The 141,986-nt window shown below is 35.4% G+C and overlaps 14 protein-coding genes, 1 long non-coding RNA gene and 1 other non-coding gene across 22 annotated transcripts in view; 8 read left to right on the top strand and 8 right to left on the bottom strand.

The window, feature by feature from the left end:
* LOC108988963 (formin-like protein 1) overlaps positions 1–3,627 on the top strand; it is a 6,471-nt gene extending 2,844 nt beyond the window's left edge. The window contains exons 1-4 of the mRNA XM_018962390.2: positions 1–926; positions 1,105–1,304; positions 1,943–2,190; positions 2,534–3,627. The exon at positions 1–926 is cut by the window's left edge and continues 2,844 nt beyond it. Coding sequence (XP_018817935.2) covers positions 1–926; positions 1,105–1,304; positions 1,943–2,190; positions 2,534–3,328 — 2,169 coding nt within the window. The 3' untranslated portion in view covers positions 3,329–3,627. The remainder of the gene's footprint in view (positions 927–1,104; positions 1,305–1,942; positions 2,191–2,533) is intronic.
* A 7,146-nt stretch (positions 3,628–10,773) lies between these two features.
* On the bottom strand, positions 10,774–12,465 carry LOC108988962 (UDP-glycosyltransferase 74F2-like). Its single transcript, XM_018962388.2, has 2 exons — positions 11,747–12,465; positions 10,774–11,675 (listed from the first exon to the last, which is right to left on the bottom strand). The coding sequence occupies exons 1-2, from the start codon at positions 12,398–12,400 to the stop codon at positions 10,935–10,937; spliced, it is 1,395 nt and encodes a 464-aa protein (XP_018817933.2). The 5' UTR covers positions 12,401–12,465; the 3' UTR covers positions 10,774–10,934.
* Positions 12,466–19,354: 6,889 nt separating this feature from the next.
* LOC108988966 (probably inactive leucine-rich repeat receptor-like protein kinase At5g48380) lies at positions 19,355–22,541 on the bottom strand. 2 transcript variants are annotated; one of them, XM_018962393.2, is made up of 4 exons: positions 22,439–22,541; positions 22,176–22,325; positions 20,929–21,892; positions 19,355–20,673 (listed from the first exon to the last, which is right to left on the bottom strand). In XM_018962393.2, the coding sequence occupies exons 3-4, from the start codon at positions 21,778–21,780 to the stop codon at positions 19,657–19,659; spliced, it is 1,869 nt and encodes a 622-aa protein (XP_018817938.1). In that variant the 5' UTR covers positions 21,781–21,892; positions 22,176–22,325; positions 22,439–22,541; the 3' UTR covers positions 19,355–19,656. The 2 variants fall into 2 exon arrangements, with proteins under 2 accessions (XP_018817938.1, XP_018817939.1); XM_018962394.2 differs by lacking the exons at positions 22,176–22,325; positions 22,439–22,541 and adding an exon at positions 22,061–22,168.
* An 11,219-nt stretch (positions 22,542–33,760) lies between these two features.
* LOC108988968 (FRIGIDA-like protein 3) lies at positions 33,761–38,612 on the top strand. The gene is made up of 4 exons (XM_018962397.2): positions 33,761–33,863; positions 35,254–36,290; positions 36,916–37,088; positions 37,956–38,612. The coding sequence occupies exons 2-4, from the start codon at positions 35,264–35,266 to the stop codon at positions 38,370–38,372; spliced, it is 1,617 nt and encodes a 538-aa protein (XP_018817942.2). The 5' UTR covers positions 33,761–33,863; positions 35,254–35,263; the 3' UTR covers positions 38,373–38,612.
* A 980-nt stretch (positions 38,613–39,592) lies between these two features.
* Positions 39,593–44,066, top strand: LOC108988972 (rhodanese-like domain-containing protein 4A, chloroplastic). 3 transcript variants are annotated; one of them, XM_018962406.2, is made up of 4 exons: positions 39,609–40,333; positions 41,352–41,454; positions 41,909–42,150; positions 43,653–44,066. In XM_018962406.2, the coding sequence occupies exons 1-3, from the start codon at positions 39,657–39,659 to the stop codon at positions 42,128–42,130; spliced, it is 1,002 nt and encodes a 333-aa protein (XP_018817951.2). In that variant the 5' UTR covers positions 39,609–39,656; the 3' UTR covers positions 42,131–42,150; positions 43,653–44,066. The 3 variants fall into 3 exon arrangements, with proteins under 3 accessions (XP_018817950.2, XP_018817951.2, XP_018817952.2); XM_018962407.2 differs by lacking the exon at positions 43,653–44,066 and adding an exon at positions 43,395–43,626; XM_018962405.2 differs by lacking the exon at positions 43,653–44,066 and having other exon boundaries at positions 39,593–40,333; positions 41,909–42,382.
* Positions 44,067–44,652: 586 nt separating this feature from the next.
* On the top strand, positions 44,653–51,978 carry LOC108988971 (uncharacterized hydrolase YNR064C). 3 transcript variants are annotated; one of them, XM_018962402.2, is made up of 13 exons: positions 44,653–44,986; positions 45,350–45,404; positions 45,518–45,573; positions 45,748–45,848; positions 45,978–46,047; positions 46,459–46,528; positions 47,226–47,282; positions 47,368–47,435; positions 47,540–47,620; positions 48,202–48,279; positions 48,392–48,547; positions 48,928–49,080; positions 51,694–51,977. In XM_018962402.2, exons 1-13 carry the CDS (start codon positions 44,816–44,818, stop codon positions 51,775–51,777), a joined length of 1,200 nt encoding a protein of 399 aa, XP_018817947.2. In that variant the 5' UTR covers positions 44,653–44,815; the 3' UTR covers positions 51,778–51,977. The 3 variants fall into 3 exon arrangements, with proteins under 3 accessions (XP_018817947.2, XP_018817949.2, XP_018817948.2); XM_018962404.2 differs by lacking the exon at positions 47,540–47,620 and having other exon boundaries at positions 51,694–51,978; XM_018962403.2 differs by lacking the exon at positions 45,748–45,848 and having other exon boundaries at positions 45,518–45,577; positions 45,932–46,047; positions 51,694–51,978.
* A 5,320-nt stretch (positions 51,979–57,298) lies between these two features.
* LOC108988973 (transcription factor IBH1-like) lies at positions 57,299–58,316 on the top strand. The gene has a single exon (XM_018962408.2). It carries the CDS (start codon positions 57,582–57,584, stop codon positions 58,074–58,076), a length of 495 nt encoding a protein of 164 aa, XP_018817953.1. The 5' UTR covers positions 57,299–57,581; the 3' UTR covers positions 58,077–58,316.
* Positions 58,317–75,109: 16,793 nt separating this feature from the next.
* LOC108988964 lies at positions 75,110–79,344 on the top strand. Its single transcript, XM_035690014.1, has 14 exons — positions 75,110–75,233; positions 75,522–75,667; positions 75,774–75,875; positions 76,173–76,244; positions 76,331–76,449; positions 76,559–76,660; positions 76,899–77,015; positions 77,278–77,343; positions 77,489–77,555; positions 78,174–78,227; positions 78,309–78,398; positions 78,778–78,840; positions 78,931–78,969; positions 79,225–79,344. Exons 1-14 carry the CDS (start codon positions 75,110–75,112, stop codon positions 79,342–79,344), a joined length of 1,281 nt encoding a protein of 426 aa, XP_035545907.1.
* Positions 79,345–81,805: 2,461 nt separating this feature from the next.
* On the top strand, positions 81,806–89,294 carry LOC108988969 (DEAD-box ATP-dependent RNA helicase 50). 2 transcript variants are annotated; one of them, XM_018962399.2, is made up of 9 exons: positions 81,806–81,883; positions 82,116–82,573; positions 83,638–84,239; positions 85,134–85,328; positions 86,592–86,779; positions 87,000–87,213; positions 88,106–88,237; positions 88,463–88,638; positions 88,775–89,294. In XM_018962399.2, the coding sequence occupies exons 2-9, from the start codon at positions 82,180–82,182 to the stop codon at positions 88,995–88,997; spliced, it is 2,124 nt and encodes a 707-aa protein (XP_018817944.1). In that variant the 5' UTR covers positions 81,806–81,883; positions 82,116–82,179; the 3' UTR covers positions 88,998–89,294. The 2 variants fall into 2 exon arrangements, with proteins under 2 accessions (XP_018817944.1, XP_035546127.1); XM_035690234.1 differs by lacking the exon at positions 81,806–81,883 and having other exon boundaries at positions 82,497–82,573; positions 83,648–84,239.
* Positions 89,295–89,762: 468 nt separating this feature from the next.
* Positions 89,763–99,029, bottom strand: LOC108988970 (fimbrin-2). Its single transcript, XM_035690462.1, has 14 exons — positions 98,727–99,029; positions 98,423–98,596; positions 97,520–97,761; positions 97,256–97,427; positions 96,525–96,563; positions 96,224–96,292; positions 96,026–96,142; positions 95,093–95,304; positions 94,585–94,740; positions 94,124–94,323; positions 93,817–93,974; positions 92,828–92,924; positions 90,423–90,514; positions 89,763–90,003 (listed from the first exon to the last, which is right to left on the bottom strand). The coding sequence occupies exons 1-14, from the start codon at positions 98,811–98,813 to the stop codon at positions 89,818–89,820; spliced, it is 2,001 nt and encodes a 666-aa protein (XP_035546355.1). The 5' UTR covers positions 98,814–99,029; the 3' UTR covers positions 89,763–89,817.
* A 3,796-nt stretch (positions 99,030–102,825) lies between these two features.
* LOC108988974 (protein PEP-RELATED DEVELOPMENT ARRESTED 1, chloroplastic) lies at positions 102,826–108,088 on the bottom strand. The gene is made up of 9 exons (XM_018962409.2): positions 107,618–108,088; positions 106,614–106,769; positions 105,925–105,993; positions 105,650–105,820; positions 104,686–104,829; positions 104,245–104,403; positions 104,059–104,124; positions 103,776–103,835; positions 102,826–103,236 (listed from the first exon to the last, which is right to left on the bottom strand). The coding sequence occupies exons 1-9, from the start codon at positions 107,954–107,956 to the stop codon at positions 103,192–103,194; spliced, it is 1,209 nt and encodes a 402-aa protein (XP_018817954.2). The 5' UTR covers positions 107,957–108,088; the 3' UTR covers positions 102,826–103,191.
* Positions 108,079–108,151, bottom strand: TRNAK-UUU. The gene has a single exon. It is a non-coding gene; the product is annotated as a tRNA-Lys (tRNA).
* A 3,060-nt stretch (positions 108,152–111,211) lies between these two features.
* On the bottom strand, positions 111,212–112,266 carry LOC109021160. Its single transcript, XR_002001046.2, has 2 exons — positions 111,821–112,266; positions 111,212–111,460 (listed from the first exon to the last, which is right to left on the bottom strand). It is a non-coding gene; the product is annotated as an uncharacterized LOC109021160 (long non-coding RNA).
* Positions 112,267–120,810: 8,544 nt separating this feature from the next.
* On the top strand, positions 120,811–122,720 carry LOC109021159. The gene is made up of 4 exons (XM_019003730.2): positions 120,811–120,966; positions 121,083–121,286; positions 122,077–122,244; positions 122,363–122,720. The coding sequence occupies exons 1-4, from the start codon at positions 120,958–120,960 to the stop codon at positions 122,414–122,416; spliced, it is 435 nt and encodes a 144-aa protein (XP_018859275.1). The 5' UTR covers positions 120,811–120,957; the 3' UTR covers positions 122,417–122,720.
* An 11,247-nt stretch (positions 122,721–133,967) lies between these two features.
* On the bottom strand, positions 133,968–135,088 carry LOC108996372 (ylmG homolog protein 1-2, chloroplastic-like). Its single transcript, XM_018972242.2, has one exon. It carries the CDS (start codon positions 135,013–135,015, stop codon positions 134,317–134,319), a length of 699 nt encoding a protein of 232 aa, XP_018827787.2. The 5' UTR covers positions 135,016–135,088; the 3' UTR covers positions 133,968–134,316.
* A 5,672-nt stretch (positions 135,089–140,760) lies between these two features.
* Positions 140,761–141,639, bottom strand: LOC108996201. Its single transcript, XM_018971971.2, has one exon. It carries the CDS (start codon positions 141,503–141,505, stop codon positions 141,209–141,211), a length of 297 nt encoding a protein of 98 aa, XP_018827516.1. The 5' UTR covers positions 141,506–141,639; the 3' UTR covers positions 140,761–141,208.
* Positions 141,640–141,986: the final 347 nt, after the last annotated feature.

Raw genomic sequence — 141,986 nt, 5'->3', positions numbered from 1 at the left:
CTCAGTTACTCATTGCAGCATAATCGTATTCCGTCTCCTCCTCCATCTAGGATCCTTGATTTAGCTTCATCACCCAATGCTTCGGATCGAGATCACCGGCGGTCTCCCACACCTTCACTACCTACTTCGTCACCATCTCCGCCATCTTCGCCGGAGCATAATTTGGAGGAAAATACACCAAGAAGATCCTGTCTTGAGAAGTCTCCAGAGAGAACTCTCAGTGCTTCATCACAACCCCATCGTATTTCGTCTCCGCCGCCTTCGAGGACCCTTGATTTAGCTTCATCACCCAATGCTTCGGATGGTGATCACCGGCAGTCTCCCACACCTTCACTACTCTCTTCATCACCATCTCCGCCATCTTCGCCGGAACGTGACTTGGAGGATACGCCAAGAAGATCCTGTCTTGAGAAGTCTCCAGAGCGAACTCTCAGTGCTTCATCGCCCAGCGCGTCGGATCAAAATCACCGGCAGTCTCCCGCACCTTCACTACCTCCTTCATCACCATCTCCGCCATCTTCGCCGGAACGTAATTTGGAGGAAAATGCACCGACAAGATCTTGTCTTGAGAAGTCTCCAGAGAGAACTCCCAGTGCTTCATCACAGCCGCATTGTATTCCACCCCCTCCACCGCCACCGCCACCTCCGCTACCTATGCACGGACACTGGGAAACTCCAGATCCTTCAACACCCATTTCTGAGTCCAAGCCCATCTCTCAGCCGCCCGCACTAATACCGCCTTCGAGGCCTTTTGTATTGCAAAACCCAACACAGGTTTCTCCAATTGAGTTGCCACCCAGTTCTACATCCACAGAGAAGAGTGAGGAAACTCCCAAGCCCAAGCTGAAGCCGTTACATTGGGATAAAGTAAGAGCCAGCTCTGATCGTGAAATGGTGTGGGATCACCTCAGATCTAGTTCTTTTAAGTAAGATACTCATTTCTTATTTATTTACTCACTCTTTCTTATCTCGTACTAGCTCTTTTTTATCAATTGCTTTCCTTTTACTCCTTTTTCTTGTTATAATTGGCCTATAATCGTCCAGTTCTCTACTTGTTCAAATTGTATGCCTGGATTTAAGTATGAAAAATTGGGGTGGTTGCAGATTGAATGAGGAAATGATCGAGACATTGTTTGTCGTGAACACACCGAATCCAAAGCCTAAAGAAACAACTCCACGCTCGGTTATTCCTTCACCAAATCACGAGAATAGAGTGCTTGATCCCAAAAAGTCGCAGAATATTGCAATTTCGTTAAGGGCCCTTAATGTTACCACAGAGGAAGTCTGCGATGCCCTTTTAGAAGGTATACATTTTCCCCTTTAATTTTGATGTTGATTTCTTGTTTTCTCGGTTCTGAGAATGTTGTTGGTTTTGTTGGCATGACTTCTCTTGTGCAAACTTTATGATGTGGACATGTTAACTGTTTCATGCTTTACAGTGTAAACTTGCTACTTTGTTGTCAAGAAGCCATCATTAAGTAGGGTGGATCTGTAACTTTTTAGACATTGATTTACTTCTGCTGGGGAAGTAACTTTGATCGCATTATTCTCTTGTGGAATTTCCAATTATGGGTAGAATTTGCGATGTTTCAGTTGTTATTATGAGTGGTGGTAGTTGATACTAATAGGTGCTGGAAGTGATGTTGAAGTGGAATTTTTTTTTATACCCTGAAGGTTGATACAGTTCAGAAGCTTAATTTCTATTTTTTCCGAGTATAAAGAAGCCCCATTAATCTTCCAAATTCGGACAATTGTCTTTGTTCCTCGAGTAGATAACTGAGTACTGGTAGGGTGCTGCATCAATAATCTTCCTATGTCCAATTTGTCTTTCAATGAAGCAAATGGAGCGGTAGAGGTTCTTGTGTGTAAAGGTTTTTGCTATTGCTGAGACGCTGAACAAGCTGCTAAAATGATATATGTTTCTTTTCTTTTTCAAATGCAGGAAATGCAGAAAGTCTTGGTTCTGAAATACTGGAAAGTTTGCTGAAGATGGCTCCTACCAAAGAAGAAGAATGGAAACTGAAGGAGTACAAAGATGATGATTCAGTAATTAAGCTTGGCCCAGCTGAGAAATTTTTGAAGGCACTGCTTGATGTACCTTTTGCATTTAAAAGGGTGGATGCAATGCTTTACATAGCTAATTTTGAGTCCGAGATTGAGTACCTCAAAAAATCTTTTGGAACTCTAGAGGTAAGTCATCTCTCTCTGTAAACACCACTCACGCACACAAGGCATGTGATCACTTTTTTTTGTTCTTGATTTTTTTCAGTACAACCTTAATGGGCTTAAGAAGAAAAGAGACATCACTTAGTATCTTTTGGCCGATCATGCTAATTGGCAGCCACAGTTCATAGTGTTATGAATTCCCTCCCCCTTTCCCTCTCTTCCTCCTCCCAAATGAGTTACTCACCAATTGGATCACCTGGTGACCTAACTATACATAAAGAGATTCAGTCATCAAGAACTCTCTTGCTAAATAGGAGGAAAATGCATTTTTCAATCCATCTAATTGGTATGCCATTTACATTTACAGGCTGCTTGCGAAGAACTGAGAAACTGCAGGATGTTTTTGAAGCTTCTAGATGCTGTGTTAAAGACTGGGAACCGCATGAACATTGGGACAAACCGTGGGGATGCCCATGCCTTCAAGCTCGACACACTTCTCAAGCTTGTTGATGTCAAGGGTTCAGATGGAAAAACCACTCTTTTGCATTTTGTTGTACAAGAGGTTATCAGAACGGAAGGTGCTCGACTCTCAGGTACCAACCAAACTCCAAACACTACTTTGAGTGAAGATGCCAAGTGTAGGAAGCTTGGCCTACAAGTTGTTTCCGGTCTGAGTTCAGAGCTTACCAATGTGAAGAAAGCTGCTGCAATGGACTCTGATGTGCTTAGCAGTGAAGTCTCCAAACTTTCTAGGGGGATTGGGAACATTGGTGAGGTTGTGCGATTGAATGAGACAACAGGATTGAATGAAAGCAGCCAGAAATTCTCAGAGTCGATGCACAAATTCATGCAAATGGCTGAGGAGGAGATTATAAGAATTCAAGCCCAAGAAAGTGTTGCGCTGTCTCTAGTGAAGGAGATTACAGAATACTTCCATGGGGACTCCGCCAGGGAAGAAGCTCATCCCTTCAGAATCTTCCTGGTCGTTAGAGACTTTCTTACCATTCTTGATCGGGTCTGCAAGGAAGTTGGTATGATTAACGAGCGAACAATAGTTAGTTCTGCCCATAAATTTCCAGTTCCAGTGAACCCAATGCTGCCACAAGTTATTCCTCCAAGGCGGCAGTACAACTCCTCGGATGATGAGAGTGCATGTCCTTAGTTTTATGGCTCATATCAGGGCGACCTTAAACTGCATCTAGCTACTCCTTATAACAACAGGTTGTGCATAGGAAAGGTTGGAGCTCTTATGGTTCTAACTTCTTGTAATTTAATTTATATATTTTTCTTTGAATCTGTATAAATCCATGTAAAAGAGCTTGATTTCTTCCTATAGATAATATACAAAGAACAGGGTTTTTTCCCCTACGTAGAACAAGTGAGTACGATAAATTTTTGGGATATGTATTGTAAGCGTTTGAACAATTATCAGTGGCAATACAAAATGCAGTTTAACATAAAGTCATCGACTTCAGCTTTAATTTTTGGAAGATATTTCTTTGAGTTGAGAATTGAATCAGATAGCAGTCCCCAGCTGAGAGCAGCTGCTGATGCGGCTTTAACCACAAAGAGATTTTATGAAAATAAACTTATAAATTTGATGTAATACGATAGATTGTAAAATTATTTTTATTTTAAAGTAACTGTAACGTATCATATAAAATTATATTAGTTTATAAATTTATTTTTATAAAATCTCATTAGAACTGTACACTTCTATTAGTCATCATTAAAAAGTTAGAAAACCTTAAATATTATCACGTCGATAAAGTGGGATATGATCATATGACAAGATATTAATGTAGTTTGAAAAATTACTCAATTTAAAAACCTTCCAAATACTTTTGTTCAGATTAATATTGGTGGATGTTCAGAAGAAACATGGTTGGGCTTGTGGATTTAGAATTTCGACAACGGCTATAAGCAACACGATGATGATCCAATATTGTTCGTGGCAGAGTGGTGCATGGTCCTGGTGGAGGTTGGGTTTGTGCCAAATAATAATAATAATAACAATAAATAAATATTTTAGTTTTAATAAAATATTATATTCTTCTAATAAATAGGTCCTTAATGACCAGGAATTTTGATGAAATATTTGACTTTGAAAGCATGCAAATTAAACCAGATTTTTTTAATCAAAGTATAAAGCATATGCTTTAAAGTAATAACATTTTCCTTCTCTCTTGTTCATGTAAAAGACAAATATTTCTGTAGAGGATATTCTAATCGGTTAATCCCACATGGGCCTGGGCCATTATTCAAGCCCGTAGCCTACCTCACTACTTGAAGCCCAGATCGGTATTAAGAGAATTTACCCCATCGCCAATACCGACTGGACAATTATCTGACATTGACATGAGATCAAAACAGTTATTATTCAAATTTATTATGAGATGAACCCTTCATCTCCAGGTTTGAATTTGAAATAACAAATGTGTCCGTTATCACTTAATAACAGAACAATTCAAATGCTCTATATAAGAGAAGAATCTAGATATGTAAAAGGCATTTGATTCATTGGTATTAACGAGTTTATTTGATCACTGACTTAGATATCGAAGGCATTCTCTTAAACCTCCAAGTCATCTTATTTTGTGGTTGCAAGTGATCGTGAGGCGGTGGCGGTAAAACACGTCCATAACAATTTCCATCACATAGAACATATAATATGAGAGGATATTGATATATTAATTTATTTTTCCCCAAGAGTTATGGCTAAATGAGACTAAGTTAAGTAGACACATTCCAAACTGCCATGGCTTATAACAAGGTTGCTGCCATATGATCTGTTCAAGTAACTCTTAGGAAATATCTTATTGAAGGAGTTCGGCAATGTTAATTCGCATTATCTCAAGCGGAGTGAAATTTTCATAAACTGAGTTTTAGTTGTCTAAGGGCCAACATTCAATTGTTGAGATTGCATAACTACGTCACTTAGAAGAGTTTAGAGTCTCTCAATCTCCCAAATAATTTCACACTTTAGGATCACGAGCATGATATAGTTATTTTAATAATTTTTTAGAGACAGAGGCTTAGGAGATGCCTTTTTTCTTTTTTACCTTCAATTAAAAACTAACGTATGTTAGATCGATTCCTAATTAAAAAGTCTTATGATCAATGGTTTATCAATTTTTCTAGAAGTTAGTTAATTGTATGTTTGTTAAGAGTTAATTAATTGCCTGATTGAGAATTAAATAACTAGTGTGAAGTTATTTAATTGACGAGAAGTACTTATCAAATTCACTTTATACCCATGTTCTTAACCCATGTGGACACTACATGGTTGATCAGTTTTAACCCATCTGCCAATTGATAGTGTTGAAGATGTAAATAGGATCACACACACACACACACACACACACACACATATATATATATATATATATATATATATATTTTAAAAACAAGGACGGAATCTCCATAAACTTTATTAAGCCTCACTTATAGCGGAAGAAAATCCTATAACAATTAAAACCTCCCTTTACAAACCAAATTTAAACTCAACACCGAACTATGACCAACACCTTACATATGTCATACCCACTTCATCTAATCTTTACAAACCTCTTACCTCACGTTGCAACTCCGCAACATCTAAAAATAAAGAATCCTCCCCTAACGCACCAGTTTTAGCCAATTCATCGACCACTTTATTCACTTCTCTAAAAAAATGCTTGATAGAGAAATCAATACCCTCCAACAAGCTCATCAATTGGTCCTAGAAATCCCATAAAGACCACACTGTACAAACTCTATTCACCAACCAAGAAACCACAATCAAAGAATCACATTCTATCTCAATGAAAGAATAACCCAACTGACGGTAGAATTTTATTCCCTCTACAATTGCCCGAAACTCAGCTTCATTATTAGTGCAAGAACTAAAGAATTTTGAGAAAGCAAACCCAAACCTTGCTTCATGATTCCAAAGAATTCCCCATTCTCTAGCTGGTCATGGATTCCTGAAAGAGCTACCATCTAAGTTCAGTTTCAGCTTCCCAAAAGAAGGCCTCAACTAGCGGACTACAAATGCTTTGGAAGGCCTCGAATCCACAACTGGGATGTCCAAATGATGCAATAATTGTAAATCACGTTCAGACAATTTTTTTACCTTGGAGATTTCGGCTTCAAGCTCCAAACTTGTTGAACAATTTCTTGTTTTCCCTCCATGCGCGCAACACACCTCCTTTGCCACACTCTCCATATAACCACAATAGGGATCAAACCCATTAAGATGCCCAGTTGAGATTGTCTAGCAGCTCTAGCAAACCATAACTGTACTCTATCAATCCAAGCTTGTTGTGCCAAGAAAGGAACTCCCACCTCGCTCGAGACTTTTTTCTAGATTTCCAATGCAAATTCACATTTGCCAAGAACATGTTGCAAATCCTCCTCATGACCCTCCACACAACAATTACACCGAGAGGCTATACGAAATCCCAGTGAACGCACCTGTTTATCCACACTTAAGCAACCAAACATAATTTTCCACATACAAATAGACATTTTTTTGGCAAAAGTTCGTACCATATCCATCTTGCTCAAACAAGCCTTAGCATCTCAATCCTTAGAACTTCTCATGCCAACTTTGTTGTAAACACCCCATTTTTTCAGGTAGCCATATCAACATGTCTTTCTCATTTTTTTAAAGAGCCCACTTGCAACATAACATCACTTGCTCTTTGTTCCCCCAACCACATCTCAAGATGATCCACATCCCACCGATCATTCACAAACAATTCCTTAACTTTAATACTTGGTTCAACCAACTCAACAACCTCTTTACACAACAGCCCTTGCTCCATAAAATTATCAAAGTATAAAGATATTGATCCCTCATGCACCTTCCATCTAGAATTTTGCAAAAGTAGTGGCAACCCCTACCGTCTCCAAAACACTGACCCCTTGACATCATCAAGGCACAAGGAAACATGCCCTGATTAAACATATTTAGCTTAAAAAATTCCATCCAAAGCGATTCTTGAGTTAACAAGTTCAAATCCAAATTTTAAAAACAGAGATCTTTGTACCTCATCTAAATTTTTCACCCCAATTTTGCCTTCCTCCATTGGAAAGCACAGCTTCTTCCAAGCTCTCCAATGCCACTTACCTCTATCACCTTGCTCCTCCTAGAAAAAATAGCAAAGAGCCCATTCATCTTTCAAATTATAGCTTTAGGAACCTGTAATATCGAAATTAAGTGAATGGGTAAGCTAGAAAGAACATGACACAACAAAACCAATATTCCCTCTCGCAACAATAATATACTTTTCCATCCCAATAATTTCTTTTCTACTCTCCAACAAAGGCATAAAATGTTTAATTTGTAGACGACCATCCACTATTGGAGTCCCCAAATATGTGAAAGGAAAGTGACCTTCAGAAAACCAGTTTAGCCAACACTTCCCGAATTCTCCTACCAGCCAGCTGCTTAGAGAAAAAACAAAAAATATATATATCTTATATATTAAAAGCGGTTATCAGTATATAAATAGGAATTAATAGTATTTTAATTTTACAGTTTTATTCCATTTATGCCAATGTATGGCACTATGGCCGGTTATTATTATGGTTTTGTCCCTGACTGGCTATTATGAACAGTAATTTTTCGTCCACTAATTGTTTTCTACATGTCCCTCGTTTTGTCAACAAATGCCGATTTTGTCCCTGTTTCTGCATTTTCTTCTCTCCCTCTCACCAACTGCCAGCCTCGTCGTAGCCTCGCCTTGTCTCAATCCAAGGTCCGCCGTCAAACTCATCTTACTCAACCAACATCACATAGAGAGAAGAGCTTAATAGCGTGAGGCAACGCGACTTGCAGTTCAGGGTCGGACAAACAGGGAAACGATGGTGGCAACACGGTCTTTCTGGGTTCAACCACAGTCTCCTGCACCGATAGCTTCTTCTACGTACAGTCTAGCAGTCGTAGCCCAAGGTCACGCCCAAGCCCCACCTCCCTCAACCAATTTTATCGTACATGAGCAAATCGAGCACCATCCAGACCAAACGCCCCTATTCCCTCAACCAGCCCAAGGTCACGCCACTGCTGCTCGTGGTGGTTGGGGCCATCGCAACCAAATGCTCCTACTCCTTCAACCAGTAGTAGGCCTAGTAAGTACTCCTGTCGGATGCCCAAGACCACCCCTACTCAACCAATCGTAGCCCAAGGTCAAGCCCAAACTGCTGGCGATGGCTGGAGGCGGTGCATGACGTTGCTGGAGCTACCGTGAGAGAAAAGAGAGAAGTCGACGGGGTGAGATGCAAAGGGGACAAGAGAGATCGAGAGAGAGAGAGAGAGAGAGAGGCGTAGCGGCAGTGGGAGATGGAGCTATCGACAGCGATGGAGGTCGATGGAGTGAGAGAAGGGAAGAGGGGGGAGAGGAGGATGGCAAGGGGAGAGAGAGGGAAAAGGGAAAGAAAGAAAGGGAGAAGGGGAATTAGACTTTTGGGCAATTCGATCCTAGCCCTACACGTGTCTATTTTTAATTTAAGGTGAAAATAATATATAGAGAAATAAGAGAGGAAGAAATAGAGAAAATATGTAGGAAAGGGAAATACACTAAATTTTTAAATTTTTTTTTTATTCTTGATCATAAAATAAAATGATAAATTTTAATAAATAATTCTTAGGAGATATAAAATCATTTAAGTAAGTAGAGTTTTTAACATAAAATAAAACGATGAACATTAAATAATATTTCTAAAAAAACAAAATCATTTAAATAAAATAACATTTTAAAACTATATTATTTTTAGGTTATTAAATTTTAAGAGACTTTTAAAAAAAGGCTTGGTTCATTAAAACAAAAATACCCATTTAAAATAATTTTAGACTTTTAAAATATTTGAAAGATTTTCAAACACTTGATCAATTTAAAAATCATCCACTAGATTTAAAATAAATATTTATAGCATTATTTTTCTCTAAGATTTTCTAAAATTCTAAATTTATTTCATATAAGAACATTTACCGTATCTACAAACCATTATAATAAAGGCTTAAGAGAAGAATAGATCATACACATTGGTACAAAACTAGATGGAGTCCAGCAACAACGGCATAAGAGATCATTCAATGTCCCCTTCATCCATGGAGTAACTTAATAAACAACTACAGTTCTAGATATATATTTCCCTTGAACTATATATATATATATATATATATATATACATATATATTTATTTATTTATTTATTTATATATAACCCTTTTTTTAAGTTTTTAACTTAAAAACTTTTACCATGTATATACTGCTGTTCAGAATCTATTTTTGAAGAGTTTTTTGACACTTTTTTTTATACACGTTGTTATGAGATGATGATGTTTCTTTATTTATAAGAATATTTTACTTAATTTTTCATTTTTTAAATAAATTGCTACTATAATCTATTTTTATGAAAAGATTTTACCGTCTGGTATACTTTTTTCTCGTTGATGCTATGTACAAGGGGCATACGCGTAGTGTGTGTATAGCTCTAGGTATTTTGGAAGTTGTGTTCTACATGATCAAAGTGTGACCATACAAGATTAAGCTTAGAGACGTTTGGAAAATGAGATGAGATGAAATATCTGTAAATAGTAATAAAATTCTTTGAGCTAAGATATTTTATAAGATTTTGAGAAGGATAGAAAAAAAGTTGAATAAAAATATTATAAAGTTAAAATATTATTAGAATATAATTTTTTAATATAATTTTTGTTTTAGAATTTAAAAATTTTAAATTATTTTTTGTGTTTATTTGAAAGTTTGGGAAAGCTTTAAAGATTAGTTGAAAATTTAAATTTAAAAAGTATATGTTTGAATGTTGTTTAGATGATGATATGTGATGAGAATGAGATGAGATTGGATTAGATGAAACCATCTCAACATCCAAACAAATCCTAAATTTAGAAATTAAAATAAGCTATGTTTGGGTGCTGAGATACTTTCAGATGATTTGAGTTTATTGATGAATAATAATATTTTGTAAATCTCATTGAAATGTGTTTGAATATATAAAATAAGTTGAAATATATTTAATTTTTTATGAGAAATTAAAAAAATAATAAATCTCATCAATAATTAGATTGAGATAGGCTGAGATGAGCTCTCCACCCAAACATAATCTAATTGGTAGAAAAAAAAAATGGGGAGAGAACTCAAAACAACTCATATTATATATAGTGGAGCATGATTCTTTTTGGGGTGGGCCAAGAATTGGTAAACATGTTTGGAATTAATCCCAAAATGATTAGGAAAAACAACTTTGATTCAAGAGTGCTATAATATTGCTCTCTCATCACTTAGAACAACTTAAATTTGATGCGTAATCTCAAAAAGAAAAAATCTATTTAAAAATCTTATTTCAACATACCTAATACATCACTGATATGAAAGCTTTTTATATCAATTACGCTAAAAAATTATTAATATTTTAATTTTTTAAAATTATAATAAATTCCACTATAAGTGCTATACTAATACACCGACTTTTGTATAACAAAATTCTTTTAAAAAATTACTTTATAATAAAAATAATTTTACAATTTAATATATTACGTTAAATTATATTAATTTACAAATTTACTTTTACGATATATTTATACAGAAAAACTAACATTTTTCAAAAAGTTTAGACAGAAAAAACTCTTAAGAAATACTGATACGACTAATGACTGATTTCGAACCATTAGATCGAGAGATATTAACATCAAGCCAGAATTATTACGTCACAATTGATAATGGATACAAGAAACTACTACAACTTAGGAAAAGAGAGTGAAGATCAAGGCAATAGGACTTGGGAATGAAGAACCAATTTAGCCACAAATTCTTCAATGTTTTTATCAGAACTTCCACCTTGGTCAACAGCCTCTTTGGCGATTTTCCTCCATTTGAAGGCATTCTTTTTTATCTCTTTTCCTCTCTCTCCCTCCAATATTTCCCTTATGCAATGTTCTGCAGCCTCTCTCCTGACTAACCCTTTCTCATCAACTGGAGCTTTCAATCCCATCTTCCAAACATCCATAATAAACTTAGCATTCGTGCTTTGATCTGTCCATTGCGGCACTGCCACCATTGGAACACCAAAGCTCAGGGCCTCCAACGTAGAGTTCCACCCACAGTGTGTCACAAAGCATCCCACTGCCTCGTGATTTAAGATCTCCAGCTGAGGACACCATTGAAGCACCAATCCCTTCTCCGACATCTCCTCCACGAAGTTTTCTGGGAGCTTTGCTTCTTCTGAGGCCCTGACAACCCACAAGAAACTGCTGTTGCTCATCCTCAAACCCCAAGCTATTTCTTGCATTTGCTCAGCTTCAAGGACGGCCATACTCCCGAAAGAAACATAGACAACCGACCCTTGTGGACGATCTTTTAGCCACTTCATGCATGCATCGGTGTTTGGTTTGAAGATGCTGAAACCGTAGTCTCTGTCGTCTTCAATACGTTTGTCCAAGAACATAGATGGTATCGTTGGTCCTACGGTCTTCAATGGCCATATCTTTGCCATCCAATCCACCGCCTGCAAAGAAATTCAGGAAAAAGATCAATCGTTGCAAGCCAAAAAAGAGCAGGACTTGCTTAATTAATTACCTCTTGTTCCAGCTCATAAAACGTGTTGCAAAGGACCCAATCGGCTTTGTCAACGTTGGAGAATTGTTTCACAAGCATGTCAAAGAAAGCTGGGTAAGATTTCAAATCATAAATGAAGGAAGGCATGTCCTGAGGTTCGAGTGGTGGCAAACCAGGAAGCAAAATCTCAGGCTCTGAAAGAGGGAGTTTCAGCAATCCTTCGTGAACATGGTAAAATATGTTATCGACGGCACAAGACTGAGTGAAAAACACTGCACCGACTAACCCAAACTTCTTGGCTATGTCTAAAGCCCAAGGCAAGAAAGAATCATAAACAATACAATCAACAGGAGAGCCTGAGGCAGAAAGTTTCTCGAGGAGCTCGACCAGAGTTTGAGACCCAACTCTCCAAAAGCGCTCCAAATAGGCTGGAATGCTCTCTGCTTGCTTTATGCCGCCTTCATCGTAGCCATCGGAGATGGTCTCGAGAGCAATATTTGAGCTTTCAGCTTTATGAATGGTCTTGGAAATGGAGGAGGTGGTAACCAGTGTAGCTTTCACTCCTTTGTGCTCTAAACGCTTGGAGAATTCGAGCATAGGATTAATGTGGCCTTGGGTTGGATACGATAAGACTAAGCAATGAGCTGATCTGTGTGCACTCGTTTCCTTCTCCATTTTCTCTTATACACAACTCTAGATCTTTCTCTCTCACTCTGTACGTTTCTGTTTATGTGGTAATAGATTAGGGCACCAAGTACACCATTTATAGACTATCAGTTTTGATAAAAGACACCTCATTTAATCTTATGTTATATTAAAATTTTCTAAATATTTTATATAAAATAATATCCAAACCTATCCTAGGACTCGTTTGGCAATAGATCAATGATAAACATAACTATCAAAATTATCAAAACTTCTCGTAAGTAATTTCATTTATGCACAAATATCATTCAAATACAATATTTTTTATTTTTAAATTTTAAATTTCAAAATTTTTTTATTTAATCATTATTCAAACTGCACAAAAATTAATAGAATTTTTACAAATTTTAAAACAAAACATAAAAATCAATATAACATAACAACGTTTTCAAGTTAATTTAAAATAAAAATTATATTAAAAAAATTATATTCAAATAGTTTTTATTATTTTTATTCAAATTATTTTCTTATTTATCCCAAAATCTAATAAATATATTAATTTAAAATATTTCATTACTATTCATATAATTTTAAAATTCAAATTAAAAAGTTAAATTAAATATTATTAGAATATATTTTTTTAATAATATTTTTATTTTAAAATTTAAAAAATTTAAAATTTTATTTTATTTTATATAAAATTTTAAAAAAATTATAATAATAAAATGAGATAAATTAACCGAAAATTATAAAAATAAAACGAGATCGGTGAACAAAGAAACCCTTCCTCTTGTTTCCACCTAGCAAAGACTTGTCTTGTCTGATTTGAATGAGCAGTCCAGCAGACGCGACTAGCTACAGTACTTAAGTAGTGAACGCACGTGGTTTGTATGGTCGTGAATTATGTCTGTCATTCCCGTGTCTCAATTTAAAATTTTAAGATTTTACGTGATATCATGATACCAAAAAGTCTGATCTAGCACTGTGATAATTAGGGCTGTGCAAAATTTTCAAATTTTTGACTGATATTCGTTTCGATTTTAATTTTGATAAAATTGGAATCATCGAAATTCATTGATTTTTTTTTAAAATAAAAATTTAACTGTAAAACGACGTCGTTTTGAACATTAGCTCGAGCGAGATGTCGAGTGCAAGTCGAACGAATCTCTCTGGAAGAGTTCTACTCGAGCGCCACGTCAAGCGCACTTCGAGCGAACCTCTCTGCATGAGTTCCGCTCGAGCGCTGAGTCGAGCGAACCTATCTGTATGGGTTCCGCTCGAGCGCTGTTCGGAATTCCGCTCGAAAGTTGGAAACGACAACTCCGACTCCATCGGAGTCGGAGCACAGCCCTAATGATCAGAGTCATCAGCCGACATTAGAAAGAACGATGTTGTCTAGCTATATACAATGATGAATTCGAACTAGAATCGATAGAGCATTTTAGTACTAATCATGGAGCAAAGTCGATAGATCTATGAATATATATCTTAGAGCAATGTTACGTAACCTCATAATCTCTATACACTACATTTTTTAAAATTTTTAATATTTTTTTAATTATTTTTTTGAATTTATTCTTTTTAAACTAATTCAATTCTTTTATTTAATATTCATATATCAAATTTTTTATCAAAGAAAAAAATAATAAAAATTAAAAAAATATGATGTGTAGAGATTGTGTGAATAACAAGAAATTGTGTAGATTTTTTGTGATCTCAATCAACAATTGTGCAAGAGCAAGGAATTGAAATCGTTGAACGTTGAGAATGATTATTTTTGTTGAGATGAGATTTCTAAATTTAGTTGAGATAAGATGAAATACAAAAATTGAATAAAATATTATTAAAATGTTATTTTATAATATTATTTTTGTTTTAAAATTTGAAAAAATTAAATTATTTATTACATATATTTTGTTTGAGAGTTTAAATTAATTTTTTAATAATAAATTTTAATATTTTTAAAAAAGAGTAAAAAATATTTATACAAACCATAGCTGTATATTACTGATCACGGTAAAATTTCAAAAGGAAAGTCACAACAGATAATCTTCAGGCAGATGTTGGTCCTCAAACAATCAATTGTGGTTCTCTATATTTGGCTAATTACTGTAGTGGAAATTCAAATTGTTTTGGAGATACCCAATCTAATGTGAATTGTTTTTTGTACAAATTATCTAAATTTTAACCATGCTTTAATTTTGACAAAACCAATGAGAATGCTCTTACAATGAACAGAAAATGGAGCTGAATGTTAGGAATCCTACACTTTGCAGAGGATGTATAGTGGACCCTGACAATGTACATCGCATTATATAATCATAATGGGGAATTATCAACTTTACATCTTTCTTTCAAGTGGAGGGACGAGTTCAGCCAAATACAAATCTTGCTTGAGAAAAATAGGAAATTTTGAATTTATGTAAAGAAATTTAATTTAATTTTTTTAATTGAAGTCAACAGAATTTGCACAGTCTAAAATTATATATATAATTATTCAAAATTAGATCATAAAATTTTTTTATACAATTTAAAAATATACAAGTTCTGCATACTTTATTTAAAAAATGTGAACAAATAAATAAAATCTACTTTTTAATATAAATTTCATTTTTTTTTTAAAAGAAGTGCATGGATTGCACACCCTAGATTGATAAATCTTGTATATGCAATAATTAATGAACCATGTCAAAAAATATACCATTTAATTTAGATATTATATCTTTATATATAAATATATATGTATCCAAAAACAAAAAACATTATAAAAATTAAAAATACATGGGAAAATACAGTCGCTTGGATTTTCATTTGTAGAGTGTGTCCTCAACTCCATCTTAGACGGAGTGTGGGGTTTCGTTAACTCTACTCTGTCTTAGACGGAGTATGGAGTTTGATTAACTCTGTATTGAGGAGTTGTGCTATCTCTCAGACTTTAGATCTGTAGAAATTTATAGTTTGGACTAGATTATGACAATCACGTGTGTGTACTAGTGAGCTATTAATGTTATAATTGACTTGTAATGTATGTTTTAGGTCAAATTTGTAATTTTCATTATTAATAAATGCAATATGTATTTTTTCTAAATATATATATATATATATGTATCCATGTATATATGTATATCCATATCTATGTAAACACTTAATATTCATGAGAATTTCAACACCGTACTATATGTTTCTACATCCTCGTAGCCCAAACGGTACCTAAACATGATATGCAAGAGAACATCTAGCGTTGGTTTGGATAGCAAAAGCATTCTATCTCATCTAATTTTATCACATATTATCTCAATATTGAAACACAATAAATATAAATATTTTTAAATTTCAAATTTTCAAATTTTTCATCTAATTATTATTTAATTATTACAATTTTCAAAAACTTTCAAATAAAATATATAAAATAATTCAACTTTTCAACTTTTTAAATTTCAAAACAAAAATAATATTAAAAAATAATATTTTAACAATATTTCTAACTTTATATTATTTTTATTATTATTTTTTCCTCTCATTTTCTAAAATCTCATAAATTAAACATTTCAATTTAAATAATTTTACTACTATTCAGACGTGGAAAGCTTGTCCGAGGTGGTTGAGCTGTGTTATCCTCTTCCCAACTGACGATGTAAAGAGTCAGTTGTGCAAACTGCAAAGTCCTGGATGCCATCATCGAACCCCACCATAATGCTCAAATCAGAGGTCCGGACAGAGGCGGTAGGAACGGAGTACCATCGTGGGGACGGAGTGAGCGAAAATCTTAAAAGATGGTTGATTTGTTCCATATTGGACATATATAGATAAAGTCTCGGTGGTTTGAATTTAGAAATGAGACTAGAGCTTTGAATGAAATAATTTTAAATGAAAGATAAAAATTAAAAATTAAAAAAAATATAGTTAGAATATTATTTTTTAATATTATTATTATTTTGAAATTTAAAAAAATAGAGTTGCTTATTATATTTCATTTAAAAATTTGAAAAAATTATAATTATGAAATGGGATAAGATGAGATGAAATACTTACTAAATCCAAATGGGGCCTAAAGGGTGCAAATTTAAAAAAATGTTGGGTTTTATTAAAGTCCAAAGATGATGGTTGTAAATTTCCTTTACAGTAAAGTATATTCAGGTGCATTCCCTTGAACTAAAGTTTGCATAGTTATGGAACATATCGGTACACAAGAATTTAATGCAAAGAAACGAAAGAGGTTCAAAGTTCAAACTGGAAAGGGAGGATCAGAAACAGGTATTGAATGACTAATTAATCAATAGAACTCGTGTTTCTCCAGGGAAAACCAGTGCAGAATATAGTTAGTGTAGAGTTCAATGTTAAATGCCCAGTTTTGACCACTCCCCCTTCTCTCTCTCTCTCTCTCTCTCTCTCTCTCACACACACACACACACACACACACACACACCTGAATTTCATCATTTTGAAGAGAGGAGAGAGAGAGAGAGAGAGAGAGAGAGAGAGATTAATTGGCAATTATAGTTCCAATGATGATGCCCTCAGCCCTGAATCGATAAGAAATACAAAGCCACTGAATTAATAGAATGCAGTAAATTATACAATGATATTTCAGAGATGGAGAAACAAGCAGTAAAAGTTTATAAATCCACAAAGCAAGGCAATAAGTTCACTCTTAAAGCAGAAGGATAACACGATGTGAATAAGCTGAAACAACCAATTCAACATGACAGCAAGATCAGGAGAGTGGATTAAAGTAATTCAACATGGACAATGAAGTTAATATAAAGATTCACATAGCATGTTAGATATTGCAATAGATGAAAGTATTACAGAATGTTCTTCTCTCTATTCATTTTTAATTGGTGAGCCAGCAACTCAACTAATAATACTACATTTCCCGGGTTCAATCAGAAAAATTCCCTGAAAATTTTGAATTGCTTCTGACTCTTATTGATATGATCATCACTATTCCCTGAAAACTCAAACTCACAAAATCCTGGTTCTTTGCACCTAAAATCATGTCAATCTTTAATTAATAATTAATTTTATTGAGTAGCATCAATCTAAATATTTCTTCAAAGTTTTTCTACAAAATATTTGTACTTTCACTTTATAAAAAAAGCAAGATCCTTATATTTGAAAAGATAACCTAATACCAGAAACCAGAAACCAAGATTCTACATATATCTTCATTTCTTCTCAAGATGATCTATTATCGAATTTTAATCATTTTTTAAGCATGAAGCATAAGGTACATTAGCACTTTGTTAGATAATCACTTTAAAGTAATGTACATGAAATTTCTCCTCTCAAAAATGGCCAGTCAGTGACTCAGTGGAACTACTATGTAAGGAAGCACCTTCTCTTCACCCTAAATTGATGTTTCCAAACCACCAATAGTCTAATACTCACATTATTGGACCACTGTGAGTCTCACTGTGTAAGGATTGTATGTGTAAAGTTAAGGGTTTTGAGAGAAGAATAAGGAATGAAGAAGAGGGAAAATATGGGTAGTCCACAATCATGTCCTACCCTCTTACCCATTTCATTATATATATATATATATATATATATATAAAAGCTGAGCTAACACTAGACATTTATTCCCTCTAACAGTATGAAACAAACAATTGCTGGTGGAAATAACATTCCCTTCCATAGTTGCAAAATAATCACACTTTTTTAGGTAAATTACATGTTTTTGGACTTTATTAGACTTTTGCCGCCTTGACTTTTACAAGTTTTATTTTCTTAAAAGACAGACAAAAAATCTATAAGGTTACGCTAGACCTCCATACACGTTTAGACAAAATTGATACATTTGGGAAAGAGAATCAAGTGATGCCGCATCAATGTCTAAGTGATCTGCTAATTATACCACATCCTGGACTAAAAAATCCTAAATTCCTGGATAAGACGGGATTCAGGAAACCAAGGCTCAAAGTTTGCAACCATGATTTCAGGCTTGTTTGAGAAGTGAGATGATCTCCTCTCATCTCATCTCAAAACTTCTCATAATTTCTTTCCCAAACATCACTAAAAAACAAACAATTTTAAATTTCAAATATTCAACTTTTTCATCTAATTTTTACCTAATCATTACAATTTTTCCAAACTTCCAAACAAAACACAAAAAAATACTACCTTTTCAAATTTAAAATAAAAATTATATTCTAACAATACTTTAACTTTATAATATTTTTATTCAATGTTTTCTCTCTCATTTCCCAAAACTCAATAAAACATCTTTAACTCAAACCATTTTATTACTATTCATAATCTCATCTCACTTCCCAAATGAGCCCTTCATTTGATGACAATATGAAGAAACGCGATAATTTTAAAGAACCAACAATGACTAACAACAACTTGTAAGTCCAGACAGACGTGAAAAATAAACATTTCAAACAACAGATTTTCAAGCAAACATAGAAGAACTATTATATTCTTCACAAAAGAGAGATCATATATCACCTCTTCAAAATGGCAACCTCATAGAATAAAACATTAAATCAATACATTTTGGATGAATGGTTTGAAAAAAATGGTGAATGAAGAAAGATGGTACACAACTAGAGTATCAAATAGATGATTGTGCGATATTACTTCATTGGTTCATCAAAACATCAATCCAATCAAAACTACAAGGACTTTTAAATTTTTAATACGAGGAAGGTAAACTGTAATTAGCCCTATGCAAAAGGAGGATTATAATTTAAACTTCTTTTGACTCTAATTATTTTATCTTGGGTGACAGAAATAGCATGAGTGCATGCACATTCAATGGCAAAAGTGCAGATACTCCATGGTGTCACGCCTCCCCAACATCTCTCCCAACCACCACCACCACCAATGGGAATATACGCACACAAAACAAAGCCGCTAGATGCTACCATATACAACATACAATAATAATGCACCAATTCCAATAAAACTCACGAATTTAACAAAACTCCAAAGAGCATGTCAAACTAATATAATCTCTAATGAATAATGACAGCGAAATTACCATCAATATTGAAGAATAGGTAAACCAAAGAGAAATATAGTTAACAAATTATATACAATGCAAGACTACGGATCCCATAAAGTACAAATTTGAAGATTACAAAATGATGAAACTATAGCAATTCCTCAATACAGATGGCAGAAAAGCAGTAACTAACACATTACAATTATATGTAACACTATGTTTCATTTAAACACCGTATAACAGATAATTAAGTAACGATTATGGAGACATTTATTAATATACCTCTGCCATAACTAATCATTTTTTCTTTTGATAAGTCAGTCAAAAGACCTTATCAATTCTTCTCCTTTACCTCACGAGCAACAATAAGTTCCTCCATGTAATCAGCATCACCAGTGTCGGAAGGCATCAGTATCTCATCCTCAATTGTGAAATTGTATCGTTCACCAATAGCTCTTAGAAGCTGGTACACTTCAAACATAGTAGGCCTGTCCTTGGGATTTGATGCTACACAACTACATGCAACTTTAAGAAACTGAAAAGCCTCACCATCCACACCGGTCCCAACCAACGATTTATCGATGGCATAATGGAGTTGGGAGTTGCTCGACAGCTGCGTAATCCATTCTACCAAATTTCCTTTGAAGTCTTCAGGAGCTTTAGCGACATGTGTAGGTCTCTCACCAGTCACCAACTCAAGAAGCACAGTTCCAAAGCTGTAAATATCACCCTTTGGAGTGGCCACCAGAGTTCGTGCATACTCAGGAGCGACGTAACCCAAATCCCCAAACTCCCCATTCACAAAAGTACTCATATGTGTATCAATCGGGTTCATGAGCCTAGCAAGGCCAAAATCAGATATTTTGGGCTCAAAATCCACATCCAGTAAGATGCATTTGGAGCTTATGTTTCGGTGGATAACACGGGGATTGCAGTTATGATGGAGCCATGCTAATGCTCTAGCTGCCCCTATCCCAATCTTTAGCCTCAAAGGCCACTCCATAAGCTTGCCACCATCATCCACATGATGCAGTTGATCATAAAGGGTACCGTTTGGCATGTGCTTGTAAACCAAAAGCCTCTCCTTCTTAGCCACACAAAAACCTAGAAGGGGAACCAAGTTATTGTGTCTTACACTCCCAAGGGTAGCCATTTCAGACAAAAATTCTTTCTCAGAGTGTTGAGATTCCTGCAACCTCTTAACCATAAGCGAAGTGCCATCATCAAGGACTGCTCTGTACATGGTTCCTGTTCTTCCTGACCCAATGATATTGTCTTTGCTAAAGTTGTTAGTAGCCTTCATGAGATCATTGAGTCTCATTTTCGAAACTGACGTTTCAAACATGGATACCTGAAGCAAAATAGCTTTATTTCAACTATAATACAGTAGCTTGAATCAGCAATCACAGAAATTTGGTAAAATATGTAAATGCATATGCGTGTGCGTGTGTGTGTCTGTCTTTATATTTAAAAATATGTACATATATACATGTGTGTGGAGAGAGAGACAGAGGGAGAGAGATCAAACGCAAGAAAGAAAGAAAAATGAAACTACTCTCTTCACAATAATTTATGGATCAAGAAAAGATCCATTAAGTTAGCTTGCCTTGATGCCTTTAGTTCCCTTTAAACTCTTTGCCCATTTGTTTCCTTCAGGGTCATCGTCCTTCTTCTTCACAGACACTCTACGTAACAAGAAGAACATACCAATAGTCACACCTAAGGCTGAAACAGTCACCCCACCAACTGCTGCTGCCACAATAAGTACAGTGCGAGACTTCTTTGGAGCTGACTGGCAAGGATCCAAAGGTTTCCCACATAGTCCAGGATTATTTGCATAACTATCTGCTTGAATTGAAACATTGGCAAAGGCAAAGGAAGGGACTTGCCCTGTCAAAAGATTGTTCGCCACACTAAATTTCTTAATCCGAGTAAGCTGACCAAATTGTAGAGGAATCTGACCAGTCAACCTGTTATGGTCGAGTTTAAGTGTATTCAAATAAGTACAATTCGTAAGGCTAACAGGGATCTCCCCCGATAAATTGTTAGATGAGAGATCAAGAGATGTCACAAACGATAGAATGTTGTAGATATCTAGCGGAATACTTCCAAACAGTTCGTTGCTAGAAAGATCTAGCCCTGTTAAGCTCGAGCAATTCTGAATGCTACGAGGAAACTGGCCCTTTAGCCCCATATCTGAAAGCCGTATATTTAAAACCCTGTTCTCATCAGGATGCCAACAATCAACCCCCGTAAATTTACAGATGAAGCCCTCGGTTGTGTTGTCAAAATTCCATGAAGATTTCAAGTAATTATAAGGATCCTCAAGTGATTCCTTCAATGTTTTTAAGCAGTAAATATCGGTCTCAGTACCGTAACTCAAACTACAACTAAGTAGCAGCCAGAGAAGAGCAACGATAATGGCAGCAAGAAGTCGGCAATTCAGAACCATTGTCATCAAGATTTCCAGCAAAGGGACGGGGAGGTATAGATTAAAAAAGAGAAGACTAGCAGATTACTTTTGAATGCATACCATGTGCTCAAAATTCTGTACCTCATAACATCATATCCTGAGACAAATTCAAGACAAACACGAGTAAGTAAAAACCCAATCCAACTCTCCACATATATTCTTCTCAAAGCATACCTAGCTAGAAATATGAACACCCGAAAAACCTGAAACATCCTTATTCACATGGCGAAACAAATTTGGTAAGAAATCCAAAAACTTGACTTACCCAATTTCGGTTGACTGGGATACTCTATACTCGCAAAGTCCAGACTCCACACTGAAGAACGAAAAAACAACTAACCAACTACACGAAAGGAAATTGGTGAGAGAATTCAACTAACCTGAGATTGATATTTCAGAAGCTGTAACTCGGAAAGAAGGAGGAGATTCGAAGAGGGATTCTTCCGGTTTTTTCTTGGCCCATAAAAGAGGTTCGGAAACAACGACGAAACATCGTCCTGTCCTCGAAGATAGGTTGGAATATTCAAAGCCTGTATAAGAGCGTAAATTCACAAGGTAAGAGAAAAGAGGATAACACTTGAATTCAACGAAGCAAGTGTGAACTGGAATAGCTTTGGTGGAAAATATGGGGAATTTAGCTTACAGAAAGCGAGTCGAGAAAAGGAGATGGAGGTTCGTCGGGTCAAAGAAGGAAGGCCACTTTGTCAAAGCCCCGAGAAGACGTTTTCAGTGCTTGACTAGTCCGCTTGTTGGTAATGAGAAAGCATGACACTTGGAACGGTTGAAAGGAAATACAACTTTTAAATTTTTTTTTTTTCAAATTTTTTTAATATCTTTAATTATTAAAAAAAATTAAAAAATATATAACTTTACTAATATTAATTTCTTTAATCATTAAATAAAATTAAAAATTAAAAATAAAATCAAATACAAAAAAAATAATAAATTAACAGTAATAAGATAATAACTCCATCATTATTCATAAAGTATAGAGTATGACTATGTATAAGTCTCTAATTATTGTGTAATTATTTTAAAAGAAGTAAAAATTATTATTAAAAAAGTTAAATTTTTTTATGAATTTTGTATTTATTATTTAATTTTAAAAAATTTATATTATATTTATATATTCTATAATTGTATATATCATTTTTCTAAATCATATCTTACAAAAGAAAAATATAAAAATAAAAAAGTAAAAATGCATAATTTTACGACCAAAATTGCAGGTTTGGGAGATAAGATGAGAATTTTATATTTTATTTGAGAGTTTAAAATATTGTATTTTAATATTATTATTGTTTTAGAATTTGAAAAATATGAATTTGGATTTAAAAAAGTTAAATTGTTTATTATATTTTATATGAGGATTTGAAAAATGTGTAATGATGAAATGAGATAAGATGATAATTTTGTGTCTCATCTCACTCCCCAAACCTGCCATGAAACTGCTCTGCCGTCCTTCGGCAAATAATACTAATTATTAAATAAGTAAAGAAAATCATTTCACTGAAGTAACAGACCCAACTTAGAGGGGGTGATAATTTGTTTTGAATATAATGATATATATAATTTTAGGTTAATAAGTCTAGCATGTGTTTTTTTTTTTTTCAAATAGTTAGTAAACAAATTTATATAAAAAAATATTTTTTTAATGATAGACTCTATTTTATTTTAAAGAAAATAGACGAGATTTATACATCTAAAATTATATCTAATGTAACTCTTAGTTTTAAATAAGGTTAAATATAAGTTTAAAGGGTGTAGGCCTTGCATAAGTTTTTGTAAAAAAGTTAGTCCCATGAAGGAAAAAAAAAATTCTTAATTTATATATTGATGCTTGTATAAATTATTACTAATTTATTTTTATATTTTTAAAGTAGAATATATAATGAGTTTTTTTAATATAAATATTGTGATATAAAGATTGTTTGATCCCGATTATATATTTAATTTTGTCGGTTATTAATTATCCAAATTAAAAATAATGGTTCGATAAAATTGAAAAGTTGTGGTTGTTCGGATTAATATTTTTTAAAGTCTATAATATTTAAAATAAAAGAAAGGAATATATAAAATAGGTTTTATTGTACATTTTTCATTTGAATATTTGATAGTATTTTTTATTATTTTCCAAAATGATTATTGTATTCATTTTTATAAACATAATATACAAAAGAATGATGTCCACCAGAAAAGAAACAACAAACACTACAGTCAATGGTATCCCAGATGACCGAAAGAGAATAAGGCCGGTTAAACCGAAATGACAAATTAAACCGAAATGACAAATTAAAACAATTCAAGTGATTTTGAATTAATTATTAAAATTGAATTTTAATGAAATTAATCAGTTATGGTCACTTCTCATGATATCACCGGTCTCAATTGACATCTATTTCACGCCGACACCAATAGATTTAAGACATGTATATGCTAAAATATAAAGAAAAGTCTATTTTACCTCTCCAAATTGACACCTCTATTTGACCGCTAGTTAAATTTTTTTTTTTTACTTAGTGATTAAGAAAATGATTTTAAATATATTAGTATATTTTTTTATTTTTTAAATATATTTAAATATGTTAAAAAATATGAAAAAAAAAATAGAAAAAAAAAATTTACGCTGGACAGTATGCCTAGCGGTCAAAATGGAGCGGCATAGTAGCCGCACCCAAAATATAATATTAGAAAAACATAGCTGCTAGGTACATTCTTTGACCCAGCCTCGCGTACTCCACTTTTTTGTATGTTGTCCATGTCAGCACGGATAGAATGACCAAAATGTTCTGCTTTCACAATGACCAAATGCAGCAGAATTCCGATTCATATTCTCACTGTCGCACGTTCAAATGAAAATTTGTTTTGCCACTACCCACCTCGCGTGACCCCGATTTTTTTGTGCGTTCGAGTTCCAGCGTCGTGTTCAGCTCCTCCACCATCGACATCGTGCTTTGTTCCTCCACTATCATCTTGATAATGTCGACCTAAATCAAAAGAGAAAAATTAAGTGAATTTTCACCCCACACACCATAAAAAGTCCTCTGCCTGGCTCATCTCCTACACCACGACGCTACCACCAACCATGCTGTTGATCTGCTCGCACTCTATTTTCCTCGTTTTGTAGATCCAGACAACACTCTCACGCACCAACCCCATTTACCTAGTTTCAACTTTGTGTTTACTCATGCACCACCCACATCTTGACTCTCACACATCACGCATCAACTCTTACTCGTTTTGTAGATCTAGTCCTCCTTCTATGCAAAGCTTCGAAACGTGACCTACGTTAGACCCTCTAGTAGTTGTAGGTATACCTTTTTAATAATGCCCACTATATGTTTGATAATTAGTTGCTGGTTATATCTGCTAAGTACTTAACTTTACTGAATTTTCAATGTTCAATATTTTAAAATCCTAATGCAACACTGATTGAGTGTATTCTAGATTTAGGGGTGTAATCGGTCCGGTCCGGTCCGGTTTTAGACAAAATCTAAGACCGAACCTGTATATACCGATTTTGTATTTTTCAAAACCGATTACGCACCGGTTACCCTCCTAAACTGGTACTTCCGATTTTACCAGTTTCCGGTCCGATTTTCTGATTTTTTTTAAGACTATTGGTATAGTTATAAGTTATATATTAATATTAGTTATAAATTATATATTTAATATTAGTATTAGTTATAAACTTTTAGTAAAAACTTTTAGTATTAATTATAAGTATAACTATAGTCTATAGTCTATATTAGACTATTAGTATTATTTATAAACTTATATGTTGTATTAACATTTAATGTAATAATTTATAAATTATAATATGAAATTATTTCAAATATGAATATATATATGAAATTATAAATTAACATTTAATGTATAAATTTATAATTATACATTATATATAAAACTTATATATATTAATTTTTAATATATATATAATATTTTGTATAAAACTTATATATAAAAATATATTTTTTTTTTATCAACCGGTTCGGTCCAAAAATCTCTAAACCGGAACCGGACCGGAATTGGCCGGTTTTCACATTCTAAGAACCGGTCTCGGATCGGACCGGATCAAAACCGGTAAAACCGGTCCGGTTCGGACCGGTTTTCTAGTTTGAATTTACAGCCTTATCTATATTTGATATCTTAATTAAAGAAGTGTTTATAAGAATCTCAGACTAAAATCAAATTAAAAAAATGTAAGTTTTGTCAAATTAATTTCTGATATTGAATTAGTTGAAAATTTACATAAAGATAGTGTAAATAGGTCCATCTTTGGTGGACAAGTTGATGGAGAAAGGGGAAGAAATCACAAGGCCTAGTAGCAGTGCTACAAGGCCTACCGACACTACTGCATTCACTAATGTATTCTTGTCTTATCCAAAATCCATATTATTGGTGTGATTTATAATTTTGTGATAAATTATTATTCGATATTATTTCAGGGAATATCAAGACCATTATATCCAGATTGGTTAGCGTATAATTATATGCATGGTTACCATGAGACTATGCCACCTACATTTTTTTCATTGTTTACACCGCATACAAATGCTAACCTATATCCATGGAGAAACGAGGTGATAGATTCCATTTCAAAAGTATTTTTGTTTAAATCCACATTGTCAATGTTACATTTATAATTCTTTATTGTAAATTGCAGCAACCGATAGGAGTATCGTTTGGACAGCCAACTTCCTATCCTTTTGTGCTGCCAATTCCCTATTTGGGTACTTCAAGTAATCCTAAGGAGATAACAGAACTCATCTCATCTACTACGCGATTATTATTTTCTTCTAAAAGCACCACTTATCAGGATAGCTTAAATGTGAGAGACAAGTTAATTAAAGAACATTAGGTATACCAAAAATTGTTGCGTTCATGTACATTTTAAACAACTAAACTATATATATTCAAGTTGGGTTATACATTCCCTTCCTTGATCTCCATTATGGTATAATGCAGGAGGCTGATGAGGTGTTACTCAGAAAAAAACATATAGAGATGTCCACTACAAGTGATTCAGGGAATATTGATGTGGATAATTTATTGGTTGAGGAATTACCATTGATCAACTATGAGAATGATGATGATGGTGTTATAGAGCCAAGGCCTTGGATGTCATTTAAAACTGAACATGAGCTCTTGGACTTCTACAAGTAATATGAAAAACACACTTGGTTGTACCCGTGGTAAAAAAGTAAGAAATCACACTTCAAATGTTTCTAAACCACGTCCAACAACAAAGATGCATTGCAAGGCGAGGATAAACTCAATTTTACTTGATGGGATGTTGTGTATAATTACTATTGAGAATGCATACAGCCAGCGGCAAACCTATGAAGAAGCAGGGAGGGGCCATGGCCCCCCAAAGTTTGAAAAAAAAATAATATATATTAATTTTTTATGATTTAATTGGATTATATTAATCTCATATTGTATTGGCCCACTCTCTAAAAATTATCTTGGCCATTATTTTGATCTTATAGATTATTTTGACTCAAAAATAGAATAAAAAATATTTTATTATAGTTTTAGTTTTGCTCGACCCCCTACAACAAATTCTTAGTTTCGCCACTGCACACAGTCACTGGCCAAGTCCATGAAAGGTAAGGTTCTTTAGATGTAATCGAGTTATTAATGATTCTATAAAAAAATAGTTAGATATCAACGACAAGGCAGACATAACCATGGCTGAAAGTTACATCTCATTGGTTGTTAAGGCAGGTGGGTATGATTAATTTCCATTTGTTGAGAAAGATGTATGGAATTATATTGACAAGGTCTGACACCTTAAGCTTGGTAAAGGAAGTGCTGATGCACTTCACCTGTATTTTAAGAGAATGCAGTATAAGAATAATGGGTTATATTCTTTGATGGATTTAGACGACGATGGAAGATTAAAGAATGTATTTTGGGCTGATACACATAGTAGAGCAACATATGAATATTTTTGCGATGTTGTGACATTTGATACAAAATACCTAATAAATAGATATGGCATGTCTTTTGCTCTTTTTGTTGGTGTTAACTATTATGGATAATCAATATTTTTTGGAGTCGATTTGATTTCAAGCAACGATACTGATACATTTATTTAGTTATTTGAGACTTGGTTGAAATGTATGGATGAGAAAACTCCAAATACTATCATCACTGACCAAGATAGGGCCATGAAAAATGCGATAGCAATAGTTTTCCCGATTACCCTACACAGGTATTGTTTATGGCACATTTTGTGAAAACTATCAGAGAAGTTGAGTTCCCATTCTAAATATAATTGTGGTTTGAAGAGCGCATTGCACAAATGTGTTTATGATTGCCAGACTTTTGAAGAGTTTGAGTCTGCTTGGGAGGTATTGCTTGATATGTACAAATTGCGCGATAATGCATGGTTTCAAAGTCTATATAGTGAGAGAATGCATTGGGTTCTTGTATATCTAAAAGATATATTTTGAGCTGGTATGAGCGCAACTCAGAGGAGTGAGAGCATCAATGCATTTTTTTTATGGTTTTATGCATTTGGGGACGACGTTAAAAGAGTTTGTTGATTAGTTTGATAATGCACTGAGAAAGAGATGAGAGAATGAAATGGCAGTGGACTTTCACTTATTTAACTGCACAATCCCATATATAACTCATTTACCCGTGGAGAAGCAATTTTAGGAATTGTATACCAATTCTAAATCTAAGGAAGTATAGTTCGAAGTAATGAAGATTGTCTATTTTCATTATATTCTCATCAAGAAAGAATGAACAATTTCGACATATGAAGTTAATGACCAGTTGTAAGTCGAAGACTCCATTAAACGAGTTACATATCAGGCATACTTCAATGAAGATGAGTGTAAGGTAAAGTGCATGTATAGTTTATTTGATTGAGAGACATTTTATTTAGGTACATTCTTATTATTTTCTCAGTAAAGGATGTCTGATTGTTGCCTTCAAACTACATTATAGACAGAGGAATGAAGGATATTAAACGTAGTTATGCTCTCATTTGAAACAGTTAATGATGATTTGAGTAGTAAACCAGTTGTTGGAAGATAGTCTACTTTGGTTAAGCTATGCAACAAAGTCGCCACAAATACAGCAGAAAGTGATGATAATTCACAAGATATGGCATAGAAGTTACGAGCAATAAATTTGATTTACACAAAAAACAAGGTTGAGCCTGCACTTGCGAATACTAGTATCAATGTCAATGATGTTGAGATGGGATGTTTGGAAAAAGTGTTGAGTCCTTGAGGAAAAGGGAGGCCCCTATCGAAGAGGATATCACTAACAATAGAGAAGGTTATGAAGAAGCCACAAACTAAATGTAAATAGTCCGAAACCAGTGCCAAGAGAAAAAAGAAAAATGTATTTAATTTGTTTGTGATACAAATTATGCAAAGTTGTTCCCTGAATATATTTAATTTAATTATATATGGTTGAAATGTAGGCAATCAATCTTTCTGAAGATGTTTTGAACACTGGTAGCGGTGCAACAACAATAGATGAGCTCTTGAATACAAGTGGCACTGCAACTACAATAGATGACATATTGAACACGACTAGTACTGCAGCAACTACAGAAGAAATCGTACTTCTTGGCACACAAAAAACCCTTACACAGATATGCAGTAGTTCATATGGATGTTTCTTTGCTTAAGTATGAAAACTTTTAAGGTTGTTTTTTAAGGCTATTTTTTTACCCGATTACAGGTGGATCATCAACATCATGCTTCTCTCGACAATTGATGATTTAGGTTATGAGGTGTTGGAGATGTTGACAATATGGTCATGCCTGGCTTTGGAGTGTGGTTGTTTGTGGTCTATGGATTTTTAGTTGCTTTTGGCCTCTGGTCATCTGGAGTGTGGTTGTTTGAGGTCTATGGATTTTTAGCTACTTTTGGCTTCTGGTCATTTGGAGTGTGGTTGTTTGTGGTCTATGGATTTTTGAAGCTGGTTGCTTATGGGCTCTATTCATTTAGAGTTTGGTTGCTTATTGCCTCTGTATTTTTTAAGTTGAATGCTTATGGCCTCTATTCATTTGGAGTCTAGTTGCTTACTGTCTTTGCATTTTTTAAGTTTTTGCTTATGACCTCTATTCATTTGGAGTCTAGGTTCTCGTGGTATAGTTGGAAACATAAACTGCATATTACAAGTCACCAGTTTGGCTACACTGAAACACTAAACAACTTAACAAGCTTAAAAGTCCTTAACACAAACTTATGGATCGGATTCATAAACCATCTCACATCATCTCATCTCATCATTACAACTTTTTCAAATTTTTACATAAAATATAATAAAAAATTCAACTTTTTCAAATCTTAAAACAATAATAATAATAATAAATAATATTCTAATAATATATTATTCAACTCATCTAAAATAATCTCATCTCGTCTCACTATTCAAACAAGTCCTAACCATCCATTGATCTTGATCCTAACAAACAACATGATATTACAATTGAAAATCTCCAGCACACGCAGAGTAGCATACGAGCATGACTAATATCTTTAATTTGACTTTGAAGCACTTCTCGATTATTAAGAAGAACCAACACTCTCTTTTGGATGTCATCTTCTCTTTTTTGAACCTCTTCCCTTGCATGTTGTAGTTTTTTTCTCTCTCATTTGGACTTCAACTTCCTTCTTTTGAAGTTCTTCTTCTATTTGATGGAATTCTCTTTCCTTGGCAACAAGACTTTCATTTCCTTCTTCAAAATATGCCCATAAAAAATAGTTACAGTATGGCTTTCCCTACAGTAAACAATTTGTAAAAATCATTGTAGGAAATAGAGAGATTAATTTTAATTCAACGACTATAAGAAATTAAAAGTATGCCAACAAAAGTTGTTAGTAATGACCTCTTTATTGTACTTAGGGCAAGTAAAAAAAGGTCTTTGTGGATTTCTCGAAGTGTTCGAGACTTTGAGACATGCAATCAACCCGCATAAACATATTGAAGCATTTTTTGAATATCGATCAACCAAAGAAGATGATGAATGTAATTGTGATGAAGACATTGCAGCAAGGCAACTCAAACACATTTAAAATAAGTAATAGTAACCATTAAGCCCTTTACTAAAAAATGTCTTCAAATAACCAAGCCAAAAGACATATGCTTAAAGCAGCAATTTGATTTCAATACTGCTGTTAGGTTCTTAGCATGAATGAGTCTATGACATAAAGAATTGAAAAAAGAAGCAATACAACTTACCTAAAAATGTGAATCGTTTCAGCATTGCACAAATTGGACTTACATTTTCTTATAGATTCTTCTTCTAGCCATGTAGAGTGAGTCTATGACAAGAAAATTTGGTAAAAGAAGTAGCAATACAACTTAACTAAAAATGTGAATCGTTTCAGCTATGCTTAAAATTGGACTTACACTTTCTGGTAGATTATTCTTTTGGTCATGTAGAGTGCGCCTATGATAAGAAGAAATGGTAAAAGAAGTAACAGTACAACAGAAACTAAAAGAACAAAAGCAAAACTCTTCTGCTTTCCTTTCATATTATCAACAAGTCAAAAATATACAAAACAAAGTTACAATTCCATAAACCGAGTCAACAAATCCTTAAATGATTTCAAGTAGCAACACTTAGTACCTTAAATTTTAGAACCCAAACAGATATTGTATTCCGATCATTAGATAGGAAAGGAGAAAAAATTGAAGACAACTGCATAATTAAAAAAACAAATGCAAACAGTACCTCATATTTAATAACCCAATACAAATATTGTATTTCGATCATCAATAGGAAAAAAGAAAAAAAAATTGAAGAGAACTTGATAATTAAAAAAAAAACGCAAACATGATCTTAGATTTCAGAACCCAAGATAGATATTGTATTTTGATCGACGACAGGAAAATAGAAAAAAAAAATTGAAGAGTTCAATTTTTACTGTTGGGGAAATAAACAGTCACTTTTACAGTACCTCAAATTCCAGTCTATTCACCAATAACCTAAAAACAGGTCTCAACAAAAGCACAACTCGTCTGTTGGAAGGGGAAGCACGATGGGGATGAAGTTAGGGCTCAATAGGACGGGGAGGGACGAAGCTCGATAAGGGGACGAAGCTTAGGAGTACAAGGACAGAGCTCAGGAGGAAGGGAACGAACTCTGGAGGAAGGTGTAACGGACTCAGGAGGAAGGGGGGACGAAGGGATAAGGGGTAACGTCGTGCATTTGGGGATGAAGGAGTAACGTTTTAGTTTGAGGAGGAAGGGGTAAGGGAATGACATCGTGCATTTGTCCATTTGGCCTTAAATGAAACGACTCGTTTCATCCACATAAGGGGTGCGCGGGTAGGCCCCTGTTTGAGGACTGCATGTAGATTTTCTCTTAGAAAAATAAAAAAAATATTTAAAGGTTAAAAGTCAAAAAGTAAATAAAAATCTTCCTATATATTTAAAAGAAAAATAATATACATACAATCATTTACATGATCTAATTTTAAATGATGAGTATTTTTATAAAATAACATTGTATTACAAAAATAACATTGATCTATTTAAAACATAATTATATAAATAATTATAAAAAAGAAATTATACACTCTAAAAAATATCATAAGAGTCACACTTGATTCAAACCAATACTATGGTCATGAGAAGAGGAATTTTTTAGTTAAAAAGAGATTCCATAAAAATAACACCATGGTCATGAGAACAGAAATACGTTAGACACAACATTTCTTGATGTGTTAAATTAGATTGTAAATTATTTTCATTACAAAATAGATCTAACATAACACATTAAGATACGTCAATTTGCATATTTACTTTTATAAAATCTATTTATAACTGTAACTCTTATATCATCAGAATATTTACTATACATGAGGTCAACAAGGTATAGTAAATCAAGGGACGAAGATAATTGTACAACAACATCATCATCATCATCACCACCATTAAACACGTGCATCACGCAATCAATCTACCAAAATTAAAATGTTATGTCCTAAGGGTAGCAGTAATTAATGAGAGGGAAATACAAACCTCTGTATGTAATTCATGTCACCACCCAAGTAGTGGTTACTTTCTTATTCATTCAACATGACAGTTTGGTACAACTATATATGACTAGCAAAGTTTTAAGGTTGTCTTTGAGTTTTGATGGCCCCGTTTGAATATCTTATCTTATCTAATTATCATAATTTAAATTTTAAAATAATAATAATATTATAATAATATTTTATTCAATTTTTAACTTTCATATCATCTCAACTCACTATCTAAACAGTATCTCAAATTTGAATTTAAGGATTTTAAGTTAAATGAAAAAGAGACATACAAGAATTGAGGGTTGCAAGATTTATTATACATTTAATGTTACTCGAAAAATTTATAGGATAATGATAATTTATGTTTGACCCATTTGATATGTCTATATCTCTTATAATACTTAACTTAAGGGCATTTTTCCCCCTATAATATACATAATGCTATAGTTATGCGACCTTAAATTATAAGCAATATTACTATTTATCCAAGATTTTTTCATTCTCAATCACGCTTGTTGATATAAGTTATTTTATATGTTAATTACTCAAAATGGAGATTACTAAAATTATGTCACATCGTTGAATAGGAGTGTGATTGGATACGACAAAATGAAGTAAAAAACAATATTTTTCTTTAATTAATTGTAGAAAAATAAAAGAATTTTGTTATTCATTATTTTTATATGTCATAATTTTTTTTAAATTTTTTTAAATATATTTTTTTAAATTTATTAAATTCTTTTACTTATCATTTATATATTACATATTTGATAAGATAAAAAAATAAAAAAATGTGATTTATGAAAATAATGAATAGAATTTTTGAATGATTAATAATTTGGAGTTAATTTACGGTTAGTGAGTCGGTGATCCTGTTCAAAGGATTTGCTTGTCACAGGACAAGCGAAGAAAACGACGCCGTTGCAGCTGGATAGAATTATAAATGGCCCAATCAGATAATTCTCATACCCTTTTATTTTGGCTGCTGCTCCTCTCTCTCTCTCTCTCTCTCTCTGACGCACACGAGCTCCTCTAGCTGCTCAACCTCCATGATCTGAGGCAAGTATTCCTTCCTAGTGTTATTTCTTCTGCATTCTCGTACTCTGTTTCTTCTAATCGGTGTTTGGATTTACTTAGATTATCAGATCTTGCTTCGTTTTGCTACTTAGGGTTTCTTGCACATGAACTTGTAGGGCTTGTCGTTCTCAAATATCGGTTGTTTTTTTATGGTTAATTTTTTCTGCTGCATTTCTCACTAAGCTTACGCGTTGGATTGCTAAGGGAATTTGGACTGAATTACACTCTCGTACACCCTGTTTGGGTCGGATCGGAGAGGTTTGGGTTTTGGTTCTTCTATGCATGTATATGAAATTTATTTTGTTTCTGTGCTTTGTTTTCTGCTCAATGTCTGGTTGGTTAAGTTGTATCTAGTTGTTGCTAGAATGGACTGTGGGCCATCGACTAATTGAGCTGGTACTTGATTGGTTACCCCCCTCCCCTTGATGCTTAGGTGTCTTGCACAACCAACGCATAGGTTGGTTGATTGCGCTGGAAGTAAAGAATGAAGTGAAGAAGAGACTTTCCCTTTCTTGGTTTAGGAGACTATTATTAGTCTTGTTCTCACAAACTCGTGGAGAATTAATCATTTCTTAAAACACCCGGAGAAACTCTCTCATGCGCACACACTCCAACCGAGACAATGACTCCACGTTCAAGACCACAAATATTGTATTCAGAGCCATAAAATTAACGTCACCATTACTTTCGGGTGACTATCTAAATAGACAAGGAGAGAACACCCCAAATAATTTTACTGAAAGGATGTAGATGACAGGAGAAAATCTTCAATCCAATCAGCTCTACGTTTTGCTCCTTTGCCTTAGCTTTTGTATTGCTTGACCACCTCCAATATGCCTTGACCATTGACGCTGTTGTGAATATAACTGCTTTGTGGGAATTTTTAGATGCTTCTGCCTCTGCTATCTAGACAAGAAATAATTGTTTTGAGGTTACTTGATTAGGCAACTATGTCCTTTATGCATAATTTCGTCTTACATTCTAATACTTCCGCTGCTGTGTTTTTAATGATTTTTGTGTAATTGCACTTATCTGAGATGAATATTGCATTGACCGTGGCCTCCATTCCTGACCTGGAAGGTTCCTGAGTTTTTCTTCTTCCTAAGGCTGTGGCAGTTTTGTTACTAACGAAAAATAGTAATTATCTTAATAGTTGAAATGTTATTATCTGTCAAGTTATGTTAATGGTCTTCTATGTTCCTTTATGTGGCTCTTAGTTCATTTTTATCTGGACAGTAGTAACCTTTGTTTATAGACCAGACTACAAGATAGGATATCTTCTTTGTTTTTATGGTTCCTGCATCTAATTTTCTTGGAATGTTGTTTGACACTCCCCTCCCTCTTTCTGTCTCTTGTTTTTTCTTACTTCCAGATTCTCTGCCATGGAAGATACCTTTTCAGTTGTTACGTTAATTGACTCTACGACCTCAAAGATACAACAGCTCCAGAAAGCATTTGCTGAACTTGAAAGTCACCGGGCTATAACCCTCAACTTGAAATGGAAAGAACTTGAAGAACATTTCCATGGGCTTGAGAAATCCTTGAAGAGGCGTTTTCATGAGTTGGAAGACCAAGAAAAGGAATATGAGAACAAAACAATTGCGGCCCAAAAATTGTTGGAGAAGCGGGCAGCTGCAGTTGTGGCCAAGGAACAAGCTTCACTGGAGAGGCTTCAAGAGAAGAGAGACGCTGCTATATTTGCCATTGCTAATGCTCGAGAGAATCCTGCTATTGTACCTGATGGGACCCAATGTGGGGCACCAAGCACAGAAGAGAAACCAAAAGATGACATGGCTGCTGAAAGTAACTTAGAAGACATCAAAGTTTCTTCTGAAAGTGAAGATGTAGAGGTGAAGTCTTATCCCCAGCTAGTAATACTTTGTGAAGCAATGGACTCAAAAGGGCTCCACACCTTTATATCGGACAACCGTAAGAACCTAGCTGCCATAAGGGAGGAGATTCCACTAGCACTAAAGGCTGCAGCTAATCCTGCCCGTTTGGTATTGGACTCTTTGGAAGGGTTTTATCAGATGGAAGTGCCCAATCTGGATGGAAAGAAGGATTCTAACTTATTGGGTCTTCGTCGGACCTGTATCATGTTGATGGAGTGTCTAAGTATTTTGCTAACAAGCCAAGATCTAGTCTCTGTTCCTGATGTCATTTCAGAAGATCTGAAGAAGCAGGCAAAGGCAATGGCTGAAGAATGGAAACCAAAATTGGATGCTCTTGATTTGGATGCAAGCAATGGGAACTCATTGGAGGCTCATGCGTTTCTGCAACTTCTGGAAACTTTTGGTATTGCCTCTGATTTTAATGAGGAACAATTGTCTAGGTTGATACCAATGGTTTCACGGCGTCGCCAAACAGCTGACCTCTGTCGCTCCCTTGGGTTATCAGAGAAAATGCCAGGTTTGTCTTATTTGCACCTACAACCATGGATGAAAACCTGTTTTATGATATCCAGCACAACGATGTAATACCTGGCATGCCTTTCATGATAAACAAAACAAAAAAAACAAAAAATGGTTTGTTTTGTTGTGCATGTTTCTTGACCTTGGATTGTCAGAGAAATGCCTGGCATGCCTTTCATTTGTGCATATTTTCTTTATGGATGAAAACCAATGCATGGTAGATACGAATGCGTTAGATGAAGTTTACTGACCTTATATCTAAGCTCCCCACAGTGCCAAACACCTGAAGTAACTAGTCATTTAAGGTGGGAGACTTAACTCTTATGATTATATTTCATTAATGGTACATTGACTTGTATGGTCAAAATGTTCTGACCAGAGAGATGTTTTAGAAACACCACCGTCTGAGATGTTTTAGAGAGGTTTTTTTTTTGCATCATGTAAAAAGGTATAGCAACATGAAGTAGAGCTTTCTGGTTTCTGCCGGACAATTATAATGAGGATCTTGGATGGACCAACACGGAGAAAGGGATTGATAAGATCAAATTTTCCACTTTTGTCCATCATTTTTTTTTTCTCAGTAAGTTTTCATATTTATATTGTGTTTTTCTTGGGTTCCACAGGTGTTGTTGAAGTCTTGGTAAATAGTGGAAGGCAAATTGATGCTGTTAACTTGGCCTTTGCATTTGAACTTACTGAGCAGTTCTCCCCTGTGCCTTTGCTGAAATCGTACCTGAAGGAGGCAAGAAAAGCTTCTACACCTGTTAAAACTGGAAACTCATCTTCCACTGCTCAGGTGTGTTCCCCTACTCTGAATTATATTTAAGCAATATCATTTCAATCATTTTCTTTTCATAATTTCAAATGGTGAGCTAACAAATTGATATGGATCCCTGGTGCATCCTAAACTGTTCTGGTTTTTACAAGCTTGTTGGTTGCAAGCCAATAAGAGATGTGTTGTCTACAGCACTTTCATGATCTTATAACTTGGGTGAAATTGGTTGTGGTAACAACAAGAGACAGATTCACACCAATGTAAGTGCGCTGAAGTGCTATCAGAACCAGACTCAACTGATTAGTTTGACTAAGGATTTGATCTCTGACCTCTGGCCACTTGGACTTCAGTCTTTTAATTAGACTATTTGGTACAGAGATCTCGATAATTTTGCTGTCCTTGTTTGAACGGTATAAGGTTTAAGTAAGCTCATGTCACTTGTGCGGTTTGACCAGTCAGTTGCTTTGCTATTCAAAGACAAGCTTCCAACATCTTTCCAATCATCATCACTACCTGTTTGTTGCAACTGTTTAACCACTTTTAACCAATAGCAGTCTTGGTTTCATGCACATCCATATAGCATTCTTGGCTGTTTGGTTAGAAATGAGATCAATGTTTTCTCTAGTGTGTGTTTGTGTGTTCTTACCCCAAATATGCGAATGTTGGCATGTCTATATGCGGTGTAATTTCTTTGGGGTCTACATATTCATTCTTTGATGGCCAGATTTGGTAAAAGGGGTTTGCTTTTGAAGTCCCAGCAGCATGCCATGGTCTGGATGCATCTCATTAAATGTGGGATGTTGCTGAAGTTCGTTCTGGTTTGCTGAGCTCTAGGTTTTCATATATGGTTTCATTTGATGACGCCTTACAAATTCGATCTTGTTTCAGAACGAGGTTAATGATCGAGAGCTGACTTCACTTAAGGCCGTGATCAAGTGCATTGAAGAGCATAAACTTGAGCAGCAGTTTCCTGTGGATCCACTCCAAAAGCGTGTCCTCCTGCTAGAAAAGGCCAAGGCAGATAAGAAAAGGGCAACTGAAGCTGCAAAGCCTCAACCAAAAAGACCTCGTGCTAACGGTATCGGATACGGACCTCGCATCACTAACACTGCTACTGACAAGACTTTCTATCCGAGAGTCACTGATAGGTATCCCCAGTATGTGTATGATAGGCCATATGCTTACCCAGTACCTGCTGACAACCACTGCCCCCCTCTTATGGCTTCTGCTAGTTACAATCTGTCTCCTAGTCATGGCAACTACTTTGGAAATGGCTACCAGTACCAAGCCCCTTATCTTCACTAGGTAGCAAACAACAAACATGGCGAAAAAGGTGACTCTGATCCGTTGGTTTAACTGTTAGGTTTAACCCTGCTGGCTCTTTGTATGTTGTACTGTATGAATGAATTTTAGTATTTAAAAAAAATGACAAAAAAAAAAAGAAAAAAAATGTGTAATTCTTAGTTGATGTACAAGATGATGCTTCGGTTCTCTAAATTCTAATATATATATATATGCACAATATTTTAATTTTGTAAATAAGTATTGTTGTCCCGTTTGTTTGTTTTCTTTTTAGTTTTTATTTTTAGCATTGCTATGCTATGTGAATAGGAAAATTATGCTTGAAATGACGTGGTGAGTGTTTCATGCTTCACATGCATGGAATGGCCTATTCAATGGCAAGCGTCGACTCTCTCCCTGGCACGATCGGCCTGCCTACGAAAGAATTAAGAAATCTTTTATGGCATCGGTATTTTGTCATTTTTGGATTTAAATTTCATGTGTTAAATATAGTAAATACTGAGATAATAATCATTTTAGTTTTAAATTGATAAATATGTTAATGTGGTGAAATAATAGTTAACAGAATTGTATATCAACTATATCTCAAAAAAAAAAAAAAATGAATTGGTCATATTACTCAGTGAAAATATTTTAAGAAATATTGAATTCGATTTTGACCACTAATTATTTTAAGAAATAATTTATTACTTCGAAACTAAAAAGGCCTCTCATGTTATTATATATATATATATATGTATATAAATTTATTTCCCCCTTCTCTTCACAAAGAAATGACACTCCCAGAACTCATACCCACAAATTAAACCTAAAGAAAATAAACCAATTAAGGAAAAGAAATGAGAAAGAAAACATTGGGTCATGGATGGGATTGGGTCACTGGATTATGAACCAAGAAACAAACCACACAGATTATCCAGAGTTAACACCTTTCATAGGTGACATTCTGACTGCAAGTCTGTCTAGACGTGTGATTTGGACAAGAAGTTGAGATGAGTTAAAAATTAAATAAAATATTATTTTTTAATATTATTATTTTATAATTTAAAAAAATTAAATTATTTATTATATTTTATATAAAAATTTTAAAAAATTATAATGATAAAATACGAATTTTCAAATTAGAGATATTTGTTGGATATTTTGTATTTCTGTAGCCCGTAAAAAGAAAAAAAAAAAAAAAAAAAGTAAATCCACGGGAGACCCAACACAAACTTAAACAGAACAAGTACCCTGACTGCCACGCTTCCCTTCTCTCTCTCTCTCTCTCTCCCTCTCTCCATCCAAATGGTTATCATGGAGTCTCTTACCATGGTCCTCTCCTCTTGTCCACTCGACCTCAAAACCCAGAATCCGGTCATCTCTAAACCCATATCTACTCGTCCAAACTCTACTCCCACCCTCATTTTCAGTTCTCATCAAACCAAACTCACCTCCACCTTTAAATTACCTTTCCAAAACTGTCCTATCCTTATCCAAGCCTCTCCCTTGTTTCAAAATCTAACGAAGAGTCGACTCTCTTTCACTCTATTCAACCTTCTCACTTCTCTTCCTTGCTTTGCTTCTGAAGCTGTTGTCACCTCCCCGGACCAAGTCTCGGACAAAATCAACCTGGAGTCGGTCTTACTTGCCATCGATGATTTTTTCAACAGAAACCCATTTTTTGTTGCTGGGTGTACATTCATTTGGTTGGTTGTCATACCTCTAACTGAGGAGTACTTGAGAAAATACAAATTCATCTCTGCCATTGATGCGTTTAGAAAACTCCGGGACGACCCCAATGCGCAGCTCTTGGATATTAGGAAAAAGAAGAGTTTGAAGTACTTGAAGTCTCCAAATTTGAAGATTCTTAATAAGGACGTGCTGCAGGTTCAGTATCATGAGGGAGATGAAGATGAGTTTGTGAAGAAGGTCTTGGAAAGCTTTGGGGACCCCGCAAGTACTGTGGTCTGTGTTCTCGACAAGTAAGTGTAAAGATCTTTTAATTGTTTCCTAATATTGGAAGAAAGTAATGTCCATGTCCATGTCAATGGAAAAGAGGAAAACGGGCTTTGGACATTATGAATTTATTTTTATTATAACTTAGCTGTTCAATTTTGGAGGAGGGGGTTGTAGAAATTTAGGAATTGTTGTTCAGGTTTCACTTTTGGATTTGAAACCTGGCTTTCTCTAAATTCGATCAGTCTCCCCTGAAATTTCAAAACTATATGGGACCATTTGAAAGGCTAAAATAATTTTGGGATATTATCAAGGTGCCCCTCTTAAGAGAGAATGAAACCAACGATAGACGCGAACACAGCTTCATCGTACTGTGCTCTCCAAAGAGCAACTCTTCTTAAAATCTCAAAAGATGCCGAGTTGGAATCCCATTCTAATTAAGGATCCTTGTGGTTCCGGAGGATCCAGCTACCAGAGAACCAGTGACCGAGGCTCTCTTTCCACTAAAGATGAAGCGATTTTTTTTTTTTTTTTTCCGACTATCCTTACACATACAAAACCATCCACTGTGAAGATCTTTCCCACGTGTAGGTTTCTTAAGGCAGGGATGCTTCTGAAGTGTGTTGGGTTGTTATAGGAAGCGGCGAGTAATGAATCACATCCTCATCATACTTTCATCCCACTATGTAAAATGTGGCACTTTTATCACCCTCGGATCATCCTTTAATTTTTTAAAAGAAAAACTCTAAAGTTGATGGACAATTCCACCTCATCATAGTGAGATAGAAGTGGGATGAGAGTGTGGCATGTTGATTTTTCCTTGTAATTTATGCTGTTTTCATGACTTATGAAAAGAATGTCATAGTTGGTAGACCGACTAGTTAGCTGTTAAGCATGTTGTTTTTCACTTTTGTTTCTCCATAATAAATGCCTTGTAAAGCATATGTACATAGTGGAGAAGTATGATTATCTCGTTTTAGCATCCCTTCTTTTGTATGAAGCATGTCTTTAATTGCATCACTAGTTTCTCTTCATGCAAGGTAGTTTTGATGGTAATGCCATGAAAGTGGCCGAATTATTATTCAAGAATGGTTTCAAAGAGGCATATGCAATCAGGGGCGGGGTCAGAGGTGAAAAGGGGGGGTTGGTATGCTTCTTTCATTCCTTTTCACTTTACTAATTTTTCACCTACTCAGATCTCAGTTTCTATTCATAATTCCATTCTGATCTACCTTTGTTGCAAAAATGGTGCACATTAATCTGGTTTTAGAGACCCATATTTCTTATTTCTAATTAGTTGGTTGGTTGGATAAGAATATACAAAATCACTTCCTGGTTGATCTTGTGTATCCAACAGATCATGCATGTGTGGTACAACACAGACAGAATTTTGGATGTCCTAATAAATGTCTACCATATTCCATCTCTTCACCTTAAATTGGTCAATTTTCATTAAATCTTAGGAAAGATGCTTCATTGGCACTTTCTTTCATAACATTGTTGAACTTTTGCTCAATTCATTCAATTTGTCTTTGTTCTTTAAGAAGTTTACTTCTGACATCTGTTGAGCTTATTAACTGTTTTTGATTTCATATTTGTAGGCAATACAGGATTCTCTTTTGCCACCGTCTGTGCATATCTATCGCAAGAAGAAAGTTAAAAATTCTCAACAACTTCGGATGAATGGAGGAGTTATTCAGCAAACTGAAGATAGGAATGATGCTACCTCTTCCGATAATCTCTCTCTTGGAGAAAAATGGAAAATTGATGATCATCTAAACAAGTCAACAGAATCAATACCAGACATCAAAAGTGGTTCTTGATTACCTCTCCCTACATTAATGTGCGTAGATCTCCCTTTCTCTCTCTCTGTTGCGTCTTTGGATGTAACATGCTAAAAATAACCATTAAAGGTGAAACATAAACCTATTTATATCTGCATCTTAAGATTTTTCACTTGAATTGTAAATGGCATAATATGAAACCATGGTTTTGACTTTAATTGTGTAGTGAGGTAGCCTGTATATGCCAGATAGATGTCTTAATTGAAACTTGCATTCGGCAGCTATTTAAAATTTGTTTTCTTCTGGCAATATTTTGGTGCAACTGGATGGTGCTTTGGACATTTCCAATTTCTTCTGTCTAAAACGTTATAAATACATTGAAGAAAGTAAATCCATTATTGTTGCAACCAAAATTAGTGCTCCCAAGCAGACAGTGCCTGGCCAGTGGATGATTGGAATAGGATGGTGGTTCTAATAATTTTTATAAATAATTAATCTGTGTGGTTATTCTCTATCATCCAAGCAAGACAAAAATCGTATTAGCACCTGCATCTTACTCATCAGAACTTGTAGCTAGCTTTTCCACCTGTAAGTTTTAAGCTGCCAGTGACATCACAGTCAAGGTGTCTGGGTTGCCACTTCAACTTCAAGAATGAAAACCTCTATTGAAACTTTGAACTGAAAGATTAATATCCAGTGACCTAAATAGAGGATCGGTTCATACCTATCTAGTTCACCGGCTTTGGTATTTTCCAATGGACATGATATATTTATGAGGTTATAGGGATAGGTTATCCTTGAGTGTTATCAAAATTTTTGGCACTAGTTACTTATAGAAGACTGGAAAGGGTAGAGTAAAAGTGAGAACACAATGCATCACTGCATTTTAGTAGTATTCTAGTGAATAGCCGTCTTCCTAAAACACTCCAACTTGAGAAGAATGTTTGAGGCTCATGGCTTGTTGATTAGTACCATCACATCTTGGTTTGGTAGTAGAACAAAAGGTCCCAGCATAGCAACAGCCAACAGGATAGGAGTTCGGGTTGAGTTTTTGAGAGATAATAACCACACGGATAGTTGTCTCATGGATGATGAATCTATTAGGGTATAGATGGGAGTTCTTATAAAGGGTTTTCCTGATTGAGTTTTCTATGGATGAGATCTAACCATCCATGGATGTTATGCTCTCCATTTCGATATGGAAAGTTTCTCTTGTCAGCATGTCCTGTTTTATAGACCTTACAGCAGAACTTGTGTATTGTAGCTTGGTAATTCTTCTTTATCCTTTGGGCTTTCATGCCAGGAGATGGCATCGTGCAACACCGGATTTAGAATGAAATATAAAAGTTTTCATTGGATGACTTGATGATGCTCGAAGTGTTTATAGTTAATATTACTCTGCATGGAGAAAGGATGACATGTAGCCATGGCAGTTCTCTATCTTTCTATAATATGCAGATTGCGAACATCCTGCTGGATTACGTTCCTAACACTACAAGCATGCAACCAGAAAATTTGATTATTTTATCTGCTTATTCTTCTATTTTTTCTGTAAATGCAGTACCAGAGCCTGACTAAAATCACCATTTTCGGTCTCCTTTAGAGCCTCAAAAGCGATGCTGTATGTCTCAAGTGGCAACCCCCTGTTGGGTCGAAGGTCGTTTTATTTTTTGAGGCAACCCATGCTGGGCGAAGTGCAAGCGGAAACATTCTTAAAACTCCAAAGATGTAACCATATGGTTTAATTTTCTTTGAAAAATTAGAACAACTTTTCACCAATTAACTGCAAAGAAAAGAGTCTTTCTTCACTTTCCTTTTTCTTCCATAAATTTTTATGCGTTTGCAAAGGAACTCTCTGAATTTTTAAAGAACCTGTCGTTTCAATGTATCTATGCTTTAATGGGATTACTGGAGGAGGCCTATTCGGCTAAATTGTTGGTCCAAATATATTTTCTCTTGGGGGTCCATTTGATGAACTAGATTTTCTTGTAAAAAGAGGAAGAAAAAAAAAAAAAAAAAAAAAACAAAGAGAGATTTGATTTGTCATTCTCTTCCAAACTATTTTTCTTTTGCATCTCATGATGAGAAAATGTGATGTTTTTTCTTGAACTATTTACTTTAGTTGTGCTGTGTAATTACTTGATTTTTTTTTTCTTGAATGTATAAATACACGACTTATTATTTGATTAGAACAATCATAAAAATTTTAAAGAGTTCTTCTATTTAACAGTCTTACACTACATACCTGGTAAAAGAAAAAAAAGATAGGAATAAAAGCATATGCGTGGTATATGACTGATGAGTAGAAGTTTTCATCTTCAAAATATATTTATGTTACGAAACAAATTTTCATGTTAATGACATGTTTAGTGTGCCAATAAATTTGCTTGCAAATAGAGTTTTTCACTTATATACTCTCTAATCACTAATTTTTCGTTTTGGATTTTTTTTTTAATAATTTCATCACATTAAATTATATATATATATATATTTGTTTTTAATGTTTTACTTTCTTTAGTATTTTATTGGACATTAAAAAAAAAAAATCTAATCCATAATATACGAGGCGAAGAGGATGGTTGGTTTTCATGAAGTACGAGAACCAAAGAATCCATATCTCCTAAATAAACATAAAAGAAAACGGACAAATATATGCAAAGATCCCAAAACCATAACGTATTCTCTGTGTTGTATGTTGTCTCAATCTCCCGCTAGCACGAGCATATGGCAGTTCAAGCTAAAACTCCTCGTATTCGCTTGTCTCACAACTTTCACTCTCCTATGCCCGCAAATCTCTCTCTTCTTGGCGTACCGTTCAGATCAACAGCTTCACAACCTGGAAGAAGGAAGTCTCCTAAACTCAGCTGCAAATCCAACGGCGATGACAGCGATCAAGTATACTTCTCATTTCGTTTTTTTTTTAGTTGATACTGAGCTTTATTATAGTCTGTATTCATGTTAACAATAGGGACATGCACGCATTAAATTGGGCTAGAACTAGCATCGCCTGCCCGTAGCTACTAGCAGAGCAAGATGAGCAACATTTCTGTTCCCCATGTCTTGTCTCATGACTCTCATCGTCTATTCATCTTATGGATTCAGCTAACTACATTTCATCTCCCATACATTAAACTGATTCGAGCATTTCTGTATAATGACCGCCTTTTCGACTCCTTGTCTCTCCACACTTTGAAGTCATCGCTGCCGAACCATAAACCATCTATTATTAATCTCAAAGAATCTTTTATTTTGTGACAGGATTATCTCATAGATGCTCCAGTTTCAGTTGGCGATGGCTTTTCCTTCAGCGGAGGTGCTACTCATCTGTTTTACTACTGCTACCACTAGTAGTACTATTTTGTTATGTAATTGTGATCTTTGTGTATATGTGTCTCGATTGAAAAATGCGGGTGTGTTTTTTAACAGGAAAATATTCAGATGGGCCGAGCCGATCAGACGAATGGTTTAAGCAAGGGAAGATAGTGGGTATTCTTGTTCCTTAATTTTGGCTAATTTACTTATGCTGCCTGCATTTTTTAGGTTTTGGACATTCAAATTGCCGTACCTTGCCTTATGGGTTTTATAATAACTAAGTGCGTGGGAGAGGTATTAACCTCTTCATAGAAGTTTATTGTTTGTCATATCACTTTTCCCAGGTGAGAGCTCATCGTGTTCTTGGTTCTGGTGAGAAGGCCAAAGATCCCATTTTTGGACTTAAGATGGGTTCTGGTTCTCAGGCCCCGGCCGATACTTTTAGGTCAATTCTAAAGTATCTTAATGAAAAAATTGCCTTATTTGGAGTCATATTCGGCATGCCCATTAAGATTTGATTATTTGCAGGGTTTGCCATTGAAACATGCTCTGTATATGTGATTTTGTGCAATAGATGGTTTTGCGTTGAAAGTGGAAGTGCTGATAATCCTTCAGTCATATTAATTCACGGTTTACCATCACAGGCGAGTCATTTTTTTCCTTTCCATATTTTATAATTAGCTCTATTTCTTGTTCATTTATTCAGTTCCGTTTGAAGCTAAGATGCCCATTTTTTCACAGCCAGGTCTAGGGATGGAGATATGTGTCCATATCCTTTCATTTCTCTACCTTGCATTCTTTATGATTGTTGGTATATTTGGTTTCATCTAATTGCATACCCCTTTCATTTAGAGATTGCGTCTGATGCATAAATATAATAATTATTGCAGTAAGCATTGCATTCTTTATGATTGTTGGTATATTTGGTTTCATCTAATTGCATGCCCCTTTAATTTAGAGCTTGCGTCTGATGCATAAATATAATAGTTATTGCAGTAAGCGTCATGATAATATAAAATACCAATCTTATTGGCTGGATCTTTTTCTATTTTCAGGCGTACTCTTATCGTAAAGTTCTTCCTATACTCTCTAAGGACTATCGTGCCATTGCTTTTGACTGGCTAGGTGAGACTATAAATTTAGTTTATTGAGAATCATAGTAGAATCCATTCATTGCACATTGCTTTCCAGTTCTGTTCTTACTTCCATCTATTGATGGCGATTATGAGAAAAGTATGGTAAAAGCCTTGTGCCAGTATTGATACTGAAAAGAGGCAGTAGAAAGTACCACCCTTTTCAATTCAATCTCAATAAGAAGTGTGATAGTTATAGAACTTTCTCTTTTTGTATCGTTTTTGGGGATCCCAACTGAATAGTAACTTAAAATAAGATTACTTATTAAAACCTGTTAATAAACATTGCTTTAAGCTGAAGATCATCGGCTGTTGATCCTAAAGATTGGCTTGGGACTGAAGAATATTTTAGTTAGCACTTATATCTGCTGCCTAATGTTAGTAATTTAAAATGTCTCTGATTTTTGCCTCCAAAAGAAAAGCTTTTAGAGAATCTTAATTTGATTTTGTACACTGTAAGTCCATCCAGCCCATAATGTTTTAAAAAGTTACTTAGTTCTTAAGTACATCAGAATTCTGCACAGTTTCTCTCAATGATACTTAGTTTGAAGAAAAGAAATCATCAATTCTTTCATTTCTTCTTGAAAATAAATATTGATATAGTCATCAGATTGCATCTTATCATGAAATATTATTTCATTATATGGTAATTACAAAATTTTCCTGCCCTTTTTTTGTCTCTCCAATAGGTTTCGGATTTTCAGATAAGCCTCAACCTGGATATGGGTTTGACTATACTTTGGATGGTAATTGCTTTTTCAGCCTAAAAATGACATATCATATATGCTTCTTGATTTCCCTCTTTGTAGTTAATTTTTGATATGACTGCAGAATATGCATCATCCTTGGAGTCTCTTATAAGTGAACTTGCCACCGGCAAGGTCTCACTTGTTGTCCAGGTATCTCTTCCTTTCCTGATTATAAAAGCATGGACATACTTAATATTCCCTTGTTTTGTGACATGTGACTGAAGAGTGCCTTTAATCTTTGGTGTATTTCCCAGGGCTACTTCTCCCCAGTTGTGGTTAAGTATGCTCTCAGTCATCAGGAGAAGCTCAATGACTTAATACTGCTTAATTCTCCTGTATGGATTTCTTGAATCTAACAAATTAGCTTCGAATTTCTTTTGAACCATGCTCATAATATCACTCTGATCATATCCATGGTGGTATACAAACACGTGTATATGGGTAAATTTAAAGAAATCTCCTTAATTGTTTTTGCGATATAGCTCTGGGTTACCTGTAATTCCAGAAATGTCTCTGATCTTCTTCCATGTTTCTGAAATGACATTAGTTTTCCTATTCATTTACCAAATAGGGGAGATTTTTTTTTTCCCAAATATGCAGTTGATGAAATTTCTCACATTTCAGATTGAAATATTACCTATATGGTTTTGTTGGCCTTTCACTATATAGCAATTCAAACAAAGGAATAAGTGAGAGCAAAAACTGAAATCCTTGGCATTAATTATAATTTCAAAAACAAATCTCAATGACATTTGGCCTTATTTTTGGCCCATGGAAGATTCTGTGGACTGTACTATTTGAATGTATCTCTTTAACGTTGCGTCTGATTATGCATAACGACAGCGATGAGCATATTGTTTTGTTGTTTATATAGGATGACAGCAACTAATGAACATGTTCTTTCCTCTGAATAAAGCTAACAGCCAAACATGCCAACCTTCCATCAACCTTGTCCATATTCAGCAACTTCTTGCTTGGTGAAATATTTTCTCAGGTATGAAGGTCCTAAGAGTGGGGAAACTGAAAGGGGGATGGAGGGGTGGGGTGGGGGTTTTGGTTTGTAAGTGCACTGGTGCATGATACATCTTGTTCCCATGTGCAATTAGGATCCTCTAAGGGCTAGTGATAAAGCCTTGACAAGTTGTGGTCCTTACAAAATGAAAGAGGATGATGCAATGGTTTATAGAAGACCATATCTCACGTCTGGTTCATCTGGTTTTGCACTAAACGCAATTAGCAGGGCCATGAAGAAAGAGCTCAAGGTGAAAATCTTCTTTTTTCCTTTTCCTTTTAGGTCTTTTAAATTAAATTCTGTTTGTTTATGGGCCTTAGAGTTGTAATATGTGGCTTAACAGATTAAGATTGTGAAGAAAAGGAGTTAAAAAGAAACAGGAAAGGAATGATAACTAAAACACATGGATAACTGTCAGTTTCCCATAAATCCTAAATTTTCCTCTGACATGAGGACTATTGACTATATTCACATGGCACGTAATTTGGAAAACAATGCCAAACCGTTACCCTTAGATGTTGTGCAAGATTTTCTTCATGTTGTATGAATTTATAAGAGTCCCAATAGCAAACTTTCTTGTAGTTAATTCTTTATCCATCTCTGTGTTCATTCTGATTGCTGTACATGCAGACCTATGTGGAGGATATGCAGAGAATACTGACAGATAAAAATTGGAAAGTTCCAACAACGGTTTTGTGGGGCCAAAGAGACCGCTGGTTGAGCTATGATGGAGTTGAAGATTTCTGCAAGGATGCAAACCATAAGCTTGTAGAACTACCGACGGTACAAAATTTTCTCTCTTACTACCATTGCTAGTCCATAGAATAAAATCAGCACAGACCCAAACAAAACACACACTCCAATTCAGATAACTAACAATTGAATGCTTGTGAACTTTATGTGCACGTCCCAAATTCATATCCTGACTGCAGAATGAATACATCATTTATTGATGCACTTCCTCTGCAATAAGTTTCTAGGTAAATTGCACTTCCTGGCTCCTATCATAAATTAAGGTCTTTGAAATATCCCCTTTAAACTAGTCTCCTAAACTGTGAGACCACCTTTAAATTTGTTTGAATGTTGATTATATTTAATACTAATTTTATATAAGAAAAACATTAGCCTGGTTTGGTTACCAAGACAATCTCATCTTGTTTCATATAATCATTACAACTTTCTCAAACTCACACACAAAATATAATAAACAATTCAACTTTTTCAAATCCCAAAACAAAAATAATATTAAAAAAATTAAAATTATATTCTAACAATATTTTATTCAATTTTTAACTTTTATTTTATCTTATCTGTGTAACCAAACATTTAATTTGTGGCTCACACAAACAGATATGAGACGGAAAACGAGTTTTTTTTTTTGCTCATTTCTACTGCTTCTTGGGTATTCTCAGGTATTCTTAGTGAGGATCTTGAAGCATTCTTCTCGGTTTTTTTGTTCTTGTCTTAGTTTTCTTTGTTTCCTTTTATTTTGTTCTGTTTTTGCTTTTTCTTATGTGATTATAAAGTATAATGGAAATTAAAAAAATTGTAAGGGTAAAGTGACATTAAAAATAATCCAATAGTTTTATGGAGTTTTTTTTTTTTTTTTTGCCTTTCCTAAGCAATAGTTTTCAGAAGTTAATAACTTGAGTTTAAGATTTAAGGAAATATTGTAACCAAACTCACGGCTTAGAGTGGAATTAAAATGCTGGTTATCTAATTGTTTTACTCAATAATTGCAATTTAATTTTTTGCTTTATTTTGCCAAAATGCAAAGAAGAAAATTTATAATTGCCTCGCCATCTATACTCTGAAAAGACTATTATGCAGCACTGTTTGATATTCTATCAGATAAGCATTATAGTGGACACCGTAACAGTTGTATAGAACTGGTTCTTATGGGCAGAGTTTGTAGTGCCAACACTGCAACTGTTTGGATGCTTTACACTTATCCTAATAAATTATGGGTTCAAGCTCTTGCGAAAAAATACCTCTAAAAGGAAAACTTGTTGCAGTTTAAGAAATTCCAGCGCCATTCATGGGTGGCTTACTTGAGATTCAAGACTTACTGAAAAAGGGATATGTTTTGTTTGTGAGGAATGGTAAGAGCATTGCCATTAGGCCTTGGGATGACCCTTGGCGTTTGCCTGGTTTTAAGCCAAACCCAAAGGATGATCCAGTTGGTACATACTAAAATGTAAGCTTGATGACCTAATTGGCCCCACCACTTTCTCTTGGAAGGTTGATTTAATTGCAAATGGTTTTGATGAAGAATCTGGTGGTACAACTTGAACACGGATCTTCCAGCTCAGGAAACTGATGACTTCCTTATTTGGGCAACAAATAGTAAAGGTACTTTATGGTTGAATGATGGAATCATTTTTATCTTACTGACCAAATGGCAAGCTTTAAAAGCAGCAGAATCTCATGACTTCATTGGAGTGGGAAGCACTAATGTTGACCAGGTTACAGGATAGGTTGAATTGTTACTCAACAATTCAGCAACATGTCGATTGTTACATGGATAAAAAAAAATATGCTATTTCTGAAGGATATGCGAGTTTTGAATATTATTTTGTAGGTGATTTTATCATTTGTGCTACAATTATTATGGATGATCTGGTGTGGTACTGGCACGAGATTGTGCATTAGGGATGCTCCACCAACCAATGCAGTTACCATGGCGGCATCAGCCAAAAATTTGTATAATAAACATTTGCTTGCTTGGGCTGATAAGGGAAATGGTTGAAACGATGAGGCAGAATCTGCCCGGCCCCAGTAGGCTTATGGAAAATAAATCTTGAGGTGTACGCTAAAATTTCTGTTATGGCTGATGTGTGCGTACTGTGGAGACAACAGAATGCAGCACTGTTAGCCCACAGAAGTGCTGCTGCATGCCCTTGGGCTTAAGGATGTTATGCTTGAAGAGGATGCCTAAAGTAGTTTGCAATGCTATATATTGGTGATAAGGAATCTGTCCCCGACTGCATATTGCAGACTTGGAGAGACACAAGGGATTTTTATTTTTCCAGGTTCATAATTCAGATGAATCAGGTTGGTTAGTCAAGTGGCTGGATATATGAGAAGGCAAATCAACCAGCTGATCTCTCAGTGGCTAAATGGGCAGCTGAAAATCGTAGTTTTAGTTGCACTCCAGAGTGTGATATCCCAAAACATGTTGTAAACTAGGATGAGGTCGTTGATCCCACATACCTCAAGTTTTAATGAAGTCTTGCATGCAACAATTTCGTTAAAAAAAAGGATTATTTCCATCTTTTTTGTCATTATTGTGTGATGATAGGGTCGGTTCCACTAAATAGGTACTGATTTTTATTGCCATGTATTTTCAGTTTTAAGCTGTTGGGAAAACTGCACTTAAATTGTTGTGCTTTGCAGGGAGGACATCATGTACAAGAAGATTGTGGGGAAGAACTTGCGCAGATCATTTCCAGGGTTCTCAGCAAAAGGAGCCAAATTTGATGTTACAAGACCATTCCTTCTTGAATAACTGATGATACAAAAACATTATTCTTTAATTAACACAAAGTATTCAGTGTATATATATATATAGTCAGTCTTTGAGTAATGCTAAATACATGATCTAAGGTGTGCAAGTCTCGCACACTCCTCTTGAAATATACCAACTTTATGACTATACGAATCATTTCCCCAGTCTTTATAATAAAAAAAAGTGTATCAGTGATTTGATGTTAAAAAAAAGGAAGCACACTTCACCTAATTTTTATTTCTTCATAATTTTCATTCGATTCATGTATTTTTTCCAACCCATGCAATTAGATCATTTTTATCAAACTTCAGATAAAACAATCTATGCAGCTGAAGATTTACTTCTTCAATAACCAAAACATGATAAACACAAATAAAAAACTGAGCTCCCCACACGTACTCAGAGACCTTTCATCAGTAGGTCGTGAAAAACTCAGAGACTTCAAAATATATGGAACAATAGATGTCATTAGTAAGAATATTAGTAAGAATATATGATCTGTTGCCGAGTCAGAAGTCAGAAGTCAAATGATCAGTGGTCCTAACCCTTGGGAGCTCTCTGATCTCTGCTTATGATCTGAGACATTAATCATAATTATGAATAAGTTAAAAGTGTCTAAATCTAAAGCTGGATTATGTCAACCTATAGCTAATATCACTGGCCCACCCACGTTCTTCATTCTACTATACTGATGGCGGCCACATTCATAAAGCAAAAACGTACACACTCCAGTTCATGAGCCTGCCCGTTTGACATTGATCATATCTGTCATTTTGTTCTTTTTCTCCATAAAAAATCCTTCTAGAAATGCCAATATATATATATATATATGTATGTATGTATGTTGTATGTATGTAAATAGTCGATCATGTAAATAGTACTAATTAATGTGTGGTTGAGATAACAGACTAGGGTCGGAGTTGATATTGCTGAGGCAAAATGGAATCTGCAAACATCTTTAATAATTTTATTGCAGAAAAATCAATTTAATTTTAAACTAGTACTTTATTTTTGTTAAATAATTGTGCTATTTATATGGAAAACGATATTTGTAATTTTAGAATATGTAAGTTCTACACATTTAATTATTTTTAAAAAAATGAATGGATAAATTTAGAATTCACATGAAAAAATTTATTTTTTTAATGGTAAATCTCACTTTATTTTTTCGAAGAAAGTACGTGGATCTTGCATATCCTAGATATGTATGTATCTAACAATACTCATGCATATGTATTTTCTTTCAAGATAGATGTGCATTAACCTGATCTACTAGCTGCGTTTTGATGCTGAGATGATCTCATGTGAATAATAGTATTTTGTAGATTCTATTGAGTTGAGTTTAAATGAATATAGGTTGAGATATGTGTTTAAAATGTATGAAGTAGGTTGAGAAGATCAATTTAACTTTTTTTAAAAAAAGTTAAAAAAGTTGTGAGTTCGATCAATGATTGATTCCAGATGGGTTGATACGAGCATTATATGTTCCAAACATAGCATATTCACATGCATAAGCAGCCAATCAATCAAAGGCATGTCAATATATATATATATATATTGAAATTAACCAAACTAAATGTCCGTTCTACGTAGTACTTATCCAAGAAAACTAATTGATCATGTCCCTTCATTGTCGATCTTTTCTTTAGCATTACCAAATTAAAAAGGCTTGCCGGCTAGCTAGCCTTCCACTCACCCTTGATCACCAATTATATATACCTCTAGTCTCGACAGCTCCAAGTATATAATGTGACAGTACTCACATATAGCACTCATGTAATTAACTTGTCTGGTCCTTTTCCTTCGCCTCTTTCGTTCTTTTTTCACTTGTACGCACGTTCATCACGTGCAACCTCTAGTACTCATGTGAAAACCTAACTAAACTGGCCCTTGATACAGAATACTAGTACTGCATGATGCATGACCTTTCTCTAGCTTCAACAAGCGGCCAGTTGTTCAACCATTTTTGAAGTTAGAAATTAAGGAAAAATGTATGAATTTCGGTGCTAGAAAGAAGAGAAGATCGAGCAGATCAATGATCGATTCAACAATTTATCGCCTGGTTTAACTCTGCAGATAGCAGACACATACATCCCCAGGACTGTCAAAGACAAAAACAAGGTATATTTTGGTGCATGCAGGTGGCTGTTCCGATCAAGACGATCGAAGGAGCCTAGCTAGCTCCGACATTAACCAAGTCAATATATAAAAATATACGATTGAAGGGAAATCACGAAGATATTATATAGTTTTAATTGTAGAATATATAATGGGTGGGGAAGGAATTATAACTACTAATTTCTTTATAGTCTTACATATATTAATGTAGAGGCTTAATTTAAATTGAGACGATTATAAAAGTTTATTGAAATGTGAGCATTTATCACATGCATTGCTCCTATTCAGCTAGGCTTGCTTTGAGTGTTCAAACTGATCATCTATGCATGCTTTACATGCCGATTATTCGAGGAGGAGGAATATTACCAAATATATATTGTAATCATTTGTGTCTGAGACAGACGAAAATCAGGCCGGATGCATGCATCAACGTCTGCTATCAGGTTTAATTCCTCTTAAACGTTAACTTTTCTTTTCATATTCTTTTGGCTGTTGAAGATCAAGAGATATTATTCATATATATATAGATTGAATATTGTCTAGTTTTAGCCATCAATATATGGTCATCACTAAAACGACTTAAAGAAGAAGATCATGCACAGAATCATGTGCTAGTTAGGTGCAGCTTAATTGATATTATATCTCCTTTAACTTAAAAAAGTGGCTATAAACGACGTGAACAGTAATAAACAGTGCACAATACTACAGTAATAAACAGTGTTGATCAGTGCAAACAATATGAAACATGCTATAGTAATCAACAGTGTCGAACAATGTTTACAGTAATAAACAATAAAATAAATGATAGAGTTTTGTTAAATATTTTTAGAATAATGCTATATACAGTCGTGGAATGTGCAAACGCCGTGCAGTCGCTTTGAAAAATAGTGGGGTCTACTATTAAAAAATTAATTTATTTTCATATAGATCTCATTTATTCACTTTTTTCAAAGCGATTGTACGGTGCTTGCACACTCATGACTGCAAGTATCATTTCTCATATTTTTAAGAGAGTAAAATCATATAAATAATTAGAGTTTTAATATAATTCAAATCTCATAATATTCTTAATTAACTAAAATTCTTTAGATAAAATGATTTTTTACCATTATAATATTTTTAGAGTTTCAAAAATAGAAAATACGTACTTTAATGATGAAAAAATGTGAGAGCAATATAGAAATAAAAGATTATGTATTTTTTCAGTTCTCCTTGGATCATTGAGTATTCTGGTTGAATTTTACACAATTTATATATTTTGCTAAGAAAACTATTGTAAAAATATCCAAAATATTTTAATTTTCATATTACTCATATTACGTACTGTAACGTTTTGTTATCATTACAATGCTTGTTAAAATTTATTTTCCTGCTCTTGTGTATTAAATTATTAACTAATTAATTTTTTTTAAAAAAACATATTATTTTACACATCATATTCTTTTTTTGGACACATTATTTTCAATTAGATAAATGAGCAAATGTGCTTTGCACGTTATATAACCGCTAGTGTGTGTGTATATATATATAACATGCAAAAGATGCAAATCTGCAGCACAAACACATTAAGCACAAACACATTAAAATTAGAGTAATGCTAGATATAATTTTATAGTGTGCAAATCCCGTTTACTCCGTTTAAAAAAAATGAAACTCACCATTAAAAAATAAATTTTTTTTTATGTAAATCATTAAATTATCTACTTTTTTCAAAGAGAGTACTCATGTGTGAGGCCAATTACATATATCTAAATCTATACAAATCATTTCCCTAAAATTATTTGCTGCCGCCTACTTTTGGAAAACATACTAATTTATTTATACACTACTTTTTCTTGTAAAAGTTATATATACATTAGATATATGTTTCTAATTTTGAGACACATTAATTTCTATTAAAAAGTTTAGATTTTTAACACTAAGAAAAAGGCTGGCATCTAGCTAGACATGATCATGATCATGATCATGATCATGCATGATGATCTATATATATTAGTACTAAATCAGCAAACATTCCCCCACACGCGTACATATATACACTGATCACACACACAATATATTCCCTCAAATACCAAAAACATACATGCATGGATTAATTGGGTCTTTTAACAAAGTTATAAAATGCAAAATGCATGACACATGATACATGATATTATATATAAACCTGCACATGCATGATGATCAGTGGTGTGTGTGTGTGTGTGTGTGTGTATATATATATATATATATATATCGTTTGAAATAGAATTAAGAAAGACAGCTATCTATGGGGTGGTTCGCATTAATATGTTGCCAAAACCCTTTGCTATAGGGAACGTCGATCCACGTTAATTGCTAGCAGCTAGCAATTATACACTCCAAAAGATCAAAATAGACAGCTGTCGAGCACTTGTAGTTAAACCTCCAAGACTTTCGCTAGCTAGATCCAATATTTACTTCGGCGGATCTATATCGATCAGTACTACGTACGTACTCTAGTACTACTGTCTGAGCGGGAGGCAACTAATTAAGATCATGAATGTTCATATATAGATCGGGATAATCTAGATTCATTAGCATTGACTTTGCAACTTCTCTAGCTTACTCGATCCATTTTTCCGGCCATATTGCAAGTTGTACTAAGTATTAACTAATCTTAAAATATAAATATGTGGAACTCTCATCCTTTTATATGATATCATGATATTTTATTAAGATGAGAGTATCACCTCATTTATTTTTGTAGATGAGATGAGATGAAATATAATTGAATAAAATATTGTTAGAATATATATTTTTAATATTATTTTTATTTTGAGATTTGAAAAAAATTGAATTGTTTATTTTATTTTGTGTAGAAATTTAAAAAAATTGTAAAAATTAGATGAGATGAGATATTGAGACGAGAATAGTTGTGAAAATAAACGAAGCCTTATACTTAGAGAATAGTACTTAAATCAGATACTATTACGCATCACGCAACCGTCATGCACCATCGCTCGCCATGATCGATCACCCGATGGATCCATATATCGCTAGTTAATATTGTTAGCTCAACCATTTTGTCACATATATATCAAAAGGAGGTGAATCTGAAAATAATAGAAGCATATATAATGAAATATAAACTATATATATATTTGGGGTTATTAGCTAAAGAAATTAAGAACCCTAGCTAGCTAGCTAACACAACAAAACGAAGAGATAAATTAAAGGACCCCACTGCCAAGTTGTTAATGGAACCATGTGCGATCATATGGTGGTTGGCCCTTTGCAACCCCACTAGGCACTAGACTCACTTTTCACCCTCCAAAACCCCAAACTGAAAACGAAAGCAGAAAAAAATAACCTCATTATTTAATATATATTCCCAAATATTTCAAAGCTAGCAGTGATTCCCCAAGTATTCTCCCATTTTCAATCTCTCTCTCTCTCTCTCTCTCTCTCTCTCTCTCTGATATGTAGATTTTGTGTGTCAGAACTCATTCCCCTTTGCTGTTAATTTTGTCTTTCTGAGTAGACTCTTTGTGTCAGAAGGAAAATCTATTTCTTCATTAACGCTGCTTTGTCGACCTTGGATCTATATATCCCTAAAAGGCGCAACAACCGGCCACAACCTTTGGTTTTAAGTGCAACCAAACCCAACATCCCAAAACCCTAAAATTCTCTCTTTGCAACTATGAATCCTAGGCGCTCCATCTCTTCGAACCCTGCTAGTACAGTAAAATCTAGGTTCACCAATGGCTTCCTTAAAGCCTTGTTGAGAATAAATAGGCAAAGAATTACCAGTACTACTGCATATACCCCTAGGGAGATCTTTCGGGGATACCTCAGAGTCAAGATTGCAGCTGATGTTTCCATGGCTTCTGCTATCGGCTCAAGGAGAGCTTGGAGTCGAGCTATGCTTCGCAAGGTTCGTAGCCATGGTCGAGACGGTGCTCAGGTTAGAAGAATGAGCTTTCTTGCCATGAGGAAAAGAAATTTATATGGGAAGAAGATCAAGTGTGTCGAGGAGGACGTAGGTTGTTACCAAGCCAACGTGCTACGAAAACTGGTGCCTGGTGGTGCAGCCATGGATATGTGCTGTTTGTTAGGTGAGACTGCTCATTATATAAAGTGCCTCAATACCCAGGTAAAGGTGATGAGAAGAATTGCTGAAGTTTTCTCCACTTGATCTTGAGACCGATCGATATATTATCATTTACATTGAATTTTGAGTGGGAATAATTTCGACCAACAAATTATAAAATTTTATCTTTGAAAGAAATTTCCATCCTGATGATCTGGATCAGCTGATCATGGCCGGAGGGAAGCTGGCCTGAAAAAAAAGTAGGGTAAATGATGAATATTATTATAATTTGTATGTTTTGATCTTAATTTGCTGTTGTTTAATTTTGCTAAATGTTTTTAATTACTAGCTAGCTAGCTGTATTATTGTTCTTGCTGGATGCCTCAGAAATTCAAATGCAGTGATCATTAATATTGGTTTAGAACGAAGCAGATCAATATGGGTTTTATCGCTTGCCAGCTTCTTGAGACAACTATTTGTTTATATCCAAGACACTGGAATTTCTAATGATTTTCAACTTCTGCCCACTGATCATTCTAATAGTTTTTGTCCCCTGTCTTGGATAAAGCTTCCTAAGTTCTTGATGATAATTTTAAAAATAATTAATTAATTAATGCTGTAATATTGGTTTTAAATTAAATGCCTCGCAAGAATTTTGCTCAAATCTACAGACGTTCTCCTCGCTCAGGAGGCCGGCAATGTAAGAGCCGCTTCGGTTCGTGTTCTTCAAAGTTTCATAAGGTTTGTTTTTGTTTATTTTGATACAATAATATAATAGATTATATTATGCAATAAGAAGTGCTACAGGTCATACAAATAAATTATACAAAGGAAACATCCCACAAACTGACATGGTTTCATGGAATCCGTTAGATTTATTTTATAATAAAAGTAATTTTATAATCTAACGTATCACATCAATCTATATCAGTTTATGAGTTTACTTTTATGTAATCCTTGTGTGGCTAAATTAGTATTTTCCAATATGATAAACTATTATGTTGAACATAAATGGTACTACAAGTTTTTACTTTTTCTTTTTTAATTAATGGATTTAGGCAATAACCATTAATGTAAGTGCTTTTGTCATCTTCATTTAGTTTTTTCTTAATTATAGTACTCTAACAATTCTTTTATCCTGTATAAATTTATAAGTTAATTAATTACTTTTTATAATAATTATTCGAAAATAGTATTTCTATATATTTTTATTACTTTAGAGTTTGTGTATCCTTTTTAGAAAACCTCTTCTTTGGGGCCTTCTAAAATTATTTCCCAAATAATTATAATATTAATATCATTTTTAGAGAGTTTAAGGCATTTTATTAATTTCTTAATAGAGGCCATTAATAATTTCATTCTTGATGCAATTGCCTAACTTGCCTAATTAAGCATGGAGCCGCCCTAATCTAGCGCTAGCTTCTCTATTTTTTTTCATTCTTTTTTTTTTTAAGAAGATGACGGTATCCCAATTTTATTGATAATCCTAATTTTTTACGGAGAAAAATCGTAGTTACAACTGAACACTTGGGGGCTACAAATAAGCATAAAGCCCAAACCCAGGATTTAAAAACACTAAAATTTTAATACCACAATACAACATTAAACTTAAAATAAAAAAGATACAAACATAGTAAAAAGGACCACACAACCTGCAAAAACAATCTTAGCACCTTCAAAAAAGAAAAGCAAAAAAAATACCAAACAAAATAAATCAACAACGAAGCGAAAGAATGCCCAGCTTGTCCAATCTGATGATGCCTCGCAGCATTCTCGGTACATCCCCAAAGCCTTGCCACTCCATTTGTTGACCCATCGCGCCATACTTTGCAAGCCAATCAGTAGCTTTATTTTCCTCTCTGAATATATGTCAAACTGAGCAAACCATAGAATCCATAAGAGCAGGAATTTCCTCCCAGAAGTCTTCAAAATACCAAACTCCACATGATCTTCTTTTCTTCCACCACGGCACCACCACTTGAGAATCAAGCTCAATATCCACATAACTAATCCCCATATTATTACAGACTTTAAGACTATACAGAAGGGCTAATAATTCAACTCTATATTCGACCCAACGTCAATGGAAGAAGCAAATGCTTGAACCAAATTACCTTGATCATCTCTGATAATACCACCCACCCCTGAAGGCCCAAGATTATCAAAACTGCTACCATCTGTATTTAACTTGAACCAACATTGACTAGGTTTTTTCCAAGCCACCAACTGAGGACTGCGCCTTGACGGAACTAAAGGCGGAATAAACTAGGTTGAAGTAATGCATATCGGGATGAAGATATGCATATCGTGTGTTATTACTTGTACGACACTACAAGGGGAAATAGCTTTACCAGCGACATGTTTTCGCTGGGAAAACATAAAAACTCGTTGTTAAATCTCTTTACCAACGATTTAAAATTCGTTGCATAATCGCCGGTATTAAAGCCCCACTTTAGATCTACTCCAACGGAACTAAAAAATCACCGGCAAATTTTTTTTTCATGGCGAAAATAAGTCTTCGCTAAATACCATTATAATCGCTGCAAAAAAAAAAAAGATAGGATTCAATTTTTAAACGTTGGGAAATCTTTTTTCCAGCGATTAATTTCTGTCACAAAAAAGAAATTAAATTGCCGAAAAGATTCTTTCCTGGCGATGATTTCAAATCGTCGTAATAGAATTAACGGTAATGAAAGAACATTTGCAGCGATTAAATTTTGCTGGCATATATTAATACCAGCGATTTTGACATCGTTGCAATTGAGTATATCTCAATTGCAGTGACCATACTATCGCTGCGAATAAGTATACAACGGAGATTAAAAAATCGCCGTGAATTAGCGTTTCGTTTTCAAAATTATTTTGCGGCGATTTTTAACTCGCTGTAATTGACTTCTTGATTTCCTAGTGCTCGATAGTAGCGATCGTAATATCACTGTTAGTAACCGTTCCATTGGGAAAATTACTTAGCAACCAACCATAAACTTTAAACAGAAATAGTCATTCACATTGTCAGTCAAGAAAACTGATCAGTTACCAACAATAAAATCAACTCTATGCAAGCCCCAACTTTAAATGAAAAAATCCTGCACAACATCATTTATAATTGGTGGCCTCTAATTCTTGTCCTAGACTACGTATTAAGGATTGATGCTCCTTAATTGTGGGAACTCTTTTCACCATCCTCTCTCTCTCTCTCTCTCTCTCTCTCTCTCACACACACACACTTTATAATATAATATATTCACCCATGCATTTTCCATGCACCTCCAATATCTCTTCTTAATTAGCACCCAACAAAAAAGAAAAAATGCATTTATGATGTTATTGGTTTTAATGGGTTTTATATTTAACAATTATTGATAAGTGTTTCTCAAAGCTTCATCCAAATAGAATCTGATCATCACAAAGTTGACACTTTTAAGAGCATAAAATCAATTCCACCTTGAGAAAAACATTGATTCCAAACCTATAAATGAATACGGTGAAAAAAATGGATTGAATGCCAAGCTAGCGTGCTGTGTGTGTGTCTTTTACATTATTAGTGTAAAAGCGATACCCCAAGGATGTGATATGTGTCAAGCACATGGTTTTTTGCCGACGACTTTTACTGTCATTATAAGATAAATTAGAGAGATCTTTCTTATGTTTTAAAAATTGACTTAATCGAATAAAAAGTATTGACACCTTAAATTCAGGTTTAAGTGATAAACCTGAATTGTGCTTTTAATAATTGGTTTATTAAGACTAGAGTCACCCTTCTATTTTCACAAAACATGATATTTATAGAACTTGAAGAAAAACACCATTATTTAGTAAAAGAAGTAAGAAGATAATTAAGTTTAAGTAATTAGCATGGTAAGATCAGATATGTTTTCAGTTAGAAAGTAACCACTAGGCATTAGAGTTAATTATTTTCAATTCAAATGTTCTTATTACTATTAGCTAGGTAGAAAGAATCATGGTGTATTCACAGAATTTTATTTCCTCTTTTGAAATATATATATTATTCATGGGGTTTTATGAAGAAGTATCGAATACCAAACTTTAAGCAATTGAGAACCACATTAGAGACACATAAAGCAGGCAGGCATACAACATGCAATTTGTTGTGGGGTAAAGGTGGATGATATATGTACATTCCAGATGCTATGATGTCGATGGGTGATTGATAAAGTAGAGATTTAATGCAAAAAATGAAAAATCTATGGTGTGCAAATTAAAAAAATTCAAACATAGTTTATCAACATCTAATACCCACATCAACACATGTTCAACATGCAGATACGCATGCAAAAATTGTGTAAAAAAGGAGATGATATCACAACTGCACAACTAGTGATTATGTGGTAAAACGGAAAACAACTGCCTACTCAAAGACAACTATAATTGGAATTGTATATTTTCAAGGATAGATAGAAACAGAAGCAGCAAAAACAACAACAACACTTGATTTGTATTGATAGCTCTAACAATATGATATTTTAATTAAATCAATGCAGGTTGTAAAATAGAAGTTATTTGTTTTTTAGACCGAGCTAATGGAATATAACCATATGGAGCCTGGTTAGGTAGCTCAAGAAGTAGTCTGGAGAAACTTAAAGGCCTCATACAATGCATATAATTATGTATAAGTGCCCACTATATATAAGATTTTCATGCTTGCATGATCTGTAGTCTATTTTTAATCCTTTAAATCAAGTGGCCACATCGTTTTCAAAAAAAACATTTATTCATTATGGATGCCATTGAAAGAGTTAACCTATAGTTAATTAATGATCGGTAAAAAAATATCCTAGAAAAAGAAAATTTATATGCACATTCAAACAAAGTAACATTCTTCACAGAAATCAGTTAACTACATATTAGAAGGTACCAAAAGGATAAATGCTACAAGAAAAAGACTCTGTTTTTTATTGAATATCACCCACAAATTTTGCCAACTGCTAATATCCACAGCTTAGACCACCACAAACAGAAAAGGCAGATATACAAAAATTAAACCTAAAGGAAGAACATGGAAATGAGATTGACAGTGTAAAAAAATTATTGTACAAGCAAAAATAAAACCTCAAGGAAGAACATGGGAATGAAGCCCAAAAAGATATGCATGAAGATGCAATGTAATAGACAAATTAGACAAGAAAATATACCTGAAATAGTATATATATTCCCTGAAAATCAGACTCGATTGATAGGAAAATAAAACCCAAAAACTTAACTCCAAACCGAATATGTAGGCACTGTGCGGCGACTTTCTAGGGGCAGGAAATGACTCGAAAATGAAGTGATGCCACCATCAAATGAAAGGCACGAAAAAAGTGGGGATCTACGAGGAATGTGGATTTGCAGGTGGGCTATCCATGGAGAAACACGAACTAGGGGGAGAAGGGTGTGGGAAGAAGGGACTCCGAAGGTGAACGGCGTAATTACCGAAGGTGAACGGCGTAGTTACTGAAGTGAAGCCTTCAAGTCGCCTTCCGTCCGTCCAAAAATGCGGTGACCGTCGGCAATGGCTAGTGGAGAAATGGGTTTTCTGATTTTGGTCTGGGTTTCGTCGAAGTGGAGAAGAACAAGTGTGGTGGGGGAAAAAAGATTGGGGGGAAATAAAGATCTTTTGTGTTTTGGCGCCCACACTTAGTGTTACGACGTAAATTACATCGTTGCAACAGAATAAAACCTATACCGATGAAAAATATTGCCGCTAATACATATATAATCGCTGCAAAAAACGGAATAAGTGAAGTCTGGAATAGAATTCGGCACATGGTGTTAAAAACATGCGGCGATTCCCAACTCGCTGCAAATAAGTACCATTCGCAGCGATTTTTTTTGTAGCGATTATAAAATTGCCGATAAAAAAGACTTTTCTTGTAGTGCGATAAGTAATGTCTTATTATAATTATTCTAAGATGATGCTTTATATCTCTCATTTGGGTTTTGTTCTAAAATTTAAAAAAAAAAAAGCTAAAAATAAGATGTTTAATTTCCCACTATATTAAAAAAAAAAAAAAATCCCGATAGATAGCTATGGCTAGATCATGCAAAACTTAATTTGGACCGGTTCAAAGACTAAATTCTTTTGATTGGAAGAGGGGAATTAAATGTCTTGAACCCAGAAAATTAACAAAATTAATTATCACAAAATATTAAAGCTGATCTATATATTGATGCAAATTAGGAATTTGGGCGTCATGCATGTGGCCGCTAGATCATCAGCTTAGGCTACAATCTATATATCGAATAGTAACCATTCTCACATTAGCTAGCTAATTAACTAGGGTATGGAATGTGGGTATTTATGAAATGTGAGTACGTATAACGTACCTATATATATATATATATATATATATATCTGCTCGATCTATGCTTTCGGGCGCGCGGCCGTCATGAATGGCAGTACCTGGCGCGGCCTAGCTAGCTCGATCGGTTTTCATGAATTTTTCTGGTCGCAGTACTACTCTTTAAGGAGTACGTACCCAAGTACTGTTCTAATACGGCTGATCTTGATCTTTACAGTGTAGCTATAAATTGTGAATGTATAAGCTGTCTTTTATAAGAATATAGGTTTTGGATTTTTTACACTTTTTCACGATAAAATTCACTATAAAAAGGCTTGAACTTATGATTTTGGAGCTTGTACACGTCTCTTACCATTTATGATTAATTTACTAATTAAGGATCTCACTTGCATTACGGGAGATATAATACTTATATATATATATATATAGAGAGAGAGAGAGAGAGAGAGAGAGAGAAAATATAAAGAAATCATGTCCTGCTGCTTGAGGCAGGTACTACTAGTACTAATATTTTTTGGACAATCTTAATAATTATGGGCATGCATGAAATGATTTGCTGATTTTTTTCTAGTGATAAAATAGATCAAGATGAGCGCATGCAACACAATTATCGTTTATGAACTCATCTCACTTCATCTCATTTTATTTTATCTAACTTCAACTAATAATTTTATTACTATTTACAAACCATCTCAACTCAACTCATGATCTCATCTTGTTAAGGAGAATATCAAGCCAGACCATCACTCAGCAATAACAGAAGAATCTTCCACCACGACATGTAACAAGAAAGCACTGCAGAGGACATCAAGGCAGTACTGCAGAGAACCAGCACAGATTCTTCTAGAAGAAAAAAATCATATCTGGTAGGACAGGTGTCCATTGATCCTGATTGTTTGGGAAATTGTTAGCTCTAGGACTTGTCTATAAAAACAATGTAATATCACAGCAGAATGTAAGCTTGAACAAATGAATGAATGTTGAAATTCTCTCTTGGGCAATCTGTTGAGCACTTTATGCTTATGCTGAGCAATTATCTCAACATGGTATCAAGAGCCATATGAGACTCACGTCCTGCATCCTCTCATATTTCCATGGCTTCCAGTGAGTCCTCATCCATTTTCACACCACAGACTCTCCATTCCATGGACCCTAATCCCACCCTCAGTTCCGCTAGCCACTTTATCACTATAAAACTAACCATAGACAATTTCCTTCTCTAGAAGGCACAGATGGTACCCTTTCTTAAGGGCTATTGAAGCAAGTGCTGAATTACCAAAAAGCCCTGCATGATTCAGCTCTTAAATAACCAACAAAGAAAGGAAGACTCTCGAAGAAATTGGCAATGATTGTGCTGAGGTGTACAGTGCAGATTTGATCTTTGTAATTTTCTGTTATGCACACTGTCTATAAATACTCAGTGACTGAGTATTCATTGTATTTCAAGGAAACACTGAAACAAAATTGCACTTAAAGAAGTTTTCGTTTCTTTCAGTAATTTCATCAAGCATTTGTTGAGCAGTGTTTTCGGTCCTTTTTACCCATTCAATATGGTATCAAGAGACTGAAAACAGACTCACGTCTGTATCATCCTATACCTGTCATGGCTTCCGAATCACCCACTCCTCATGAAAAATCCATTTCTCCTTTTCCCTCCTCCCTCTCCACCAATTTGATCATTGTCAAACTTAATATTGACAAATATCTACTCTGGAAAGCCCAGATTCAACCCTTTCTCATAGGTCATCGTCTTTTTGGTTATATCGATGGATCTATCACCGCACCACCTTCCCTCATTGATGGAGTTGCTAACCCCGAATACAATCAGTGGGTTCTGCAAGATCAACTTATTCTTTCAGCTATTAACTCCTCTCTCACCAATACAGTGCTTGCTCAAGTACTTGAATGCACTACTTCGCGTGATGCTTGGAACACACTTCACTCTCTCTTCTCAGCACAATCCTCTGCACACATTATGCAGACCAAATTTCAGTTAGCCCATTACAAGCCAAATCTGATGTTGTTGCAATTTTTCTTGCCTTTCTTCGGTATGTAAGTAATACATTTTCCTCAAATGTGATTGCCATACAAACTGACTGGGGAGGGGAGTTTCGTCCCCTTCATTCTCTACTTAAAAATTTTGGCATCACTCATCGCATTACATGTTCATACTCTCACCCACAAAATGGGAGTGTTGAAAGACAGCATCGACATATTGTTGAGATTGGCCTCTCTCTCTTAGCTCACTCTTCTATGCCAAATAAATATTGGGTAGAAGCTTTTCAAACGGCCACTTTCCTCATTAATTCCATGCCATCTCCAATACTTAACAATGTCTCACCATTTCAAAATTTATTTCGTCAAAATTCAGACTACTCCTTTTTTCGTGTTTTTGGGTCCGCCTGCTGGCCCAATCTCAGGCCCTTCAACAAACATAAAATTGATCTCCGTTCTCATCTCTGTGTTTTTATTGGATATAGTCCTGATCATAAAGGGCACAATTGTCTTCATATACCCACTGGTCGTGTGTACATAAGTGATGTTTGGTTTGATGAGTCTCTGTTTCCCTTTGCTTCCGCTGGGTTCACGTCTGCCTCTACTTCAACTCACCAAGACCTTTTCTCTGGGCCTACTGTCCTCTTCAATTCTTATTCTCCCTCTATTCGGTCCACGGAAATAATCTCATCTCCACGGACCAGCTCAGCTGCTTCATTATCCACAGCTTTGCCTCTCTCACCAATTCACTCTCGGTCACTACAAAATTCCTCTCGGCCCACTTCCCCTCAGCCCGTATCCATTCCCTCTCAACCTGTCCTTCATTCTCCTCAGCCCGAACCCAATTCCTCTCATAATAACAATTCCACTTTCGACTCATCTTCTTCCTCTTCTTCGACCGACTCATCCTCAAACCCTAACGATGGTCTGCTCCCTTCATCCTCCTCCACGCAACTTCCTTTGGCTCTACCATCCGTCCAATCTCATGGTTCTCATCCCATGATTACTCGCTCAAAGGCCAACATTCATTGTCCTCTTCTTCATTCTGACGGAACCGTGCCATGGCCAGAACGCAAATCAGCCTCCCTCACTACTTCGACTACATCTTCAATTCCTGAGAACCCTACTTCATACACTGAAGCTGCAAAATTCCCTGAATTGCGTGAAGCTATGTCCACTGAATTTCATGCCTTACTCCATACCTGTACATGGGATCTCGTTCCTCCCTCACCCAAACTCAATATCCTTGGCTGTAAGTGGGTTCTCAAGACCAAAATGCGTGCTGATGGCACCCTTGAGCAACGCAAAGCTAGACTGGTCGCCAAAGGGTTCCATCAGCAACCCGGTCTTGATTATTCCGAAACTTTCTTTCCGGTGGTTAAACCCGTAACCATCAGGCTTCTTCTTTCGATTGCTGTCACCAGGAGTTGGCCCCTTCATCAGCTTGATATACAGAATGCCTTCTTGCACGGGGACTTGGAAGAGGATGTATTCATGCATCAACCAATCAGGTTTGTTAATCCTGACTTCCCTAATTACATTTGTAAATTGCGTAAGTCCATTTATGGGTTGAAGCAAGCTCCCAGGGCTTGGTTCTCCAAGTTATGTTCCAAATTGTTATCCTTAGGATTTCATGCCTCTGTCTCCGATTCATCTCTCTTTATTTTTTCTACTAATTCTCATTCCATTTATGTACTTGTTTACGTTGATGATATTATTGTCACTGATTCTAGTCAATCACTGAACACTGACTTTATTTCCTCCATTCGTTCTGATTTTCCTGTCAAAGATCTTATTGTCTTGCATTTTTTCTTGGGTCTTGAAATCTGCCGTAACTCCACTGGCCTATACATGTCACAGTCTCGTTACATTACTGAACTTCTGCATAGGACCAACATGCAGACATCGAAACCTGTTTCCACTCCAATGTGTTCCAATGTTAAACTTTCTGCTCTTGATGGTCCATCATTTGAAGACCCTCACTTATACAGAAGTGTCGTAGGGAGCCTTCAGTACTTAGCATTTACCCGACCTAACTTATCCTTTGCAGTGAACAAAGTATTCCAGTTTATGCACTGCCCTCAGGTTCCTCATTGGCAAGCCGTCAAGCGTATCTTACGCTATCTTCGCCTTACCACCAACTTTGGCCTTCACTTTTCCCCATCTTCTTCTCCTCCTAAACTCACTGCATTCTCGGATGCAGATTGGGCGGGTTGCCCTGATGATCGTAAATCAACTGTTGGTTTTTGTGTTTACTTTGGTTCTCATATGATTTCATGGGGTTCTAAAAAGCAACCCACCATCGCTCGGTCTTCTACGGAGGCTGAGTACAAAGCTGTGGCTAACACCACCTGTGAGCTTTTATGGATTCAATCCTTATTAAAAGAACTGGAAATTTTTCTCCCTGATCCACCCACATTATGGTGTGACAATCTTGCTGCCACATACTTATCTGTGAACCCAGTTCTACACTCTAGAACTAAACATGTGGAACTTGATTTTTATTTTGTAAGAGATCGTGTAGCTGCCAAGACCCTTACCGTCTCCTTTGTTCCGGGCAAAGACCAAGTGGCTGACATCCTCACCAAGCCACTTTCAACAGTTAGATTCAATCTACTACGCTCCTGCCTTACCATATCTCCGGTACCAGTTGGAGCGAGGGGGGCTATTGAAGCAAGTGATGAATTACCAAAAAGCCCTGCATGATTCAGCTCTTAAATAACCAACAAAGAAAGAAAGACTCTCGAAGAAATTGGCAAAACCGATTGTGATGAGGTGTACAGTGCAGATTTGATCTTTGTAATTTTCTGTTATGCACACTGTCTATAAATACTCAGTGACTGAGTATTCATTGTATTTCAAGGAAACACTGAAATAGAATTGCACTTAAAGAAGTTTTCATTTCTTTCAGTAATTTCATCAAGCATTTGTTGAGCAGTGTTTTCGGTCCTTTTTACCCATTCAATAAGGGCCATCAACTCTTTGGTCATGTGGATGGTTCTTCACTTGTACCTCCTCCCATGATCAACGACACTCCCAATCCCGATTGTATTCAGTGGGTTTTATACGACCAACTCGTCCTATCTGCCATTAATTCTTCATTGTTTGACCAAGTGTTAAGCCCAAGTGCTTGAATGCGACACTGCTGGAGAGGCTTGGTCTACACTGCAAACTTTGTTTTCTTCCCAATCAGCTGCCCAAGCAATGCAGACTCAATATCAGTTGGCCACACTCAAAAAGCGCTCTGAGTCCATTACAGATTAATATTTCCATAGAGCCAAGAGCTTGGCTGCCTCCTTAGGCGCAACTGGGCAACCTCTCTCCCCCTCTGAATTTTTAGTTTATTTACTTGCTGGTCTTGGGACAGATTATGATCCCTTGGTCACCTCTCTCACAACTAGGGTAGATCCTCTTTCACCACAACAAATATATAGTTTCCTACTTATAACAAAAATACTAACCAAATATATAATAAAATAAATAAAGCTCTTAATTAAAAAATTGAGACTGCAGGGAGAATCAAAGTGAAAGCTGTGAGTACTGTTTATAAGATATAAAATAAATAATTGAATCTACATCTTCCCATCAATTTAAGTTTTTGGAATTAGTGGTAATTTCACATGGTATCAAAGTAGAGGTCCTGAATTTGAACCCCAACTCTACACTCTATCCCATTTAATTAAATATTTCATGTATTGGACCATTTATTGAAGGAGAGTCTGGTCCACACATAAGTGAGAGTGTTAAGATATAAAATAATATTTGAATCCACATATTCCTATCAGTTTAAACTTTTGAAATTAATAGTGATTTTACCGTGAGTGTGAGGAGAAATAATATGGCATTGTGGGTATTTATAGCTAGGAGCTAATTTGGAGGAGTACGAGCAATATCAGAGGTTGATGGGAAGAACGACGTCGTGGAGGATGAGTAATATTGGGGGGAAAAGGATGATTCATGTGGGAAAGGGAGGGGAGGAAGCATGCATATATATTGGAAGGGAGTTATATGTGGCGAACGATATCAGTTAAGGAAAGTTGAAAGAAGCAGCAAGCTACATGCATGCATATATGCTTAGAAGATTGACAAAAAACATGGGTAGGTACTGTACTCATGATTGGAAATTATTTAAAAAATAAAAAAATGCATGCAGTACTCCTTGTTTCGTTGCGAAATATTTGCATTTTGTATTATATATATATATATATATATATCAATATTAATTACTTTTAAAACAAGGCAAACTGATCCAAATTATATGTGTTCTTAAATTATAGATCAGTAGATTCAGTACTGGGTTTATCTGGGGATGGAACTTATGGGGACGGGTACTGCAGCATTATATTAATATCCATTAATTTAATTCAAGCTTTTTGAGTTAGATCGACGTTTTGGTAGGCGAGGACGGTGCATATATATTCATTTTAATCTAAGCTGTTTTTTGAGTTAAGTCGACGTTTTCGTAGCCAAAGAATCGAAGAAGGTGCATCCGTCTTGAATGTACAATATCTATAAAGAAATGATATTTACAGTCGTGGAGTACATAAGCGTTGCATAATCTATTTGAAAATAGTGAGTAAATATGAGACTTACATGAAAAAAAATCTAATTTTGTAATAATGGACCTTACTATTTTTCAAAGTAACTGTATAACGTTTGCGCACTCTACGACTATATATGTAGCATTACTCACATATATATATATATAGCCACGGCTAGACTAATTACAACATTATGCATGGCCGCTAGCATGAACGAGTACAAGTTTTAAACACGCAATGTTATTCTATTCTCAGTTTGTTATGTAGAGGTAGCACACCATCTTCATATATGATCACTTAATGGTAAGATTTGATTTGTAATATTCAAATTTTAAAATTTATCTTTTAAATCAAATTATGTCATATAAGTATCTTATTAGGTATGCTCTATACACTGACTTGAGAATAAAATTTTTCTTACATAAATATATATATATATATATATATATATATATATAAAGCAATGCTACGTACAATTCTCATTTTGGGGACTGTAATACAGCCTAGGTAATTTTATCTTTAAAATTTTTTAAAATCACAAAAATATCCCTCCTAAAATAATGTATTTTTTCATTTAATAAAGAGTCTGCACATACAGTCTCCAAATGAAGATTGCAAATAGAATTTCTCATATATATATATCATCATTTTTTTTATTTAAAACCTAAAAGGATTACAATCTTACGTACGTACGTTTATATATATATATATATATATATATATATATATATCTTAGCTGTAATTACGAACCCCAAAAAAAAAAAGCCCATAGATTGATTCCTTGCGTGGAAGGTAGCGATAATGATGTACCCTGCAAAATAATATATTAACAAGAAATCGGGGTTGTATATATAAATTAAGCTCAACAACCCTTAATTAATTTGTTTTATAGGTGTCTTGATTAGTTATATATATATATATATATGTGTGTGTGTGTGTGTATAAGTGTTTTATAAAGGATCACATATTCCTAATTTTCATGGACTATATATGTTTTATTCAATTTTGAAAGAACTCGTTAATATATATCACCAACTAACAAGATCATGATCAATATTAATGAGCCTTAACTAATGTTCAATAGATAATGTTTAAATAGAAATTTTAAGGAATCTTGATCAAGATTAATAACTACATGATATAGTGAAATTTATCCTATTTACGAGTTATTTTATATTTGACCAGAAGGAAATCTATTTGGATAACTATAAATAATTAATATAGATCATTTAGGCACTTGAAAGCTTATAGTAGAAGAGAAATAGATATATATATACATAACCACCTCATCATGCATGTTATGATCTTGAGATTCGCTAAAAGGCAGTACTTGGCGGAGAAAAGAAGTGTGAGTCCTTTAGAACTCCATCGATCGTGAGTTTTCCGTTTCCCATATGAAGAAGATCACTACTTTTGTAGTTGTAAGTAACTACTTCTACATGAGAATGCTCGTTCAGGCGCTTCTTAGATTGACAAATATCGCTAATCCATTCGTCTATATATATGAAAAGCTCTCAGATTGTTTCTGATATTCTGATTTGTTCTCCTCTTCTGAGCGGCTCTGGAGTCAGTTTTATATATATATAGATCAAGATGCAGAAGAAGTCGACTTCTGTATGTCTCTGTCTCTGTCTCTCTCTCTCTCTCTCTCTCTCTCTCGATGTTTGCTTGTTATTTTTCCTGTTCTTTACTTCATAACAAGAAATAATATATGCTTGACCAGTCGACGAAAGCTTTTTGAGGTTCTTCGGTAGTTCGTTTGGAGTTTATGTGCCCTGATGATCAGTACTGCAATGATTTTCAATATGAACTAATTTGAAGCAGCAATATATATGCATGCACCGTCTCACGTCCACCCAGTTAATATATATATATATTTATATATATATATATAGCATGTTTACACCAAATAATGTGTACCATGCATGCTTGAATATCGTAATGGAAATCTCCACACATTTCTATGGGGTAAAAGTACTCGATCCAGCCCAACTATTTCTTACGATTCATTAACACAGTTTGGATATGTATATATATATAGCCAGGTCTTCATTAACATATATAATATTTCTTATGAGGGTTTGACCTTCCTGATCAACTGGCGCTTCACCGTTTGACAGCCATGATCTCTAATATTAATGTTGGTTATGCATGGTCTCGTGCTCGTAAATCTCCGTGCTTTTCTTCCAGAGTTTTTTTTTTTTTTAAACAGCTTTTCTTCCATGGTTGCGCTTAATTGGGCCTTGAGATTTTCATGTTTTTTAATAATTTTCTGTCATTTTCTAGAGAAAGGGTGGGGTGAGGTGAGGTGCCCAACCTCTAGATCTCATCATCATGTTCTTGCGGGTAGTACTAGTATTGGTGCGGCGGAGTGTGGAAAGAGGGGGTTGCTGGTGGGAGAGAAAAAGAGAAATGATATTTGCGAGTGTTTAATCCATATTTTTAAAATAGTGGCTAAATTTAGGACCTACGTAGAGATATAATCGGTCTGATTTGGTCTGGTCTTGTATATTTTTTTAAAATTGAACAGATATATACTAGTTTTGAAAATTAAAGAATCGATACCAAACTGATTCATTATCAAAACTGGAACTTCTAGTGTCGATCTGGTCCTGTCAAGTTTTTTCGATTTTACAGATTATCTATGCTAGTAATAATTTGATGTTTAAATATATACTAAAGTATTAGTCTATATATTTATATTATAATATAAATACATTATATATATTAAAAGTAAGTTTATATTAATAACTTAATATTAATATTTATGTTTAAGATTAAGATTAAAATTTATATGTTATATCAAATATTATATTAAAAGTTATAAAATTAATTTTATGTTATAAGAATAATAGACTTTGACAAAATTAGAATTTCATGTTATATTAATTAGCATCTTCACATATAATATATATAATATAATCCAAAACATTATATATAATATAAAAAAATTATAATATATATCAGCTCAGTTCGGTTTAAACTGGTTTTCAAAATATGAAAACTGATACTGCGTCAGTCTAGGACCAATTTCGATTCTTAAGAACCGGCACCGTACCAGACCGCATACAAACCAGACTGAACCTTCGGTCCAATTCAACCGGTTTTTCTATTTTTTTAACACCTCTAGACCTACATGAAAATTAAAAAGATTAATGATAGACACCACTTTTTTTTTTTTGTTTTTTTTTCAATAGAACACACGAGACTTTAACTTTACTTTTTAAAAAAGGTAAAGAGAGAAAGAGATCTACAGAGAGAGAAAAAAACGCACGACACATGATCTGGCCTTGTTTATTATGCCTCCACCATGATCAGTATTTTAATTCGAAAATAATTTGTATAGTTTTAAAACGCAAGACCATGCACTCATTTTAAAAAATTTCACAAATTTGAGATCTATATATAAAAGAATTTATTTTTAATAGTGAACTCCCTTTTTAAAAAAAAAAAAAAAAGAATGCACACTCATATATACCTAAAATCCATTAATTAACATTACTAATTTTATTTTGCAACCTCAGTTTTGTGTCTGCTAGCTCGGCATGCATGTCAGCTCCCAATGTAAGCAAATCTCATGCGTACGAGGCATAACAGCTAATTAATGTGATAATATCATTTCTTTAAAAAATATTGAAGTCTTAATTTGAATTTTAAATTTTACATAAGTTGCCTCTATTAGAAACAGACTTCTAAAAAACTTTATATATATATATATATATATATCATTATTCAGGACTGAAATGTGATGATTCCAACATTTAAGAGGTAATTAGAAATTCTTATAAAGTTTGGGGATGAAAAAGTTGAAAGGCACATAAGCTACTATCTCCGTTAATGGCAGGGAGTGCAAAGTGACATGATTGAAGTATGAATTTAAAGTGTTAAGTATTGATAAATGCGTAGTTTGGAGGTGCATGCATGTCTTCATAAATTGAGATGACTGACATGATCTACCCAAAAAATCTTGGGACTATAATATCATAGCCAAAAAAGTTTCATCCCCACCAGTGATATCTCCTCTGGGAATCCCATTTCGTTTGTATACTTGTTGAAACTTGATTGCTTTGGTTTTGATTAATTCCCTATTGCAAGCTCACAGCTTTAGTATGAATTTACTGAACCCCGGAAATTCTGTGAGATAATGTGATCAAGAGAATCAGTGTACCAGAGTGATTATTTTCTAATGCTTGCTGCTTTATTCATCCAGTCTTTATAGAGGGAAATTATGTATGCCCGTTGCCTCCCTTTCATGATACTAATATTCTTTTAATTTCCTCTTTGCTTCCAGATATATGTAATGGTGGAGCCTAAGAGGCGGAGAACAATGAGATGCACATTCCTTGCTGCTCTAGTTTTGATTTGTGCAGCTTTATTGATCATAGGAAGTGCATTTGCAGTCACAGAATATAAAGAGGTAGCATGTACTTTCAGCTCAGTCATTACTACTATTTATATGTGATAATGTGAGTTTTTTCTATACTGAAAAGACACTGATTCATTTATTTTGATCTCTTGGCTCGGAGGTATCTTATAATTGAAATTAGGTCTGAACTACAGTTTTGTCAGCATTGTTTTCTTACCTATGCTTACAAATAAACTTGACATTTTCATTCATATATTCTCTGAAAATGCTATATAAGTGCACCTTAAACAGAGGAATACATGGACTCTATATGAAACCATCTTTAATCTTGTGCACAATTTTATAGGCCCAAAAAGGGCAATTTACAAATCTGAAGAAATAATGAGAGCCTTGTTGGCACAGAGGTTTTCGCCTTGGGGATGGGTTGATGCTGTGCAGACTGTTAGAATCGAAGTGGATGCTATGCAGAGTACAAGATCTAAGATGTCTGAGGTATGTTGCTAACTCTCAAAAGCCATAAAGATACATGATTTGTTCCTTCTTCCAGTATGTAATGATCAATTTTTATACTCTTATGTTGATTCCTGTTTGTATTCAGACTCAATGCAAGCACCAAGGAAGTGAACCACTACCTAAGGGAATCGTTTCCAAGACTTCTGACTTGGAAATGCGACCACTAGGGGGGCCCCTGGATAAAAAGGTGCGTCAACTTTTAGGTGTAAGTTTCAGTGGTAGTGTGCCATTCCAGGTAGTGTCACTTGGTCATTTTACTAAAGAACCTTGCAGTTTTTACTTTCTTGTTCAATTTTAGGTGATTATTGGTCACATTTTATTTTCTATCAAGCATTTTTAATACCCATGATTTGTTAGTTATCCCTTAAAGTTTTCTGAACTTTGCTTGTTTGACTTACAATTGAGTCTGGAGTCCTTTATTGTCCAAATTATGCGATTTGTCCATCAAGTTATGTACAATACTACTTCTGTTCAGAACTCGAAGTCCTTCACGAACTTGTTGGCCATTGCAGCTGGCATAAAGCAAAAGGAAAGTGTGAATAAAATTGTAAAGAAGGTGAAAACTCAACTTTCATGCCCTCGTTACATCTATTTTCTGTGGTATCATTGGATTTAATTTCTCTTTTCACAAATGAATTACAGTTTCTGCCAAATGATTTCGTCGTGATGCTTTTCCATTATGATGGCAATGTGGATGATTGGAAAGATTTAGACTGGAGCAATCATGCCATACATGTTTCTGCAGTTAATCAAACTAAGTGGTAATATTTATTTGATACCAGTTAGTGCTAATATATATGCATACTTATTCAGATAAGTCTAGTCTAGTCCATCCTCACTAACTCATATAGCTTTTTTCCAATGAATTAGGTGGTTTGCCAAGCGTTTCTTACATCCTGATATAGTGTCTAACTATGCCTACATCTTCCTCTGGGATGAAGATCTTGGAGTTGACCATTTTCATGTTGGAAGGTCAGTAAGCTTGATTATGAGTTTGTATATGCGTATAACTGAATATGTTTTTTTGTAAATATACTTTTTTTGTAGGATGATGTTTCTGTTGTCTGTTCATCTATTCATTTATGAACAGATAATGTGATGGTTTCTCTTGCAAAATATGGATTGCCAAATAATTTACACAGTGTGTATTCGAATTTTCAAGTGAAACATTTGAAGTTTGCGTTTCTGTGCCTTAATTTCTTCCATGCAGGTATCTTAGAATTATTAAAGAAGAAGGGCTTGAGATATCACAGCCAGCTCTTGATCCTAGTGTATCAGAGGTTCATCATCATCTCACAGCAAGAGACAGAACATCAAAAGTACACAGGTTATATCTCTTTTACAAGAAAGTAATGTTGTAGAGTAAGTAACTCTATAATTTTTGCAGAATTTATGCGCAATTGCCATCTATATGGAGTTCAATTGCAATATCTTCATGACTATTATCTGTATCTGTTGCCATATGTTTTAAATTTGTTTTCCTACAGTAGCTTGTCACAAACTATTAGACTTCAATTAATGTGAATTTTTCAGTTCTGTTGTTTCTTATTCGAAATATATTTTGTGGTTGCTATTGCTTTGGTTAACAGGAGGATATACAAGGTGATTGGAAGAACACAGTGCAATGAAAACAGCACAGATCCACCATGCACAGGGTAGAAAACTTACAAACAGATCATTTTCCAGTTGATAGTTTTCTAACATGAAAAACATATACATAAACATATTTACATATGGATGTATTTTGCTGTCAATTCTTCATTGTGAAAGTATGTATTTGGTTGCTGATGTATATGACAGATGGGTGGAAATGATGGCTCCTGTTTTCTCAAAAGCATCCTGGCAGTGTGCTTGGCATATGATTCAGGTTGGTCATCTTTTACATAAATTTTTCAGGGGCTATTAAAAAACTACATGAATAGTGGAATTAAATAATTAGACATTGGAGCAGAGTATAATCAGAGAGAAATGTCTTGGTTACTACTTACTAGTTTATCCACCATTTTCCAATGCCTGCCTGTAGGCACTACTCTAACCCCCCCGCCGCCAAGTATAGGGTGGTGGGTGGAAGCTCTTGGCTTCAAATTCATTTCCACGAGATGTCTGAATTAAATTACCAAGAAACAAAGCAAAAATAATTAGAAAAAGAAGAAATGAGTGATTACTAGTTTTCACACTCCACTTTTCAGAATCAATCATGCTTTATAGTTGATTATAGAGGTGAGAATGGATTTGCAAGTCACTTTATGTCATTAAAGAACTTGAACAGCTGGATAGAAGATTTAAGCATTCCTTTCTTATCAGTTTGGATGGACCAATTGTAACCTGAATTTGAACCATCAATAATAAGATTTTGGTTTAACAAATAAAATCATTACATTATTAATAGCTTCTCTAAGATGAATTGAACTAGGGCTTCACTAAGATTTGCCCCTAATATATATTTTCCCTCTCCTCTTCTTTTTCCCCACTAATGTTTTTACAGAATGATTTAGTTCATGCATGGGGCTTGGATTTTCAGCTTGGTTACTGTGCACAGGTAATTTTTGCATCCTGTAAGTATAAAGATAATTTCAATTTGTTATGTGCATTAACATATGTGCAAAGCATTCTTTAACAGGGTGATCGGTCTAAGAATATTGGAATAGTTGATTCCGAGTACATTGTACATTATGGTCTTCCTACATTGGGGGCTTCAGAGTCAAACAAGGTTAGAATCTTTTTTATAACTATTACTGCAAAATAACAAAGCCAATCCCATAGTAGTTCCTATAGGAATATTTAACCTTCAAGAATACTTTCTGCACATGGAAAGTTCCTACCTAAAGAAATTCTCATTTTACATCTTTAATGATATGTTGTTCCTCACAACTTCCACCCATGATATTTTCATCTCCATTTATTTCTTTTTCAGCAACTTCAATAAAATAATCGTTTACTTTGCTGTTTCCACACTACAAAATTTGATTATATATCATTCAATCAAATTTGTAATAAATTTGATCATCATCATCTCTCTCTCTCTCTCTCTCTCTCACCCCCCAATACATTTATTTACCATCTCTAACTAATGATTATCATTGATGAAGAAAATTGTTGGGAGACCTAACCGAGCTTCCCAAAATATGAGCGCGCATGGTGCAGGACAATTGGTATTTAATCAAATTCTAATATGCCACTCATTACATTTTTTAGGTTTCTGAACTTATATTCATCAGTACTAAGCAGCTTTGAATTTGCAGGCCACATCATTGTTGCATCAATCTGGTGGTAGAGCTGCGGTAAGCCCCTCAGTAAATCTTGCACATACAGAAACTCCTCATTTTTCCCAAAGCCTATACAAAGGAAGCACATATTCTCTTTTTTCCAATATAATCATGATGAAGGTGTACTGTGCATTATAAGCTGTGGTTATTGGATAATGTTTTGATGCTTTTACCTTGATGTTTAAGAGATCCAATCTAAGTATGGTGTCCTTTGATGATCCTGGCTGTTTAAGGTTATACTGTCATCCTTTGATTGCTGTTCCTGTGCAGGTGAGGTACAGGTCCTATGTTGAATTGGAGATCTTCAAGAACAGATGGAAAAAAGCAGTGAAGGATGATGATTGCTGGAGTGATCCGTATAAAAAGCCACTGCGGCAAAGCAAAGTCTAATCTGTATTTTTAGAAGCTGGTCCATCTCTTCATATTAAGAAGTTGATAGCCGAACACATGGTGATACATCCATTGACCTAAAATAGGGAGAAGAGTACAGTAGAGCTCCCAAATATATACAATGCCTTTCTTCTTTACTGACCAAATACAGACAATGCTTAGAATTTGCTGATAGGGTAGATATTGATGCTTAGAATTGCCTTGGTCATTGTTTTGTAATAATAGTATCATTATTTGTGAGAATTTGATTATTGAATACACAAATTTTCTTCAAGATAGTAGTAAGAAGGAAAACTGAATCAGTCTCTTTCTACATTTACCACTATTTACAGTAGTAACTATCATTAATATTACCTTTTATCTTCATTGTAAGTCCTCAAAATAGATTGGGCAGGCTATTGCTTGGAAATTCTGAGTATTTTTCAGTTGCAGAAGTTGTCTCATCCTGTTTAACATGTATTGCATATGGATCAATGACTGAACTTGCTTATGCTCTTGGAAATAGATTCTTAAGAGTGCTTGAGACAATTTCAATGGATGTATGCATGAATGTGTATATACATGTGCATTTAGGGGAAAGAGAACAAGCTTCAGAAAACATTATGTATGCAAGAAATTGCAGGCATCTTAAGATCTTTTTCGACCAAGTTCTTTTAATTAGTCCCAATCAACACATCTCAACTCTTGTTTTGGTAAATGACTTGTGAAACTGAAGGCATTAGACCCAGTAATTCACTCACTCAAAACTTCAACCATGGCTCCGAGTATATCTCAAAGATGAAGGTGTGGAGGAATCCTCCAATACGATTCAGAGCACAGCACACATGTTGTTTTTGGCCACTAACCTTTCACCTCTTTATAAAGCATTATGTGTATATATTAGTAAGCAAACAAACACCAAACTTAAACTGACGTTGAAATCTGTTGTCCTTTCTCTTGTCTCAACATCTGTATCCTGATGCTATAGAGAATCAGAGTTAGCCAAACCATTCTTTAAACATCTCAAGATGTCCCATTATATTAAAGAAACACCAGTCTCTTGCAAAGTTGGATTGAGAACTTGGGCAGATAAAAACTTGCCTATTTTCTTGTTAATCTTTCTTTTTGTCTGTCACTAACATACTCTTGGAGTTTTTATTGACTTGTCGGAGAATTGAAGTGACAAGTCAAATCTTGATAAGCATCTCGAATAATCTATATCAAGAGTTCGAAACTCCATTTGTAAACTAATATGTGGGACTGTTCCAAGCGTTTGGATAGTGAAAGTGTTTCATCTCATCTCATCTCATTATTATAACTTTCACATATTTTTATACAAAATATAATAATTAATTTAATATTTTCAAATCTCAAAATAATAATAATATTCTAACAATCTACCCAATCATCCACCATGCTCTCCCCATTGCGAACTCTACCCAATCTAGAAGCTCTTCCTTCTTTTAAACCTCACTGATTGTAAGGATCACCCCCATTTGACTAGAAGAAAAATTGCACAAGTAAAGGAGCTAGGGTTATATTATAATAAAGCATTTCTTTGTGGCTAGAGTATTAAATCACCGTTTATATAATTTAAAATTACGTCAGTTTGTGAGTTTACTTTTATAAGATCTCTTTGTAGCTAAAAAACATTTTTCTTATAAATCAACTTAAAGTTCTCTTTTATTTACTTAGGTTGGCTCTTTTTATCTTATAAAGTGTAAACACATGCACGAGTAGGGCAAATAAACAACACCTCGCCCTTACCATCAATATCCTCTTCTCAAAATCTAGGATCTCTCTCCCCATATATCAATGTTTGGCACACATCTCCTAATGTCCTTGCTATATATCACAACTAGCAAACTCAGAAAGCTACTCAAGTTTCCATGATGACTATGCTTTTATGTGGGTTTGATCAAATTGAAAATTTGATTATTTTTGTGCTTTCAAATCAAGATCTTATGGAGTTTTTATTCAAATTTTAAGATCTGAAAAGAGAAAATAAAAAACATATAAAGTGAGTCCAACAACATTTTTCGAGTCTTTAATGTTAGGCTAAAGAACGTTTGGATAATGAAAATGTTTAATCTCACCTCATCGTTATAACTTTTCTAAATTCTCGTATAAAATATAATAAATAATTCAATATTTTCAAATTTTAAAATAATAATAATATTAAAAAATAATATTCTAATAATATTTTATTCAATTTTTAATTTTAATCTAAATTCATTTCATCTCATCTAACTATCAAAACCGCAACTTATAGTTTAGCCCTTAATCTTCGATTTGAAAATTTTAGGTACTTTTTTCTAAAATTTATACAGCTTATTTTTATTTCAAAATAAAATAAAATTAAAAAGTTTTATCTCCACAAATTGAGCCCAAAGTTTGTGGGTTTTGGGCCTTGTGGAGGGGCTCTAAGTTAAATGAAGCCCACGCCCATTTTTTCACGTTGATCTTTTTTCTGTGTTATCTGTTATAAACAATCGAGTAAAGCCAGAAGCAGCAGAACACTCTCGCACAGTCGTCCACCATTTTCGTACGCAGAAAGAAGGTATTAAGTTTCTCGCACCCTTTGCTTAGAAAATACATATTTGCAAACTGGGTTACTGTATGAAAGCTTTTTTTTTTTTTATTTATATTTTTCCTCAGGACGATGGGGGAATGAATTGGTTCTTCTCCATTTTGTACTTCAATGAAATATGCAAATATGAAATTTGCTTCGACCATTGAACTTTCTACTGATATATTTTCTTAATTCATTTTCTGGGTCTTCTTTTTCGTAGAAATTTCTTGAAAAACTTGGTTATAATCTTTCATTGAGATATATTCAAGAGAAGCATAAAGGAAATGCTGCTGGCAAAATCTCCTCCAACTCCAGTAACAGTACACTTGAGCCACAAACCTAAATTCAGATTCCTTGAAACGAACTGGAAGTCATCCCCCAACCGCCATGAGAGCGGGTTCAGATTGGTTGTTAGAGCTGGGTATAAGCGCACACCGATGGAAAATCCTGGAGCTTATCAGCTGATTGATGATGACACCGGCGAAAAGTTCATTGTTTGGGGAGGAAGCGATGAAGATCATCATCATGAGTCTCCTATTCCTTCTAAGGACGTTCTCTCTTGGAACCCCTCCACTGCTCCCACCACGGTTCCCATTTCAAATCAAAATGAGCGGTACAATAATTTAAATGATGCCAGAAATATGGAGGCTTCCATCAATAGTAATACTGCTAATGAAGGTGTTCTTTGTCTGCCCCTTTTTTCCCTGAATTCTGCTCTATGATTCAATTTATTGCTCCTTACACTTTCTTTATTTTCAAAACATGGGTATAATAGTTATGGCACAGAACAGTATTCTTAAACATTTAACCCCGACCTACCTCGATTTATGCCTAGGCTGACAAGCCGGACGTTAGAATGCATAAAACCAGTTTGTATCCTCAACTTATACTTTCATGTAAAATTACTTCATATGTTGGCAATTGAGTTGAATTGATCTCATTTGAACAGAGCCCAATGGAATTTATTTAGATACTGAATTCTCATTTTTTTGGAAAATAAATCATCCTGCATAAACGATTACCATCTGTCATCCCATGGTTACTCTTGTTCAAACTTTCTAAAGGCGTGTATTTATTTCCAATGTCATTGGCATGCCTTTCTAGCTTTCAAGAAAAATGCTGAGATGAAGAGCTAATTCTTAATAAAGCTTTAGTAATTAAGAGTAAGGTCTAAATTTTCTCTCATTCTATTTGCCAAGGAAAACATTTGTGGATCAGATAAACAAGCAAATCATGAGACTACTGGGTGGTGACTGGCGAGGAGTGGCTTGATACATTTCACTTGGGCACGAATGCACTGTGTGGGCTGTGAAGAAGAGAGCTTCTATGTAGTTTTGACTTTTGTCCTGATTGAAATCATTTCTTGCATTTGGTCGCAAAATGAATTGAACTTATTGGTCCTGTGTTCCAAATTTCTCATTTTGCAATAATTCAATTGTAATTGGATTGTTACCTCATCTAAAGGAAGGGCTACAAAAAGGCTGAATGATTTAATTTTCTCAAACATGTGCATTAATCTAGGAAATCATTCTGTTGAACTGGTGATTTACTTTTCATCTTTTGACATCTAACACACAATACCAGTAGGTTGTCCCCCGACATGTACCATAGTGATATTTGTGGAATAAATCCTATAATTTCCCTTAAAATCACCATTTATTTGTTTGATATGATTTTCAGATTGTTTCTTAGGTTTTACACCCATTGTGTCACCACTATTATAACTAACGATTCCCTAACAGCACATGCCAGGGGTTTTGCTGCAAATTTTGGAAGATTAAAAGCACAGAGAGTGCGAGCTCTAGTAAAAAATACTTCTCAGATGAAGCAAGATCTGACAGAAAATGACGACAAAATCTTTGTAGAAGATAGTTCATTTGGTAAGCATGTCATTTCACATCCTAAACAGGAACGTATTGGGAGAAAGAATAAAGAAATTGCCTTCAGAAATAGAGGAAGAGTTCCAGGAGCCTCCCAATCCCAAGAAAGCAGTGACATGATGCAAATAACAGGGACAGCAGACAATTTTGATCATTCTCCAAAACATGGTTTTGAACCACACTTAGAGAATCTAAACACACCGGGTAAACCTAACAAATCAGATACTAAAACTCGGATATCAGATATTTCAGTGCCAAGAGGTTCTGCTCGGAACCTAAGAGGTTGGGGCCGTGGAGGGTCCATATATAACTATCAATCTGAAGACATTCTAAAGCGAATGAGGAAATTGTCTACTGGCAGGGTGGACTTTTTCAGTAAAAAATCATTTGGAGAATTGGGCTGCAGTGAATTTATGATTGAATCTTTAAGAGGGTTACGTTACTCGCGCCCTTCACATATACAGGTATCTCAACATCACGACATCTTTGACTGAATTAAATATCATATGATATAAAATGTGTAAATTATTTTCATTAAAAAATTGTCCGGGCCCTCAATTTGGGTCCCATCAGATTCCAGATTTTTCCATTCATAATGTTTGCCTGAAAACCTAATAGTTTATTGTAAATGATCTGGTCTATGTATTAGTTTTGTGATCTACCTGGATCTTCCACAATTTTGGTGGTTGTAGTTTTGGAAGGGTCTCATAGGTTGTCTCCCCTCCTTGTCCTTCAATACTCAGTAAAAGCTATCCACTTCCAATGGGAAACTTTTGCCCCTCTTTTCCCCACCCTTTCCAGAGGGAAAAAGAACAGAAGGAAACCATCACCCCTCTCTTTAACACCCATGAATACCATTATGACCTACCCATCTCTGAATTATTCATATTCCCACTGTGGGACAGGGGTGTTACACTAACAGTTTTACAGCTTGTTTACTTTATTGAATGCTTATACATGTGCTGATAAGCATATTGCATTCCAGTTTCGGGGATGCCATCATGTGAGACATCTTGCATCCATTTGGATTGAAAAGCATACATGTGTTATCGTGACAACCTTTTGCTTTTGATTCAAGCAACTGGTACCTTACATTTAGTTTGTTACCCTAGTTCCTATTATTGTTAATGCACAAGTTTCCTAAAACATATGTAAATACTCGGACCACAGCTTAGTTGAATTGAGTTGTATATGACATTTTAATATAGTGGACTATGAACTTTTTATCATTCAAACTATATAAAGGTGTAGCCTAAATCAAGTTTTCTTATCTGCTAAACCTCATAATTGTATAAAGAAGCTTATTAACCTTAATGTTGAACACAACTTATGCCCATGGGGAACATTTTAAAAAACAGGCCATGGCATTTCCATTCGTTATTGAGGGAAATAGCTGTATCATAGCTGACCAAAGTGGATCGGGAAAGACATTGGCTTATCTTGCACCAATAATTCAGCGTCTGAGGCAAGAAGAACTTCAAGAACTTAGCAAAACCTCGTCACAAAGTCCTCGAGTTGTTATCATCGTACCAACTGCTGAGTTGGCTTCCCAGGTCAGGTGCTATTGTGCTCAACTCATGTCAGCATACTGCTTTGCTGTATCATTTTTGCTTTATTAATTTTCATAAGTTGTTTAGTTTTGTTTTTCTTCTTAATTTCTGTACATTGTTGTTTAGTGGCTGCTGACCAACTATTTCATGGTTTCTTGCCATTTCTTCAATTTGTTTGACCTTGTCTCCCAGTGGAAGAAAGATGCACTGCTACATGTTGCACATGAAATTTTTTTGTTGTTGCACCTTTTTAGTTGTATTCACTGCCACAATCTTATGGACCACTGGAACATTACTGGCTGACAATATACTTAATCCCAAAGGAAAGAAACTTGCAAATTGTAAGTTTATAGAATCAAAACCAGAACATCAGCATAACTTTTGTTATTGTAGTAGTCTGACAAAATCTTGAAGGAAAGAAGCACGCAAATTGTAAGTTTATAGACATGAAACAGAACATAAACTTAGCTTTGTTAATACTAGATATATTTACAATCTCATTGGCCTTTCTTTCAGCTTTTATTCTTGGACTTATTGGGGTATTTATCTTCTCCAATAAATAAGTGAATAGGAGGTGTAGTTAAAGTTGATAGGACTGCTTGGATAAGTGAGAAACACAGCACATGGGATGAAGAAGCCACAAAAGTTGTCTGTATAATATTTGTTGATTGAATGCCTGGTACTTACCAAAAAGGAGGAAAAATTGCTCTAGGTAGGGCAGAATTGTGATCTGGAGGTCATATGAAGATATAGGGACCAAAAGATATTTGGGTTTTTTTTTTTTTTTTTTTAATTTCAAGACAGTGGATTTCATCCTTTATTGAAATATACTCAGAGAAATCACTTGGTATAGGTATCCAGATGCAATATAACTGTGAAATACAATGGTACTTGGTTGTAAATGTGTCAACATATTGGTTTGATGATGTAGAATCTCTAATTACATTCTTTAGCAGTGTATTTATAATATCCTCCCTCTGTACTTGGCTATGCCTATTTACTTGTCAATAAAATTTTCTTAGTACTTATAAAAAAAATATATGTATATATGTAATATATAGACCCTGACTTTTTTTTTTTACTTATAAAAAATATATATACATATAATTTACACCCTGATTTTTGAGCATTTCTGATTTGTATGAACCCTTCACTTTTTTTAATATGAAACTTTCATTTCTGTAATCACTTCCTTCAAATGATACTCTTGTTCTCATTCATCCCTCTCAAGATGTTAACCTTTTAATTTGATGAGAACTTTTGCAGGTTTTGCATAATTGCAGAGCAATCTCAAAATCTGGGGTTCCATTCAAATCTATGGTTGTGACGGGTGGTTTTCGACAGAGAACTCAATTGGAAAATCTAAAACAGGGTGTTGATGTTCTAATTGCAACACCGGGTCGTTTTATGTTTCTGATTAAGGAAGGGTTCTTGCAGTTAATAAACCTAAGAAGGTAACTAAGTTTTCATTTGATTAGCAACATATTTGTACGATAACCATGCCTATTTTGCAATTTTATAAACTGCAACATATGTGTTTGTTGGGAACTCCAACTTGTGACCTTTCAAATGGTCTTTACCAGCCCATTTTAGTGATACCGTGTGTGTGAAAGTAAATCTACTTGCATGGCACAGCTATTTTTATGAGATATTAATTGAAACTTTGTGTTGCAGTGCTGTGTTGGATGAGGTCGACATACTCTTTAATGATGAGGATTTTGAAGTAGCACTGAAAAGTTTGATGGATTCTTCACCTGTTACCGCACAATATCTATTTGTGACTGCAACTTTGCCAAGAGATATATACAACAAACTAGTTGAAATATTTCCTGATTGTGAAGTGATCATGGGGCCTGGTATGCATCGTATAAGCCCTGGCCTTGAAGAGGTTGGTTTCAAGTGTTTTCCCCCTTTCGTTTCCTTTTTTTTAAAGGCTAAACTCAGTTTGGTTCCCGCCAAGTTTAGGTAGGTTGTCAATTTGGTCCCTCTAGTCCTAATTTGAGCAATGTTAACTACCTATCAAAGAAACAATTTGAGCAGTGTGAACCCTAAAGTCTTAGATTGTGGTCAATTTTGTCCTTCATCCATTTTCATCACTCAAATGCATTACATATTGCATGAACTACTTGTAATTGTTTAAACAACAGAGTCCTTTAAAACAGAATTCGTGGAGACAAAAGAATAACAAGAAGAGAAGAAAACAAAATAACATTCTTCCCATCTTATCTCTGTCATCCTACATGGCTACATCTGAAGCCTCGTAAGCATTGAACCTAACAATTACCAAGTTTGTTCCGTTACATCTGAAGCCTTGCAAGCATTGAACCTAACATTGATTACATCTAAAAAAGTCACTGTGATCTGTTGAAAAAGGGATATTTGAATAGGATTTGGGATGTATTATTCAAACCACCACCATTCTTCCTTGTTGACATTATTATCATGTTTGCTTGTATAAATGAGTTTTCAGCTTTCCCTGAAGTCATGAAACAGGGGATCTCTTCCAAGACCTTTCACGAAGATATTATATAATCATTTTCAGAACAGAAATATCCTGAAGATCAGTAAATATTGCTTGAAGATCGGAAATTTACTTTCATTCCTGCTGGTCCATATTTTACAGACCAGTAAAATCTTCTGCTTGCCTTAAAAATTTGGATAGCTATCATACATACATATTCAGTTAAAAGAAGATTGGTTAAATAAGATGCAAGAATTGAATGATAAAGGGATTTTAAACCCGCTGACAATGAATAATAATTATTAGGTTGCATGTCCAGGTTCTTGTAGACTGCAGCGGACAAGATGAGATTGAGAAAACTCCAGAAACTGCTTTTTTGCATAAGAAATCTGCTCTTCTGCAGCTGGTGGAGGAAAGCCCAGTTTCCAAAACAATTATTTTCTGTAACAAGGTACATTTGATCTCTTATGTTTTGAGAGCTCTCTTGTATAATTCCAGAATGGTTGGCTTGCACCTCACTGTACTTTTTGCTAAATGCTTAGTTTCTTGCTCTATCAACATCTATCAAGAAAACATCGTTTAAGAGTTTTTAGAATGGATTAATTCTGTAACATGTTCTTCATAACTTTTTAAACCCGTCTGATTTATGATAAGCTTATACCTTCTCGATTTACAGATTGAGACATGTAGAAAAGTTGAGAATGCATTAAAGCGTCTTGACAGAAAAGGGACTCGCGTCCAAGTTCTACCCTTCCATGCTGCTGTGGAACAGGAATCAAGGCTTGCAAATTTCAAGGAGTTCACCCGTAATCAGACAGATAAAGTCTCTCAGTTTTTGGTTTGCACTGATAGGTAATTTTATTTGCCTTTTATGCATATTTACCTGTATTCTACCTCCATAGCACCACTACTAGGGTCAGTTTACTAACCTTCCTATAAGATGGAAGTCATAATGTAGCAATTTTGATGCATCTGAGAATTTCCACAGAGCATCGCGTGGAATTGACTTTACTGGGGTGGATCATGTTGTACTCTTTGACTTCCCACGTGATCCTAGTGAATATGTGCGTCGCGTTGGAAGAACTGCTAGAGGTGCCAGTGGGAAGGGTAAGGCATTCGTCTTTGTGGTTGGAAAGCAAGTCTCCCTTGCACGAAATATAATGTCAAGAAACCAAAAGGGTCACCCATTGCACGACCTGCCATGTACGTAGTAGCTGATGAGTGAGAAAGCTGCCTGTTGAACGGGTACTGATGCAAAAGCTGACTTTGCCATTGGAAAATAGCTGGTGACTTTAAAGATCTTACCGTGGATGAAAGTCCATGCAATTGTTTGTCTTTAGATATCAGATGATGATGTTGATCCCAGAATACTGTGGGAAACACAGTTTTGAATTTCTCATATATATTTCGAGCTTGTTCTCTCAGCTAGGCATACTTTTACAAAGTTGCCATCGGATGTTGTTTAAAACGAAGAGGAGAAAAGAAGTAAATTGTTCGATCTTGAGCCATTTTTTTATTTTTTATTCGATGGACATAAATAAAATTTCACGTTATTTCTAAGAAATACAAGTAAATAATTTTTCTTTAACCCATTTTCATGAACAATGTAGACTAATTAATTACTTATTTAGAGTAGGGAAGAAAATAAAAGAAAATATCAATAACAAAGAATCAACCGCAAAATAACATTCGTGTGATCCTATCATCCCTTGTTAACAACAAGAGGCTGAAAAAAGAAGATCCACCACAAAAGAAAGATCATAGTACAAGTACAGCCAAAACATCGCTTAGTTAATGCCATTAAGCAAATAAATGTTCATTGAAACAAATGTAAGAATCAAGTAAAAGAACACTATACACAGAAGCAGCTTGTTTTGCAAAATTTGGTTGAAAAAGGCCATATTCTACATTGGCAAATGCTGAACTTTTCAATCACATGTAGCAACCAAAAAGATAAGAGGTATGGGAAAGGGGGGTTGGCGTAACCCAAAACTTCAGCAAAAGGTTGTTTCAGTCATCACATATATATATTTACATGGTACCATTCTCCTCTATTGATGACTCAGAAGCAGAGTCATCTATTGTAGAGTTTGAGATTGTCTCTGATTGGCTTCCACTCTCGCTATCTGAAATTCCAGATGGCCTATCTTCGAGTGGTTGTTTCAAGAACCAATACATAATACTTGCAGTTAATGTGAGGATCATCTTTTGATTTACCTGATAAAATAAAATAAAGAAAGGTACCACCGTGTCAAAAGTTTTATTTATGCATGAGGATAAAGTGAAAATAAGAAAATAAAATAAATAAACAAGTTCCACATTAAAGACTTCACATGATTACTTATTGATTAGTGTTTTCACATTGTGTTGTGCTTGAAAGACAAGCAAGTCCCACGTAAACTACAACTTCTGCAGGTGGGTAGAAAGAACCAAAAAAAAAAAGTGCAGTGAAGGCTAGAACTCCAAAGTTTTTCTTAAGTGGTATCAAAGTAAACGATCGTAGGTTCGAATCATGATTCAACATTTCACCTCATTTCATCTACCTCTATTCTGTGTCGATGATAATACCTGCTACAGTGGGATGTCTAATATGTGCCTAAAAATGAACAAACCCATGGTTATGGTTCAGAAAGTACCTCGGTTATGTCTTCAGGCAACAAAAATATTGAACAGCCAAGCTTCCTCGCAATGCTAATGATGTAGGTGGCATTCATCTTTTTCTCCTCATCTGAATTTGGCCATTTTTAAATAAAGCAAAATATTATTAGAAAACATCTTAATAACATGTAAAACCAAACAACGCAATCAAGATCACACAGAATTTAGATATGCATTAACCCGAGCAATTAAAAGTACATCAGAAATTGTAGATCATCACTAGTCCAAGCAAACCAACTATATACCACATCACAAACCATTATCCCATAAGTCAGCTTTCTAATTTATTGAAACAAAAAGGAGAGAAACAAGCAGCTTGAAGATAAACTCATAATAAGTTTAGAGAAAAATCATAGTGGCTTGCCGAGGTGACGAGCACTTTCCTGCAATGCTTGACTAGTGGTGAGGGCAAGCAGTTTCCCTTTTCTATTATATACTAGCCAAGGTGGCGAGTTTTATAATCTCTTTCACGGGTGCTCACTGAGATGGCGAGCACCTTTTCTCCTTACTCTCTCCATGGTGTGAGCCACAATGCTTGATGAGGTGGCGAGTTTCATGCCCCTTCACAATACTTGTCAAAGTGACGTTAGAAGCCTAGATAGTGAGAATCACCCCCTCCTTCCTCACCAAGGTGACAAGCACTTTTACTCCCTTTCCATGGGCATCACTTTCCCTTTCCATGATGCTCACTGAGGTTTCACGTGCTCACACCATATCCAAAGGTAGTAGCGAGTTTCACGTTCCTTTGTGGTGCTTGTTGAGGTGAGAAGTATTGTGCTTCATCCAGTGCTGCTCCCGCCAGATCCCCCCCCGCCCTCCACAATGCTCGCAAAGGTAGCAGTGAGTTTCATGCTCCTTCACATTACTTGCCAAGTAATCACGAGGTGAGAAGTATTATGCTTTATCCAGTGTGCTTGTGCTCGCTGAAGTGACGAGCAGTTTACTCCCGTGATGCTCGCCTATGTAGTGAGTACTACTTTTGCTCTCTATGGTGGTGCTCGCCTGGGGTGCGAGCAATTCTCCCTCTCCAACGATACTCGCCAAGGTGATGAGATAGTGAGCCCTTAGCGAGCACTTTCCCTCCCACAGAGCTCGCAGGGGTGAGCACTTTCCCTTCCTGATTGGCAAGCACTTTTGCTCTCTACAGTGCTCTCATTCGAGAGCGAGCACTTTTGCTCCTAACGTTTTGCTTGCATGGTCACCTAGGGGACACTTTTTCTTTGTTCTCGTCTGGGTGCACTTTTGCTCCCCATGCTACTCTCTTCTGATCCACAAAGACCAGTCCAAAATTATCCCAACACCCTTTTTGTTAAAATATTATTTCCCTTCCTTGAGATAGGCTTGGGTCTGCATCCTTTCTGGTCAACTATCCTTCTCAGAAATAAAGCTGTAAGTATCAACTTCTCACCATTAGTAGCACTCATATCAAATCAAACTACCAAGGTCTACCCAAAGGATGACATGCATCCGTGGCTATTACATCACACCATACTTTATCGTTGTATCTAGGGCCAATAAAAAAGGGCATTAAACATCGTGTAGTTCATCTGTAGGCTTAGCTTTTTGGCCTTTTCCAAGATCACATTGTCACAGCTACCAGAATTAATCTTGTAGTTTACCTTGCTCCTAATAGTGCAGGTAGTTTGGAAAAGGTTGTTGCGGCACCAATCACTTTCCTCTGCTCACCACCAACTGCGACCTTCTTGTGTGGCCTTGCACTCAATCCGCCAAGCTCGATGACTGCTTTAAAATGTGGTTCAGTTGTGGCGAGTATCCTTTCCACCGAGTTTGGTTTCTCCTGGAGTGGCCATAGGGTCCCTTCAAGATGGACTCAAGGAGGCTTACACTTTGAGCTAAAGATTATCCTAAAAGGTTGATTGCTAAGCAAGTCTTTACCCTTGGCGGGTAGAGCAACAATCAAGGCCTTCAAGTTGGACTTAAGGAGACTTACCCTTAGGGCTTGAGATCATTTGAAAGGACATCAGGTTGATCATTTTGCCTTGGCGGATTGGAGCAGCCATAGGCCTCTGAGTTGGACTCGGGATTATGCCACAGTCAATTTTTGTGACACATTGAAGAAAGACCGAAATTCATATTATATTTTTATATTTTATACTGACGTGGTAGGTTGCCTGTGCATTTTATAAATACACCTTACCCCAAGGATCAGTTTGAAATTTTTAAACCACAATTACCAATTAAAAAAAAGTCTAAACCTTTGGAATCTAAACAGTAATTTTCCCAAGAAAAAGAAGGAAAAAATACAATCTTCAACAAAAAACATCAATTTTCCATGTAAAACAAATAGAAGGTTCTATAAACCCACAAAATTCAAGAAACTGGCTAATTGAAGAAACTTTGATGACATTAAAAAAAAACATACCTGTTACCCCTTTAGTAACAAGACTCCAGTTTACGGCTCTAGGTTGCACAGAGCTAAGTAGCTCAAGGAAGAAAAGGCCATTTGACAAGCTTTTGTCCTAAAAAGTTTGTAATAATATAAACAGATCAGATTTCTACCACTAAAAAAATTGCAAATGTTACCAAGTACAACTCTTGAAGAAAGCTTCAATTATTGTGAAAAGTATAATAAAAATATACTTTAATCATAAAAATATAAAGTTCCTCTGAATATGGTCAAAGTAAAAAGCCAAGATGGCAAACCCTTGACAATAAAAATATTGTGAAAAGAAAAATGATATTTTTCATGTTATTTTTTATCATCCTAGGTTACACGTGCTGATATGACACTCTTTAAGTGGTTTCTGTTTAAATGATAAACATATAAAGTCACATTAGGGATGATAAAATTCAACATTGCTTCCTTGAAAATGATAAGTTATACTTCATAAGATAGAATAGGTATTTTTGCTCACATCAAATTTAGCCAATATTTACGAGTATCTCTCATGAATATGCATGGTTTTGAATTTGTTGTTGCTAGGATCTGTTTCTTGACCTCAAACATGACCACACTATCTTACCATATACAAGAAGAAAGGATATTCTATATCTCCTCCAAGGTTGTTAAACACTACTTCCATATGTTGAGTATCTCATGAAACCCCACTTGCCGGAGCCACAAACAAATTTAAGGAATGTTTGTGGTTTGAATTTTACTTTAGTCACTCACAATATTCCGCATAATCCACAGGAGGCTAATAGTATCTTCAAGTCTCATATAACCAGGAAGTTTTACACTTATATTTCCATATATGCAGAAGCTTCGGAGAAATCAGAACTTATGTTGTTTAATGTTGTTTAATTGTTCATTAGGGTTTTTGACCTTGAACTTATCAGTAATCAACAAGAAAAATTTAGCTCTTGATAGCAAACATGCAGTAAAGAAAAAGGCACTGCAGAAATGGTTACCTTAAAACTGTCCATGCGACTTTGGCTCCTCGAGTTGCTCACTTTGGTATTGGCCCATTCTAAAATATCAGCATCTGTGATTTCCTTCCCGTGGGAGTGAAATCTCAGGTTTTTTAGAAGTTGGAGGATGCTGTATCGCATCAATTGCCACAAATAAGCTGAAGAGCATTCAAAAGTTAGATTCAGGCAGAATTTTATTACTTGTGAGATCTAATAAAAATACTCCAAATCTTAGATGCGAGCTCATATAGTCTATGGATGAAAACTAGTTTTCATCCTTAGATAGAATGTAATAGAGAGAGCATACCTAAAATCAATTTTTTACTTCCCTGCACAATATCATTTCCAGCGATATTAACCAAGGAAAACTTCAGTTGTTTGCCAATTTTCACCACTTGGTTACAGTTCTCTACTTTTCTAAACGGCATCTTAATTGGAGGCTTATTTGCAATTTTCCAATTGACAATCCCTGGAGACACCTTCTCAAGGGTCTCTAGGAGTAACCACCTGCAAGGTCCAGTTAACTTCAACTCAGGATGAGATAAAAATGAAAGTCTTGCAACTAATGTTTTCACTATTTTGACATGATATTGGGACTTCAAAACTCTTGCAATACTTGATTGGGGGAGTTTATGTGATCACATTAAGATAGAAGGTTGGGAGAATGAAACGAATGAATAAATTTAGCTTATTTGCGTTCAGAAGTTCAGATAAAGAATGACTATAAGAATTTATGATCATAATAGAAAAATTGTGAAATAAACTCACCCGTCTCTAAGATCTTCAAAAACATTGTTGATATATGTTGAGTTTCCAAGACTATTCATCCAAAGGCGAAATGCTCTCTCTTCTCTAGTTACTTGGGTGTCGTCTGGCAAAGTTTCAAGGAAAGATATCTGTTTTGTTTTGGTTGAAAGCCCATTCCTACAGGGAAAAAATTATGATTAGTTTTACATCTCTCAATTCTACGAGAAAAGGCCAGAAGAAGAAAATTTATAATCGTCAAATCATATTGAAAAACAAAACTGAAAAAAATAAAATAAAAAGATAACCGCTCATAAAACAAAAGAATAATAACAACTAAAATATATAATCCATACATTCGTATATTTTTACTTCGGTGAATTCACATAACGATAGCATGCATATCATATGTATTTCTGTTTTTTTTCTTCTGAATATTATATGTATTTCTAGGAGCAATTACTAGGTACCCAATGTGCTCAAAGTGCCGGAACATCCAAAAGTGACAGCTCGACAAAGGATCCATTCTCACCTATGCTGGAAAATATGTGCAACAAAAGCAAGGTTCAGATTTGGGGAACCTTCCACTATATCTTTTGCAGTTAAGTATCTCTTGCAGCCCATCCTGTCTGCGTGTTCCAGAACTAACTTCGCTCTTTCCAAAGGGTCCTTTGCAGACAATGCTGATGGATTACTATGCTCTGGCGCAAGAACGTTGAGGAGATGAGCATAAGCTTCTCCATCCTGCAGGTCAAGCATCTTGGACACTTAAATACCAGCATAGATAGAAGATAACAATATCCATTATTAAAATCCGTAGCTGTAAATCTGTCGCAGCACTACAGTGCCATATCGTTGGTTTCTTGTTATTGGTTTCTATAATTTGATAGTGAAGGCATAATATTTGAAATTTAATTTGACAGTAACAGTAACAGCAACAGCCACTTGCCGTGTCAAATAAACAAGGTGAACTCTTTTTTTTGTATCAGCTCCTAAACAACAAACGAGAAGACATATTAAAACATTGTCCGTTCAGTGCAAATGTATACACAACAACTAATCATCAATAAGACTATGATCCACAAATACAAAGAGAAGAGATTATACAGTTGCGAAAGAAGGTGAACGCGTTTGAGCATAAATAACCCTTTGAATTAATTGATATCATTAAGCTGACCAAGAAAAAATTCTGTCAATGAATAGTCCCAAAATTTTACAGTACTTCATTACTTTTTCAGTCATAGAAGTTGAGAATATCTTCAACTACAGATTAACTAACAAGACATCACTGATCTATTTGTAGATCATTATCTATGAATGCTTAAAAAAGCTCATGTCAAATTTGAGCTGCATGTAGGCCATTCACAAGAAATATTATTTATATTTTCACAAAGGCCAACAGAACACTAAAATAACTATAGTTATTAAAGAAAACAAATAGGAGCTTCGACTTTTTCTCGTCTACCTTTACATCAGAGGAGAAGTTTGTGACTATCTTCTTATATCCAGCTTTCTTGAGTTGAAAATTCATCCATCTTAGTAAGATCTTCTCTGGTGATAGACTCATCAACTCTTCCACCTCCTGTTGGTTTAAAGTTTATTAATGAAAATCCCCGTTCAATAACTGTTCAACAGACAACTTCTATTGAAAAACCGCATTTACCTTACTATCTTCTACCAACTCCACCAATTGTGGTGTCTTCTTCAAGTTGAGATCCGCTAATAATTGTATCTATTATAGCATATAATCATAGGAAGAGTCAAACTTCAATTTAAATACTTAGCATGAGTGAAAATGACTTCAATTTCTATCAACTCAAGGGATCCACAGCATCATATGGGGCATTCCTTAGATAACCATAGTTCAAATTATGCCCATAGATTATTTACATATTTAACCATCATGATCAGGAATCCTACATCTTTGTAGAATTAAATTAAGTGGATAACAATGAGACTCTCACCTTAATGATCTGAGAAATCAATCCAAGCATAAGATGCCGCTGAAAACAAAACAAAACAAAGAGGATATTATGATACTAGTATGTTAAAGCACTACCATTCTCCAGCAGGGGAAAAACATGGAATTAAATATGCAAAATTAAGCAATTGTAGAAAAGTTGTAGTTGGGTTTTTGGTTTATCATTTTTGTGAAAATTTTGGAGATCAAAATGTTTAACATTAAGACTTTTTAACCCTCTATTAATATGAGATAGAGATTTAATTTTGCTTCTAGACGTTCGGCAGATATATGGAACATTGTCAGACCAGAAATCCAGGACAACTGTGGCAGGTCACCAGAGAAGTTATTTGTTCGAAAGATCCAGTCTTTTCAGATTACGGAACATGGCAAGCGAACTGTGTAGAATGCCTCAAGATATACTAGTTTAATTACATAGAATATGTTTCATTTAATATATCTAGTTACTATTGCTCATCACACAAGTTTATGACTAGTTATATTCCAAAGGATAAAAAAGATGCTTGAATTCTCGTGTCTCTAGTAATGGGCAAGCTACACCCTGCCCCTTGCAGGCCAAGAAATATTCACAAAACCAGAAACCCCAAATATAGTGTAAACTTTTCATTTTTTTAGAAGTAAAATAAATAAAAAAATTAAATCAATAAATAACTCAAGTACACAGGAAGAAGCTAGAAATGTATGCAAGAAAGCCAAAATGCATGAAATACGTACCCTTCCTTCAATAAAGTCCTGAGTGCCTATATTGACTACGGTACATCCAATAGCCTTGGCAGAGTTGAGACAGAGCGTATGATTTTCATTCCTTTCCCATGGATTGAGAACTCTCTTGGTGTTAATGGCTCGTTCATCAATGGTTCCAGGGACTGCCAGATTGATTAGCTTACTGCATCAAAGAAAACATATTTTTAAAACTATGAAAGATCAAGAAGGTTAATCGTAAAAAGTCAATAAAGAAACAGGAAAAGCTAAACTAACCAGAGGAGAACTCCATCTTTTGCAATCTCGAAGAGATCGTTAGTTGAAGTATCGATGGGAAGGTATCGCTTTAGAAAATCATCTTGTTCAAGGTAATTATTAATATGTTTAACATAGGAGGCCTTCTCGGATTCGCTAATAGTGTGAAGCAATGTGGTGGTGGCAGCCTTGAGGAACGCGGATGAGTTCTTAGCATTACTTCCGGTTCTAGCACTTGCAGGGGCTTGTAGTGTCAAATACACCTGCCATGAATTTCGCATTACAAATTATGGTTCTGCAACTGATAATTCTTTGCTATTTTCTTTCATAGCCAAAATCGTCTTTAAACTCATAAGCATGAAACGAAAGGTGCATTTCCATTTTTAATGACTCCGCCCTGTTTGGTTGCAAAAAGAACATAAAGCGAAGGAAAAAATCCGATGACTGATTCGTTTCGTCTTTATTCTCTTTTGAATCTTTAAAGACTGAAAGAAAGCAGTAGCAAGAAATTGAAACAGTCGAAGTAAGATTTTAGATTCCTATTTGAAGTACATTTGCTTGGCAGCCAAACAGAAAACAATCAATTCACAATCCACAACTAGAAAGGAAGAATCGAAAAAATTATGATTTCGAACGCAACCACTTTTAACAAATAAAGGGCAAAAAAATAAAAAAGCAAAAGAAAAAGCAGATGTGATTCACAATTCTTTCTCTGTTACGTTATGTCAACAAGCAAACATAGAATTCTTGAACTTGATAAGATGTATTCAACTAAGCAGAAGAAATCGACAACCCAAACATCAAAAAAGAAAATTATCAATGGATCAATAAAATCTTGAAGGCGAGAGAGAGAGAGAGAGAGAGTGAGTGAGTAAGAGATCGTTACTCTCTTTTCTTGAAGTTTTTATTGAAGGAGTTACTGACCCTGAGAAAGGACTCGAAATCCACGTCTTCGTCCACATTGCGATACAAATCTTGGATAAAAGAAGCTCTCTCTTCCTCAGTTAGATTCTCTCCCACTACTTTCAAGCGAGACATCTTGGACGCCAACTCCCCGACCGTCAGCCTCCCTCCGCCCTCCCGCTTCATGCTCATGAACTGCACAAACCGCATCGATCGATCATCCACCACCGTCCGTTAACGAACAAACGCATAAACAAAAAGGAAACGAAAACACGTGATAAATATCGATCCAGGAATCCCAGAGCTTAATTAATAAAGAACTTACGTGGGTCTTTAGGCTGCGGAGCTCGACTTGAGTGAACTGATTCTGCAGCCATGGATCTGAAACAAGAACGCCAAAGTATCCTGACATCGAAAACTTGACTCTGATCGAACGAAGCTAAGTTAAAGAATGCAGATTGAATCAAGAGAAGGATGTGCTTCCTTCTACTCTCTCTCTCTCTTCTCTGAGTAGTTGGCCCTTGGGTGAGTAATTTGGGAGAGAAGAAACAGACACTTGGGACGGGGTAGAGCTGTCAGAGTTGAGAGAGAGAGAGAGAATTCAAATAATGGCCCCTGTGTCCTTCCTTTTCTCTCTCTCTCCTCCAAATCTCTCTATCCAGTAGCCTTTAAGGTTTAAACACTTGGGACGGGGCCCACCCTGTCGATTTGTGATGCGCATTAACCAATTTGACCTTTACTCCAACGGTAATAATTTATTTGTAATAGTTTTATCACTGAAAAATGATAAATACGTTTCACTTCTCATAATATTTTATATAATAATATTTTTTTTAAAAAAAACTATTTTTGTAAACTATCTTATAAAATTAACATCATTTTATCAAAATATTTTTATTTTACAATATATATTATAAAATATATTATGTTTCTTTATTATTTGTAGAGGAATAAATACTCAACGTCTCTTTGGTTGTTAACGGTCGTATCTACTACGTCTCTTTAAGATTTTTGAACTTCTAAAGCTGTTGGGTACTTACTTTGGGTTTATTTCAATTTTGCGGCCATTCAATAAATATTAAAACATTTATTGTAAAGTTGAGATGATCTTAATTCTTAGTTAAATAATTAATAATATGATTAAGACGTAATAAAAATGGTCTTATTGTAACTAAGTCATCATTAAAATCATAGAAGAGTATAGTGATTGTTGATGGGCATTATCATCAGTAATGGTCTTCTATTTGAAAATTTTTATTCATCATCTCCACAAACTACACAATATATTTTTTTTAATTTTTTTCTCTTACTAAATGTGTGATATATTGATGATAAGTAGAAGAATTTAATAAGTTTAAGAAGAATAAAACCAAAATAAATATAAAAAAAATATGATGCGTGATGTGTGATGTGTTGAGATGATGAGTAGTAAAACTCCTTATACTCATTTCTATGAATAAATATAGATAGAAGTCACTATTAGGAGCATCTATTTTGTACACATGATGTGGCATCATCTAGACCACACATATCCTCAAGTGAGTGTTAGGAACAATCAACTAAAAGCAGTCACACAATGAGTGCAAAGTGTGCATTGCTATTGTGGCTTCTCTCTAGCATTACTCATTTATCATAGCCGAGACGAAAAAGAGAAATATTACTTATTATCTCCACACCACACACCAATATATAATTTCTCATTTTTATCTTTCTATATATTTAAATAACAGTGCTACCCATAAACCTCACATCCTGCACATACAATTAAAAACATGTCATTTTATATTTTTATCTTATTTTACTTACAAACATGTCTAAAATTATTTTCATTATGTGGTTAAAAAAGTAAAATAATATATTTTTAAGTAGGTGTACAGGGTGTGAGATTTATCTCTAAAATTTTTCATATTTAAATACACACAAACATGTTTAAATATTATGTATTTAAATAGAATGATATGTTAGTTTATGGTGTAATATGAAGTAGAATTTTTCAGAAGCTAGAATTAAAGTGAAACCTCTGGAAGAGGTAGTTTTCAATTCGTGTGGGGAATGATAGAATATTCTAGTAGAGGTCATTTTGTCTCTTGCTAGTGAATAAAAATAGTAATATGATTTTATGATATTAATCACATATTATTTATATAGTATTCACGTAATTTAAATGATAAGATTTGATTTGTAAGATTTAAATTTTAAATAAATTAATTTAAATAAAAAATTAGATTTTTTATGAAAAAAATATGAAAGTGTTACAAATAATTTAGTTATTACCTTTATATGTAATAAATAATATTTTACTTTTTGTTATATTTGTTCACGAGATAATTACAAAAAAGCATTGACATGATTTTTAAAAGAAAAATAATGATAATAATTTTTGAAAGGGCAGTTGAGTCATTGCAAGAGAAAAGGAAAAATGATTTGGCCATCTTCCAACTTGCAGAGGCCCACGGGACAGAAAGCATGAATGCTTTTTAAAAAGTAGAGCTGATGAGACCAACGGTCGTGTTTTGACGTGTCACAATTTTAAAACTACCGACTTGAACCACGAACAGTATTAACAAAGATTTTTAAGCCTTTAAAGTTGGTGACATTCAATTATATAGCCCAACGTTCAATCAAGGAGGATAAATGGATTATAAAGCAAAAAGGAAATTACAGTGAGGCATGTCACGTTTCAGATTAATAAAAACAGATAAGTATGCATTAATATCCAATTATATTAGTGAGGTGAGTTACTTATAAAGTCTTGACCATTTCTAGATTATATGTACAATCAATTTATCCCTAAGCAAAGATTGATTGATGCAAAGCTAGAAGTTACAATCATAAATTATTGGAGTATCTTGATTGTTCTTTTACCCTACAAGTAAGATCAAATAAAGATGAAAATATCAATGTTTGAAACGACATCAATAGGGGTGACATGTGAGGGTCATGCACCATCATTGGTACACAACCCTCACACGCTTGGCTTGATGTGTGTAAAAACCGCGTTGCCATGGAGTTGGACGTGGTGGACTTGTCTAGGTAGGGCATGACCTTAAAAAATAGATAGAACAATTTATCTTAAAAAATGAGATAAAAGTGTTAGAATGAAAAAATAAGAGTTACAAGAATAACGAAAGGCGACTAGAAAGATGAAAGGCGACTAGAAAGACTGCCTACCTTCCTTGGGTTGCCAATGAGGTGCTAGAAACGAAACCGGGGAGGAATTGATGATGATTTGTTAAGAAAAAAGAAAATCAAGTTTGCACAAAAATGCATATGAAGAAATATATTACAATGGTATATGGGTGAAGAAATGTTGAAGATCTTAGAATTTTTTTAAAGGAGGGAGAGGGAGAAACTCAAGGGTGGGGACAGGTGAGAGCAAACTAGGTCAAATGTTTTGATCATTCTATTTGTTTGTATGCCCTTGGAAGGTAATTCTAACATGATATGTATCACATGAAGACCCTAAGATTCTACAATGGGGACGGGACAAAGATTTTAAAAAAAAAAAAAAAATCTTCATAATATGTTTCAATTTTCAATTGTCAAAGTGATACTCACAACCTTCTTTGAGTTACTCAAAGAGAGTCGTTTCTATTGTTAATGCTAATGATAGATAATAAACAATGGCCAGAGACCATAAGGCATTCATTGTCATAGTTTTGGATCAAGTTTAATGAGTCAAAGAGTTCTCACCATCACCATTAAAGAATTTGAATAGTGCAAAGGTAAAAAAGGAGGCAAAAAGGAAAATAAAGCACTGAACTTTATATGGTAAGGGAAAGGAGAGAAGAAAAAGGAAGATTTTCACACGTAATTTCATCCCATTTTGTTGTTTTGTAGCGAAACTCTCTCTTATCTATTTTAGTTGGGGGCTGGAGGGGGGGCACCCTTAGACATGAAACTCCTTTATTTCCATATCACATATAGTTGTGAGGCAGTAGATGGAAAAGACGGCTCGTGTGAGCAAACTCAACCTTTATCATTTGGGATTTTCCTTTTTTTCTTTTTTCCCACTAAAAATGGTCATTTCATGGAGGGCAGAAGACCCAAGAGACACAGGGGAAGCATTGCAGGACACAAAGGTAGGCCAATCAAATAGAGAAGGCGTGGTACCAAATCCTGGTCGGTGGAAGTTCATATTACACTCAGAACATGCTTTACACAAAAGGCTGAGGGAAAAAGGCAATGTAGAGGGGGGGACGTGGGGAAAAAGCCTAAATAGATAAATGGGGGAATCTACAATCTACAGCCATCCTTTGCTTGGTTTGCTTCTACTACTAACAAACACCCAAAATCATTACCAAGGTCCACTGACGTTTGCGCTGATGCCAGTATCAACATGACTTCTAAACTGGGCCCTTTCCACACATGGCATCCCGCTATTCTTAATTGTATTGTGAATCTTCATCATTGCTAGCTGATTCTGAACATAAGAAAAAGTATTGCTGTAAGGTATACAAGGACTTGATTCGTTCTATCATTAGAGGTTTAAGTAATAATTCAATTATGACAAACATTACACATGGATGCCCCCCCTTTTTTTTTTCTCTTTTAACTTTTCATACACAAATCACGGTGGAATAGATGGAACAATGCTTCCTTCTACATTTTGTGTATGTAAGTAACTTTTGCAGCATTCTTCCTGAGAAGTTCCCCCGAGTTCTATAATTTGGACTTCTGACTTCCGTCTATTAACAAGACCCGCCGTGCTTCTCTGTCATCTGATGGTGTGTGGTAATCAAAACTGGATTCGCAATTCAATGAGGGAATTGGCAGCTCATAGAAAACAGCTAAAATGCTATTTCCTGAAGAACTTGGAGTGTCTTCTGATGAACCTGGACACGCAATAAAAGCAACCACTAAGATGAGTCATTTGAAGAAGGGTGAAGTAAAGAGCTTTCTATATGGAAAATAATTCAACAAGCATAATAATGAAGTTTCATGACTGAAGTAGGACTGACGTATTATGGATAAAATTTAGCTTTGTCTATTGATTCAATCAAACAAATGTTATGCTTAACCCAATAAAAAATAGAATGGTTGCAATATCATTTGAGCAGAAAATGGCTGACTTTACAGTTTGTATTAAAAAAATGTCATCGGATCAAGTTTGGCAAGTGTCACTGGACCCTCCAGAAGTATGGGTGGGGAGTGATGTGACAAATTATAGTCCCAAATGGCAGGCGAAGTATTTCCCAACAATTAAAAAACAAAAACTAAATCTTCCAAGATAATAAAATTGAATGCAATTTATCATCTTGGCTATGAATTCAAACAAATCTTGGTTATGAATTCAACAACTTGTAATGCTATTTTAGGTGGGGATGGACGAGAGAAAATGAAAGAAAGATTATTAGGAAAAGAAGGGAATTACCCATTCTAAATGTTGCGCTGTGATGCCAGAGTCGTTTCCAGAGTATATGCCCCCTAAGACCTAGAAAGTCCAGACATTAAAAGTAGTCAGTACTTTTTTTCTTGGCAAAAGTAATCGCTAGTTGTCTATGCATAATTGCTATTCTGGACGTCAGTGAATATATATTAAACAGTAGTTGATTTCAGTTATTCAAAGCCCATGCAACATACAATTAGAGGGTATGAGAAAAAGAATTAAGGGCTTGTGAATATTAATCCATGCTAGCAAATATGAAGTGACTTACCTTGGAGACGGTCTCAAGAAACATGCCAGGGCGCACAGGAAGTGGCTTCCTTCCCGTAACAGATTTCTGGGAATCATTACATGTGGGTGGGTCAATATAACATGATACCAAAACTGTTCACAGGCATATATAAATGTATGACATCCCCACCACCAACAAAGTGATCAATAGTATGGTAGAACCTACCCTTCCTGCAATTCCACTTGAAGCCTTTCCACCTGTACTATTTTCCTCATCACTGTCAGAGTTATCCGCACCTTCTTCTTTTCCTTGCATTACATTGTATATCATCTCCTGGACGGTTTTCCCAGGTTTCAAAGCTACCAGTTTGGTTAAGAAGTTTACCTGCGCTGACAAGATTTTCAATCATGCCCAGATGCTTATTATAATAATAGAATTAGGTATCAATTAGACATCATAATAATAACATACAGTATTTCAATACATATTAAAAGTTCTTTTTTCCTATCTTCATTGATAGTAATACAACTTGCATACCCTTATGGGATTGCACCCATGACCTCAGCTAATCTGCACTTAAAAATCTTGGGTAGCATGTTTCCATGAAAAGAACAAAATGACAGAAGAGTCGGCCATATTTAAAATCTTGAAAAAACATGCACAGACCTCTGCTTCAGGGAGAGTAGTTAAACCGCGGTCATTTCTCTCATCCAGTATTCCACCTCCCATCATATTCCGAGCTTCCTCTCTAATCAAAACAAGCCTTGCAAGAAGTTTTCTATCTGGAACAACAGGCCGAGTTTCCATTGTCTGCAAGGTTAGTAATGCTTGGTTAAGGGGAAAAAAACTAGACTTCAACCACAATTCATGCAGCCACTTTAATCAGTGCATACAGGCAACTTCTGATTCAATCAGGGAAGACATAAAGGTCTTACATTTAAAAAATTTCAACAATTAACTGCAAACTAAAGGTTCTTCATGCATCGTTATAATCATATTAAATAAGATCATAATAAGAAATCACCCATTACTGAGGTAGAAAAAAGTAATTACAAATGCAATTTGACTGTGAATGAAAAAAGAGCACAAAAACTCATTCTCTGAATGATATGGTGGATCATTTTTTTTACATGGGAAACATCAACTCTGGAAAGAAAAAGAGCCCGTGCTGTTCGATCACACTAGATATTGTTGTGGCTGCAGTGCTCGCAAGTTTCAATCCATGTTACAAGGAAAATAATTGAGGTATAATATAGACGTGTCCTCCAAACTCTATGGTTATGGGGATATTCTATAACATGGTCACAATTTGTATAAATCTCACAAGTTTCTTGAACTTATAAAATCCAATCACATTGAATTAGGTTCATTTTCTTTGTGCACAAGCTACAAGCCATTTACCAAAAGGATTCTACCATTTTTTTTTTTTTAAGAGAGAGAGAAGCAGGAGAACCACACAGTTGAAGAAAAGAGCCAGACTACATACTAGAAACAAATTCCACGAAAATTAGCACTCTGTTAACAACCAAATTGACAGCTACAGACTAAGGTGTGTGTGTTTTCCTAAATGTTGAAATGCTTGAATAATGAACCAGAAGATGAGAGCATGCAGGTTCTTTCTAGGATTTACCTCCAGTAAATCATCAGCCTGGTTAGCTATATCATTAAGATTTGCCCCAGGAATATGAACTTTTGTTCCATTCTCACTTTTAAATACACCACCACCACCAGCCACTCGGCGTAGTAGTTCATGTCTGCTTTCTCTCTTGGGAGTTCTGCATAGCAGGCCAATCACTTGAACCTAGGAAAGGAAAGGATAGAATAACTGAAGTACTAATAATGGTAGCAAAGGAACTAAATTTTGATCAGAAATAGAACTAGGCATGGCTTAAGGAACATCCTTACATGCGGGGGACACTTTTTCGTAAGATGGGATAATACTGTTTCCTTGATCACCTCCAACAGTGATTTGCGCTGGACAGAAACAAAGAGAAGAATGGATAATAACATTTGCTAAATCTCATAGCTGTAGTCGCCAGAAACTTTAAACCATCGTACAACAGCAACATCTAAATGAAAGATAAACCGATACTGATACTAATTCTAAGCTGTTGCACAGATTAATAGTAAAACCAGCTCCTGATACAGTTCTAAACAACCATTATTAGAACATACGTGCAACAAGATCACATTTGTATTGATCATTTACCTGACCATTCACTTTTGTATGATGCTAAAAAAATGTTTTCATCAGACAATATAATAAGAATACAAAAGAAGATTATACACCAGCTTAATTATGCATTGACCCACAAGAAACTTCGGCTATTGACAGGGCATGACAAAATGACAATTGCATCATCCGGATATTCCCACATTATGTTGGTTGCTTGGTTAAGATGGTCTAGGTTACTAACATGAGCATCAAGTTGAAAGAGAGAGTTAGAGATGTTTTCTACATGAATATTTATTGAAAACATTCTACATCAATGTTGAAATGAAGTCTTGTTATACTTGGTAAAAAAACAACTCAGGAATGACTCAGAATAGTCCACACCAATGCTCAGAATCAAAATATAAAGTTGAAATGGTGCCTTATCATCTTGGTCCTTTTCAGCAAGTTGGATCATGTAATCTAGGGCCATCATAAAACCCGATTCCATTTGATCAACTCTCTTTCCTATAACTCCTTGTGCAGCCAACTCCACAGCTACCTCCTCAGATGCTTCATCCATGTTCATATCCTCCAACTGTATCCACAATATATGATAGTAAAGATAAGCACCAGCTGAGTCAAGATCTTGACAATAGACATGAGAGGATAAAAAAAAATGTAATATTGACAATGCATTCAAAGATTGAAAACTGAAAGGTGCATTCCTTGGAAGTGATTAAGCACAGATAGAATGGATTGGGGTATAAATGAACAAGGCTACTCGACAGAAAACTTAAATTTGATTAGGTTAACTCGACTTCGCTCAATACCATTATTAAATAGGACATTTTTCATAACCACAAAATTAGAATCGATTATTAAATAATACAAACTCATATAAAATTGCTCAACTTGGATATTTTTTTATCAATAAACAAAATTTTATTAAGCATCAAATAGAAAAAAGCCCATATGGGACATATAAAAGAATGCAAAATTGCTCAACTTGGTTATTGTTCATGAACAAGAAGAGAAATATCATACACTCAACACCATATTCCCACCAGCCTATATAAATAGCAAGTAACCATAGAATTACAGCAATTTACTATGGAGATCAGCACAAAATACCCAATCATTGAACCCAACCATGTCACGCGTAGAAAAAGCAGGTAAAAGGCCAACTGTTCGGTCCTACACTTAAACAGCACGCAGGCAAACTAAGCAGCAAGCTTGGCTCATTGCCAAGATATTCTTAAGCACCAGCTCTATAAACTAGGAAAAACCACAAATATAGCCTGTTAATATTATGCACGGGGCTCGACTCTTAACTTCTGAGTGTGTCAACTCGGTTAAGTATATTGTGAAAATCCCATAATCTCCCCTCATTTTCTCAGCAATCAAAGAGGAAAACTAAAAGAAGATGGGAGGGGAAAAACTTACAATGGTGATCATTTCTTGGAGAACAGATGTGACTTGTTCCCCTCCTTCGAGGAGGGCTTCATACTGGGAATTATCGAGTTTTTGGTTCCCTTGTCCTCCGTTTCTTGAACCCTTATCTCGAACGTCTACGAAGTCATCTGGATAGCCCCCACCCACTTCATAGCTTGCAGCAAACAAGGCCAACGACTGCCTCCTTTTCTTGGGTTGTTTTAGTAGATACTGCTGCTGGTGGTTGACGAAAGCGTAGGGAGTAATGGAGAAAAAAGGGGGGATAGTTAGGTTGGCGATGGGTGGAGATGTGTGTGAGGAAGCGGAGAAAAATAGGGTGCTGTTCAACATTTTTTCAGTTCACTTCCCGATTTTGGGGTTTTCGTTTCTGGGCAGGGAGAGGGAAAGAAGAAGATTATCTGAAAATACGAAACACAACGAAGATAATAAAAATTAAAACAGAAAATCGGTTACGCCGTCTGTGGGATTCGAACCCACGACCACATGGTTAAAAGCCATGCGCTCTACCGACTGAGCTAAGACGGCTTTGTTTATTATTGTCGTTTTTAACTTCCCTAGGATGTAAAAACACATTGATTGTATTCGTGTCATTGCAACTAAAATGATATTTAAAAAAATAAAAAAAATAAAAAAAAACCTAACAAAAAAAAACTCATAAATTAATATGGTACGTTATATTATTAATATATTTTTATTATAAATTATATTCAATGCATCATATGAAACTATATCAATTTAGGAATTTATTTTTGTGAGATCTCTTTGTGTGGTTGTAGCACTTCTCCTTCTGGCTTTGGTACTTTCTATATTTTCAAGAATAATAAAAATGATATTTAATATTAAAATCCACACTATCTATATATGATATAGTGACACTCATACACTATATTTTTATATGTCCCACCTTTTTCAAATTATACTCAACAGATTAATTAATATAACATGGTTTTGGTGAAAACTATTGTTGATGTCTAAAAAATTACACAACAGGTTGGAATGATAGAAAGAGTTATTTGCGGCCCCGCCATGACAATTCGGGCCTCGATCGATGTGGTCTGGAGCCCGACAATGGTCTGGTGTGACTGTACGGTATCGTTGCGTACATCCATGCAATAAAAGAAAAATAAGTGTAGAGAAAATAAATAGAGACATACAAATTTGGTGTGACTGTACGGTATCGTTGCGTACATCCATGCAATAAAAGAAAAATAAGTGTAGAGAAAATAAATAGAGACATACAAATTTACATAGTTCGGCATATTGTCTATGTCCACGGGGCGTTTGGGGAGGTGAAACCCATTATAATTTTCTTGTTTTACAATCTCTTGTTGTCTTTCATCCTCACTATACGATGGAGATATGAAATCTATTTGCTGGAGAAAGTCTTTTCTTAGGAGCCCCAGTTGCAAGGTTGAAGAAGCTGCTGAAGAAGAAGTCTAAATGGAACCCTCAATAGTCGTCTGGCTATCCCTTTTATTTGATCTCTCTTTCTGCATGCCTCCCTGCAGCGATGACACATGGCCACCTTTTTCTTTGCGTGTCTTACATTCTCTCATCCTTTCCACTTTCTCCCTTACCTTTCCCTGGCCACCTTCTTTTCCCTATGACCTCTTCTTTTTCCTTGCCTCATCTTTGTCCCATCTCCCTCTCTCTTCATTTGTCTTCTAGTGAGGGCCTTTTAGTGGGCTGGACCTGTTCATTTAGGCTTAGGATATTTTATCCCCTTCAGTTGTCCGTGATTCTTAAGGTCAATTCGCTCCAAAATAAGGTATTGAGAATTTTCAAGATAAAATATACAACAGAGGTTGTCCATGTAAATTTGACCGCATAAGATACTAGCACAACTCTCTTCTGGGCAAGATAAGTGGGAGACTGACTTGACCGCATCAGGTGCGAAGATTGAGCAGTTGAATGACCTACCTGCCTGTTGGGCGCCTAGGGAGCCGGTGTTAGGAGTAATGTCGGGCAGCTGAAAGACTAGCCCAAAACTTCGCCGTAAGGCAGGCAGGGCCGCCATAAGGCTCGACCCACCATAGACCCTCGATGAGAAGGTAAGTAGGAGGTGTTTGATAGTGCTTCAAGAGTCAAACTTGTTAGTGAAAATAATCTTTACTCATAAGTGCGAAATTTGCAAACCTGAATTATATTTGTGGAGTGTGGTGAAGGTCTGAGGTGGTTGTTGTGGCACGAGTGCAATACTTGTTGTTTGTTTGGGAAGATGTTGTACTGGTGTTGGTGTCTAGAGGCGAGTCAAGGGACTCGACTTGCAACACTCGGCGTTTGCTGGGAAAAATATTGTGCTGGTGTTAGTATCCAGGGTCAAGTCAAGGGACTCGGCTCTGTGGCATGAACATTGGCAAATCAAGGAATTTGTGTCCAGTTGGCCATTTTGGATGGGTCTTAAGACTCCTGCCCAACCAATCATTTGCAACAAGTTCAGGAACTCGACTTGGTTGCACTAAGGTTGGCAAGTCACGAGACTTGTGTTTTGACCAGCCATTTTGGACGGGTCTTAGGACTCTTGCTCGACCAAGCCTTCGCGACGAGTTCAGAGACTCGGCTTGGTTGCACAAAGGTCGCACAAAGGATGTCTGTTCCGATTGGCCATTTTGGATTGATCCTCAAACTCTTTCATGGTCAAGCCTTACCGGCGAGTCTAGAAACTCGGCTTGGTTGCACGAAGGTCTGCAAGTCAAGAGACTTGCGTTCTGACTGGCCATTTTGGACGAGTCCTAAGACTCCTGCTCAACTAAGCCTTCACGACAAGTCTAGATACTCGGTTTGGTTGCAAGAAGGTCGGCAAGTTGAGGGACTTGTGTCCGACAAGTTGTGCAGGTGAGCCCTAGGGCTCTAGCCCGATTAATGAATGGTGGCGAGTCTTGGGACTCAATTTGTCAACACGAAAGTCGATAAGTTGAGAGACTTGTGTCCGACTAGTCATGTGGGCGAGCCTTGGGGCTCTAGCCTGACCAATGCAATCAATAGAAATAATTTTGCAATAAAAATAATTGATTTGATTTCATATAATACGTTAGATCTATTTTATAATAAAAATAATTTTATAATCTAACGTATTATATCAAACACATTAATTTATAAATTTATTTTTTTTATAAAATTTCTATATGATTAAAATATTTCTCCGTAAATAAAGCAACGTGGGATTTTCTATGAGCGGATAAGTGGCATCACTCGTAAACTTGAAGAAAACAAAGGGCAAATGTTTTATCCCCACAATATCTTAAAACTCGTCAATGGTTATGTCCTCAAACGGTTCCGCTTCCCCGCTTCTACAAATCCCCCACATCTTACCCATTACCACTTTCATTCTCTCTTTCCTAAGGCTAGTGTATCACACTCTAGCTCTATGTGAAAGAGAAATTATATTTACAATTATAATATATGTCGCACATTTTAAAAAAAAATAGAGTAAATATAAAATTTATATGAAAAAATTAATTTTTTTTAATGATAAATCATGTTCTTTTTTAAAGGAGTATGCAGTATTTACATAACTCATGACTGTATCTAATATTATTTGAGACTACCTACTAGTCTTATAAAGCTTCTCCCCCCAGTTTTAACTGAATACTCAAAAACTAGTTGTTGATAAACACGGTTTCACTTTTAACTGAAATGTCATACATCAAACATTTCAAGATCATATTACAAACCCAATTTAAAGAGTACATTACAAAATACAAATCACTATTCAAAGACACAAACTAGCGAAGACACAACAGAACTGCATACAATTCTGACACCCACATTCTTAATTCTTGCAAATTATTGATAGCAGCCGGAATGTGGCGCATCCACATACCCTTCAAGAACCTGAAAAAGGACAAACAGACCAGAAAATCAAAATCTTGTTCCAGATAGTTATTTTCCTTCCATTCTCTTAGGTCTCTCACATCAATACTATAACCGTTGAAGGCAATTTCTTTGCTGGATTGGGTCTACTAAGAACTATTGAGCTAATAGATGTTGCTTAACTTACAGGCCGAAACAATCTTATCAGGCCCAAGGGAAGTTACATGACTTTTGTGGGTTCACTTGAGTTTTATCTCTCCCTTTACGTTGGAAAACAGAGGTTGCTTGCAACTGAATATTGATACAAAAAATACAAGCATCTGCGTGTTTTTGTGAGTGCGTGCGTGTCTCTGTGTGTGTGTGTGAGAGAGAGAGAGAAACCTTAGCAGTCGGCAGGTGGGGTGAGGCTGCACTTGGCAGGCAGAGCCATGGCAAGATCAGGGTCGATGCCAAGAGCAGGCAGCACCATCGAGTTCTTATAGGAACAAAGGCACTTCAAGTCAGCCCCAGAAAGAGCCTGACAACAGCCAGGCGTTGGGTCAACAGGGTCGGGCTGAGTCACCGATGGCTTGCACGCTGAAAGACCATCATCATCCATGTCACACAATTTCACAGCAGCCCTCGACCCCTCAAGCAGTACTGCAACCATCAAAAACACCAACGCCAGCTTCCTTACCATCTCCATTTCCAACAATAGAAAGCTCAGTCAGTTCACTTTCTCTTCACAGGTACATGGCAATAAGTAACTCTTTTACAGTTATATAGAGAGAGAAAGAAGAAGGTGATCGGGAAAACCACACAAACTTTGGAATCAACCCGTGAATGGGGAATTGGCAGGATTCGGGGGGGGTCACGGGGGGCGCTTGTTGTTGGTCGACATGATTAGTTGTACTGCATGGCGGGGCCATTCGCTTTGTTTTCAGGTTAACTCGTGGCTGGGACGAAGGGCGCTCACATTAGTAATATAGAAATCAATTCAATCTGGCCGTGAATTGGAACTCGAAGGAATATTATCTTGGTTTGTCGTTTTTGTGTTTCTTGATGCATGATCGATGGATTTTAGTGCTTGTTTTTAGTACCTACGATCGACTCCAATCGACCTGCACGAAATTGGTTCTTACCTACCTTGCCACGATTCAGCATTTCTTAACTGCTAAGTGCTAATTAGTTACGTGGATACATAGTAACATAGGTATTCATCTTAGATAGGAGCTACAGAAATATCTTAGAAATGTAAATTTATAAATTGATCCGGGTGATTTTATATAATACGTTAGATTTATTTTATAATAAAAATAAATTTATAATTTAAAATATATATCACATTGAACTATATTATCTTATGAGTTTCTTTTACAAAATCATTTTGTGACAAAAATATTTTTGGTCGTAGATATATATATATATATATATAGATATATATATCCATGCACGAGCACATGTTGTGAACTTCCTCCATATATTTATTAGTTCTTTTTTACTTGTTTAAGCTTGGAGTTTCGATACAACTTTTAAGAAATCTTGAACTCCATATGGATAGAAAAATGCTGGATCTCCCGCTGGGTTTAGAGTGTGTTTTTATTTTTTTTTTAAAATTGTTTTTTATATAATTTTTTTTAATAATTTTTAATATTTTAAAAAAATAAAAAAAATATCATAATATTATTAAAAAAATATTTTCTTAATCATGAAGTAAAATAAAAAATTATAAGAAATATTTTTTTTATAATTTTTTATTTTACTTCGTGATTAAGGAAGTATTTTTTTAATAATTTTTTTTTTAACTTTCTGATTAATGAAGTATTTTTTTAATGATATTCTAAAGTTATTTTATTTTTTAAAAATATTTAAAAATTTATATAAAAAATAACTTTAAAAAAATACATGTAAAACAACATTACACCCCCAACGGAGGCTCCAACGGAAAGCCTCCAGCGGGGCTGTAGCACTACTCATATAGATATTATACGTATTGCTTAAGAGCAATACTAGTAGCCGCCTAGTTAAAATGTTAATTTTAATATTTTTATTTATTTTAATTCTAATTATAATCAGAATATTTATTCATTATTTAAAAATTACATATTAACTTTGTAACGGATGCTATCCTAAAAGATTTACTTTTTTACCGGTCTTTTCTTACAATAAGAAATTAAATGGATAAGGTCCTTAATCAAATCTTCAGTAACCCACCAAATCTCGAAGTGATATTCATAACCCAGCATTGTGATCAGTTTGAAGTAATGGAGACTGAAACTAAGCACGCAAGAAAGTGAAGAACATGCCCTGATGCTCACAAAAAACAAAAGAAAAAGAAAGAAACAAAGTTTAGAACATGTGATCAGCGACAATATTGAAATGGTCATTCCGGCCAAAATAATTATTTTATGCCCAAAAAATATTGGCCAGAAATTTGGGTTGGCTAGATTTGGCCAGCCAAAATCATGATGGCCAAAATTAGCACTTACTTCAAGAAAAATGGGCTTTTGTGATTATTTAATTGCGACGAAAATATTCTATGTAATCAAAACAAACTCATTTTAACTATAAATAGTGATTTCGTTGAAATTAACTGGCCACAAATAAACAATTTTCTTGTAGTGACTGTATATACACTTGCCTCTTTTGATGCAGCTATTTTTTAAAGTAAATTAACTAAAGTTTGACTAAAATTTGACTATATCTAATTCACTATTAGTATTCTAAAGTCCCGTTTGGATGTTGAGTTGAGTTTTTTATGAATAATAGAGAGTTGAAATAGTGGAGTGAGTTTTGTAGGGTCCAACTAATATGAGTTTAAATGTGTTTAGATGTTAAGATGAGTTTAAATGTATTTATAGAAAGTTGAAAAAAGTTGCAGGTCCCTCATGTAAAGAAGTGTTGAATTGCAAAGATTGTGAGTCCCGCGTGTAAAGATGTTTTAAATTGAGATAAGTTAATAATTTGAGAGTTAAGTATTTATATATTAGACTCAGTTTAAAATTATTTGATTAAACTAAGTTGATCTGATCAGCTAAATCTGTCAACCAAACAAGGCCTAAGGAGCTTGCAAATAAACACGAAAAGAAAATGCTATGGGTGAAATGTTTTGGTAAGTACTATAGAAAGCAACTATTGATACACCTAAAATAACTCTTTTGACAACTATATATTATGCAACTCATTGTACAATTAAAATAAATTTTTAAATTTACAAAACAATCCTATAAAGTTGTAAGATAAATATAAAATAGTTATATTAAGCTGATCATTTTCATTTTTTTCGGCCCTCTCTTTTTGAGCTTGGCGTGGGTATTTGCAGCCTCCTAAGAACCTTCCGGCTGATATAGATCTAGTTATACCAATTGTTTTGGGCTTTAGTACTGTTAATTAAATATTCAACATATATATATATATATATATATAATCTTTCGTAATAAACGGCTAATTTGAAAAGTGTGTGATTTAAATAATGCACATAAGGTAATAATTGATAAAGTTTCAAACTTATCCCAAATATTAATTAATTTTAATTATATTTTAATAATTGTATTCACGTATGGGTTTAAGACTTTAACACATAATTAAATACTTAATTCAATGGATAAGTCAGGATTCAAATTCAATATCTCTACTCTAACATCATGTCTTAGACTTTACCATTAAATCACGATAACATGGGGTTTATTAATGAAATCGGGGGAAAAAAAGCAAAAAAGAAAAACGAATCGAGAAGAGTATCTTAATTAATAGGGCTACTGTTCCTGCATGCATGGATCGCTTTGTTATTATTATGCCTATTAATAACGCATCATCAAACCCCCCGAAAAACGAAACAGAAACAGAAACAGAAACAACCAAAGGAAAGAGATGGCCGATCGAAAAACATGGAAAAGTATAGGCAAGGCAGCATGACTAACGAGGCATCATTCTCCATTCCCATGGCAAGCTGCTGCATGAGCAGCAGAGGAGGAAGCGCATTGCTCAAGATAACTAATTGCCGTCAAGAAAAGCTAAGGAATTCTCTTAGCAAAGAGAAGATCAGCATGCATTAGTCAAGATACTAAGTTTATTTTGTTATCTCTGTTACAGTCTTAAGTCTGCTCATATAATTGCAGCTAGACAAACAATCTAACCTTGGCATGCATCCTCTAGTGTTAATGTCCCTTTGAACTCTAACCACATAGCAAAAGGTCATAAACCTCAGCTACAATTATCTTTGCACATCAAATTGCTTACCTCAATCAGGGAGAGAGAGAGAGAGAGAGAGAGAGAGAGAGTACATTCCAATTTCTAAATAATTTTTTTTGCTACTTTGTGTATTTGATATAAAATTTACTATGTATGCATAGTATTGAAAAGAAAAGTGTCATGCATTTAGATTCTTGATCTTCGACTTTAATTTATATTGTGTTGCTTCTGATCGATGCAGAAAGAGATTCCCATGCATATATCAACATCTAGTCCAAATATCCAGCTTTTTTCCTGCACTATATTATATGTAGGCGCCCGGTAGGCCATATCACCCAGCTACCTCCAACTTGCCCTGTTCCTTTCTTTGCTTTATCTTTCTTTCTCAACTCTATCCATGGCTTCCCTCCAGGTAACGCTCTCGAGGTTTATTGGAAGACTAGTACTAGATACATCATTCATATATTTAAATAGATAAGCATGTTTTCGTATCAAGATTAAGTAATTGAAGTATTTCATCTCATCTTATTATTATAATTTTTTAAAATTTTTATATAAAATATAATAAATAATTTAATTTTTTTAAATTTTAAAATTATAATAATATTAAAAAATAATATTTTATTTACTTTTCAAACTTTTAACTTTTATCTCATATATTATCGACTTTTATCTACCATTTTAATGCAGTTGTTTGGCAAAGGCTTTTTTCTAAAAAGGGTTGATATTTTGGAAGTGCTTGGAATTAACGTCGTATCAGCTGTTCCCATTGAATCATGTCTTGGCAACTTCACCAAGATCTTGAGACGAAAAATAAAAGAGAAGAAAAGAAATAATTGCAGACACACCCAGCTGGCATATATATACAACTAAATAAAATTCTCACCGGTCAACATTTTGAAACAACTGTGATAAATTAATGATACAGAAATGTTTTGGATTACGAATTCGAGAACTAAAAAATGTATCGAATATTTTTTTTATTTAATAATTAAGTAATTTTTTTAAATAATATTATAAATTTTTTATTTTTTTTAAATATTTATAATAATTAAAAAAATACATAAAAAAAACAAAAATAAAAAAATAAAATTAACTGAACAACTTCAGACTCCTTTTTCGATATCCCTAGCAGCTTTAAATGATGCACGATGCAGTAGCTGCAACAAAAAAGTAATGGTCAGAAACGGTCTCTGAATCAATGTCATGATTTACATAAAAAAAAAAAAAGTTTATTTGGAAATTATTGTTATTCAAATGTCAATTCTGAAAATAATTCTTTACAAAGATTCTAACGTTAAACGCAATTAATTCAGACTTCTTTTCTTTGACTTCTTTATATATTTTTTTTCTTGGAGATTCTAAATGAAAGTTTAGTTTGATGCAGTATATAATAAGGTGATGTCAGATAATTTATAAATAATAATAAAAAAATATTAAATAACAGTAGAACTCAACTATTTAAACACAACTTAAAGGTAATTCGTACTTCAAAAGGATGTAGAAAACAAGAAATCATTCTGAAAAAAGAGGTGGCCAATAAGATTGTGTGATCAGGTGAAATTTTTAGGTTGATCCTCTTGACGGTTGACGGTCAAATAGGTGACAACAAAACAGAAGATCAAATAACAAATGCATGATCAGGAGTCTCCAGCTGCAGAAGAGAACTTGGCAGGCGACTACTGATACAGATCATTTCACATGACCTACGGATAAACACCAGAGGATAATGATCGAAGAGGATAATGTACTAAAAACACTCCATGTTTTGATCTTTTGTGATGGCTTGCATGGAGAGTTGCGTATTTAATTTATTATGTTCTTCTATATGTGTGTATATATATATATGGTACGTAATGCTTGACCTTATTTAGTATCTAAAACACTTACATATATATATATATACTAAATTCTTCTATATACAGTCATGATAGGCAACCGGTGTGCAGTTGTTGATGCCACGCTAGCTTTAAAAAAAATGACAATAAAAGCAAAAGATTAAAAGGATACCGCCAGAAGCCAAAATTATAAAGAATGAAAAACTTATTGAAACAGAGTTTTGCATCGTCTAGATCTTCGTCTTCTCTTTCGTATGGTGTCTCGATTTTCTTTCTTAGTCTACACTTCATCAACTGCTTCTTCTTGTCAATGGATATTTGCTTTGGTCAGGCTCATACCTTTGTTTAGGAGAAAAAAAAAAAAAAAACTGCTGCAAATAATCTCATTTCTTTTATTAGTATTTTCTTTTTCTTGTGTTCCTGAGACAAAATCCATAACTTTTCTGTGTAGTTTTGTAGGATTAGTTACTGAGTATTCTTTTCGTTCTTGTTTCTTCCAGTTTTCTCACCATTTTATTTACTTTCCTTTCTCTGGGTCTCTAGCTATTGTTGTTTTTGCATCATTTGAGTTAAAACGTATTGGTCTGCTTGGGCTTTTGCCGTAGAAATAGAGATTTCTAGAAGCTTGTTTTGTGCATATGTGCGTGTAACTAAAGAGGAGGGAGAAATAGCCACTGTCGACGTGTCCAGCCTCAATAGGACAAGGTCTTTTGATACATAATTTTGCACCGAGCCCCCAGGAATCAACTTTGTAGTCATAATTTTGCACCGAGAGAACACAGAGAGTCTCGTCGATGTGGGATCTTCGTCTTTGAGGGAGAGAAATCGAGGGGGTGAAACACGAAGAGAGAGGAAAATGTTGAAATAGAAATGGAAGGAGGATAGGGATTTGGGGAACTGCAGAGAAGTTATGAAACAATACATTTTTATTTTGTCCACATCAGAGCCGTTTGCCCCTCGATTGAACCAGGCAACTGCAGCAAGAGTTTTTCTATTACTTTTAAGTTTTTTCAAAACTTGGATTTTTAAACTCGAAAAAAAATCTTCAATTAAAAAAAATACGTAGAAATGGTTGTTAAATTGAGTGCTAACTGATTTGGGCTTGATCCTAATGGGATTGAGTTTCCTTAAAAATTTTCATTCCAAATACTTTTTACAATTACACGAAGAGAAGTAGATATATATAAATTTATAATATCATGTGGATCCCAAGATTAATAATATTGTTGCTAGTTGGCTATTTAATTATTGCATTAGAATTCACATATTATGTCTATTTTTCTTCAAATTGTACGGATATGTTTGCGTCACAAGATTGTAGGAAAGTCTTGTCTATGGAGATTATAAGACTCTTATGTACTAATTAAGTATCAATAGAGCTGTAATCTAAGCCGTTTAGCCGTAGCTTGTATCGAGCAGTACATGAATCGGATCAATGTGCTAAGAGGTTTTGGTTTATCATCTTTAAAGAAAAAATTCTACATATTTTCCGACCTCATTTTGTTTATAATATATACTTTTTATTTTTTTTAATAAACCACAACGTAACGTTATATGGTGGTGCCACATCAATAGAGGGCAGAGCAGCAATACTATATATATATATATATATATGTAGCAATACTCTCTCTCACACACACACTCTCTCTCTATATATATATGAATTAATGTGTAATGCTTGCGTACTTTTTTTTTTAAAATATTAGTTTTGTCTTAATAAATTAATTTTTTTTATATGAGTCTTATATTTAATCATTTTTTTAAAAAGAATGCACAACATTTACTCACTCTATGACTACAAATATATATACGTATATATATTAATATATTCAATTATTCCCAAAGAGTTTTCTCAACATGGCAATTACATTGAATTCTTATTCTTTCTCATAAGATCTAGAGCTGGCCAATATATTCTTATTCAACAGATCATGATCATGAGAACGATCGATATATGAGATCTCTTAGCTTCTAGCAAAATTGGTCTTCGATGATCAACACGTACGGTCGATCATATATAATATTAATGAGTGGCAAGTACTAATTATTACTGATTTAAAAATGCTTTTGAGGCTGTAATTAATTAATGTTATAATAATATTGTACTATCTGAATCATTTGAGGGTCGACCACTTTAAGCTTCAGCAGATGCTTATAAGATATTCTAGAACACTACTCTAAGCTTAATTGGATAAGATTATCAATTAAGCTGCAGGAGGTGTGTACTATCATTTTCTTTTACCAGTACTTGTTTTGATGCCATGCTAGAAAGTACAAAATGGTTAGAATCTCCATGTTATATGACAATGGAGCGAATCCATTTGACTTCTTCCTTGGGCAACTCTTTTGCTAAAAAATTCCACACTACAAAACCCTAGTTTTACTCATGCAAGAATAATATCGCATCTATCCTAAAAAAATTAAAATAAAATATTTTTTTATTAGTTTATGTGTTAAATTCTTACCATATAAGATCATCAACTCATGTGACATAAAAAAAGTTAAAAATATTATAATTTTTTTAGTTAATGTGTCAAATTTCCACATTAATATATGCTTAATTAACGTTTCAATACATAAACTTACAAGTATAATTGATCACAAATGCTATATACATAATAGACCAAAATACAGATTGTCAAAGGCCAAGGTCAAATATTCGAGAAGAGAGCACAATTAGGCCACGCCAATTCTCTGGCCTCTCTGCAACTCTAACCATTCCAGAGATCAGTAGGAACCGTACGATATATATCTTCTATAGTTAAAGATATTCTTGTGTATGGTGTACACAGCAAGCTGTTTCAGCTCTGAACTGCAAAAATGCAAAGTACTACTATTACTGCTAGCTGATACAGTACTGCTGAGTGTTGACTTCTCTACTGACTTGTCAATGCCAAATACATTACTCCACTTTAACTCCGGTCTGAGGGATGCTCTACTCGATTGCACAGAGCACAAAGTTTCATCGATCAGGCGTGTAGGGTTCAAAAGCTGGCCTGTTACAGGCCAGGCGTTTTGCTTTGAGATTGGAGAACCCCAAGAAAGAAAGAAAGAAGCAACCAACTTTTATGGCTTTTATCATGCATTTGAATATACAACTGTTCAGCGACAAACAAGGCAAAGCAAAAACCCTTGATAAAGTTAAGGATAGAATTTAAAAGAATCTGAACCAAAGCATCCGATTTATCCCTATCTCTCTCACTTGCCTTACCGCTTTGTCCTACTGTCTGGCTACTGTGAAACATCGTTATCAGAGTTTACTTTCTTTCTTTTTTACCCATGAAGTTGTGTTGCTTTGGATCCCATTGGACCCATACCCCCCTGGCCAGGCCTACTTTACTACCTCTCCCTCATTCTCCGTGAATCCATCTCCCTTCATAAATTGGTAGTAAACCCACACTCTACCTTGCATTATAAAAGAAACAAAGAAAGAGTAGACATTTTATAACCTTCGAGGCTCAGCTGATCTATCTTGCTCCCAGATTCTTAAACCTCTCCAGTTCTACCTTAATGGATCAAGTGAGACTTCTTTTTTCTCACTTGTCTCCCCAAAAAAGTTCATACTCTTCATGTTCTTCTTCTGATATATTTATCTATGTCATGTATTAAGAATCTTGTTTTTGGTTTGTGAATAGGATTACTACATGAGAAGTCATGTTCCGGCTTTTGGGAGCTGGGATTGGAACGACGACCTGCCATTCACTCAGTGCTTTGAGTCAGCAAGGGAGGCCGGGTTGCTACGTTACAGCTTTTCTGAAGAGCGTGATTTGTATGTTGCTGGAGATTTGTATGAGAATAATGTGGTCACACCCGCCATGATCGTTGTTCCTCGGCGAAGGGTAAGCTAAAGCTGCTTGTCTTTACTACTCCTTATCTTGCTTAGGAATTTTATTTTTTGGCTAAAAAAGAGATGAAAACTATTCCTATAAATTACAATTATGCAGCTGATAAAAGGTGCTAATTTTCTCTGCATTACAAGATAATATTTTCTCGTATTGTATTAGAGCATGGGGTACATATTTAGTGGGTGTAATCCTTTACTCTTTCTTGTGTATTGTCTCTTGCTTTTCTCCTTTTCTCTTTTGATCATATCTTTGCGCGTGATGGTGAATCATGAATGATCATTCATGGTGGGAAAGAAAAAAAAATCACATGATAATCTGCTTTAGAAAGCATGTAGGGCACTACTTTGGCGTGGGGATCAAAAGGATTGATTCAAAAACTACGAGCGTGACCACATTAACTATGGACCCAACTTTTCATGCTTGATTATATTAAAAGAAGTTATCCCCACCCCACCAAGGAAAAGTCCTTAAAACTCAAAAGAAGCACCTCCTTTGGTGAAAGCCATTGGAGCGAAATTCAACTCATCTTTTGCAAATGCTTTTATGTTTTTAATGGGACCGACATGTTTTCGATCCCTACCGGATCGATGTTGAGGGTTGGACAGGAACCTGTTGAAAACAGAGGAAATGAACCCTCTAAACTCTAAAGTCCAAACTGCGTAATTATGATGGCTAGCTAGACATTCTTTTCCCTACATGCATGTAGCACTGCATGCCTGCGCATATTACGTTTCAAATAAAATGTTGATGGTCAATATTAATTACCGGCTTTGATAAATTGCAGACAAAAGTTCGTGGCCCTTACGTCAAGGAAGATAAAAAGCAAAGCTGGGTTAGTGACGTGGAGGAACCAACAAGTCCGCCAACTTCTATGCCAAGGGCAGCCCCAAAACCTGTGGACGAAGACTTGTACAAAATCTCCCCCGAAGTCCTCTATGCAAAAACTAGAAAGGTATAGATCCTCAAAACCCTTTCTCCCTTTAATAATTGTTTTATAAGGCTATAATTATGTACCCTCAAATTTGTGCATAGTTTTTAATATACTTTTTTTGCTTTTGTTTCCTCTGCAGAAGAGAGGGTTGAGGTTTTTCACAAGCTGCTTGCTGCCCACTTGTGTTCTGTGAAGATGTTAACAGAAGTACCCTCAAGGACTTTGTACATATGAGTCTATGACTTATGAGAGAGAGAGAGAGAGAGAGAGAGAGGGATTGGTAGAAGGATATAGTTAATACTTAATTATGTTGGTGGTCTATGTATGTGCGTGAGGAATTGTTATTTTGATGGATGTCTGAGGAATATCATTACTAATATTCTCTCATTATGGAAAGAAGACTTCTAAAGGAATCAAGGGTCGTGTATTTTTCTTTTGTTTAGCCATCTTTGGAAGGTTATGATGATCATTTTGAATATTAGGGTTTAATTTGTTAAGCATGTTGACTGTTCGATGGGCATTTGGGTTTGAACGTGGGTTAGAAAGGCCTGTGAAAAGAGCAAAACAGGTACCCAAAAAGAAAAAAAAAAAAAAAGCAAAAGTAGATTGTCTTCAAAACTTCTGTATATTTTCTTTCTTAAGCCTTCAATGGGAGGACAGACTAACACAGAACTACTACAGCCCTGACGCGCGTGATAATAGTTTAGTCTCTCCTGACATGGACATTGCAGGTCACGTGATCATTATCATTTTGTGTTGCTGCATGCATGCACTATATATGCAGCAATCAACCCACATGGTCTTCTGATCGAAGGGTTTCGTTTCATTTTGGAACTTTAAACATGTAGGGTTATAATTAGGAAAAGTACTTACTAATGATTTTTTTGGTAATCAATATCCTTACTAAATCCTCTAACTTTGACATTATATTATTACAAAAAGCTATTTATCATTCATTCATGGAATGCCACGTGGTTACGGGTTGAGAATTTCATGAGGATGATTGATAAATTTTTGTGTGGATATCATGATGATAAAATGTTATTATATATTATATATATATTTTAAATTATATCTTTAAAAAATTAATGGGTATTAATTAATTACTACATGATCAACACAATAAAACAATTAGTGTGAGATCATAAAAATGAAGAATATAACATATTTCCTCTGTTTCATTGTCTAGTGACTATGTGGATTGAGTAATTGAGCATTGGAGTTGAAGTTAATTAGAAGCCTAGCTCCGAGTAAGGCCATTGCCATATCTATCAAGGTTTGATCATTAGGTTGCAGCAAGATCGAGGATGAGAAAGGATAAGGGTACTGCTACAACTCAGCCCCCTCAAGTCATGTATCCCTAGCTAATACATTTGGTTTTTATTTTATTTTTTTAATGTTAAAAGAATACACACATGCACTAGTAGTAACTTAGTTAAACATTTAAAAAAATAAAAGACTTACGCTAGCAGTAATTTTGAGCGGTACACTAATGCTGGGGACTAATTACTAGCATTTTCCAAAGAAAAAGTAGAAAAGGATGCGATCGTTGGTACGTAGGGCATGCAAAAAAGTTATGGTTGACAAACATTTATGGGAAAAACAAAATTCCATTCTCAATAAAGCTTGGTAATTATCATGATTTGGAGGAAGATTTAGAGAGATATACTGAATTATAGATAAGTCATGACGTTCCTGATCGATGGATCGATGTGTAGCTTGTTCGATCTTTCACAATTCATGATCTGATCTCTTTTTCTTTTTTCCTTTGCCTGCTGGCCTTTGTCTAAAGTAGATTTGTGATAGGCACGTAGGGTTTCGGGAAAGAAAAGTGCAAGCGCTAGATTTCTAAAACTAACCCCACCTGAAAATGCATGAATCAAGAATTGAAAAAGTGCACGGCAAGGTTAGAAAAAGGTGATCAAGACATAGCAAAAGATCAAAATTTTGCAAATGCATGGTGTTATGCTAGCTTTTGGTTGGGGCGTGCATTATCTCTCGATCTCGATCCAATACGAGACATACCTACGTGCAAATAAATGTAGGCACGTAGGTATCTTTATTTTTAGGATCTATTCCATTAATTAGATTAGAGAGCAGTTGTAATGCCTCAATAGACGGTCCAAGCTATTATATGGTCTATATTCTGAAAGTATTAGTCAATAATATAATTAGAATTTTATTAGAATATTATAAAGAGTAAAAATTTATACTTCTCAAATAATATAGGATCTATATACCACTTACTTTTAGTCCTATTATATGAAATATCATAGCAGTGCTAGTTAGCTACAACCACATAGATTTTATAAAAATAAATTCACAAACTGACGTGATTTTATGTGATACATTAAATTTATTTTATAATAAAAATTTACCATATGAAACCAAGTTTAATTTTACGAAGTTTTTGTTTTTTTGACTAAAACATTTGACGACACGCACTAAAGAGTCGAAATCTAATTTAGAGCCAATATTTTATTCCTATAATTAATCTTTATTCCAAGACGCACGTTATTGGCCGCGCTGGGCATGCATGCGTGGTGCACGCCTTCGAGGACGCGTGCACTGGCGCCCAACGATAATATTATCAGTGCACGCCTAGCTTGTGCCCTTCCACTTGTCTTAGACCTGTGGCATGCAGTGTCTTCACTTCTGGTTTCGAACCATTGAGCATGCATTAATGTATTGGGGCATGTACGTTCTACATTAACACGTCTTAATTAAGCCCACGCAGTACTGTCGTTGATACAAAAGTTTCTGAGCAGTTGTCATGAGTTCCCCAGCTGAAGCATGCAAAATAATAATGGAAAATTCAGTAGAAGAAAGGAGGCAGCTAGCTTTAATCTTTCCTGCATATATCCATGGAGCAATTTTCCTAGGTGGCTCATGCTACATGTTGTTAAGGCTAATATTGTTCCAATAATAAAGCCTAGCTCACAGGTATCACAGCCGAAGGATTATAGCAGCATCACGTAACAAACACCTGCAACATGCAGCGGCATGCAGCGGCATCCTCATTTCATTTGTAACAAACCTAGAGTCTAGAATATTCTTTATGTACAGCTTTCCATTTCTAGCTATAAATATGTAAAACCATCATTGTAAAGATCAAGAAAATCAATACAGAAAACAGAGGAATTCTTTTCTTCAACATGGTATACAGAGCCTTATAGGACCAACGTCCATGGCTTCTCCCTCCCTCCCTAACCCCAGTTTTTCCCACGCCATCTCTGTCAAATTAACTCCTGATGACTATCTATTATGGAAGGTACAACTTGTACCTTATCTTCGTGGACAGAAACTTTACAAGTTTGTCGATGGCTCTTTTCCCCCTCCTAAACCCGCGCTGGACGATGGTGATTTTAATCCCATCTATGAAGCCTGGTTCCAGCAGGATCAATTTGTGATGTCTGCTCTTATTTCATCCCTATCTGAACCTATCATGGCTCAAGTTGTGGGATGCACATCTGCTCGTGATGTGTGGCTCTCTCTCGAGTCCACTTATGCTTCTGTCTCTCAAGCACGAATTATTCAAACACAATTACAATTAGCATCACTTAAGAAAGGAGCTGACTCTATTTCGACGTATTTTCGTCGTGCCAAAACTTTGGCTGATACTATGGCTGCTGCAGGACGTCCTCTTCCAGATGCAGATTTCATTCCTTACCTTTTGGCTGGGCTCGGACCTGATTATGATGCACTTGTCTCGTCCGTTGCTACTCGGTTGGAGCCTATTCCTTCTACTGAACTTCTTGGTCATCTGCTAGCACATGAAGCTCGTATGCTTCATCACACCAATACTAGTCTTTTCTCCAGCGAACCTTCTGCTCACTACACAGCAAAAAATCATTCTCCTCAACGTGGTCGAGGACATCGCTGGGGTCGCACCAACTCCCGTGGTCGTGGTCACTCAAATCGTGGTCGTGAGACGTCTACAGGTAACCATGGTCACATATCTTCTTCTTCCACTGACAACCGTTTGGTTTGCCAGGTCTGCAATCGACAGGGGCATTCTGCTCTTACCTGCCTGTACCGATTTAATCAGGCCTATACTGCTGCCTCCCCAACCACTGCCAACTTCTCATCAAACTACACCTCAGATCCCAGCTGGTATCCGGATACAGCAGCAACAAACCACATTACCAGTGACTTATCCAATTTGAATTTGCAAGCTGCTGAGTATCATGGCGAGGACACTCTGCGTGTTGGTGATGGCTCCTCAATACCCATCTCTCACTCTGGTTCCGCTTCTCTCTCATCTAATTCCTCTAATTTCTTGTTAAATAAAATTCTTTGTGTTCCTTCATTCAAAAAAAATCTCATCTCCGTTCGTCAATTCTGTGTCGACAATAACGTCTTCTTTGAATTTTTTGCTGATTCTTTTTGTATCAAGGAATGCATCACGGGGAGACCTCTTCTTCACGGGACCATCCATAACGGCTTATACTCATTTTCACCTTCACAGTCCACTGCTCTGACTACATCCATCTCTGTTCCCACTTGGCATTCGAGGCTCGGACATCCATCTATCAAGCTTGTTCGGTCCATCTTGCAACGCCATGGTCTACCTTTTGATCCACTAATAATTCCATCCTTCTGTAATGCCTGTGCTAAGGCCAAATCTCATAGATCTCCAGCTCACTCACGTCTCCACAAGTCCACCACACCTTTTCAACTTATCTTTTCAGATTTATGGGGTCCCTCCCCACATGTATCACATGATGGATTTCAATATTACATTAGTTTTATGGATGATTACTCGCGTTACACATGGTTGTTTCCTCTCAGAACAAAATCTCAAGCACTTGAAGTCTTTATTAAATTCAAAACTCAAGTTGAACTTCAATTCCAAACAAAAATAAAACAATTTCAATCAGACTGGGGGGGTGAATTTCGACCCTTTTCTCACTATTTAGAATCTCACGGAATTATTCATCGTATTACATGTCCTCATACTCATACACAAAATGGTATCATAGAGCGTAAACACCGTCACATTGTGGACACGGGTTTAGCTCTCCTTGCTCATGCCTCGGCTCCTCTCAAATTTTGGCCGTTTGCCTTCACTCATGCTGTATATTTAATCAATATTCTACCTTCACACTCACTACATAATTCTTCTCCTTACTTTCTTCTTCACCAAAAATCTCCAGATTATAGCAGTTTACGTGTTTTCGGTTCTGAATGTTGGCCTCTCACTACACCCTACAACAAACACAAATTCTCCTTCCGCTCATTACCTTGCGCATTTCTGGGTCTCAGTCCAGCCCACAAGGGCTTCATTTGTTATAACATTCCCACGGGCCGTTCCTACACATCCAAAGATGTTCAATTTAATGAAGACTCATTTCCCTTTGCACATGCGTCATCAACTGAGCCCACCACCTCTTCTTCTTCAACTCACGTGATCCTTCCATCACTTCCTCCAAATAATCCAATAACCCCGACTTCATCTCCTTCCTCTATCTTGGGCCCACACCCTTCGTCTCCTTCTTCTTCTTCCTCTCAACCATCATCATCAACGCAGAGTTTCACCTCGTCTGATCCTCCGCCACCTGCACATCAAATGGTAACACGGTCACAAACCAGCTCTCTTCGACCTCGACAGTTCACTGACGGCACCATTAAGTGGCCTCCACCTCGTGCCTTTCTCAGTAGTTGTACTACCATCCCGGAATCCCCCACAAGCTTCACGGAAGCTCAGAAATACCCCGAATGGCGTGAAGCAATGACAAATGAGTTCAATGCTCTCCTCGCCAATCATACATGGACTTTGGTTCCATTTTCACAGGCCTCCAACACCGTTACATGTAAATGGGTTTTTCGCACCAAACGGCTCGCTGATGGGTCCATTGAACGACGGAAAGCTCGGCTCGTTGCCAAGGGTTTCCTTCAACAATCTGGGGTCGATTTTGATGAAACGTTTAGTCCCGTTGTGAAGCCTACGACCGTGCGATCTGTTATTGCTCTTGCTGTAACCCGTCGTTGGCCAATCCGTCAATATGACATTCAGAATGCGTTTCTCCACGGACCCTTGCATGAAACCGTGTACATGACCCAACCTCCTGGATTTACTCATCCCCAATTCTCATCTCATATTTGCAGGTTACATAAGGCCCTTTATGGTCTTCGCCAATCACCACATGCATGGTACTCAAGGCTAAGCTGTCGTCTGGTTGATCTCGGGTTCACAATTTCATCAGCAGATCCCTCACTTTTTGTACGTAAGACCAAGTCCAGCACAATTTTTGTACTTGTTTATGTAGATGATCTTTTGATCACTGGCTCCTCAACTTCTCATCTATCCGAACTCATCACCAACCTGCGCACTGATTTTCCCATTACCGATCTCGGTAATCTGCATTATTTTCTCGGTGTTGAAGCGACCTCCACATCAAATGGTTTGATTTTAACTCAGCAGAAGTATGTTCTCGATATACTTAAACGGACCAATATGCAGTTTGCTAAACCTGTCAAGACTCCCATGGCTACCTCTGAAAAATTAAGTGCCTTCACAGGGAATATTTTCGAAGACCCTACACTATACCGAAGCATTGTCGGTTCACTCCAATACTTGTCTTTCACACGGCCTGACTTATCTTATGCAGTTGGCAAAGTATGCCAATTTATGCATGCCCCTCGGTTACCCCACTGGCAAGCTGTGAAGCGCATCTTGCGCTATTTGAAACATACTTCACAGGTTGGTTTGCATTTTTCTCCATCTTCCAATCTCAATCTCACTGCCTTCTCCGACGCCGACTGGGCAGGCTGTCCTGACGATCGTCGATCAACAAGTGGTTTTTGTGTCTTCTTTGGAGATAATCTAGTATCTTGGTCCTCGAAGAAACAGCCTACCGTCGCCCGTTCATCTACTGAAGCAGAATTTAAAGCAGTTGCTAACGCCACAGCAGAGGTCATTTGGCTCCAACATCTCTGCCGTGATTTGGACATCACCCTTACTCGTGCTCCCTTGATTTATTGTGACAATATGGGTGCGACTTATCTCTCTTCAAATCCAGTGTTTCATGCCCGAACTAAACATGTCGAGATTGACTTCCACTTCGTACGTGATCGAGTCTTAAACAAGTCCCTGCAAGTAGCGTTTATTTCTGGGAAAGATCAGGTTGCCGATGCGTTAACAAAGCCTCTCTCTGCCGCACGTTTTGCCTCCATGTGTTCAAGTCTGCACCTGCAACATTTGCCGCTTGACTTGAGGGGGGATGTTAAGGCTAATATTGTTCCAATAATAAAGCCTAGCTCACAGGTATCACAGCCGAAGGATTATAGCAGCATCACGTAACAAACACCTGCAACATGCAGCGGCATGCAGCGGCATCCTCATTTCATTTGTAACAAACCTAGAGTCTAGAATATTCTTTATGTACAGCTTTCCATTTCTAGCTATAAATATGTAAAACCATCATTGTTATAAATATCCTCATTTCTTTTCTTCAACACATGTTATCTATGGATCAGGGAGCAACAACTCATTATTCCATAGACTGAGCAACAACTCATTATTCCATAGACTATCTTTTTCTTGCGCTCTCAATATTTATTCTGATCTTGTTTGCTATAATTCCCGCATCCCAGTACATGATCATAAAGAAGCTAGCTGCGCGATTCTGAATCCAAAACCATGACTATCTGGTATATATAATATGAAAAAATCTTATTGCAAGCGATTGGAAAATTGCTTGTATGATTGGAAATTAAAGGGTCTTGACTCTTAAGCACGTGAATTTTGCTTCAAAAATTATTGCTGCTAGCTCCAGTACTACTGCATGCATGCATGCATGTTTTTTCTACTTTCTTTCTTATTTTAGCGAGACTGATCAAATAATACCGGATATGAATTATTAGGCGCCCTTCTACCAAATAGAGGTTGAAGAAAAGAGAATGGACCGCAAACTTTTGGCTTAGTAGTATGGATTAGAGATATGAAGTGTACTGATCTAGTTATAACTAATTAGTCCAAGGATCATGCATGTGTTTTTGCATCGCAATCATCTATCATTAAACTAAATTAGAAGTATTAAATCGCCACTCATCTCAAAAGTTTAAACTAATGAGAAGTCATATTTAGTCATTTGTATTTTGGGATAGAGTGTAGAGAATTCAAGACTTCTGCTCTATGCTATGTGAAATTATTATACTTATTTCAAAAAATTAAATTGATGGAAAGAGGTAAATTTTGTCATCTGCATTTTATCTTAACAAGAGGTATAAGAGTAGCCGATAGGACATTCCAAACAAAAACTTCATTACAGTGAAAGCAATACCAGAAAAGAAAATTAAAAAGTAGACCATAAATCGGAAGACTAAGGTACGTTTGGGTAGTGAGAAGTGTTGAGAAGTGTTGAGAATGTTTGTGAATAGTAGTGAAAAAGTAATGAAAAAATAATAATAAAATATTAAATAGTAATAAAAAGTAGGTGAAAAGTAATGAATAATATAAAAGTAAGTAAAAAGTAATAATAAAATAAAGAATAATAGTGAGACTCTCACTTGCCAAACATAGCAAATCTATGTTCCGTACTGGTAAATACTAGAGTGACTGCTAAAAGAGTCAACGTCTTGATGTCGCTAGTAATTCGTTACTGAGTAGATGTGGTTGGATGCCTTTGATGTCGCTAGTTCGTCGAGAGCAAGGAAGCCTGGCCCTTGGCGTACCGAGACATGAGACTAGCACATCTATGGAGAAGAGGGATATGTACGTGGCACAGATGTTAAATATTTGAGGCCGACGAAGCCAGCTTCGATGTCTCAAGCGTATAAGTTAGAGACATGCTATTGCAATGATACGTAAGACTTACACAAAGTTTGGGAGGCATGAAAACGCTACACGATAGTTGGATGGCTATGATTTTGCATGGGCTCTTATTGGAAAATCAGCAGCTTAGCTTGTGGACAATTGGTTGCCAGAAAGCAGTGGATTTGTCCTACCCAAAGGGAAAAAGAAAAGAGAGAAAAACCCACTAAAACTATAGACAAGAGAAAGGAATTTGTTCTGCAAATTAAATTAGAGAGGACAATCGGTTTTTAGAGAGAGAATGGGTTGGAAAAGGGTGCATAGTTCTTTGTGATCCACATCCTACCTTCACTACACTCTAAGGATGAATTCCTTTGAGCGTGCTAGAGAATTATGAAGTACTGGTGCTTTTTGTCCCAGTTAATAATGTTACATCCTCTGCATGGTACTACATGAGATCAGAGTACTAGCTACCAGTGTAATACATGAGCTTTAACAAGACAAAAGCTTCAATACAAAGAGTCACACAGCTCGTGTAACGTCGTGCATCCAGCCATACCTCTAACTTGCCAACCCAATGCAGGGCCAGTTCTCTTAAACGGTTTTTTTTACTTAGACTTGAAACTTCCAGATCAAATTATACGAATCAATTTCAATGGCAAGCAGCAAGCAAGAACCCACGAGGATTCTATGTTTGTAATTACATTGAACATCATCATGCAATCCATCATCATGCAATCCTTCTGCACATTGAACGATGTTGAGAATTGTCTTATTGCTGCCTTCTTTCACACAATGACATGTTTATGTTTTTTACGTCCATCGGATATATTTATTATTGTAAATTTGTGCCTTTGATAAGCAAATAATTGGCTTGAGTTATCCCAAGGACCTCATAAGTTCCTGACTGGTTGTGATAAAGGACTGAGTATATGTTCGGGGCATTTGAATTCTGGTATACTTTTGTGGGATTTGGTCCTTTGGATATCTAAACTCCAACCGGCATATGAATTCTGGTATAATTTTGTTGGATTCAACCCCGTTTGTTTTCACAGCTCATCTCAACTAATTTCATCTCATCTAATCATTACAATTTTTTCAAATTCTCACACAAAATAAAACAAACAATATAACTTTTTCAAATTTTAAAATAAAAATAATATTAAAAAATATGTTATAATAATATTTTATTCAACTTTTAATTTTAATCTCAACTTGTCGAAATAGATCCTTCAATATTTATTAAAATATTTAATGCCACCCAAAAAATTCACTCATGGATCAATTCGTGTGACTGTCCCACTCACTATCCTCACAATGAATTTGCCACTTAATGATTAGGCCTCATTTAGAACATTGACTCATCTCAACTCATCTCATCTGTGTTGAGTTTAAATTTAAATCTAGCCTAACATCCAAACACACAATTTACAAATCATTAAACTTCACTCAATTCAAGGCATCTTTACACGTAGGATCTATAACTTTTTTCAACTCAACACATTTACACGCAGGACCTACAACCTTCTTCAATTTTTCATAAATACATTTAAACTCATATTAACATTTAAACACATCTAAACTCATCTTAGATAGGTCCCACAAAACTCACTCTACCATCTTAATTCAATACTATTTATAAAAAACTCAACTCAACTCAACTCAACATCTAAACGAGACCTCAATCATTTCCAGGCCCAATACGTCGTACAGTCAGGCAAAGGGGCTAGGCAGTGCAAAAGAAGATTGAGAAGATCCATAACACAAGCAGCTGCTGGGTACAAGAAGATATGCATTTGTGCTTCAACTAGTCACGCAGGCTCATTCAAGTGCCGCCTACATGGTACTAGTCCAGCACACCAGTCATTGTGGCCCAAAGAGGGCAAAAAGAATACCCATTTGAACCTCGACTCCAAGAAGATTCACAGCACGGTTGATGGCAGCCCCAGCTTTCAAGGATTGGTAGGGTCGCCTCTGGTGAAGGGCCAAAGCCATGACCGGTGGCTTCAGTTAAGCTTGAGCTTCTGCATTTGGTTTTGCTCACTCAAGATGAGCATAAAAAATAGTTCCAGAGAAATTACTTTGCATTGTTATACGCTTAAAGATTAATACAATTTAATTGGCCCATTAAGCATTTAGAACTGAATCAATTGCACAATCAAATAACAGAATAGTATTCGAGGAATCGATAAACCAATTGCACAAGCAAAAGAGCTCTCTGTCTCTGTCTCTCTCTCTCTCTCTCTAAGAAGCTCTGCACCAAATGATATAACAGTTGACACTCAAATCCACTCTTTCGTCAAGTCTCCAATTATTTCAGAAGGGTGAAGCTTAATAATCCTAAAACAATGGTTTCTCCCTTAAGTACACGTCCCTTAATTCTTATTCTAGCATTTATCATGAGCAACCTATTGGCTATCACATACATTTAGTTTTTGAAAATTATTATGTTCCAATAGTTGAAATGCTTAAATTCCTAGTACTGCTTACATAAATTAGTTTACAACGCCTTCATCAGATGGAATCAGAATCTTTATTGGTGTCTAATGCTCTTAATAATTATCCCAAATTTGAAAAAATGTTAGCAAAAGTCTCCCAACCAGCAGGGACATTTCCTGTTTTCTATAAAATAAAATTTATAACTAAAACTTTAGTGTACAAGGCTAGAAAAATAATAGAAAGCCTCAGATACACAGCCGGATACAAACCCAACTCCTAAAATAAGTAAGCTATACTGCCGGATAACTTTTTTCTTTTTTTTTTTTTTTGATCGGTAATATACTGCCGGATAACATTAGATGGATGAAGAAGTAATGCATGGATACTACTTCAAAGAAACCATCACAAAGGGATGCCCGTGCATCGAGCTACATGTAATGAGTAACTCAAATTCTATGTTTCACAGAAAACAACAAGCTGCACAAATTGTACAGAATCATGAAATGACTTGTACATGATTTTTGATAGTCAGGACGATACAAGCACAACATTAAATCCCAATATTGCAAAGGATTGAGAAATTAATACTAATTGCCATACAGAATTCTAACTTCCAACAAAATTGTATTATTTCCATTATGACAGAATCCTAAGCTAAGGCCAATATAACAATTAGGATTAGAAAACATAATATACATATCAAACTTCAATATCTAAAACTGTGAACTTACATACATATTTGGTTATATTACATAAAGAAAAGGAACACTAGAAAGAACGAAGAGAGAAGACCAGTAAACCAGGATAGAAAATAGAATAGTCTTTACCAGCTGAAGCCTGCCAACATAGGAAAGGATATAACCATGACGAACAGAGGAAACCCAGCAATCCTCTCTTCTTCAATACACGCCCCTGCTGCTATTAAGAATAGAACCAAGAGTGCCCAACACCGCGAAAGCCAAAAGCGGGCTAACATCCAACGTGTCGAATATCGGTGGGATTATATTCCGGAAGAGGTTCAAATACGGATCGCAGAGGTCCCGAATAGCGGACAAGGGCTGGCGGTCCCAGGGAATGTTGGGGAACCAACTGAGCAAAACCCTAACCATCAAAACCCCACTGTAGATGTCGAGCCACTTGCCCAACCCCGCGGCCACCACCGTCAGCGGCGTATTCAGGTACCCAGTGGGCCGGTCTTTTAGCGCGGCGAAGAATAGCGGTCCAACAGTGCTAACCAAGTTTCTCTGCAGAACGACTTGTTGGGTGATTTGAGGAGCAAGGTTTTCGACGAGCTTGCTGAAAAGGGTGGAGAAGCATAAGGCTATGGCTGCAATGGTGGTGAGAGTTCGGGTGAGCGGAGACTGTGACTGAGTCGGGATTTGAGGGGTTCGTGGGTGCAGAGCGGGAAAAGTAGGGGAAGCCGAAGCGAGAACAAGGGTGGCTAGGTTACGCTTGGTGGTGAGGCGGGGAGATAGGGGTTTTGAGGGGTTATGGAAAGACAAAAGGTGGCAGCGAGGGGAATAGAAGGGGGGTTTGAGGTTTGGCGGTGTGAGGAGGAGAGGGTTTCGGACGGCTTGGGAGGTGATTAGAGTAGCCATTGTTTGCTTCTCAGCTAAGAGCAGGCTTCTTTGAAGGAAACGATTAACGGAAATTGAGTCGATAATATATAACGGGTACTAAATTAATTGATACATCTGTTATTATTTATTTTCACATTTCATATTTATAATTTTTTTATAAAATGTGAAGATATTTTTTATAAAATATAAAATGTAAAGTGATGAATAATGACTGATGAGAAAAAAATTTCTTAATTTTTTTTATAAAAAAATAGATTTTATTTTATTCATGAAGGAAGTTACATCTATGATGAGTCAATACAGAGAAAATTCTGAATACAAGGCAAATTACACATTTGTTGTACACCTCCCCACACATAAATTACTTTGCGACGAGTATTGTCTAAATTTCTAGAAACTCTCATAAAAGAGTAACACTTTCTGTATAAAACAGAGATAAAACACAACCCTATCTCTAAAGGAGGAATGGGTATTCCAACCACCCTCATCCTCTAAAAGATGAGAGGTATCCCAACCAACCCCATCCTCTATAAGAGAAGGGGTATCCAACTAACCAATTATGGACATAAGTCCAATAGCCTATTTCTTTTATTAAAAATAAAGATAAACAAAATACAAATACCAAATAAGCCATGCATATATTGTGTATTTTTTTTTTTTTAGCCATTATCTTCATTTCTTTTGTATTCTTTTAAACTTCCCTCTTTAGGTACTGATTTTTTTTTCTCCCTAATTTCATGTCCATTGCCCAAACATTTAGAGAAAAAAAAAACTTCAAGATCATATTCATCCTGTGACTCGAATAATACTCTGTATAAAATTACAAATAAATTTATGTCCCTTTGAAGAAAATTCTAACCTAATTTGATGTTATGATCATTAAGCTGAATAATGATGGAAGAAGTTTGAAGGAGAGGAGAGCCATCGACTGAAGACTAACAATAAACAGTTAGGCAGTTAGTTGTACATGTGATGGCACATGCCATTTAAATAGTATGTGATTACCCTTGTACCCTTACTTAGCTAAAGATATGTACTGAAATGCCTTAACTCTTAACCGACTTAACGTCTGGAATCTATATAAAAAGGGAGGTAGCCTCTGATGTAATTCATTGAAGAAGATTAATAAAGTCATTTCTGGAGGAACTAATCCCTCGAAGATCAAAATTGTGATCATTTTCTGAGTGTGTTCTTACAATTGGTACCAGAGCGGTTCGAAATTCTGGGAGAAATTTTTTTTTTCCTAATGGCTGAAGGAACGCGTTTTAAAGAATTGGAAAAGATGGTGGTGGGGTTATGTCAACATCAAGAACAACAAGGGAAGAGTTTGGAGGATCATCAAGGGACGTTAGAGGTACTGAGTTCCAAGATAGATGTTTTGCTGGATGCTATTAACGGTGGAAGAATGAACATGATGGTGGCAGACAAGAAGAGGTGAATCATGAGCAGATGAGAGGTATGTAATTTCGTTCGATCAAACTAGACTTTCCAAGATTTGATGGGACTAATCCTACGGGATGGATTTATAAGGTGAATCATTATTTTGCTTTATATCCTATGCCGGATGGACAAAAGATCTTAACGTCATCATTTTACATGGAGGGTAATGCTCTAATCTGGTTTCAAGATGCTGAGGAAACTGGAATTTTTTATTCTTGGAGTTCTTTTTTGGAGGCCTTACAGTTGAGGTTTGGGAATTCATCCTATGATGATCCCATGGAAGCTCTTACTCGACTCAAGCAAAGTTCAACAGTTGCTGCTTATAAGACCCAGTTTGAAGTAATATAATCGATTGAAGGGATTATCTGAAAACTATAAATTGAGTATGTTCTTGAGTGGATTGAAAGATGAAAGAAGACTGCATGTGAGGATGCTTCATCCTCAAAATCTTAATTCTGCATTTGGTCTTGCCAAGATTCAAGAAAAGTACATTTGTAGTGCTCGTGGGGGGAGTAAAAGGGGAAGTTATCAAGCTTCCTATGTACCAATTCTTGTAGGAGGGAATGGATTTGACAGTAATGTTGGAAGGAAAGAAAGTTTTGTATTAGGGAGAAATAATAATTTTAAAGCATCATTGCCTGTGCAAAAAGTGAGCCCAACAGAGATGAAAGAGATAAGAGAGAAGGGTTTGTGCTATTTCTGTGATGAGAAATGGAACCCTAGTCACAAGTGTAAAAAGGCCAAGATATTTGTGATGGAAGGATGGAATTATTCGGTGGAGAAGATGTGCAAGGCTGTGAGTTGGTAGAGGATCTTGATAAGGTTGATATGACACTAGCACAATATGAGATTCCTGAAATATTCTTGCATGCCATTGCAGGATCATTAAGCCCAAGAACCATGGGAATTCATGGTAAGGTCCTGAACTGTTCTGTGGTCATTCTTCTAGACACAGGCAGTAAACATAATTTCCTTGATCCCATGATTGCTAAGAAGGTGGGATTAGAGGTGAATGCTGGAAAACAAATTGAAGTTCGAGTGGCAAATGGGGAAAGAATGAGAGGTGAAGGAATGGTTGAACAATTGCAGTTTCATATGCAAGGTAATATGTTCAATATTGATTTTTTCTTATTCCCTCTTGCGGCTGTGATGTGGTAGTAGGAATGCAATGGTTGAGGACCTTGGGTCCTGTGTTGTGGGATTTTAATGGTCTCACCGTGTCCTTTGAGCAAAACAAGAAATTAATAACTATAGAGGGATGAATACTACTAAATCTGAATTAGTAGAGGATGTGCAGATTTGTCAGTCATCAACAATTGAAAGGAAATGCATGGGGTGTAAACTCAAACCGGAAAACCGGACCGGATCGAACCGAACCGGACCGGTTTTGAACCGGTCCGGTCCGGAACTGGTTTTCAAAACGTAAAAACCGGCCGGTTCCGGAATTTTTTAGACCGGACCGAACCGGACCGGACCGGTTGATTAAAAAAAATAAAAAATAATATTTATATATATAAGTTTTATACAAAATATTTTATATATATTAAATATTAATATATATTAGGTTTATATATAATGTATAATTATAAATTTTTATGTGAAATTTTATATATAACATATATATTCATATATTCTTATTATAATATATAAATTATTATATCAAATGTTAATACTAAATCACTAAAATTTTATAACTAATACTAATATATAATTTATAACTATATCAATAGTCTAATATTAATACTATTATATAGTCTAATATATTAATAAAAGTATAAAACAGTTTTTTTAAATCAATTTTTTTTTATAAACAAATTTTTAATGAAAAATTGTAAAATTTACATTTTAAAAAAACCGAAAAACCTAACCAGACCGGACCGGAAACCGGTAAAATCGGAAGTACCAGTTTAGAAGGGTAACCGATGCGTAATCGGTTTTGAAAAATACAAAACCGGTACATACCGGTTCGGTCCTAGATTTTATCCAAAACCGGACCAGACCGGACCGGTTACACCCCTAGAAATGCATGTTTTTTACAGTTAATACAGCAGCAGTAGGTTATGGTTGAAGAAGAAGTTGATACTGGAATTCAAGAGATTTTGAAGAAATTTTTTGTAGTTTTTGAGGAACCTAAAAGCTTGCCACCCAAGAGAAGCCATGATCACAAAATTAATCTCAATGAAGGAACCATGCCTATTTCTATGAGGCCATATAGATATCCCTTTGTACAAAAGACTGAGATTGAAAAAATAGTTAAAGAGTTGCTGGAGGCAGGAGTAATAAGGTGTAGTCAATCTCCTTTTCTTCAGCTATCATTTTAGTGAGGAAAGCTGATGGTTCTTGGCGTATGTGCATGAATTACAAAGTTTTAAATAGGGAAACTGTTAAAGATAAGTTTCATATTCCTGTGGTAGATGAGCTCCTTGATGAATTGTGTGGAGCTACCATTTTTTCTAAGCTAGATCTCAGATCTGGCTATCATCAGATTCGGGTAAGGGAGACTAACATTGAGAAGACAGCATTTCGAACCCATCAAGACCATTATGAATTATTGGTTATGCATTTTGGCTTAACCAATGCTCTTGCCACTTTTCAATCATTGATGAATGAGGTATTTCAGCCTTACTTAAGGGAGTTTGTGATAATCTTTTTTTTATGATATCTTGATATATAGTGAGTGTTAATATTTTTTAATTATATTTATTTCTTACTGGTTGCTCGCCTTTGCTTTTTGGTCTTTTACGTTGTGTTTAATGGGGGTTGGTAATTAAATTGCCGTTACTTTGGGTTTAATTTGGCTTGAGGTCTTATTAGTTGTTAACGTAGGCTTTTTAATTCTGAGTCCGTTAGTGTTTTTAATCTTTGTCTCTTAGCGGCTCTTTGTTAATGGTTAGTGCAATCGGTTTTTCTTTAATTGGCGGCTTTTAGTACCTTTGATGGCCAACGTCTTTTTCATATTTATTGTTTTTTGCCCGTTAGTTTCTTTTTACCTCCTGGGACGTTTATTGTCCATATGGTCTATATATGTTCTTTTGGTCATTGGGTACAAATATGTGACAATGAAGAGAAAGTGATAGAAGAATAACAAGTTTAGTGAATATATTATTTTGAGAGTTTTTCCAGATAAAAGAGAGGTATTATTTTGAGTGGAGCTTTGGGTTCAACCACTTGTGCAGAGTAGGCTTGAGTCATACGACAATCAGTTGGGTTGTTGTATCCTGGAGGAGTCAAGTCAAGAAAATTTCTGTTGCACCGGTTAATTTGAGACTTTGTACACCGCAGAGGGTTGAATCTCCTTAAAGAGAGCGATATTTCCGTGCCTCAGTCCAAACTAGCTTCGTCTTAATTTTTATTTTAATTATAATTTTTATTATATTATTGCAAATTTCACCAACAGTAAGAGTAGAGAAGATTACTGAACCTTGGTATTGGAGATGTTAGAAAAACACACATTGTTTGCTAAAAGAAATAAATGCAAGTTTCGTTGTAAACAAATTGATTATCTTGGACATTTAATGTCTGTTGAAGGAGTGCAGGCTGATCCATCCAAGATGAAGGCCATGGTTGAATGGCCTTTGCCCAAATCCATTAAATCATTGAGAGGGTTTCTTGGATTAACTGGTATTATCGAAAGTTTGTAAAGAATTATGGACTAATTGTTGCTCCTCTTACTGATCTGTTGAAGAAGGATACTTTTCAATGGGGACATTCAGCTACACAAGCATTTGAAGCATTAAAGAAGGTTGTCTCTCAACCTCCTGTATTGGGATTACCTGACTTTACTAAACCCTTTTTGATTGAGTGTGATGCCTCATGTAAATGTGTGGGAGTTGTGCTGATGTAGAATAGGAAACCTTTGGCTTTCCTTAGCCAACCTTTGAAAGGCAAAGCTTTGGATCTAAGTGCATACGAGAAGGAGTTTTTGGCACTGGTGTTGGCTGTAAAAAAAATAGAGGCCTTATCTTTTGGGAACCACATTTGTGATCAAAACTGACCAGCAAAGCTTGAAAGTTCTGTTAGAGCAGAAGATAGGGACACCATCACAACAGAAATGGCTTAGCAAGTTAATGGGTTATGACTTCACCATTGTGTATAAAAAAGGCAGGAAAAATGTGGCTGCAGATGCTCTTTCAAGAAGGGATGAAATAGTGGAAGGTGAGGTAGTGTTATCTGCTATTACAATGCTAGATCTAATGTGGTTACAGCAGTTGAAGGATTCCTACTTGCAAGATGAGGAGATTTCTGGAATCTGCATGAAATTGCAGCAGAGAGAATTGCTGAATCAAGCCTTTCCTTTTCTCTCTTCTTTTTCTTTTCACAATCCCTCTCCTAAATTCACCAATCTACTCAAGAGTAAGGAGGGTAAGTGCCCTTCAACTACTGAAAAGAAAGGTTGCCTTTTGCAGTGACGGTTCATGCAAAGGCTTCTTTGTGCATTCTGCTGATCAATTGAATTGCATGGGATGGTTTACATTAAGGAAACTAGGCAATTCGACACTGCAAAAAGCTATCCAAATGATGGATGGTCATGTACTCTGGAAGGACCTTTTGTATTTGTTTAAATGCAGTTATTAGAAACAGGCTGGGAAAAGAACCCTCTTTCATTTTATACAATATTTGGTTCTGTTTTTTTATCAACCACTTGATATTCGATATACGATTTGCCTGTTATCAGAAGGGGTTGCTCAACCCCTAATTACAGAACTTTACAAGAAAAGAAAATAAATCAAGAGAAGAACAAACCCCACTCAAAAGGAAATTCTGCAACGAATCAACATAGGGGAAATAGCTGTGGACGTAAAAAGGGTGTTAAAGACCTATAATAAGCCTCTATTAACAGTCCATTTGGTGCCATATCCATGATGATCTTCTTCAGCATCCTAAGAGGACCCATCATCACCCCCCATTGCACCACTGGCCTGGATCCTAGGCACAGCCCTCGCCTCTTATTTCCTAACCGAATGGTACTACCCTTCCGCCGTCTAAGCCGTCGGCGTGGCCGGCACCAACCCACCAACATGGTAGAATTTGATAGCATGGAAATGGTCAGAGATCCTCTCCTCAACATTGCTAGCTAGAGTTGTGCAGGTTCTCTTAATTGGTCTGTGATTTGTTCATGCTTAACTCTTGCTTTTATAGGGTGCGTTAAAGAAGGAATCATGGCTGTCAATCATGAGGAGTATAATGGTGGCAATCATAACAAATCATGCTGTTCTATGTCTTGATGCTAGTGTTCAATAATGTATGGGCAATTAGAGTGACTTTATAATCTGTTTTCTTGTTTAGGCTTGTGGCAGTAATGATTAAAAGAGATCGGCTTCTGGGGTTAGGTGAGGTGGATTGGTCATCATGGTTAACTATTATTGCATGTAGCAGCACGTTTCAAAGGGGAAACAAGGTTAACTTTAATGACATCTCTTCGGTCTAAAGAACCAAGACATATAATTGAAAAATAGAAATGATATTTGTAATCATGGAATGCACAAACGCTATGTAATTTTTTTTTAAAAAATGAGTAAATATGGTATCAACATGAAAAAAAAAAATTA

The sequence above is a fragment of the Juglans regia genome, chromosome 5 (assembly GCF_001411555.2).
Source record: "Juglans regia cultivar Chandler chromosome 5, Walnut 2.0, whole genome shotgun sequence".
NCBI classification, from domain to species: domain Eukaryota; kingdom Viridiplantae; phylum Streptophyta; class Magnoliopsida; order Fagales; family Juglandaceae; genus Juglans; species Juglans regia.
Note: the sequence above shows the minus strand (reverse complement) of the source record. Positions and strands in the feature narration are given on the sequence as shown.

What these genes read in the sequence shown, in the direction of transcription:
- LOC109021159 (XM_019003730.2), top strand. An exon ending in TCGTTGTTCCTCGGCGAAGG is followed by an intron (nt 121,287 to 122,076) that starts GTAAGCTAAAGC and finishes GATAAATTGCAG; the next exon opens with ACAAAAGTTCGTGGCCCTTA. An exon ending in TCTATGCAAAAACTAGAAAG is followed by an intron (nt 122,245 to 122,362) that starts GTATAGATCCTC and finishes TTTCCTCTGCAG; the next exon opens with AAGAGAGGGTTGAGGTTTTT.
- LOC108988971 (XM_018962402.2), top strand. Translation starts at nt 44,816, where the DNA reads ATGGCAGTTCAAGCTAAAACTCCTCGTATTCGCTTGTCTCACAACTTT. An exon ending in GTTTGACTATACTTTGGATG is followed by an intron (nt 47,283 to 47,367) that starts GTAATTGCTTTT and finishes ATATGACTGCAG; the next exon opens with AATATGCATCATCCTTGGAG. An exon ending in CCATGAAGAAAGAGCTCAAG is followed by an intron (nt 48,548 to 48,927) that starts GTGAAAATCTTC and finishes CTGTACATGCAG; the next exon opens with ACCTATGTGGAGGATATGCA.
- LOC108988964 (XM_035690014.1), top strand. Translation starts at nt 75,110, where the DNA reads ATGGTGGAGCCTAAGAGGCGGAGAACAATGAGATGCACATTCCTTGCT. An exon ending in CAAGATCTAAGATGTCTGAG is followed by an intron (nt 75,668 to 75,773) that starts GTATGTTGCTAA and finishes GTTTGTATTCAG; the next exon opens with ACTCAATGCAAGCACCAAGG. An exon ending in AGAACATCAAAAGTACACAG is followed by an intron (nt 77,016 to 77,277) that starts GTTATATCTCTT and finishes TTTGGTTAACAG; the next exon opens with GAGGATATACAAGGTGATTG.
- LOC108988969 (XM_018962399.2), top strand. Translation starts at nt 82,180, where the DNA reads ATGCTGCTGGCAAAATCTCCTCCAACTCCAGTAACAGTACACTTGAGC. An exon ending in CAGTTAATAAACCTAAGAAG is followed by an intron (nt 86,780 to 86,999) that starts GTAACTAAGTTT and finishes TTTGTGTTGCAG; the next exon opens with TGCTGTGTTGGATGAGGTCG. An exon ending in TTTTTGGTTTGCACTGATAG is followed by an intron (nt 88,639 to 88,774) that starts GTAATTTTATTT and finishes GAATTTCCACAG; the next exon opens with AGCATCGCGTGGAATTGACT.
- LOC108988966 (XM_018962393.2), bottom strand. Translation starts at nt 21,780, where the DNA reads ATGACAATGGTTCTGAATTGCCGACTTCTTGCTGCCATTATCGTTGCT. An exon ending in AGGGAACTAAAGGCATCAAG is followed by an intron (nt 20,674 to 20,928) that starts GCAAGCTAACTT and finishes ATTTTGCTTCAG; the next exon opens with GTATCCATGTTTGAAACGTC.
- LOC108988968 (XM_018962397.2), top strand. Translation starts at nt 35,264, where the DNA reads ATGGAAGATACCTTTTCAGTTGTTACGTTAATTGACTCTACGACCTCA. An exon ending in GTTATCAGAGAAAATGCCAG is followed by an intron (nt 36,291 to 36,915) that starts GTTTGTCTTATT and finishes TGGGTTCCACAG; the next exon opens with GTGTTGTTGAAGTCTTGGTA. An exon ending in ACTCATCTTCCACTGCTCAG is followed by an intron (nt 37,089 to 37,955) that starts GTGTGTTCCCCT and finishes ATCTTGTTTCAG; the next exon opens with AACGAGGTTAATGATCGAGA.
- LOC108988973 (XM_018962408.2), top strand. Translation starts at nt 57,582, where the DNA reads ATGAATCCTAGGCGCTCCATCTCTTCGAACCCTGCTAGTACAGTAAAA.
- LOC108996372 (XM_018972242.2), bottom strand. Translation starts at nt 135,015, where the DNA reads ATGGCTACTCTAATCACCTCCCAAGCCGTCCGAAACCCTCTCCTCCTC.
- LOC108996201 (XM_018971971.2), bottom strand. Translation starts at nt 141,505, where the DNA reads ATGTTGAGGAGAGGATCTCTGACCATTTCCATGCTATCAAATTCTACC.
- LOC108988962 (XM_018962388.2), bottom strand. Translation starts at nt 12,400, where the DNA reads ATGGAGAAGGAAACGAGTGCACACAGATCAGCTCATTGCTTAGTCTTA. An exon ending in TTTATGAGCTGGAACAAGAG is followed by an intron (nt 11,676 to 11,746) that starts GTAATTAATTAA and finishes ATTTCTTTGCAG; the next exon opens with GCGGTGGATTGGATGGCAAA.
- LOC108988974 (XM_018962409.2), bottom strand. Translation starts at nt 107,956, where the DNA reads ATGTTGAACAGCACCCTATTTTTCTCCGCTTCCTCACACACATCTCCA. An exon ending in AAAAGGACCAAGATGATAAG is followed by an intron (nt 105,994 to 106,613) that starts GCACCATTTCAA and finishes GTTTCTGTCCAG; the next exon opens with CGCAAATCACTGTTGGAGGT. An exon ending in TTCTTGAGACCGTCTCCAAG is followed by an intron (nt 103,836 to 104,058) that starts GTAAGTCACTTC and finishes TGGACTTTCTAG; the next exon opens with GTCTTAGGGGGCATATACTC.
- LOC108988970 (XM_035690462.1), bottom strand. Translation starts at nt 98,813, where the DNA reads ATGTCAGGATACTTTGGCGTTCTTGTTTCAGATCCATGGCTGCAGAAT. An exon ending in ATTTCGAGTCCTTTCTCAGG is followed by an intron (nt 97,762 to 98,422) that starts GTCAGTAACTCC and finishes AATTCATGGCAG; the next exon opens with GTGTATTTGACACTACAAGC. An exon ending in AAGTAAAAAATTGATTTTAG is followed by an intron (nt 93,975 to 94,123) that starts GTATGCTCTCTC and finishes AATGCTCTTCAG; the next exon opens with CTTATTTGTGGCAATTGATG.
- LOC108988972 (XM_018962406.2), top strand. Translation starts at nt 39,657, where the DNA reads ATGGTTATCATGGAGTCTCTTACCATGGTCCTCTCCTCTTGTCCACTC. An exon ending in GTGGTCTGTGTTCTCGACAA is followed by an intron (nt 40,334 to 41,351) that starts GTAAGTGTAAAG and finishes CATGCAAGGTAG; the next exon opens with TTTTGATGGTAATGCCATGA. An exon ending in GAGGTGAAAAGGGGGGGTTG is followed by an intron (nt 41,455 to 41,908) that starts GTATGCTTCTTT and finishes TCATATTTGTAG; the next exon opens with GCAATACAGGATTCTCTTTT.